This window comes from Pan paniscus, chromosome 23 (genome assembly GCF_029289425.2).
Source record: "Pan paniscus chromosome 23, NHGRI_mPanPan1-v2.0_pri, whole genome shotgun sequence".
NCBI lineage: Eukaryota > Metazoa > Chordata > Mammalia > Primates > Hominidae > Pan > Pan paniscus.
The window spans coordinates 36,412,544-36,530,164 of NC_085927.1; the positions used below are offsets into that span (position 1 = coordinate 36,412,544).

The 117,621-nt window shown below is 46.3% G+C and overlaps 4 protein-coding genes, 1 long non-coding RNA gene and 1 pseudogene across 25 annotated transcripts; 3 read left to right on the top strand and 3 right to left on the bottom strand.

The window, feature by feature from the left end:
- Positions 1 to 14,185: 14,185 nt before the first annotated feature.
- On the bottom strand, positions 14,186 to 16,193 carry LOC103786337 (small ribosomal subunit protein eS1-like; annotated as a pseudogene).
- A 6,364-nt stretch (positions 16,194 to 22,557) lies between these two features.
- ASPHD2 (aspartate beta-hydroxylase domain containing 2) lies at positions 22,558 to 38,071 on the top strand. Its single transcript, XM_034948395.3, has 4 exons — positions 22,558 to 22,693; positions 26,615 to 27,724; positions 35,503 to 35,616; positions 36,138 to 38,071. The coding sequence occupies exons 2-4, from the start codon at positions 26,839 to 26,841 to the stop codon at positions 36,245 to 36,247; spliced, it is 1,110 nt and encodes a 369-aa protein (XP_034804286.1). The 5' UTR covers positions 22,558 to 22,693; positions 26,615 to 26,838; the 3' UTR covers positions 36,248 to 38,071.
- A 6,457-nt stretch (positions 38,072 to 44,528) lies between these two features.
- HPS4 (HPS4 biogenesis of lysosomal organelles complex 3 subunit 2) lies at positions 44,529 to 76,927 on the bottom strand. 16 transcript variants are annotated; one of them, XR_010111742.1, is made up of 16 exons: positions 76,810 to 76,905; positions 74,767 to 75,285; positions 72,299 to 72,389; positions 70,035 to 70,178; positions 65,882 to 65,989; positions 65,354 to 65,470; positions 63,771 to 63,865; positions 61,585 to 61,657; positions 59,265 to 59,301; positions 59,092 to 59,145; positions 58,496 to 58,592; positions 56,977 to 57,886; positions 51,501 to 51,633; positions 50,921 to 51,029; positions 45,788 to 46,446; positions 44,529 to 44,872 (listed from the first exon to the last, which is right to left on the bottom strand). XR_010111742.1 is itself a non-coding variant. In XM_014343271.4 (15 exons), exons 2-15 carry the CDS (start codon positions 74,805 to 74,807, stop codon positions 46,275 to 46,277), a joined length of 2,181 nt encoding a protein of 726 aa, XP_014198757.1. In that variant the 5' UTR covers positions 74,808 to 75,285; positions 76,790 to 76,915; the 3' UTR covers positions 45,137 to 46,274. The 16 variants fall into 16 exon arrangements, 10 of the variants coding, with proteins under 10 accessions (XP_014198757.1, XP_008971831.1, XP_014198755.1 ...); XR_008622526.2 differs by having other exon boundaries at positions 75,791 to 76,867; XR_008622527.2 differs by lacking the exon at positions 59,092 to 59,145 and having other exon boundaries at positions 76,790 to 76,915.
- Positions 76,903 to 91,804, top strand: SRRD (SRR1 domain containing). 2 transcript variants are annotated; one of them, XM_034948637.3, is made up of 7 exons: positions 76,903 to 77,102; positions 79,017 to 79,057; positions 81,013 to 81,272; positions 81,374 to 81,472; positions 83,035 to 83,189; positions 84,007 to 84,052; positions 84,441 to 87,608. In XM_034948637.3, the coding sequence occupies exons 1-7, from the start codon at positions 76,936 to 76,938 to the stop codon at positions 84,648 to 84,650; spliced, it is 978 nt and encodes a 325-aa protein (XP_034804528.3). In that variant the 5' UTR covers positions 76,903 to 76,935; the 3' UTR covers positions 84,651 to 87,608. The 2 variants fall into 2 exon arrangements, with proteins under 2 accessions (XP_034804528.3, XP_034804529.2); XM_034948638.3 differs by lacking the exon at positions 84,441 to 87,608 and adding an exon at positions 90,348 to 91,804 and having other exon boundaries at positions 76,905 to 77,102.
- Positions 84,905 to 105,451, bottom strand: TFIP11 (tuftelin interacting protein 11). Of its 5 annotated transcripts, XM_055105611.2 has the most exons (16): positions 105,365 to 105,441; positions 105,049 to 105,125; positions 104,092 to 104,126; positions 103,590 to 103,675; positions 103,037 to 103,254; positions 99,752 to 99,905; positions 99,279 to 99,435; positions 96,629 to 96,756; positions 94,863 to 95,015; positions 92,059 to 92,586; positions 91,824 to 91,930; positions 89,693 to 89,861; positions 89,045 to 89,288; positions 87,781 to 87,923; positions 87,123 to 87,288; positions 84,905 to 85,346 (listed from the first exon to the last, which is right to left on the bottom strand). In XM_055105611.2, the coding sequence occupies exons 5-16, from the start codon at positions 103,243 to 103,245 to the stop codon at positions 84,991 to 84,993; spliced, it is 2,514 nt and encodes an 837-aa protein (XP_054961586.2). In that variant the 5' UTR covers positions 103,246 to 103,254; positions 103,590 to 103,675; positions 104,092 to 104,126; positions 105,049 to 105,125; positions 105,365 to 105,441; the 3' UTR covers positions 84,905 to 84,990. The 5 variants fall into 5 exon arrangements, with proteins under 5 accessions (XP_054961586.2, XP_014198762.4, XP_063459195.1 ...); XM_014343276.5 differs by lacking the exon at positions 104,092 to 104,126 and having other exon boundaries at positions 105,365 to 105,444; XM_063603125.1 differs by having other exon boundaries at positions 105,049 to 105,430.
- A 6-nt stretch (positions 105,452 to 105,457) lies between these two features.
- Positions 105,458 to 107,517, top strand: LOC106634254 (uncharacterized). Its single transcript, XR_001337625.4, has 2 exons — positions 105,458 to 105,984; positions 106,362 to 107,517. It is a non-coding gene; the product is annotated as an uncharacterized LOC106634254 (long non-coding RNA).
- Positions 107,518 to 117,621: the final 10,104 nt, after the last annotated feature.

Genomic DNA, 117,621 nt, shown 5'->3' on the forward strand with positions numbered 1-117,621 from the left:
TGAGCCCAGGAGTCTGAGGCTGCAATGAGCTATGGTCATGTGCACTCCAGCCTAGGTGACAGAGCAAGACCTTGTCTATAAAAATAAAGAAAAAAGATGCTTACCATCACTAATAATTAGAGAAATGCAAACAGAAACAGAGATTGCCACTTCACACCCACTAGTATGCCATAATAAAAACAAAAACAGAAACAAGGTGGCAAGCATTGGCAAAGATGGGGAGAAACTGCAATCCTTGTATAGCTGCTGTGGAAACAGTTGAGCAATTCTTCAAGAAGTTAATGGAATTGCCATGTGATGCTACAATTCCACTTTTAAGTATATGCTCAAAGGAATTTAAAAAACAGGTTCTTAAACAAATACTTGTACGTGGATGTTCAAAGCAGCACTCTTCAGCCAAGAGGTGGAAACAACCCAAATGTCCATTAATGGACAAAAGAATAAGTAAATTGTGGCCTATACAATGAAATATTATTCAGCCATAAAAAAGGATGAAATGAGCCAGGTGCAGTGGCTCACACCTGTAATCCCAGCACTTTGGGAGGCCGAGGCAGGCGGATCACAAGGTCAGGAGATCGAGACCATCCTGGCTAACACGGTGAAACCCCATCTCTACTAAAAATACAAAAAATTAGCCGGGCATGGTGGTGGGCGCCTGCAGTCCCAGCTACTCGGGAGGCTGAGGCAGGAGAATGGCATGAACCCGGGAGGTGGAGCTTGCAGTGAGCCGAGATCGCGCCCCTGCACTCCAGCCTGGGCGACAGAGCGAGACTCCGTCAAAAAAAAAAAAGATGAAATACTGATACATGCAGTAACACAGATGAACCTTGAAAACATTATCCTAAGTGAAAGAAGCCAGACACAAAAGATCACATATTCTATGCTTCCATCAATATGAAATATCCAGAAGAGGCAAATCCATAGAGACAGGAAGCAGATTGGTGGTTGCCAGGGACTAGGGGTAGGAAAGAAGGAGGAGTAACTGCTTGATGTGTTTAGGGTATTCTTCTGAGGTGATGAAAATATTTTGGAATTAGCAGTGGGGTTGCACAACATTGCACCTATACTAAATGCCATTGAACTGTTTACTTTGCAAAGGTTCATTTTATGCTACGCGAATTTCACCTCAATAAAAAAAAGTTGATGGGAAAATGAAATAAAAATAAATACATAAGAAGCCCTCCCAGGAAATATTTATAGGAAAGTAGGGAAATAAGACAGGGAAGAGGCGACGGTTAGTAAAAAAGTACATTGAGCAAGTTAGTCCTGTGGGCGACTGGAGCTCCATCCCTCTGGGGATCCCAGGGGACCAGTGGAGAATACACACTTTGGTCTTCCTATTCCAAATGGTGAAGGAGTAGAGATATTTGTCTTCCAGCTCTCAGCAGTCATTGTATGAGGGCTGCTGTCAGAGGATGTTAATCCCTGATACTTTCAGGCCTGCCCCCTGTGTCAACAAACGGAGGTCTCCAGAGAAGGCCCTCAAGGCAAGGGACACAGGTGCACATAAGTGGTCAAGAACAAGGGCATATGTGGCATCTCCTGCAAGTTCTCAGATGAGAGTGTGTGATGAGACAAACAAGAGTGCCTCTTCTGCGGTCAAATGGCTTTTAAAAGCCAGAGGAAATATATATAACAGTTTCTCCTTTTGCGTTTGTGAGAGCAGTGAAGTGTTTTTGCTGAATCTTATTGAAAATTACATTTCTTTGCTTCTTTTCTTTCTTCCTTCTTTCCTTATTTCCTCCCTCCTCTCTCCCTCCCTTTCTCCCTTTCTCCCTCTTACTTCCCTCCCTCCCTTCCTTCCTTCCCTCCTTCCCTCCTTCCTACCTTCCTTCCTTCCTTCCTCCTTTCTTTCCTTCCTTCCTTCCTCCCTCCCTCCCTTCCTTCCTTTTTCTTTCTTGAGACACAGTCTCACTCTGTTGCCCAGGCTGGAGTGCAGTGGCACAATCACAGTTCACTACAGCTTCGACCTCCTGGACTCAAAGGATCCTCCTGCCTCAGCCTCCCGAGTAGCTGGGACTACAAGCACATACCACTATGCCCAGCTTATTTATTTATTTTTTATTTATTTATTTAATTTTATTTTTTGAGACAGAGTCTCGCTCTGTCGCCAGGCTGGAGTGCGGTGTCACAGTCTTGGCTCATTGCAGCCTCCATCTCCTGGGTTCAAGCGATTCTCCTGCCTCAGCCTCTCGAGTAGCTGGGAATATAGGTGCACACCACCATGCCTGGCTAATTTGTTGTGTTTTTTTAGTAGAGACGGGGTTTCACCGTGTTGCCCAGGCTGATCTCAAACTCTTGAGCTCAGGCAATCCTCCCACCTCGGCCTCCCAAACTGCTAGGATTACAGGCATGAGCCATCGCACCTGGACTTTTTTTTTTTTTTTTTTTTTTTTTTTTTTGTAGAGACAGGGTTTTGCTCTGCTGCCCAGGCTGGTCTCAAACTCCTGTATTCAAGCAATCCACTTGCCTCGGCCTCCCAAAGCACTGGGATTACAGGCATGAGCCCCCACACCCACCCTACATATATTTGTTTCCATAAAAACGTATCATTACCAGCTGATTAGGAAGCTGGAGTGGAAGGTCAGTACTGCTCTCCTGTTGATAGTGCTCCATGCCTGGCTTACAAGTAATTGGATTTTTGCAGGTGGGTCCCGCCTCTACGGATCAATCAGGAATGTGTCCCCAAATCCAGAAGAATCCCAGGGTTTGTGAAAAATGCATGCTCCTCTCTCCCCCACACATGCATATGTGAAAACCATGAATTCTTAAAGCAAATGCCCCAACCTGAAATTTACTAGTAAGAAAAGCTAGGGTTCCTGGGAATGAATCCCACAAGTGAGGAAATACCAGCCAATGGAAAAGTAGCCTCCCCTTGCCAGAGCCATCTCCCTAGCACTGTGATCACAAGATTCACACAGGCGTCAGTCACCGCATCTGCCCCACTGGTGGCTTAAAAGTGGGAGTGCTGAAGATGAATTGGAACAATGACTTGGTGATGTAAAGAGGAACCAGTGTATAGGCTTGAAATGCTGGGGGGAGAAATGACTTCATCTTCATCATTCTGCTTCTCTTCCTTCGGAAGGTCAAATTGGGTGTGCCATAGAAAGCCCCAGAACTGTGGGTATTTTGCCATTGACTTTAACTGATAGACTGACATGCACTCCCCATGGTAGCTCATATGTGCTCCACCTGTCACCGCCTCTTCAAAACATTGTTGGTTTCCATGGAGACAAAAAAGCACTTGCTGTAAGAGCTGCTGGAAATTTCAAGTCAAGATGTCCAGAACTACCCGGCCATATATTTTCTAAGACCTGATGTGAAAGAGAAACAATAGCACAACTTTGCAAAGAGGACAAAGGAAAACAAACCATCATAAGAATGGCTTGACACCGTTTCTAGATCCCAACATCCTGTCTGGATTTTTCTGTCCTTTTAAAAACAAGCTCTGGGCAGCTATCGGGTGAAGCAGACCTGCTGATCTGCAGGCTCCTGACTTCAGACATGATTTTATTATGGGCAAGAAACCAGTTTGCTCTTCTCAGAGTTTAAATCTTGACAGGTCAGTGCAACAACATGACTGTGAATACGCTTACAAAATGAACCCAGCATCTCTTGCATGCCAATCTACCTCCCACTCTCAGGGCTAAAAAAGAGCTCCTCGACTTGTGTGATTATACAGTATATCTATTTTTTAAATCTATTCTGTAAGGCAGTAATGCGAAATGAAAGATAATAGCATCTTCTAACAGCTGTCAGATTAACATACCATAAGACGAAATTTTAAAAGAGAGCTTCTAAAGAGAACCCTCAATTTATTTTTAAAAAATAGATTAAAAAAAAATAGAGAAACTAAAATTTTTGTTTCTCTGTTATGATATAAAAACTTAGCTATTCTGACAAAGGTCCCATTCTTGGCCTTTACTTTTCTGGTAAACTTCATTTGAGCCATTAGAAAACTATGACCTTAACCTTTTGGTTTTTATCCATGATTCCAGTAGTTAATGGAAAACTTCTGACTTCTCCATTTCAGTTGCTGGAATCACTATCCTTCTTCCAGTTACCCAAGGTAGAAAGCTGGGACTCAACCTGGATTCCTTCTTCTCCCTTAACCCCCACATCCATCAATCACCAAATTTTGTTCATCTCCTAAATGTTTCTCAAGTTCTCTTGCTCTTTTTCATTGCCACGATCATTGTCCCAGTTGATATGCTTGCAAAGACTGGTGCAGTAGCATCCTAGCTAATCTCTCTGCTCCTGATCTTGCCCTCCTCAGATCCACCCTCCATGTAGTAGCCCTGTTTTCCAAAAATTGAGGCTATATATTATAGTATGAAAGCTGGATATCATAAAAACGCATAAGTATAGCTGAGGAGTTCCAGGGGTGGACTGTATCAGTCACAATTGATGCTCCCCCTCTTGGAAAGCCCAGACACCATTATCACAGCCAAAGCCTCCACTGCCCCAGTGCTGACCTTCTTGCCTTCTCTGAGATAAGGCTGGGGTCAGACACAATCTTCACTGCATTCACCATGGTGGGAGCCATAGCAGCTGGACACCCAAGTTCCTGACCACACCAGCCTCATGGAGACTTGACTCTGCTCATGATGTCTAGATACAGATGAAGCACCATGCAACAGAGCCTGGGATCTGGCCTTCCCAGCAGCTTCCCAGAAATGCTAGTTTAAGTGTGGAGACTGACTGCTCCGTGAAATAAACTTTAATTAATGAGAGTCAAGAGTCAAGAGGAAACATGGGAAAAATTCATCTCTCTTCCTCTCTTTGATGAACTGTTCTGAGGCACAGTGTTTCTCTACAGTCTGCTCGGAGATGTCCCACATGACTGAGCAACTGGCTGTGCCTCTTCTTGGAGCTGTGGCTTGCTCGGTATCCCATCCCTTTATGTTTGTTCCATCTCCATCTTTGGCTCATGCCTTGCCCTGCAATCTTCACCTAACTTTTGCTCACCCCTTAAGACTTGGCCCAAGTATCAACTTACCTATTCTCTTACCATTTCCATCCCACAAAAAGGTCTAAGTCAGGTGCCCCTTCTCAGTACTCCACAGAAATCTGAATCCTTGGAACTATCAGCTTTATTGAATTACCTGCTCTTCCGTCCCTCTTCCCTATCAGTCTGTGAACTCCTCCGAGAGCAGGGACCACGCTTTATTTATTTGCTTCCCTAGTACCTAGCACTGTGCCTAAAACTCAGTAAAGATCGGCTAAACCAAAGGGCTGATTTATAGGCACTTCATGAGGCTTCAAATGGTGAAAAAAGATTTTTACAGATGCACAACACCAAAGGAAGGCATTCCTGGACATAGACACAGCCTGAGCAAATACCTAAAGGAGGAAAATGTCCGTGTATAGGGGATATGCTTAGCCAGATAGGGGCTTTCTTGTGCAAGGTCTTGACAACCAGGCTGATGAGCTTGTATATCTTTTCCATTGGTTAACTGAGAGCCATTGAAACCAAGTTGTTCATTTAGGAGGCTTAAACCATGAATGATATGTAGGAGGAATGGGGAAGAGGGTACAGATTGGGGAATTGTGCAGATTGGAATTACCATGGTAGCAAAGAGAATGGGAAAGAGATGCTTGTGAGAAAGACAAGGGAGGTAGACTGTACGGGATGTGGCAAGCATTTATAAGTGAAAAGGATCAAAGTTGGCTTCTAATATTCAAAACAAGGGCTCTGGGAGAATGGCAGCGTTGGTAACTGAAAAGGAAAAGATGGAAGGATTTCAGATTTAGGGCTGGAAGTAAGGACTGAAGAATCGTCAGAAGCATTTTAATAAAAGATGAGACTGTTTGCTGCAACATACATGCACAGATACACATTATCACTATCACCACCACCAGCAGCAATAGGTGCCAATCAAGTGAGTTCCAGCCTTCATTCTCCCAACACTGCTTTTATCATCAGTGAGGGGCACAGGAGTAAAATAACATTTCCACAAATTCAGAGGGCAAGAGCCATCTGTCCTGCCAACATATGCCTCTTTATTAATTTTTTTGACAGAGTTTTGCTCTGTCATCCAGGCTGGAATACAGCGGCGTGATTATGGCTCACTGCAGCCTGAAACTCCCAGGCTCAATCGATCCTTGCACCTCAGTCTCTTGAGCAGCTGGGACTACAGGTGCACACCACCATGCCTGGCTAATTTTTCTATTTTTTGTACAGATGGGGTCTCCCTATGTTGCTCAGGCTGATCTAGAACTCCTGGGCTCAAGCAGTCCTCCCATCTCAGCTTCTCAAAGTGCTAGGACTCCAGGCATGAGCCACAATTTATGCTTTAAATGTAAGGTGAGTCAGCAACAGCAAAATTGTTAGCATACCCGTTTTTTCATACTGCAAAGTCCCATCTCTCGTGTTAACCTAGAAATCCATACTGTAAACATATTCTTGAGTCTACATGAATAATTTCCTTTAGAGCCAGATAATTTTGATGGGTTAGAAAAGAAAGCAAAAGAGTAGGGAAGAAAAAGTGAAAGTTACATAGCAATATAAAAATTCCTTTTTTGCCTGGCACAGTGACTCATGCCTGTAATTCCAGTACTTTAGGAGGCTGAAGTGGGAGGATAACTTCAGGCCCGGAGTTTGAAACCAGTCTGAGTGACATAGTGGGACCCCATCTCTACAAAACATACAAAAATTAGCCAGGCATTGTGGCATGTGCCTATAAGCCCAGATACTTGAGAGGCTGAGGCAGGAGGATCACTTGAGCCCAGTTTAAGGCTGCAGGGAGCCATGATCATGCCACTGCACTCCAGCCTGGGTGGAGACTCTGTCTCAAAAAAAAGAGAAAAGGTAAATTCCTCTTTCCTTACATCAAGTCATTGGTGTTATGGAAAGGGAGAAACTTGGAAGCTGTTATTATTAGTATTGCACTTGTCCTCATTTTCACGTTTCAAGCCCCTACTCAGGGCCCTGCTGTGGCTGTTAATTGGTCCAGGAGTTAAGAGCATTAAGCGAGCATCCTCTTGAACAGCTGGCACTAAGAGAAGATAGAAAATAGAAGTTGCAATCTTCATTCTTTGAGGTTACTTTCTAAAATGAGCAATCCAAACACAAAGGATCATTTAGAAATAAGAGACTAGAGACTATTAGATAATGGACACTAACGGGCTAAAAGTAAAAATAAATAAATACGTATCTTTATAATGTGAAAGCAAGTGGGGCATTTAGGAAGGAGTGTTTTGGGAGACCTGGAGCATCATTTTTGAATGGAGCGGTTTGGAGAAATCTGTCTCTTCCTTTTCATAAAGTTATTCTGGGCGGCCTTCACCAAGGCGATCTGTAAAGCTGTGAAGAGCTATTAGATCGAGTGTCTGGATGTTGCAAAGTGATTCGGAGATAAGTAGAGAGGAAAAGTCTACTCCAGAAGGGAGATATATTGTTGGGGGAAATCCATCCATTTCTATGAGGCAAGTATTTCTCAATGTGGTCCTCAAAACATCTGCATTCGAACTACTAGAGCAGCTGATAAATACAGGCCTCCATGTTCCTGATTCAGATTCTGATTGAGTAGGTCAGGAGTTTCAACCCAACCACAGGTGAGTCTCAGGCAACTGAGGTTTGAGAAGCACTGCAAGTCTTTCTCCCAGGCACTCTCATTCCCACCCACCTCTATAATAGCTCTCATGTCTACAATCACTTATTTAAATACACTTACTGAAGGTCGGGCATGGTGGCTCCTGCCTGTATGCTTAGCACTCTGGGAGGTGAAGGCAGGTGGATTGCTTGAGCCCAGAAGTTTACGACCATCCTGGGCAATGTGGTGAAACCCCATCTCTACAAATATTAGCCCTACTAATTTTTTTTATTAGCTGGGCTGCTCAGCTACTCAGGAGGCTGAGGTAAGAGGATCACTTGAGCCCAGGGAGGTAGAGACTACAGTAAGCCATAAGTGCACCACTGCACTCCAGCCTGGGTTACAGAGTGAGACTGTCTCAAAATAAATAAATAAATAAACAAATTTACTGAGTCTCGGTGCCAAGCTTTACTCTAGTCACTGAAGATACAGGAGAGACCCAAAGAGACCGCATCCCTGCCCTCATAGGGCTTATATGCTAGTGGATATGACAAACAGTAAACAAGAGTATAATAAATATGCAATATGGTTGGGCGTGGTGTCTCACACCTGTAATCCCAACAGTTTGGGAGGCCAAGGTGGGTGGATCACCTGAGGTCAGGAGTTTGAGACCAGCCTGGCCAATATGGCAAAACCCCATCTCTACTAAAAATACAAAAATTAGCCAGGCATGGTGGCATGTGCCTGTAGTCCCAGCTACTTGGGAGGCTGAGGCAGGAGAATCACTTGAACCTAGGAGGCAGCAGTTGCAGTGAGCTGAGATCATGCCATTGCACTGCAGCCTGGATGACAGAGTGAGACTCTGTCTCAAGAAAAAATAAATAAATAAATATGCAATATGATAATAAGCACTGTGAGAAAGGACTGATGGAGTGCTGTTGTGCTTGTCAAAGAGGGCTTCTCTGATAAGGGGCATTTAAGCAGGAACTCAATCTTCTAAGTTCCCTGAGACCACCAATGGTTTGCCCGTTCAGCCAATCCTCCAAATGTATTCATTCACCAATATTAATTGAGGGCCTCTTGTGTGCCAGGCAAACCTGTCCAATATCCCCACATGGCCCCATTAGGGAGGCTTAAATTTCATTCCCTAGGATTCTCAGCAGTCCCACAGTTTTTCACAGCCCCTCTCAAGTCCCCTGAGTCCCTGGCACACCCTTACATTCCATGACCCCTGACCACCCACCTTCTGCATTTCTAGTTCATTGCTCTGAATCTACCACTTCCCAAATCAACATCGTGCATCAAACATCACACTCTTCATATGACACAACCTAGCAGAAGGTTTGATGAGGACGCTGTGTTGCCCGGGTCAAGGGAGCTACAAGGGGTAATGAAAGCTGTGAGTAACAATACAGTTGTTCATATTCATGCTAACTCTTCTTGTGGTCAAGCAAGACCCTGGAGTCAGTAGCTTGAATAAAAATGGTTAAAATGTGTGTGCTTTGGTGGATAAGGAGGCTGAGGACAGGAGAAAACTAAAAGTTGTTGGGTACTCCTAAGTCAGACTGTGTGTAAGTGGTTTGCTTATATTATCTCATTTGATTGCTATGACAATACTGTGAGGTTGGTAATAAGCCCATTGTTACAGATGGACAACTGAGGCTCCGAGAGCTTCAGTAACCCATGTCTAAGGCTGCATAGCCAATGATGGGTAAAACGGGGATTCAAACCTACATTTGAGCCTACAGCTCCTTGTTTTCTTCCACCAGGTGAAGTAAGAGTTTGTAAAGGCAAAAATTCTGAACTGTGCCTCTTAGGTTAACAGAAATCATGATGACTTTGCCAGCAAAAGACTGGGAGGAACATTGAGTACACAGCCTCTCAGTTCTAGGTAGGTCATATGTGTCAGCCAGTAGGTTGAGTTTATAACAGTCACGTCGTGACCAGAACACCCTCCCACTCCACTGCTGAATCAACTAGATAGAATCTGGCAGGGATGATATATAACTACCTTAGACAGGTGTAAGGGAGGGGAAAATACAGACAAAAAGACAACAAAAAGGAAGCTTGCAAGAAAAACGAAAAAAACTGAACTAACCCCTAATGCATCTGATTGAGGCTTCTGCAAAACTACCAGATGCATTCAGATCAAACTAACTATTAAGAAATGCAAAGAATTGGATGCTGTCTTAGGCTGAAACAAATCAAAACAAAAAAGAAATGCAAAGAAAACTTAGCTCCTTGGAGCTGTCCTAAATTCATTTACCATGCTTGAGCTTGTAACATTGATCCAGGTGACTCCCAGTTACGGTGTTCACTTTGTTCCCTCTAGGTATGTGCCAGGTGATGAGGAGACATACTGTCTGGGCTCTTCAGACAGGCTTCTTTCTCCCTGAAACTCAGAAAATTCCAACTACCTGCAGTGTGCAAAGGCAGCCGGCCAGGGAAGGATGCTGGCTCCAGGTCCTGGGGCCCCTCCCTGGAGGGAACAAATGCCTCTCGGATTGCAGCTGCAGAAAGAGAGAGGAGAATCGGGGAATGGAATGGTGTGCTGCAGAGGCAGTGGTTTGGACAGCGACTGGGTGACTCATGCCCCAGGCAGCTTTTTACAGGAGTTGCAAATTCCAGTAATAGCAGATCAGGAACATCTCTCGAGGGACACCCTACCAATCGAAGGTGTCTCTTGCACCATCTTGGCAGCGCTGAATGGGCATCTGAATAGCTTATCTATTCAGATCCTTTGCCGGATCCCAAAGGTTCTCCTTGCTTTGGCCCCTGGGCTTCCTGAAACCGGGCGGTTATTCTCCCCGGAAGTTGGAGGAATTGGATAATATTGTCTACAGACACCACACCTGAATCTTATCCCTACTACTACAAATAGGGATGCTATTTTCTTGTCCTGTGTCCTGGATGGTGAATTGAGTATCTTGTGTCCTGCCAAAAGCCACTCTATGGCCACCTCCTCTCTGTCCTAGGTTCCTGGAGGCTAACTTCCATCAATGAGCGTCCTCTCTCTGGCTTTTAGTTGGGTATACTCTACAGGCAGCCCCGGCAGGAAATAAAAAGGTGGGAGGAGAGTGAGGTCATTTCTCCTGGCTTTCTCTTTGTGGAGTTACCACAAGCTGACTGTGTCCCTTATGAGAATAATCCAGCCCTCTCTAAACAATATGGGTCTCTCCAGGTTCTGGTAGCCACTCTCCAGGTTCTGGTAGCCTTCCTTTGTCCATTCAGGCCCAAGGAGATGACATCTCCCCTGTTCCTAGTCTCCCCCTGTTACTAGTCTGTTATTAGTCTGGGGTACCATATCCTTCTCGGAGTTTTCTTCAACGCTGTTCAATCCCTTTATTAAACCCTCTTCAGGCTGGGTGCGGTGGTTCATGCCTATAATCCCAACACTTTGGGAGGACAGGCAGGAGGATCACTTGAGGCTAGGAGTTCCAAGACCAGCCTGGGCAACATAGCAAGACTCCATCTCTACAAAATATTTTAAAAATTAGCCAGGTATGATAGCCCACACCTATAGTCCCAGCTACTCAGGAGGCTGAGGCTGAAGAATCACTTGAGCCCGGGAGTTGAAGGCTGCAGTGGGCCATAATTGCACCACTGCATTCCAGCCTGGGTGGCAGAGCAAGACCTGATCTCTAAAAATAAATAAATAAATAAATAAATAACTAGCAAGCCCTCTTCAAAGGACCCAATGTGGGAGCATATCATTTCCCCACTGCTGGACACCTGAGCGATACTAATAGTTTAGGTAGATGCAAACCTCACCCGCCTCTCCTGTCTCCTGCTATTGCTATTACCGTAGCTACATGAAGTAACAAGATCCAAGCCTTGTTAAGGAGAGGAGAGCAGAAACTATGTCATGCCACTTAGAATGAAACGCAAGTTGCTTACCATGGCTTAAAAGGTCTGAGCTGGTCTCCAAATTCCTCTCCCTCCACACTCCCTCTCGTCTGTCCCAGCCACAGCAGGCCTTTTGCCATGCTTGAAGCCAAGCTTATTCACACATATAAGCCTTTGTACTTGCAGTTTCTTCCTTCCCTCTACTTGCTACTGGGTCCTGGGTGAGGGATTACCTTAGGTTGTCAAGTTTAATCCTTCCTCCTGCAAACTCCCTGAGGCAGACTCTTTTTTTGTTGTTTTGTTGTTTTGGTTTTTGGCATCATTGTGTTCCAGGAGCTGCAAACTCAAGTGTCTTTGGAACATGACAGGTAACAGAAACAAGAGAAGGAGCCAAGACTAATAAAAATCATTCAGCCCTCTTGGTCTGGCTTTTGTTTTTCCCCTTTTGACAGAGACATGGGAGCAGAGAAATATTTCCTTACTATAAACACACACACACACACACACACACACACTCATACACGTACTCATACATAGTGCAAAGAGGATGAGAATGGCAAGTGACAATTGTCACTGGAGCTGGAGAGCAAGAGGGATTGGGTGAGCACTGCAGCAAACCACACACCAGCCAATTTGCTGTTTTGCAGAAATCTGACCCAGGGTGACCAGATATTGCTGTTTTCCAAGAGAAACTGAAAATCTAGATTTTTATATGGTGTCTCCTAATTTTTAAATGTTGGCAATTTTTAAAACCCTGTGCAGGCCACATTAAGCATATCTTTGTGCTGGATTTAACGCAGAGGCTGCTGGTATACAATCACTGCTGTATGTTCAGTGGGCTTAGCATAGTATATGCTCAATAATTATATGTTGAATAAATGAATAGCCTTCCCAGTTGACTTCTCAGCATTTAGAAGTAGCTGACAGGTAGTTTACCTCCCCTGTGTTGGGAACATTTTTTAAAAGTAGATTCAGAACAGGAAGAAGCTTCTCCATTATAGCTGGAAGCTTTAAGGTATAGCTGCTCCTGGACTCAGACGCAACCCATCAGAAATTTCTTGAAGATTAGATTTCTGTATCACTCAGACTGGGGCTGGTGTATGAATCAGTAAGTAATGACATGGCCATGTCTGTTTTTTACAGCCAGCATCCGTTCTGATGGTTGGCACCATGGTGTACAGATTGTTAAGTAATTTTAATATCACCCCCAACTGGGTGCCGACATGGAAACCTATTACTGGTCATAGTCTGTTACCACCAAGAAAGGCTCATGGAGGTGGGAAATGATGCGTATTGTCAAAACAAGATCTAGTTCACTTAGGTGTTGAATTCTATTCCAGGTTTTATAGAGGGCTGATTCTCTCAAATCTCTTATTGGAACCTGGCCACGCTTCTCATTTCTATTTTTCCATCTGGGAGACATACAGGCTCTCACACCTAGTTTCCATGCCCAGCCAAAGCTATTGCAAAGCTCCTAGAGAACATGGAATGACTGGAGACATCCGGATAAAGGTCACAAGGTGGAAGAAGTGCACGGTGACCCAGTGGAAAGCAGTGGTGGAAACAGGTGGATGGCTTTGGGAAGAGGTTCTAACTAATTCACTTTCCCTAGTGTATAAAAGCAAGCTTTCCCCCAGGCTTCACAAACAGCAGGCTCGTGTCTAGCTCTACCTACTTGCACGTAAGCAGGAAGTTCATCGTCTGTTCAAATGCTAAATAGATGTTAGCAGCACTTTATTGGATCAGCTCAAGGTGATTTCGATTTGTTCTGGGAACACATTTATCATCTTATAACACATGTGTGTGGCTCTGCTTTCTGGACAGATAGAATTACTCATGTGTATGTGTCAACCAACCAAATTAAATCATCCAATGTGATAAACCCATTTGGAGGGCTATTCCCTTTCATTTATTCTAGGGAAATAATATGCTAGGCAAACTTATTCCCTAGAATTTGTGACTCAGGTTTAACTTCATATTTCCCAGAGCAAAGCTTCCCAACTTTTATTTGGGGCAGTGGTTTACAAAGTTATTTTAGTCCTGGGGTCTTTTATAATAGCTTCCAAATACAGAGGCCAATATATAAAGCTGAGAAAGGTCAAGCAGATCAGAGGGAAGAACTGGGAAACCTGGGCATTTCCTCTGCCCCTGTCTCTTGTTGCCGACGTGTGGGGACTACCAGGAACCTCTGGAAACACACTTGAAACAGCTGCACTTGCAAATCTCCAAATAGCTCAAGCTGTGTTGGAAACTCACAACTCAAACTTTCAAAAACAAAGGGTTAATTTTACCGTGTCAAATTGCCTTCTTATAATTTATAATCTCATAATATTTCCAACATTCCTAAAGAAAAATAGAACAAATGTTTATGTACCCATCACTCAACTTTATCAAATCTTAACATTTTGTTTTGGTTATTTTTAAAGGAGTAAAATATTACAAATATTGTTGAAGCCCCTTTATGTGCTCCTCCCAAATCTCATTCTCCTTTCCTCCTTCCTTCCTCCTCAGAAATAACCACTACACTGAACTCGTATTGATCATCCCCATGAAAGATTTTTCCTATAAATACATATTAATATATAGTTTCCCCTAGTGAGAATATGTATATATGCAGTGGCTCATGCCTATAATCCCAACACTTTTGGAGGCAGAGACAGGAGGATGTCTTGAGCCTAGGAGCTTAAGGCCAGCCTGAGCAACATAGCAAAATCCCATCTCTACAAAAGATCAAAAAATTAGCCAGGCATGGTAGCATGTGCCTATAGTTTCAGCTACTCAGGAGGCTGAGGTGAGCCCGGAAGGTTGAGGCTGCAATAAGCCAAGATCATGCCACTGCACTCCAGCCTAGGCAACGGAGCAAGACCCTATCACACACTTACAAAAAATAATAATGTTGCAAACATCAATCTGCAATTTGCTCTTCTAGCTCAACATTGTGTTTTGGAGATTTATCCATCTTGATGCATTTAGCTCTGGCCCATGCACTTTAACTACTACATCATATAGTGTTGTATGAATTTTTTTTTTTTTTTTGAGATGGAGTTTCACTCTTGTTGCCCAGGCTTGTGCAATGACATGATCTCGGCTCACCGCAACCTCCGCCTCCAGGTTCAAGCAATTCTCCTGCCTCAGCCTCCTGAGTAGTTGGGATTACAGGCATGTGCCACCATGCCCAGCTAATTTTGTATTTTAGTAGAGATGGGGTTTCTCCATGTTGGTCAGGCTGGTCTCAAACTCCTGACCTCAGATGATCCGCCCACCTCGGCCTCCCAAAGTGCTGGGATTACAGGCGTGAGCCACCGTGCCTGGCCTGTTGTATGAATTTGTGTGTGCATTTTCCTTTTTATCAATGCTGCCTCAAATTTTTCACGAAATGTTGCAACGAACATTCTTGTGCATGTATCTACTCTGAAAACTTCTCTAGGACCCAGTGCAACACACACACACACACACACACACACACAAACACAAAGTAAAACAAAGTTTCACAAAACAATTGTCTTACTACACTTTCAGAAACTTTGTCATAATGTATATCATAGTTCTTTTTATCAGGTTGACATTTCCCTTCCATTCCTAGTTTGCTGAGAGTTGTTAATCATGAATGGGTGTTGAATTTTGTCAAATTCTTCTTTTTTCACAAATAGGACTTTTTATTTCCCACTGATTATAAGTCCGAACTTTAAACAGATTCTTGGACTGGTGGTTCATATCCATCAGCTTGCTCATCTTTAGCACCTATCTTGTCCCCAGTGGCTTTTCCAGAACTACTTCCTTCACCATGAAGCTCCATGAGTAGTTTTTCCAATTCATACTTGGGCTTCTTCAGCATTTTTACTTTTCTTTTTCCTTTTCTTTTTTTTTATTTTTTATTTTTTGAGACAGAGTCTTGCTCTGTCACCAGGCTGCAGTGCAGTGGCATGATCTTGGCTCACTGCAACCTCTGCCTTCCGGGTTCAAGCGATTCTCCTGCCTCAGCCTCCCGAGTAGCTGGGACTATAGGTGTGCACCACCATGCCCAGCTAATTTTTGTATTTTTAGTACAGACAGGGTTTCACCATGTTGGCCAGGATAGTCTCGATCTCTTGACCTCGTGATACACCCACCTCAGCCTCCCAAAGTGCTGAGATTACAGGCATGAGCCATTGTGCCCAGTCAGCATTTTTACTTTTCTAATGAAAACATCTGGAGAGGATAAATGGATTGGCAAGGCTTTTCTATGTCTTTTCCAATGCTGTCTGGAGTCAGTTTATTGACCACTTCTTTCAAGTCATTTGTCTGCACCTCTCAGTTCATGATTTCCATCATCTTCTTCCAGATTTGGTGGACCTGTTGATGCTAAGCATAAGAAGTCTTCCGTATTTGATTGTTGCATTTTTTAGTAAAACCAACACAGAACAGACAAAGCAAGTAACCATTGGTAGTCTTGACATCAACACAAGCTTCGATCACTGTCTGCCATTTTTTGACCATGGAACACATTTTGTCATGGGTAAGATTCATGCCATGGAAGTTAGTCAGGTAGCTTTTGCCCTGAACATCTTCAATAATCAGCTTGAATTTTCTAAATGCAACTTCATCATTCTGCAAATCAGCAAAACTCACTTCAAACACATGACCCATGAGGACATCAGATGCAATTTTGGTTCATTGGGTCCTGGTGACTAGCATCTTTCTGATATTTCTTATATTGAACATAGCAGGTGCTTTCACATTGTACAAGTCTTCCTTAGACAATGGATCAACCACTTTCTTCTTGGCTCCCTTTTTGCCACCTTTCATAAGGTGCTTGTTCTTGCCAACCACCATGGTACTGCTCAGAAAGCCAAAAAGGGATTATAGGGGTTTTTAGAAGAAATTCTGTCAATAAGGTAAACTACAATAATTAATTTTCAAATGTTGAACCAACCTTGCATTCCTGAGATAAGCCCCACTTGGCCATAGGATGTTGCAATGAGTGCCAAGCTGCAAATATGAGGGCAGAGTTCTCCACAAGACTGCCCTCACTTCAGACTTCAGATACCAGCAGCAAATCTAGGGGTCCCTAGGGCCATCCTTATTTCATACTAGCTGGCAACAAGTTTGAGCATCCCAAAAGACTTCCTCAGGTTTGATAATTCAGAAAAATGAGTCACAGAACTCAGGAAAGCAATATACTTACAATTACAGTTTCATTACAGCAAAGCATACAAATTGGAACCAGCCAAAAGAAGACATATATAGAACAAAGTCTGAGAGGGCTTGAAACATAAAGGACACATTGATCTCTGGGCATCAAAGTGTGGCAATACTCTAAAAGTATGGCCAACCAGGAAAGCTTACCCAAGCATCAGTGTCCAGAGTTTGTATTGTGGCTTCATTATGTAGATATGATTGATTGAATCACCACCTATATCATTGAACTCAATCTCCAGTCCCCCTCCCTTCCCTGGAGATGATACCATTTAGCTCAAAGTCTCCACCCTCTAATCACATGATTGGTCTTTCTGGTGTGGCCAACCCCCATCCTGAGTTATCGCATTAGCACAAACTATCGAGTAGGGCCTGAGGGGTCTACCACAAATGCACAGATAACAAAGACACACTTATTATTCAAGAAATTATAAAGGTTTAGGGGTTAAGAATTGGGGACAAAGATGAGCTAAATTCTTCATTATACACACATGTTATGTTTTCTAATGTTGCTTGACTTGATTAGTTATTATTTTGTTAATGATGCATGTGTCTGTGCTCATGAAGAATATTAACCTGTAGCATGGTAGGTTTTGACAGATACCTTTTATCCAATTTTTTAAAGTTTTCTTTTTTCTTTTTCTTTCTTTTTTTTTGAGATGGAGTTTTACTCTTGTTGCCCAGGCTGGAGTGCAATGGCATGATCTGGGCTCACTGCAGCCTCTGCCTCCCAGATTCGAGCAATTCTCCTGCCTCAGCCTCCTGAGTAGCTGGGATTACAGGCACCCACCACCATGCCCGATTAATTTTTTGTTGTTGTTGTATTTTTAGTAGAGATGGGGTTTCACCATGTTGGCCAGGCTGGTCTCAAACTCCTGGACTCAGGTGATCCACCCACCTTGGACTCCCAAAGTGCTATAGTGTGCACCACCACACCTGTAGTGTGAGCTACCGTGCCCGGCCTAAAATTTTCTTATATTCCCAGTTTTCTAGGAGTTTTAATCATAAATGGATGTTTGACTTCTGTCAAATGCTTTTTCTGCATCTGTTGAGATCATGGTGTCATTCTTCTCCTTTACTTTGTTAACAGAATGAATTCTATTAAAATACTTTCTGATGTTGAACAATTCTACATTCTTGAAAAATAATATTTAATGTGAATAAAATTTTTCTTTTATTTAAATTTTTTTGAGACAAGCTCTCATTATGTTGTCCAGGGTGGTCTTGAAATCCTGGTCTCAAATAATCCTCCCACCTCAGCCTCCCAAGTAGCTGAGATTACAGGTGTGAGCCACCATGCCCGGCTTTAAAAACCATTTTAATATCACAAATAACATACTAATACTTATTTGTTAAAAGTGAAACTTACTTTTTAAAAGTTAAAAGTTAAGCTATTTCTAAATATTTGCAAATGCAAAGCGTATTCCTGAAAAGATGAATAAGAAATTTGTTATAATGGCCGTCTTCACTAAAGAAAACCAAGTGGTTGAGGGATAGGAGAGTGACGCGGTCCCAGTAACTTTCTGCATGTTGTTCCGGAGTATTTAAACACCTTTGAAAATATTAAATTAAAACATCGCAAAAAATGCTGGAGTTTCCCTTGCCTACTGCTCCCAATTCCTTGTTCCTTCTTGGTCCCCCCTGAAGTTACAACTCTTAGGAATTTGGTACGCTTCCTCTGAGGGATATTATTTGCATTTACAAACATGTAATTCTTTTGCATTTTATATAGGAGAACATACTAGTGTGTTCTTCTAGTGCTTTCCCTGATTTTATATAAATACATGTGTATACCCACATGTGTACAGGTGTGTGTTATGTAGATAAAATCACACCACAATCATAATTCTGCTTTTTTTTATTTTCACCCTATTATTTTTCTAGGAGCTTTATCCACGTTGCTATATATACATCTAGCTCCTGCTTTTAGTAGCTTCACAGTATTATGTAATATGAAAAAACAACTAGTCTTCCATCTATCCCAGAATCCCTCTAGGTTAGATATAGCATAGCGAAATTGTTGGTTTCAGTGTATACATATTTGTTGTTGTTTTAAGGAATACTACCAAACTGCTCTCCAAAGTGATCATACCAGTTTCTTTAATGCACCAAGCAAGCATCCCTCCCTCCCTCCCTTCTTTTTTTCCTTCCTTCCTTCCTTCCTTCCTTCCTTCCTTCCTTCCTTTCCTCCTTCCCTCTCTCCCTCCCTCCCTCTCTCTTTCTTTCTTTCTTCTTTCAGAGAGTTTTGCTCTGTTACCCAGGCTGGAATGCAGTAGTGCAATCTCAGCTCACTGCAACCTCTGCCTCCTGGGTTCAAGCAATTCTCCTGCCTCAGCCTCCAGAGTAGCTGGGACTACAGGCGTGTACCACCACACTTGTAGTTAATTAATACAAAAATTAATACAAAACTTTTTGTACTTTTAGTAGAGACAGGGTTTCAACATGTTGATCAGGATGGTCTAGGACTTCTGACTTCAGGTGATCCACTGGCCTCGGCCTCCCAAAGTGCTGGGATTACAGATGTGAGCCACCACGGCTGGCCGCAAGCACATTTTCCACTGACTTGCTGCAACCTTGATTGAGCAAGGCATGTTTTCTCTCTGGGCTTCCATCTGTAGGAGGAGGGAGTTGAGTGGACCCCGTGAGTGTATGAGACGGTGTAATGATAGGTTGTGTAGTCTCGGAGTGGGTAGGATGGCTGCGCTAAAGAAGGCAGCGAGAGCAGGAGGATGCAGGTGGCAGCCAAGCTGAAGGCAGGCAATTCAGATGCCCTTGGTCCTCCTCTCCGCCTCTCCATGAGCACAGTAACAATTTATCTGGAGCTCTCACCCAAAATCCCCCTCTGAAAGGCATGGATATCCTTTTCTGCAGAATTCACCTAGTAGGGTCTCCAAGGGGTTGACAGAGGCCCAGGTCATTTCCATTTATTGAGACTCCCAGCTAATTAAAAAGATGAAGAAATGGTAAGCAGGGCTAACAAAATTGCGTGTATAGTAATATTGCCATTGAACAAATAAATACTAACAAATGCAGAGCAGTGGTCTACAGATATCATATAATTGCACTGGTCAAGGACACTTATAGGATTGATAGACAATATTAATTCATAATACAGTACAGATAAGATGGTGCAGGAATGGAACACATATTTACAATATAAAAATATCTTTTGTTTTTCAAACCTGCCAGGATAATGCTGTGATAGAATGTACGAGTGCCTTTGGAGAATTTTAAGTTTGAGCAACTTTCTGAATGTGAGATGAGTCAAATACCCCCCACCCCATTTTCTCCACCACCCAGGCTCAACCACTCTTAGGCTGACAGTGAAGACAGACATCCCATTTAATGTTTCTGAATCTGATGCCTGTGTTGATTATCCACACTTTGAGCAAATCTGTGCATATTATGGTTTCCCAATGTATGTGTTTTGGTTTATTTTAGTAGAATAAAAGAGAAAAAACATTCTTCCTCTTTTGGAGTTGAGAAAAGGAGAGAAATGACAGAGATGAAGTAGGGTCTAAGACATGGAAGAGGTGTATTCTGGGACATGGGAGAGGTGTACTCTGGGACATGGAAGAAGTGGGTTCTGGGACATGACAAACTGGGTTCTGGAACAGGGAGGAGGTGGATTTTAGGCTATCACAGTAGAGGCAGATTCTTAGGTCAGGGACCAGGTGGATTTTGGGACAGAGATGAGAGGTGGGTTCTGGGACATGGTGGAGGTGGGCTCTGGGACAGGGAGGAGGTACATTCTGGAACAGGGTGAAGGTGGCTTCTGGAACAGGGAGGAGGTGGGTACTGGGACAGGGTGGAGGTGGGTCTTGGAACAGGGAGGAGGTGAGTTCTGGAACAGGGTGGAGGTGAGTTCTGGAACAGAGAGGGGGTGGGTCCTGGAACAGGGAGGAGGTGGGTCCTGGGACAGGGTGGAGGTGGGTCCTGGGACAGGGAGGAGGTGAGTTCTGGAACAGGGTGGAGGTGAGTTCTGGAACAGAGAGGGGGTGGGTCCTGGAACAGGGAGGAGGTGGGTCCTGGGACAGGGTGGAGGTGGGTCCTGGGACAGGGTGGAGGTGGGTCCTGGGACAGGGAGGAGGTGAGTTCTGGAACAGGGTGGAGGTGAGTTCTGGAACAGAGAGGGGGTGGGTCCTGGAACAGGGAGGAGGTGGGTTCTGGGACAGGGTGGAGGTGGGTCCTGGGACAGGGTGGAGGTGGGTCCTGGGACAGGGAGGAGGTGAGTTCTGGAACAGGGTGGAGGTGAGTTCTGGAACAGAGAGGGGGTGGGTCCTGGAACAGGGAGGAGGTGGGTTCTGGCACAGGGTGGAGGTGGGTCCTGGGACAGGGTGGAGGTGGGTCCTGGGACAGGGAGGAAGTGCGTTCTGGAAGAGGGAGGAGGTGGGTTCTGGAAGAGGGAGGAGGTGGGTTCTGGAAGAGGGAGGAGGTGGGTTCTAGAAGAGAGAGGAGGTGGGTTCTGTAGCAGGAAGGAGGTAGGTTCTGGCACAGGGTGAAGGTGGGTCCTGGGACAGGGTGTAGGTGGGTTCTGGAACAGGAAGGAGGTATGTTCTGGAACAGGGTGAAGGTGGCTTCTGGAATAGGGAGGAGGTGGGCTCTGGGACAGGGTGGAGGTGGGTCCTGGGACAGGGAGGAGGTGGGTCCTGGGACAGGGTGGAAGTGGGTCCTGGGACAGAAAGAAGGTAGGTTCTGGAAGAGGGAGGAGGTGGGTTCTGGAAGAGGGAGGAGGTGGGTTCTGTAACAGGAAGGAGGTGAGTTCTGGCACAGGGTGGAGGTGGGTCCTGGGACAGGGAGGGAGGTGGGTTCTGGAACAGGAAGGAGGTATGTTCTGGAACAGGGTGAAGGTGGCTTCTGGAATAGGGAGGAGGTGGGCTCTGGGACAGGGAGGAGGTGGGTCCTGGGACAGGGAGGGAGGTGGGTTCTGGAACAGGGTGAAAGTGGCTTCTGGAATAGGGATGAGAAATGGATTCTGGGACAGACATGAGGTGGCTTCTGGGCCATGTTAGAGATAAATTCTGGGACACAAGAGAGGTGGGTCTGGGACAGAGACAGATGGATTGTGGGCGGGCCATCCTACTCTATGCTCCCAGAACCCACCCATGCAGTTTCCCTGGCGCCCCTAACACATCCCGTAGCCACTGTTAGTCTCCCCCAGGTCTTAGCTCAAACGTCACCTCCTCCAAGCAGCCTCCTTGGGGCCTCCATTCGCAGCTCATCAGTCCCCTGGTCAGACAACCGTCCTGCCTGTACTTCCCCTCCTAAACCCTACCCGGGGGTGAGGGTCCCCTCCCGCTAGACGGTGGCTCACTGAGGGCAGGGCGGGCCTGAGCGCTCACCGCGCACGCTCAGCGCAGCTGGCAGGGACGGGGACCCAGGCTGGCCCATCATTACTGTACTGAGCGAATGAGTTTTCCATGAGACTAAGAATCCGGTTTGATTTGCGGTTCCATTCCAAGTGCCTGAGGGCCTCAGAAGTCCGTGTTGAGTCCATCAATAAAGGAAAGAAGGCGTTAGGGCGAGAGGAAGTGAGGTGGGGGGGAAGTGAAAGAGAATGAAAAGGAGGAAATGGAGACGAGGGCGACTCAGAGACGAACAGAGAGACAGAGGGAGGGAGAACTGAGAAAGACACAGAGCGAAAAACGAAAGAGCGAAGGAAGCGACGCGAGCCTTTCTTAATGAATGACTGCACGCCCGTCGCCGCCTGCGCGCACCCTCGGGCTGGGCGGGCGCTGCGTCTCGGGGCGCACTGCCAGGACCCTCCGGAGCGGCGGCGGGCGCGGCCTCGGGTCGCCTCCCGCACTGCGAGCGCAGGTGCCGGGTGCAGGGGGGTCCCCGGCCCCGCCCCGCAGGCCCCGCACCCCCGTACCCCCTCCCCCGGCGGCCCAGCGCGCGCGGCATTGTGGGAGTTGTGGTCTTCGCGGCCCCGCGGAGCGCAGCGCGGCGTCGGCACCGGCAGGGGCACCGGCGCGGCTTAGGCTCGGGCTCGGGCTCCGGCTCGGGCTCCCGCGGCGTGGGCTGGGCAGCAGCTGGGCGGCGGCTCCGCGGCGCCGGGCAGGGGCCGTCCGCGGGTCCGCGCCCTCGGGCGGCGGCGTCTCCTGGGTCCCGGCAGCCGTCCGCGCGCCCGGGCGCAGGTAAGCTTCGTCTCCGGGGGCTGCCGGGGCGGGAGGGCGGCGCGGCCGGGCCGACCCCAGGACAGGGGTTGGAGGCGGGAGCCCGGCAGCTGCAGGCCCACGGCCCTCCCTTACCGGCGCCGCCGCCGCCGCCGCCCCCGCCGAGGATGCTCCGGGACCCGGGCGCCCGCATCCCGGCCCGGCCGAGGCCAGTGCTCGTACGTGCTAAGCGCCGCCGCCTCGGAGCCGGGCATCACCCTCCCTGGACCTCCTCCTACTCCTCTTCCCTGCCCCATCGTGGTCCCTTCCTCCATCTCCCTTCTCCCCTGTGACCCCTCTTTCCTCACCTCCTGTCCCCTCCCCCAGCCCTCAGCATCACCCACTTCCCATATTTCACGTGGTGACCCTCCTCCCCTGTCCCACGAATTATGAGGCGCCATAAACCTCCTTCCACAATCTTGAGCTGATCGTCCACTTTTCCGGGCAACACTCACCTTTCCATCGTCCCATCCCCCTCCTCCCCTGACCTCCTGGTGGTCACCATCTGTGCTAACCCATCTTCAGCCCTCCCCTCTTTCCCACTCTCCAGGGCAGGTGGGTGCTGAGAAGCCGGCCAAGAGAGGGAAGGTCCCCAGGTCTGCACCGGGAAGGGCTGGCCCCACGGCATCTCTCTGGCTCCTGAGTGGAGAGGGTGACAGGCATCACACACCTTGCCCAGTGCTGCTCACTGGGGGGCTTCCAGGGTGACTTGGCCTCATCCTGAGGGTGAGCAGACACTCTTTGGCATTAGGCAGCCTCTGGGAATGGACATCTGAACTAGTCTGACCAGGTCAGGCCTGAGACCGGCTCTCCCAGGTGTTCATGGTGTGAGAAGTTGTCTTGGATTGGACTTGCTCTCCAGCTGGCCATGGATTTGGACTCAATTCCCCAGAGCCAACTGAGCTGGAAGATCTGGGGTTGCTTATTATTAAAGTGCAGAGCTGCAATGAGATGTCCCCATCCCTGATGAGGACAGAAATAACACAGATGACAATGAACAGATGCGCGAAGGAAGCTGGAAGCTACTGTGGTCACTGGGCAAGGAGCTGTCAGGGGAGAGAGTCTCTCCTCTCCCCACTGGGTAGATGGGGAGTTGTCACTAGGTAGCTGTGAGGATCAAATGTTTGAAGCAGTGCTTAATAAACTGCCAGTCACTCTGCAAATGTGTTTCTTTTATTGTCATAGTTCAGCTTTGAGCTTGTAAATCCACCTCCGGGTGCAGGGGCCTGTTGGCATATTTTGGCTAAAAGTGACTGACAGATATGAAAAGTCCTAACTTGAGCTCTCAGTGCTATTTATGATCTCGGGAGGAGGGTCTGAAGCTGGGGTTCAGAATCTTTTACATTCTTTTGCTTACAGCTCAGCCTTAGGGAGGGCTCATGGCTGGCTTAGTACAGAAGGAGGCTTTCCTGAGAAGAGTACAGGGCTGGGGTGTCCAGTGGAGAGGTTTCTCCATCATCCACCCTGTTTTCTGTGTCTGCATTTTGCTTGACTTAAGTGATCAGCAGGGCTGATGGGAACTAACACTTTACAGGTGCTTGTTAAATTATCACCGTCTCACTCTTAGAACATTTAAGAAAAAAACCTTTCCTCCTGACAGACTCAGTTGAAAAGTTCCAGTAGGGGTTAAGCTCAGTGATGGGGGAAATCCTTTTAGTAAAAGTGCTTGGTGTCACATAGATGATTGTTTCACACTGAATTTCAGGAACTCTGAGGTTCTGTTTGGGAGATGGCTTGCAAACAAAACATCTTTCATCTGGATTTTCTTTCCTTTTCCTAAAGAGTAACAGCTGCCAGTTTATGGTCTAACAAGGAGAGAAACAGGGGGCTGAAGGGGTTTCTTAACCTCCAGTGAGTCATAGCCTTTTCCTCTTCTCCTGAATCTGAGAAGAAATTGAGAATGTGTGGGAAAGAAAAAAAAAAAAAACAAAAGAAAACAAAAAACAACTTAGCTTCTAACCTCCCCACTCTTGTATTTTTCCTAGAAACATAAAAAATTTCCATGAATATTCAGCATGTGTGTTTTTGACTTACTAAACATTATAGTCAAGTGATTATTCAACCGAAACTGGGAAAAAGCAAGTAGGCAGTTAATGAGCACCTAAGGTTTCCCTTTCATTTTTAGCTTAGCAAGTCTGGGGACAAAAAAGCCACTCAATACATGAGGCAACAAGAGTGTCCAGGATTTACCTTTAACTGTTGGAATTCCGAGTCTTGCTATACCTTTCTCTTGTGCCCCACCTTTGGAACGCTGGCTACTCATTATGGGATGCCACCCATCCTAGCCGTCGCCTGCATATATTGGGTGCTCATTATGACGTGGTCGTAAGTGCTGTCCATCCGCCATCATTCATCTTCATCCAGTGAGATGAACACGAACCCCATTTCATGGATAAAGAAACTGAGGCAGCCGGGCGCAGTGGCTCACGCCTGTAATCCCAACACTTTGGGAGGCTGAGGTGGACGGATCACCTGAGGTTGGGATTTCAAGACCAGCCCGACCAACATGGAAAAACCCCATCTCTACTAAAAATACAAAATTAGCTGGGTGTGATGGCGCATGCCTGTAATCCCAGCTACTCAGGAGGCTGAGATAGGAGAATCACTTGAACCTGGGAGGTGGAGGTTGTGGTGAGCCAAGATTGCACCATTGCACCCCAGCCTGGGCGATAAGAGTGAAACTCCGTCTCAAAAGAAAAGAAACAGGCTTAGGAAAAGCGATCTGCCCAAGGTTGGGATGAATCCTCAACTGGGCCCATCTCTAATCTGGCTTCTCTCTGCTACGACGCTGCAAGAATTTTCAGGCCAAATTTAGTCCCTGGGTAAAGGGAGGGTACAACTTTTCCATTTTTTAAGCTGTGAGAGGGTAGAGTACAAAAGGGATATTTGAAATTGTGCTCCCTGAGTATCAGACTTGTAGAAGCAGAGACCTGGCTGTTCTCATTGTATTAGAAGAAGCAGGATGAACAAAAGGTTTTGGAGAATGCTGGGAAACACGGCTGGGGTTTGAGAGACTTAGGCAGCATGACATTCAGGCCCTTTTAGGTTATTAGGACAATGAGAGTTCCGGGCCCTGTCCCTAACCCCCAGCTAGGTAAGTGGCAAAGCACTTCTGGCTGTTTTGGAGATGCTGTCAGCTGTGGGAAACTGAGGCAGAGGCCTGGAAGGGCTTTTATTTTCATTCTACCTCCCTCATTTTCCTTTCATGACCCTATGGGTGAGACCATAGGTAGTCTCCAAGTGGGTAGACAGAAAATGCCCTTTGCCGCAGGCATGACCTCAAGAGTGCCTACTTCCTCTTCCAACTTGGTATTAGCCCAACCTCTGTCAGAAGGGCAACAGAATGAAATAAGGATGATGAAATGCTTGCAAAGAGAAAGTGAAATGGAGAATATGCAGTTTTAAAGTCCCTTTGCCATTTTTAAGATGCTTTTGAATCCAGGATTCTTTTGAATTAAAGGTACAGCCATTACAGGAGTATAAGCATTGATTAAATACCTATGATGAAATAGCACAGCAAAATGGGTAGACATGGGCCTTGAAGTCAGATGGGGTTTGAGTCTCTGCCCTGGCTGTATAACTCTCGTGAGTTATGTAACTTCTCTGAGCCTCAGTTTTCTCATCTGTAAAATGGGGATAATAGCACCTCCTATGGAGGGCACAAAGCAGATGGGACCACTGTAATTATAAGCAGTACCTGATGCAGATGAAATACTACTGGCCTTTTGGGAAATGGGAGTGGCAGTAGAAAGGGGAGGGAATACACAAGATTGCAAAGTGTGACCCCCACCAGAACCAGATCCTACGTTCTGTAGGATCCTACAGAACGATCTAACACTTTACATTTCAGTTGAGGACTTTTCCAGGTGTAAAATTTATGCTGATTTTTTTTTTCCATCCCAGGTTTGGTTTTCCTAAACAAATCCTTTCACAGGGACCGACGGCACTTGATAATGTGACAAAAACCAGCCTCTTCCACCCCACTGCAGTGACTTTTGCCGGAAAGTGGAGCAGTGGGCACGGCCAACCTTGTCGTTCATCAATGCCGCCCCTGGCAGGATCTGAGGATCGGTGGCAGCCATGCCTCCCCCTGCCCCAGCCGCTCCTTCCCCCCCACGCTAATCTGCATGGTGTGGGCGCCCTTGGGACCCCCGAGGACTGATTGTCTGACCTTGCTTCACACGCCCAGTAAGGACTCCCCCAAGATGTCGCTCGAGTGGCTGGTGGCCTGGAGCTGGTCGCTGGATGGCCTGAGGGACTGCATCGCCACCGGCATCCAGTCCGTGCGGGACTGCGACACCACCGCTGTCATCACTGTGGCCTGCCTCCTGGTCCTCTTCGTGTGGTACTGTTATCACGTGGGCAGGGAGCAGCCCCGGCCCTACGTCTCCGTCAACTCCCTCATGCAGGCTGCCGATGCCAACGGGCTGCAGAATGGCTACGTGTACTGCCAGTCCCCCGAGTGCGTGCGCTGCACCCACAACGAGGGCCTCAACCAGAAGCTGTACCACAACCTGCAGGAGTACGCCAAGCGCTACTCCTGGTCCGGCATGGGCCGCATCCACAAGGGCATCCGCGAGCAGGGCCGGTACCTCAACAGCCGGCCCTCCATCCAGAAGCCCGAGGTCTTCTTCCTGCCCGACCTGCCCACCACGCCCTATTTCTCCCGGGACGCACAGAAACATGATGTGGAAGTGCTGGAACGGAACTTCCAGACCATCCTGTGCGAGTTTGAGACCCTCTACAAAGCTTTCTCAAACTGCAGCCTCCCGCAAGGATGGAAAATGAACAGCACCCCCAGCGGGGAGTGGTTCACCTTTTACTTGGTCAATCAGGGGGTTTGTGTTCCCAGGAACTGTAGGAAGTGCCCACGGACGTACCGCTTGCTCGGAAGCCTTCGGACCTGTATTGGGAACAATGTTTTTGGGAACGCGTGCATCTCTGTGCTGAGCCCTGGGACTGTGATAACGGAGCACTATGGACCCACCAACATCCGCATCCGATGCCATTTAGGTATGTTGCAGGGACAGGGGTCTCCTGGCATGCACATTTGCGAGCTCAGCCCCTCTCCATCAAAACATCGCGAAAGCTCAAATGGTCAGAATTGTGCCTTTTCGCATTGTTCACTTTTAGCAAAAACTGATGAATTGCATGTAAACAATTTGACAGCAGAGATTGAGTCAAAAAGAAATCTTGTGATCAGTGCAAACCTAATTTCTGACAGCAGCTCTGTGCAAAGAACTTTCTGCAGTGACAGAAATGTTCTCCATCTTCATTGTCCAAAATGGTAGCCACTAGACACATGTGACTAATTGAGTGCTTGAAACTTGGCTCCTGTAACTGAGGAACTAAATTTTAATTTAATTTAAATAGCAGTGACACATACGGCTAGTGGCTACCGTATGGGGACAGTGTCGTTCTAGAGCCAAGGACTTGTTAAAATGATTACCGAGCTTCATAATGATGTCCAGGAGGCTGTGAAAGATACTTAAGCATCTTTGCAGTCATCAAGGATGAAATGATCCTTGGTGATAAGCTTGTTTTACTCCGATTCTGAGAAAATTGGTCGTATGCGTACTGTGTGTGCGGCTGTGGTTTTGCAAACAAAGACTGGAGTTAGACGGCCTTTGTTTGCATCTTGGCCCCACCATGAGCTGTGCTACTGTAGGCAAGTCATTTCACCTCTCTGAGCCTCAATTTCACCATTTGGGAAGTGGAGGTAAAAAGATCTTCTCCTAAAGAGTTATTCTGAGGATCCAATCAGATAATGTGTATTGTATGTATGCACACAGAGCCTAAGATAGAGCAAGTATTCAATAAAAGTAGGCTTAAAACAACTTAATCATGGAGGTATTAGTTCCCCAGAATGCCTTATTCCTGGTGAGTGGCGATAAAAAGCTCGTCTCTGGGATGGTGGCATCACCGGTTAGTATCTCAGATTGGAGTGTGCAGAGACAGCCTTGGCAGCGTCCAGCTTTACAAAGTTCACAATGCTGCCTCAGCTTCAGTAGGGAGGAAGGAAGAGCAGCAGGAGGAACCTGGTGCATGGGTTGGAGTGGGAGTTTCATAACCACGTTCTGCAGAGGAGCCTCAGGGCTGCCTGGGAAGGAGCCGGAGCTGGGGGCCCCCGAGCCCTCTTCACCCTCAGCAGCTCTGCTTCTCCTGCTGTCTGTGTGGGGGTTCTGAGTAAGACGTGGTTTGGATGGAGGATATCACTGCACTAAAAGAAAAGAAAAGAAAAGAAAAGAAAAATATAACGAGATTTGAGCAATTGACATGGTAGGAATTTCAAGAGTAAAGGGCGGACTGGGTGGAGGCTTTGGGGGAGGTGGCCTGAATTCCTGGTCAGCAGTCAGCCGTGAGACTTTGAGCAGGTCACTGAGTCCCTCTCTGCCTCAGTTCTTCATCTGTAAAATGGGGAGATGGTACTTACTTCACAGGATTGTTGAGAGGATTCAATGAGTGGCATCTTACATGGCCCCTTGGCAGGATTCCTGGCACGTGACAGCATTTGATGAATGGAAGCTAGTAGCTATTATCAAGGACTGTGTTGGACCATGTGAAAAATGATCCATAAGACATGGACCCTGCCCCCAGGAAACAGTGGGAAAGGAACAGGCTTCGGAAGCAAACAGATCTGGACTCAGGTCCTGGCCTCGCCCCATTTGCTGAGTGACCTTGGGCAGGGCTCTGAACCTCCTTAAGCCTCCGTTTTATCTTCTCTAAAACAGAGATGACGATTCCCACTTGCGGGCTGTTTTGAGGAGTGGGAAGTAATATGTGTAAAATGCTTGGCAGGTAGAGGGCAGTGGACAGTAAGCTAATCTAAGTGATGGGATGATAATCCAGGTGATGGTCATTAGCAAAACTGCTGTGCGAGGCCCCAAGCCTCACTTGGCTGCAGACGGGGTGCCCTGGGGAGGTGGGTCTGACACTGGAGGATCCCCACACAGAAATCAGGTGCCGCCAGGGTGGAGCGAGGGAGCGGAATCATCCCCTGGGGCTTGGGGAAGCCGGGTCTAGGCTTGCTGGGGAGGCCAGTAGTGTGGGCTGAGGTTGGACAGGTCAGGTGGGAGCAAACCTCAGAGGCCCTTGATGCCAGGCTTGAGAATGGAGGCCGTGGGCAATGGGGAGTGATGCTCTTCTTTTGAAAGGTTTGCCTTTATGTATTGTTTTAAAACTTCAGAATGACATCTGGGGAAGGGCATTTGAGGACTGATGTGGTAGAATTTCAAAGAGGTGTGAGTAGGAAGTGATGGTAGCAAGGAAAATCTGGGGTTTGCTTTCTGTAGATTAACGCTTGTTGTTCATCTGTATGATATGCATGCATGTGTGTGTGTGTGTGTGTGTGTGTAAAACATGCCCACGCCGGCTCACACTGTGGCCTGTGGCCTGTCATTCCCTTCTCAGCCCAGCTAGGTACTTGCCAGAAAAAGTAGGCCCTCCGTGTTCCTGTAGATAGCAGGAAACCTTCTTGGAAGATGTCCCACTGTGGCGTGGCTTGTTCTCCACGGCCAAGGCGAGCTCCCTGGTTGGGTTTTCTCAGCGTTTCCTTCTTTACACTATCATGCCCACATTAATATCCACAAAGGTGTGTCGGATTTATGTGACCTTGTGTGTTGACAGAGAGGGAGTCCAGAGAATGAGGTCAGAAGCAGGATAAGCCTGGTGCGTACCTGGTGGCCACACCTCTGCTGGTTACCTGGCTGAAGGTAGAAGCGCCTGCAGTTCCAGAACCGTGCTCTTGAAATGCCAATGCTTTCTTTTCTTCTGCCTTCTGCCTGAGCTGTGACTGATGGAATTGTCCCTGTGGACCACTGAAGACCCAGCCACTGCTCCTCACTAACACAGCCCATTTGTTCGAGACATATTTGCTGAGCCCTGCTGTGAGCTACTTCTAGAGGTGGCATCACCTAGTCCCGACTTCATATGGGACCTCAGGACAGCTTCAGGCCCACCCCCCACTCAGCATCGTACACAATGCTGGGATATTCCAGATGCACTGCCACAAACTTCCAGAAAACCACCTCTGAAACTCCTCTGAAACTCACCAGGCAGATGTTACCAGGGAGGCAGATACTTCATGAAAATGCATGAATATGTTCAGCAAATTCTAGCTAAAGAAGCACAGTTAGACTCTTGTTTTTCTTTTCTGCATGTCATCAGATTTCTAGGTGGTCTAGCCGGGTGGTAACAGTAGATCAGCTCATGTTCCCCTTGCCCACCCTGAGTGCCCGGTTGCCAGCCGCCTGGAGTGGGGGCCGCTGGTGGACACAGCCCTTTCTCTACCCTCCTTCCTGCCTCTTTCAGGGCTCGGTAGGGACAGAGCAGCAAAGCTTGAGCCATAGAGGAGCATATGGGACTATCTGAGGCCATGTGTGGGACCTGCCACTGTCCTTAAGAGCCACTGGAATGATCTGTTCAGGGAAGAATTGAGCTCTTCTGCCAACTAAGCTGGTTTGTGGGCAACAGGCAGGAATGGGGGCAGGAGCAGAATGAAGGGGAGGCGGAGAACAAGAAGCAGGGGGGTGTCAAGCCAGTAGGCCAGGCCATTTTTCTATCGCACCATGGCACGTGGCGATAAATCATTTAGTGGCCCAGAGAAAGGGGAGCTTCTTTCTGAAACCCCGGGGTGGCTGTCCCTGCAGAGAACTGCCCATTCCTAAAGGCCTTCGCCACCTGAACCAGCCAGTAGGGGCACACGCCAAAGGAAAACGTAGCCTCTGAGTCCCTCCATCTGGGCGTCTTTACAGCCCTGACTCCCCCAGCTGCTGTTAACCATAGCGGGAAATCATGGCTTCTGTCAGGATGAGCGGTCTCAGCTGATTTAATGAAATGTACTATTGAGAGTTGAAACATATTAGGGTCCTCTTAGAGGGACAGAACGAATAGGATATATATATACACATATATATATACACATACATATATATACACACATATATATATACATATATATACACACACAGACACACACATATATACATATATATAGATACACACACACACATACATATATATATAAAGGGGAGTTTATTAAGTATTAACCCACATGATCACAAGGTCCCACAACAGGCTGTCTGCAAACTGAGGAGCAAGGAAAGCCAGTCAGTTTCCAAAGCTGAAGAACCTGGAGTCCGATGTTTGAGGGCAGGAAGCTTCGAGCACTGGAGAAAGGTATAGTCTGGGAGGCTAGGCCAGTCTCACTTTTTTGTGTTTTTCTGCCTGCTTTATATTTGCTGGAAGCTGATTAGATTGTGCCTGCCAGATTAAGGGTGGATCTGCCTTCCCCAGCCCACTGACTCAGATGTTAATCTCTTTTGGCAACACCCACATAGACAAACCCAGGATTAATACTTTGTATCCCTCGATCTAATCAAGTTGAAACTCAGTATTAACTATCAGACATGTTAACTACAAGAAAATCAGCAATCAGGCCAGGCACAGTGGCTCCAGCCTGTAATCCCAGCACTTTGGGAGGCCGAGTCAGGTGGATCTCTTGAGGCTAGAAGTTCGAGACCAGCCTGGCCAACATGGTGAAGCCCCATCTCTACTAAAAATACAAAAATTAGCCGGGCACGGTAGTGCACACTTGTAATCCCAGCTACTCGGGAGGCTGAGGCAGGAGAATCGCTTGAACCCGAGAGGCAGAGGCTGCAGTGAGCTGAGATCATGGCACTGCACTCCAGCCTGGGCGACAGAGCACGATTCTGTCTCAAAAATAATAATAATAAATAAAGAAAAATCAAAAACTCCACAATCACTTTAATTCCTCTGTTAATAGTATAACAACTAGCATTTATATCATCATGTCCAGTTTTATAACAGCCTGTTCTTTGGAGTCAGGCTGACTCAGCAACACTAAATGGTAACTTTTTAGCAGGTCGTTTAACTTCTTAGTTACCCCATCTGGAAAGTGGGTGAAGTGATACCTGTTAAGTGTGTATTTAGCACAAAGCTGAGTAGGAAGACACAGTAGGTCTTCAGTTATTGGTAACAAGGATGAAAGTCCCATAGCAGCCCTGGAAGGTTCAGTATGCTAATGTCCCCTCTTTACAGGTGAGGGTATGGCTCAGAGAGGCTGAGTGACTTGCCCAAAGTCACACAGCACATAAGAGTCACAACCAGTCGTCTGTCCCCAAGTCCTCCGTCCTTCTGTCTCCTCCATGTGGCCTCTTTATTTGAATTATTACTCTGAACGTACTTCCTGGAACCATTATTTCTGGTTCAAAGAATACATTAAAATACTCTGGCTGCTGGAAGGAAAGCTATTTCATTTTTATGCTAAAGGACATTAAATCAGAGGGGAATGCCAACTTGCCCAGGGTCATTGTGGTCACAGTGAGTCACTGAAGACAGACGAGACCACCACCCATCCCAGCTCCTCTTCCAGGACTCTGCTTCCCCCTGGGTGGGCCTTCCTGAGAGCTGTTGGGCTGACCCAACCCCTTCTGAAATCATCAGACAGCCACGGTGGCCCCTTCTTTTCTGGACATCAAGGTAGTGATGGGGGCCAAGTGTTTCTGCAGACACTTGTGTTGGAAAGGGCGACTGAGGGTCACACATGGCAGTGTTCCAACCGGACCCCACTGGCCTTTGAAGCATACGGCTTATTTTTTATTTTTTATTTTTATTTTTGAGACAGAGTCTCACTCTGTTGCCCAGGCTGGAGTGCAGTGGTGCGATTCGCCCAGGCTGGAGTGTGGTGGTGCAATCTCGGCTCACTGCAACCTTCGCCTCCTGGGTTCAAGCAATTCTCATGCCTCAGCCTCCCGAGTAGCTGGGATTACAGGCGTCTGCCACCATGCCTGGCTCATTTTGGATAATTAGTAGAGAGAGGGTTTCACCATGTTTGAGACCAGGCTGGTCTCGAACTCTTGGCCTCACGCGATCTGCCCACCCCTCAGCCTCCCAAAGTGCTGGGATTACAGGTGTGAGCCACCATGCCCAGCTAAGCATACGGCTTCTTACAAAGCTGCCAGTCTATTTCCTCTTGAACCTAAGCCATTACCTTAGAAGTGTCCTCCAGTTTCCCAGAATGAGGGCAGACGAAGAGCACACCATCCTCCAGCCTCAAAACGGATTAAACGGCTAGAACCCAAGGAGGAGAACACTGTGTGAGCCTTTGATTCTTTGATCGCAACTGAGATAGTCCTAGAGGGGAGACTACAGTAAACACAGTTACTGGGTAAGGCAAGGTTCTAAACCCAACCTCCCTGGATTTCTGGGGGTCCCCTGGTTGGGCGTCAGAGTGTAGTACAAATGTCAGTCTGTGACTTTCATCAAAGGAATCCATGACCCAGAATAGATGAAGCCAATGAAGGAATGAATTTTTGCCAGGAGTGCAGTGAAGATCTAGATGGTGGCTTATAAACAACAAAAATGTAGAACTCACAGTTCTGAGGCTGGAAGCCCAAGATCAAGGTGCCAGCAGATTTGGCATCTGGTGAAGGCCTGCTTCTGGTTCATAAATGACACCTTCTCACTGTGACTTCACATGGTGAAAGGAGGTGGCCAGGAGCAGTGGCTCTTGCCTGTAATCCCAACACTTTGGGAGGCCAAGGTGGGAGGATAGCTTGAGGCCAGGAGTTCGAGACCAGCCCGGACAACGTAGCAAGACCCCATCTTTACAAAAAAAAAAGTTTAAATTAGCTGGGCATGATGGTGCACACCTGTAGTCTCAGCTACTCAAGAGGGTGAGGCTGGAGGATCTCTAGAGCCTAGGAGGTGGAGGCTGCAGTGAACTATGGTGGAGCCACTGCATTTCAGCCTGAGCAACAGAACAAGACCTTGTATCTAAAAAAAAAAAAAAAAAGATGTCAGGCCAGGTGCTGTGGCTCATGCCTGTAATCCCAGCACTTTGGGAGGCCGAGGCAAGCAAATCTCTTGAGGTCAGGAGTTCGAGATCAGCTTGGCCAACATGGTGGAACCCCATTTCTATTAAAAATACAAAAATTCGGCCAGGTGCAGTGGCTCACGCCTGTAATCCCAGCACTTTGGGAGGCCGAGGCGGGTGGACACGAGGTCAGGAGTTCAAGACCAGCCTGGCCAAGATGGTGAAACCCCATCTCTACTAAAAATACAAAAATTAGCCTGGCACAGTGGCAGATGCCTGTAATCCCAGCTACTCGGGAGGCTGAGGCAGGAGAATCGCTTGAACCCAGGTGGCAGAGGTTCCAGTGAGCCAGGATCGCGCCACTGCACTCCAGCCTGGGCGAGAGAGTGAGACTCTGTCTCAAACAAAACAAAACAAACAAAAAAATTAGCCAGGTGAGGTGGTGGGTGCCTGTAAGCTACTCCAGTACCTCCCAGCTACTCCGGAGGCTGAGGTAGGAGTATCATTTGAACCCGGGAGGCGGAGGTTGCGGTGAGCCGAGATCACACCACTGCACTCCAGCCTGGGCAACAGAGAGAGACTCCATCTCAAAAAAAAAAAAAAAAAAAAAAAAAAGGGAAAAGAAAAAAAAAGATGTGAAAGGAGGCAAAGAAGCTCCCTTGGGCCTGTTTTATAAGGATGCTGCTCCCATTTATTAGGACCCCACCTTCATGATCTGATCACTTTCCAAAGGCCCCACCTCCTAACACCATCACCTTGGGGTCAGGTTTCCACATGGGAATTTTGCAGGGACACAAGCCCACAAGCCTTCAGACCATAGCACGGGCTCCAGAGGGGTGAGGCAGGTCAGGTGCTTTAGAAGTCAAAAACTCGCAGTAAGGCAAATCACCCCTACCTCCTGGCCTTCCCTGAATCTTGCCTGCCTTCACTCTCCTTTCTCTGGTTTTCCTACAAGGTCTGAAAACTCCAAATGGCTGTGAGCTGGTGGTGGGGGGAGAGCCCCAGTGCTGGGCAGAAGGGCGCTGCCTTCTCTTTGATGACTCTTTCCTGCATGCTGCGTTCCATGAAGGTGAGTGGCTGCCTTTCCCACTTCCTTTTTTTCAATGAATAGACTTTTATTTTTTTAGAGAAGTTTTAGGTTTCCAGAAAAATCAGGCAGAAAGTACCAAGGAGGCCCCTTCATATCACCCCATAACACATACACACACACAGTATTGACGTGTTATTACCTAAAGTTCATGGTTGACATTAAGGTTCCCTCTTGGTGTTGTCCATCCATTCTGTGGGTTTCGCCAAATGGATAATGACACGGACCTACCACGACAGTATCATACAGAATAGTTTCACTGCCGTAAAAATTCCCACTTAAAGATCCCTCCATCTCCCCATTTCCTTTTGTCCACCCTGCTCAGAAGCCCATGAAGCCAGGTTTATGTTCTCAGTGAGAGAGGAGGTGGTCCGATCCGAGCCGAGGGACAGGATGGGGTCCCTGCCCCGAAGCTGAGCACGTAGGGTCCAGCCCTGCCTGGATCCTGGGTCCTGACTCCAGGGTGGCTTGAACCTGTCCTCTCACCCCTCCTTCCCCACCAGGTTCAGCAGAGGATGGCCCACGGGTGGTTTTCATGGTGGATTTGTGGCATCCAAACGTCGCAGCGGCCGAACGGCAGGCCCTTGATTTCATCTTTGCTCCAGGACGATGAGAGTATTTCCCATGCTGGAGTCGGCGAGAAGGGCCGAGGCGGGGCCTGGGCAGACTGTGGTCCGGTCCAGTCCCTACCGGTGTTGTTTCCATGCTCAGAAACCTGCCTCAGCGGAAAGCTCTTATTTGGGATTTTATATCATGTCGGGTCCCTCTTTCCCTTGGTTATTGTAAATGGAAACTTTTCAGCTTGTACTTCCTTAGATTTTTTTTTTTTTTCCTTCCAATCATTTGCTTCAGAGACTCCTTTCTGGCCTAACAGCGCATTCCTTTGATTGGTCCTTGAGTGACCAGAGACTTAGTGCCCTTGTAAGTCTGTCTTCTGTTGCTACTTGTTTTTTTCAGTGCTCTGAAATAGAGTAACTAAATGGTTATTTGTCTGAATATAATAATGTAAAACTTCTTGTGGTCATCTTAAAAAAAAAAAAAACAACTAAACTAAAAACTGCAAACCAGAGAGCTAGAGAACTTGGCCTCTGATGCTGGCACACAGGGGACCCTTCAGCCACCTGACGGCAGGGGGACAGTCTGCAGCTCCCGCACCTGACTGGCTTCAGTAGCCAGGTGGAGAGGCTGCCAGACATGGTCAGGGTGGCACACAGTGTCCAGGCCCAGGGATACTGTCACCATCGCTCACCTCACCCTAAGCCTTGTCAGGTCCCTGATGGCAAAAGCATTGGGCCAGTAGGACTGGAGGCTACTCTTTAAACATGGCTTTCCTGCAAAGCTGAAGCTGGTGTCCCCCAGCACCAAGCTGCGGCTCACACAGATCAGCCACGGAACGTGTGATCCGCTTACCTCACTGCCTACAGAAGCCCTACTGCCAAACTGGGCCTGGAAAATTCCCAGTTTTAGGTGTTTTGAGTCCACAGTGATGAACATTAAGGCCACCAGGTTGGCTGATAGGAGCTGTAGGGGGATAGGACCACGCTCACCCAGCGACATTTGGGGAAAGCCTTTCTCTGGCAAAACTGGAATAACAGATCTGACCAAAGTTTCTGTTTTGCTTTGGAGTTCTGTTGCCTATGTTTTTTTTTTTTTTTTCATTTATTTGTCTGTACATAAATGTTCAAACACTAGACTTGGAGACAGTGGAAGAGTTGGCCCTGTGTCTTTGTCATGGCACAAAGGTGTGCACTGCGTGACAATGACCCAAGCCAGTGTGTACTACTGCGGAGACAGAGAAGACCTACATGCCCGGAGGACCTGTGGCCGTTGTGCTGGTTTTCTGGTCTCCTGTGAAGAACATGTGGATCTTTTCCTGAAGGAAAAGGTCCCAGGAGACCAGTTTGAGGCACTCAGTCTAGAAATAGCCTGTGTTAGCTGATGTGTGAAAGCGTAGCCGGCCAGCCACACTAGAGATGCCTTTTCTGAATAATGTATTATGAGCAGTGTCAGATTTATAAAGCCGAGGAGTGGTTTGGAATATACAGCTGGTCGCAGGTGCAGGTCCAGTGTTTAGATCCGAATGGAAAACAGCAGCTTCTAAGAGGTACAACGGTCGGAAGAAAACACAATTGAAATGCACCAGGCAGGTACTAGCAAGTGTGCAAAGAGCACATGTCTACATTTGAGTAAAATGTCTACACAGATATTTGTCAGTGATGAGAATGCAGGAAAAGGCAGACATTTCAAACATACCTGAAGTCTTTTTACTCATTAAGTATCTTGTTAAAGAATCACTGAGGTGCATGATTTCTACACATCCTGACTACTCTGCTCTGTGTTTACAAAACCAACAGCCCGCGCAGGTACCTAGCTACCTGCATTCATGTGACGTGTCTGGGGAACAGAAGATAAATAAAGGATCTTGCTGAAAACCAGAGTGAAGTGGTGAGGTCATCTGTTGTAAAGAAAGACTTAGGCCAGGCTCGGTGGCTCACGCCTATAATCCTAGCACTTTGGGAAGCTGAGCGGGGAGGATCGCTTGAGCCAAGGAGTTTGAGACCAGCCTGAGTAATATAGTGAGGTGTTGTCTCTACCAAACAAACAAACAAACTAGCTGAGTGTGGTGGTGCACACCTGTAGTCCCAGCTATTTGAGAGGCTGAGGTGGGAGGATCACTTGAACCTAGGAGGCGGGGCTGCAGTGAGCCTAGATCGCGCCAGTGCACTCCAGCCAAGACGACAGAACAAGACCCTGTCCAAAAAAATAGACTTGCTAGGCAGAAGGGGGCAAGTGACTTTGAGGCTCTTGTGTTTTGAGTGATGTCACAGAGACAGGTGGGTCACTAGAACTGATCGTGGATAGTGAATGAAGCAAAATGTCCCAAAGTAATGGGACTAGTGGGGTGGGGACAAGAGCACATCTAGGGTATGTTAAGGAGCAATAGATGTCTAACTGGGCAAAGAACAAGGACTCTGGCTTCAGAAAAGCTGAGGATTTAGGACTCCGTGCCAGGAGTTTGCACCCTCGGGACCTTGGGCAAGTCCCTTAGCCTCTCATAGCCTCAGTTTCTCCTCTGTGGGTATGTGCAGTATCTGGCATATAAAGGGCACTCAACAACCTTGTTTCCCTTTCTGCCACAGCTGAGTAGAGAAACAGGTGAAGAGGAAGGCTGCCAAACGGAAGAGATGGGAAAACACATCGGGACAGCAGCGGGTGTGGCCAGAGAAGCCAGTGGCTACTTTCAATTGCCTGTGTCTAATCACAGAGGAAGAAACATGTCCCTCAGTAGCTGTGTTTTTCATGTTTTTCCCTTTAGAAGAGAGGGAGAAAGGGGGGTCTCCCAGCCAGGAGCCCTAGAAGCAGCCGGGCTGCCACGCGTTTCCACCTGCAAGCGAGGTTCCAGCCAGCAATCCTGGCTGGGCTGCCACAACAAGCGGAAGGGAAGAGCGCCACTCACCTGGGATCGCGATGTTTCTCACCCTCCTCAAGTGTGCATTGCCAACTAGGCATTGCTAAACTAATTTACATGTTGTAGCTCTGGAGGCTCAAGGTGAGAAAGGGGAGCCAGCCGGCTGCAAACGGGAATCCTGCCTTCCACCCAAGACAGCCTGGACTGGCCTCAAGCTCCCTCTGTTCCCATGTACTCAAGGCCAGACCAATTACTATTTGTAGAAGGTCACACCCCAGGTCTTCTGATCCCAAACCCTTTCTCCCAGGCACCTGTTCATCAGCCCCTAGAGTCACCCAGATTGTCTGGGTTCTGTCCTTGGTGACAGCGATTAAACTTGTAACACTGAGTGCTCCGTAGCATACCGTGGGGGAGAGGAGTGATCCTGGTGTGCTGGTCCTTGACTGTGGCTGCATGATGCAGTCACCTGGGAACTTGTTGGAAACCCCAAAGCCCACAACCCACTCCCAAAGCATCTTTTTTCATTGTTCTGAGAGTGGGGTCCAGGCACGGGTCTTTGTTTTAAACTCATTTCCGGTCATGATTCTAATGTGTAGCTCGGGCTGAGGGGGTCGCTGCTGTGAGTAGCAAGAATGATAAGGCCTTTGAAACCATTCAGCCTGGATGTTAAAGTCTGAGCTATGGCCCTGTGTAACACCGGGCAGGCCACCTAAGCTTGGTCTCTAGAGGACAGTCACTGTTTTTTGTTATCTGTTTTTGTTTTTTTGAGACAGAGTCTCCTCTGTTGCCCAGGCTGGAGTGCAGTGGCGCAATCTCGGCTCACTGCAACCTCCACCTTCTGGTGATTCTCCTGCCTCAGCCTTGCGACTAGCTGGACTTACAGGTGCCTGCTTCCACGCCTGGCTAATTTTTGTATTTTTAGTAGAGACAGTTTCATTATGTTGGCCAGGCTGATCTCGAACTCCTAACCTCAAGTGATCAGCCTGCCTCTGCCCCGCAAAGTGCTGGTATTACAGGCATGAGCCACCACGCCTGGCCGGCAGCCACTGCTTTTAAACCTATCCTGCCAACAGTATGAGCCTCTTGCAAGACCATAACATCCCCATGCTCAGTCCTTGGGTCTCCAGGGCTGGGCCCATGATCCAGATCTGACCAGTCTTCCAAACTCTGGGCCACTGAGAGATTGGGTCAGGGCTGGACACGTGATCCAAGTTCTTTTTCTGGGACGACTGTGAAAGAGAGGCCACTTTTTATTAGGTGGGGTGGTGGTGGGAGGTGAAGGGAAAGAAGCTGAGAGAGAAACCCACGGAGGCAAGCGGGGCCTGCGCTGTGGAGATCACGTGAGTCCTGAACGCAGCTCTGCCGAAAATCAGCTCTACCTCTGGACTTTTCTGTTACATGAGCCAATAAATGCGCCTTTTATTCGTAAGCCAAGTTTGAGTTGTGGTTTCTATCCTTGCCACCAAAAGTCCTAATCCACTCTGTGAGTGTCAAGTGAGGTTTTGGTAAGATGCTATTATGTCGTGGTCTGGGTGGATGGGAGAGGTGCTCCATACACATTGTCAAGATGTAAATATGAGTAGCAGAGGCTAAGCACAGAATGAGGTTTTTGAGGACCGTCATGCCTGCTGCCAGCAACCTTCCATAACATTTAACTCCCCAGCCGAATCTTGCTAACCAGATGTAAACACAGGGAACAGGACAGAATAAGGCCACATATTTTAGAACTGCTGACAGATGGCAGGGAAAATACTCAAGCAGATTGCAGCATTAGGAGGCAGGAGGCAGCACACACAGGGATTGGTTTACTTTCCGCCTCTTTCCCAGGCACACACGTTGCTTCTAACTTCTGGGTACCTGCCCTTCCCCATATCTCCCCGCTTCCCATACATTAGCCACCCCCACGTTCAAGGTGAGGGCACCTGCTTCTTTGAGCATGGAGAGCACTGTGCACCCTACGAGGTTCCTTCCCCTACCTCATCCTTGTCAATTGCACATTTAACACATGAGGAAACAGGCTCAGAGCGGGCAGTTGACATGAACAAGGTCACGCGGCCAGCTGCAGGGTGAGCTGGAATTGGAAGCCGAGTATCCAGGCTCGCAGCACAGCGCATCTTCTGAAGTCTGGACACACATCCAGGCCTCACTTCCTCAACATGCAGAAGGACCACACCCCTCCGGCCCCCAGGTCCTTCTCCCTGTGCCGGGAGGCCATTTGCCTTCTCAGAACACTCAACAGGACCCTCCATTTGCTGAGGGCCCATGATAGGCCAAGTTCTTACGTCCATTTCCTTCTCCTGTCCATTTTAAAGAAGAGGACACTGAGGCTCAGAGACAGAAAAGCAACTTGCCCTGATTTCCAGCAATAAGTGGCAGAGCTGCGATTTGAACCCAGCTGTCTGACACCAAAGCCCATGTGCTCCTGCCACAGCCACACGAGCCAGTCCAGCCTGGGTGGGGAGGAAGGATGCACAAGGTGTCTTTGAGCAGCACACTCGGTAGAGGACTTGTCTCCCTCTCCTTCCCATGGGTTTGGCAGCCCGGGCCTCAAGCCCTTTCCTCGGGGTGCTTGGCCCAGCCGATAGCGAGGCAGGGCAGGGGAGAAGGGTTGCAACTTTTCGGCTTGTACCTCGGCATGCACAGGCAATCATAAAACACCTCCCAGCTCTTGACAGGATTCCAAAGCACTCTCTGGGTTTTATTCTCAGGGTAAGTACAGCTAATTTCAGGTTTGGACATTTAAATCCTGGATCAACAGAGAAGGTGTCCTATTTTCACCTTGAAGCCCTTAGAATCTTCACTGTAAGCTTCCCAAACTCAACAAATATGTTGAAGAAACATCTAGAGTATGTTTTATTTCTAAGCTAGGATGCTGAGCGTGGGTCTGACACCTGCCCTCCCCCGTCTCCTCACAGAGAGCCGGGTGGCAGTCAGAATCAAGAAGCAAAGCAGGAGACAAGTGCTTTCCCACACCCACTGCCCTTTTCCCAGGAGCAGCGGTGGGTTCAGGGGTTGGGAGAGGAGTGTGTGTGTCGGGAGCACAGGCTGAGAGTATTAGTGTGGGTTTCCTGCTCACTCCGTCCGCCAGCTCCTTCAGGGCAAGGAATCTATCTCCTTGGCTGCCTTCTCCACTGGGGCTGTCCCTCCCCGCCCCAAACCTAATCAGTGCCCAGGCTCGTCTGCCCATTATCTGGCCTCCTCTCTGCTTCAGCCATTCCACTTCCCACCTGGACAACCATAGCCTCCTGGTGGTTTCCACTGTTGCCCAGCTTATCCCCTACTCAGGAGCTAGTGACCTTCCTCATGAGAACCAGCTCCAGTCACTCCCCTGCATTTTTTTTTTTTTGAGACAGAGTCTCACTCTGTCACCCAGGCTGGAGTGCAATGAATCTCAGCTCGGCTCACTGCAACCTCCGCCTCCTGGGTTTAAGCGATTCTCCTGCTTCAGCCTCCCGAGTAGCTGGGATTACAGGCATGCGCCACCCCACCTGGTTAATTTTCGTATTTTTAGTAGAGACGGGGTTTCATCACGTTGGCCAGGCTGGTCTTGAACTCCTGAGCTCAAGTGATCCACCCGCCTCGGCCTCCCAAAGTGCTGGGATTATACAGGCATCACACCGTGCCCATCCCACTCCCCTGCTTAAAGGCTCCCCTGTGCCCCGCGCCATGGCAACCTCATGTGGGGCCCCAGCTCTTCTCACGCCCTCCCTGTGCTCTGTGGCTCGGCACTACTGAGAGAGAGGGAACTGGGCATCACAAGGAGAAAGCAAGTTGGCAGGAGGATGGATTTGTTTCCTCTGGCTGCTGTAACAAATAAGCACACACCCAGAGGCTTACAACACAAACCCATGCTCTCACGGTTCTGGAGGCTGAAGTCTGAAATCAGTTTCACGGGACCGAATTCAGTATGTTGACAGTCACAGTCCCTCCGCACACTCTAGGGCAGAATCCACTTCTTGCCTTTTCTGGCACCTGGTGGCTGCTGGCATTCCTTGACTGGCAGCCACATCACTCCAGTCTTTGCCATCTTCACGTGGCCTTCTCCACGTGAGTAACCTCCCCCTGCCCCTCTCCTAAAAGCACATTTGTGAGGGCATTTAGGGACCACGGGATAAGCCAGGATCATCTCTTCATCTCAAGACCCTTCACTCAACCACATCTGCAAACATCCGATCCAACAAGGCAACAGTCACAGGTTCTGGGGATTGGGACCTGATCTTTGGGGGCCACCATTCAGCTCACTGCACACACAGGGAAGTGGCCTGTGGCACGGAGGCTCACACCAGAGAAAGGTCTGCTGCTACTCACCCACCCCCAGCAGGGCGGGGTGTTAAGAACGCAGTAACTGGGTGGCATGGGAAGTACATCTTAGCCACATTGGAAAAGACCACCAAATATGCAAGACAGACACCATGGAGGGCGACTTCAACAAAGCCCCTGGGCTCCACTTGCTACCACCCTCTGTCGGTTGAAGTGACAACGGCCCAGAAGTCTAGATGCTTCCCTCCAGGGGAGGAGACAGTTTGATTAGGCTCAAACATCCCCTCTAGGGGTCCTTTCCCAGTAGGAATCTGATTGCCACTTGATATGGTTTGGCTGTGTTCCCACCCAAATCTCATTTTGTAGTTCTCATAGTCCCCACATGTCTTGGGAGGGACCTGGTGGGAGGTAATCGAATTATGGGGGTGGTTACTTCCATGCTGTTCTTGTGATAGTGAGTTCTCGTGAGATCTGATGGTTGTATAAGGGGCTTTTCCCCCCTTTCACTCTGCACTTCTCTTTGCTGCCACCATGTGAAGAAGGATGTGTTTGGTTCCCCTTCTGCCATGATCGTAAGTTTCCCAAGGTCTCTCCAGCCCTGCGGAACTGTGAATCAGTTAAACCTCTTTCCTTTATAAAGTACCCAGTCTCGGGTATGTCTTTATCAGAAGCGTGAGAACGGACTAACACACCACTATTAATCACTCATGCGACCTTTATCCTTACAGTTCACAGGTGGCAGATGGCTGGCACAGACGAAGCCAAAACAGAGGCTTTTCTGCCCTGAAGAGTCACTAAAATCTGTGGTCCTGGATCACTGACAGTGGCACTCGGTGTCAACTAGGAGTCCAGGGTGGGCAGGCTGTCCTGCACACTGCCTTCCATTGGGAAACATGGCCATAAGAGGTTGTGGTGCCCATTCCAGCAAGAACATGCTGCTTGGCTGTCCATCGCTGGGCCTGTACTCTGGGGGGCGCTAATTTTGAGGGGATGGGCCTGGGGCTGTGGGATTAACCGTGTCCTGAGTGACCCCCTGAAACCTCTGAAATATTAAAAAACGGGAAAACAGCAGGTTAAGTGTTTCTTCTCTGCAGCCTCTGGGCCACAGTTACCAAGCTTTAGAGATGACGGCTGCAGCTGCCAGTGCCCTGGGGCTCTGAGCAGAACCTCCACTGCAGAAACTAAGCAGGATCAGAGGAGGAAAGAAAGGGGCACACCTGCAAAGTGAAGTTTCAGGACTTTACTTTTCCTGAGTTAATCCAGGTGCATGAGACTTTTCCATATACACGGATAGGCTTTGTACGGTTCCATTTTGGGTCAGTGGAAGAATTTTCACAACACAAATGACATTATAAAGTTGTCTTCTCTGGCCTGGTACTGGGGACCACTGGTCAAAGGCAACGTGAGACATTGCGGGGGCTTCCTGGAGCTGCAGCAACCACAGCAGAGAACTTAACTTGTAATCAATTTTTTCTGGGAGAACATAGCAGAGGAGTAAGACATTTATCCTAGCTTCGGATAGGATCCTCTTCCATCTAGGCAGATGGGATCCAAGAGACAGCAGAGATCCTGGAGAGAGGTGATAGAAGAGGGAGACACAGGCTTGGTGTATTGGATCAGCTGCAGCTGGTGCTCCCTGGAGCAGCAGGCTGCAGCCTGGCACCCCTACAAACAGACGGTCCTTACCCAGCCACACTGAACCCAGGGAAGGAAAAGAGGGATGCGCCCACGTTACGCGCGTGCGTGCACACACACACACACACACACACACACATACACTGTCTTAACCCTTACCTTTGTCACAAAAAATGCTGCCATTTAATTACTCAGAACTCTAGCATTTTTTGGCTATTTTATTTCTAGCCCTTGGAAGCTTGTTTCAAGAAAAAGACACCATATCATAAACATCAGATATCAGTTCACTGACATGAAATTATTAACAATACAACTCTCAAATGGAATCTCAAGTACTTCCAGTAAACATTCAGTTAAGATTTTGACAAATATTTTCATCCTGCAATCTGTCTCATACTGTCAAAAAAATGTCTGACTATAATGTAATAGAACTGAGGTTTTAAGTACCACACAAGCCCAGGAACACACAACTGAATGTCCTTCCCTTTCATGCAGCCACCACTGAAAAGCACAGTTGCTTTTACCCCCAGACATCTTGTAAACTCCTATTTAGGGACACTCGCTCGAGAGGAACCAGCTGCACGGCCCACTTGTAGTCAAAGGCAGCGCAGGTTGGTCCTGTTGTCACTGAATTCTCAGGGCTCAGCCCCCAGGGCTTTTATAAAGGGATCTCTAAAGCCCAAACTCCCTTCCATATTATTAAGGCTTGCCCCCATTGTGGGTCCAAAGAAGATGCCCCTAGATTTGAGTAGAGTTCCAACAGAATTCAACCAAGTGGTCTCCGTGTGCTGCCGCTTCCCTGCAGGAATGATCCGGACCTCCCAGCAAGAGCGCACTGGAGAAACCTACCTGCGGCGTGGGCGTGGAGTCCGCCTGCTCACAGATCCGGCACCTCGCTGTGCAGTCACACCGCCTACCACCACCTGGTGTGGGGGTTGAACACACACACTCTGGGCTAGTGGACGATCAGGTTCTAGAAAAAATGCCAACTTGGAAGCTTGTGGCACCAATTCAAGCTGGGATGGAACAGCAGCAGGAGATATGAAATACCTCAGGCTCAGTATGGCAGAGAGGGAGCCAAGCCCGTCCCGGCCCCAACACCACCGATTAAATACAGTTCTTTATCAAGTGCCCTGGGTCTGCCGACCTGAAGAACTAACCCCTGCCCCCAAAACACATCCCAATCTGCAAAAGGAATAACAAAAACTCAAATATCATTATGTTCCTAAAAAAGGGAATGTTTTCAAGAAAAATAAAATAGAGGGGCCTTTTCAATTATAAAAGGCAGAGCTTCCTTTGCTGGTTTTCTCCTTCCCAGTCACCTCCTGGGTGCAGTTCAGAGCAAGTTCACCCCGTGCTTCAGCAGCTTCTGCTTCGCTTTGCCGGAGAGGCTGAAGGCGCCATCCTGAGGGTTTGGGAAGCCAGAGCTCCGTGCTGCAGGTGCCAGCTGCTGGAAATATGTCTCCTGGATGGGGTTGCAACAGGCATACACAGCCGTGGAGGCATTTCTGTTGGACCAAGAAAGAAGACAACGGTCCAATGCTGCTGGTGCTAATCTCAGACCACACAGAGACCTCAGTAAGGTTCTTGTCACAGAGGACCCAGGACACCCAATGTGGCATGTGCAGCTGTCATGGCACGGAATTCTATTTATTCAGCTGAGTTTCAGGCTTCAGTGCCAATACCATCTTTCCTTCCTTTCAGCTCACTAGACGCTGGAAGAGTCCATGGCGGGACCATCCACAGTGGCAGCAGCCACAGAGCCTGGAGTTATAAGTACTGCATAAAGGAACTGTGGAGTGCCGGCTTTTTTGATATACTGGCAGCTATACAATGTGCTCTGCATACAGTCTCTGCTTTGCCCCTCACATAAGCTCTGCAGTGGTGGTATGGTCCCATTTCACAGACAAGGACCCTGAGGCTCAGAGTGAGTAGCTGGGGCTGCCCTGCCTCTATGACGAGGCAATGGCAGTGTCCGAGAGAGGAGTCTAGTCTGCTCTCCACACTGGGGGTGGCTGGATAGACTGAGAGGGAGTGAAGGACAGGAGTGGGATGTGACACGAAGTGACAGGAAGCCTGTGGACACAGAGAGGGAGGGATGAGGGCACTACACAGAGGCGGAGCCACCTGGGAGGAGCCAACTCCAGGCCAAGGTAAACCCCCCTGGTTTCTGGATCCTGCCTCTCCAACTATTATGGGCCTCAGTTTCCCCCAAATCTAGTGAGAAAGGGTGGAGTCAGGGACTGCTAAGGCTCCCCTCACTCAATTCTCTCCTTCCCTGTAAGGGAGAAAAATCCCATCCTATTCCAAGCTTCAGTGTCTCCTGCACCCACTGGCCCAGCAAGACAATCTCTTCTCACAGCCCTGTGGGAGGGCTCCGAGGCCAGGTGGTTATGAGCATGGATCTGGAGTCACACACACTCAGGTGCTAATCCCAGCCCTATTACTTCCTAGTGTGTGTCCTGGGCTGCTATTCAACATTTCTGAGTCCCAGCTTTTTCATCTGTACAGTGGATGTTGCAACAGTATGTGCCCTCATTGGTGTTTTTGTTTTGTTTTGTTTTGTTTTAAAGAATGAGATTAAGTGAGTGCTTAACACATTGTGAGTGGTTAAGAAATGGTAGCTGTTCATATGTAGGAAGCTGAAACTGGATCCCTTCCTTACACCTTATACAAAAATTAATTCAAGATGGATTAAAGACTTACATGTTAGACCTAAAACCATAAAAACCCTAGAAGAAAACCTAGGCAATACCATTCAGGACACAGGCATGGCCAAGGACTTCATGTCTAAAACACCAAAAGCAATGGCAACAAAAGCCAAAATTGACAAATGGGATCTAATTAAACTAAAGAGCTTCTGCACAGCAAAAGAAACTACCATCAGAGTGAACAGGCAACCTACAGAATGGGAGAAAATTTTCGCAACCTACTCATCTGACAAAGGACTAATATCCAGAATCTACAATGAACTCAAACAACTTTACAAGAAAAAAACAAACAACCCCATCAAAAAGTGGGCGAAGGATATGAACAGACACTTCTCAAAAGAAGACATTTATGCAGCCAAAAAACACATGAAAAAATGCTCATCATCACTGGACATCAGAGCAATGCAAATCAAAACCACAATGAGATACCATCTCACATCAGTTAGAATGGCGATCATTAAAAAGTCAGGAAACAACAGGTGCTGGAGAGGATGTGGAGAAATAGGAACACTTTTACACTCACTGTTGGTGGGACTGTAAACTAGTTCAACCATTGTGGAAGTCAGCGTGGTGATTCCTCAGGGATCTAGAACTAGAAATACCATTTGACCCAGCCAACCCATTACTGGGTATATACCCCAAAGGATTATAATTCATGCTGCTATAAAGACACATGCACACGTATGTTTATAGCGGCACTATTCACAATAGCAAAGATTTGGAACCAACCTAAATGTCCAACAACGATAGACTGGATTAAGAAAATGTGGCACATATACACCATGGAATAATATGCAGCCATAAAAAATGATGAGTTCATGTCCTTTGTAGGGACATGGATGAAACTGGAAACCATCATTCTCAGCAAACTATCACAAGGACAAAAAACCAAACACCACATGTTCTCACTCATAGGTGGGAATTGAACAATGAGAACACATGGACACAGGAAGGGGAACATCACACACCAGGGCCTGTTGTAGGGTGGGGGGAGGGGGGAGGGAGAGCATTAGGAGATATACCTAATGTAAATTGATGAGTTAATGGGTGCAGCACACCAACATGGCAAATGTATACATATGTAACAAACCTCACGTTGTGCACAGCACATGTACCCCAAAACTTAAAGTATAATAATAACAAAATTAAAAAAAAAAAAAGAAATGGTTAGCTGTTGTTTCTATTACTATTATTGAAATAATCTCTCAACAAATGCCTTGAGCTATGTGTCTCAACACTAAACCCCTCTCAGCTCTAAGGAAGGTGACATACTGCAGGGCCACAAGGTGGTTGGTGGAGCAGATGCTGACATTTTACTTGTTTCCACCTCCCACAAAACAGACACACACACCCCCAACACAGCCAGTTCCCAAACCAGTGACTGTAGATGCAAGTTGCCTCTGGGTTGCCAGCCTGGGGCAGCTGTGAATTAAAGCCAGAGAAGACACATTTCTGACAGAAAGATCTATTGAAATATTGGCTGGAGACGGTGAGAGGCAGCAGAACACCTGGCGCTCAAGTGTGGCGGGTGACAGGGAATCAGAAACATCCTAATCACCCACCCAGGCTCCCTGTCAGTCCACCACCCATGCCCCTTGCACTGGACCACATTGCCCCGACACTGAAATGTGTGTGGAAAGGTCATACATGTGCTTAACAGTTGGAGAAAATGCTTCAAATCCTGGCCCTGCCACTTAAGAAGAATATAACCCTGGGCAAGCTGCTTATCCTATTTGTGCTTCAATTTTCTCATCTGTAAAATGAGGATTTAAAAAATGCCCTTGAAGCCGGGCGTGGTGGCTCACGCCTGTAATCCCAGCACTTTGGAAGGCCAAGGTGGGCGGATCACTAGGTCAAAACATTGAGACTATCCTGGCCAACATGGTGAAACCCTATCTCTACTAAAAATACAAAAATTAGCTGGGCATGGTGGCAGGTGCCTGTAGTCCCAGCTACTCAGGAGGCTGAGGCAGGAGAATTGCTTGAAACCAGGAGACAGAGGTTGCAATGAGCCGAGATTGAGCCCCTGCACTCCAGCCTGGTGAGAGTGAGACTCCATCTCAAAATAAATAAATAAAAAATAATGCCCTTGACCAGATGGTTCCAAGGACTACGTGGACTAATATACACATTGCCAGCACTGCCCTTGACCTGCTAACTTGCTTTATTTTCTGTTACCAGTTGTCAACCAAATTCTCAGGTCCCAGTCTCCTCGGGCTTTTATAAAGTGATCTTTAAAGCCCAAACTCCCTTTCTGGTTTCATAAGAGAAGCATATAGAAAGAAAAAAACAAATTCGGTTGGTTAAATACTATAAATTAAAATAATCATTAATAGATCTATATTTCTTCTGGCATGGAGGTGTTCAAGCTATGCCATAATGTGAAAAAAGACAACTGTAAAATTGTACATTAGTAGAATCCTATTTTCTAGAAGACTTAAAATAATTAAAAATACAATTTATATGTGCAAAAAATAAAAACCAAAAACCAATAAAACCTGGAGCAATATATACCAAACTGTAAAATGTGGTTATTTCTTGGTGTGTGATGGAGATGAGAGAGGAAAATGTTTTACTTGATACATTTCCAAGCATTCTGCATGACTGTATGATCAGCATGTATTACTTTTTTTTTTTTTTTTTTTCTGAGACGCAGTCTCACTCTGTTGCCCAGGCTGGAGTGCAATGGTGTGATCTCAGCTCACTATAACCTCTGCCACCCGGGTTCAAGTGATTCTCCTGCCTCAGCCTCCTGAGTAGCTGGGACTACAGGCACCCACCACCCTGCCCAGCTAATTTTTTGTATTTTTAGTAGAGACAGGGTTTCACCAGGTTGCCCAGGCTGGTCTTGAACCCTGACCTCAAGTGATCCCCCTGCCTCCCAAAGTGCTGAGATTACAGGTGTGAGCCACTGTGCCCAGCCATATTACTTTGTAATTAGAAAGACAACAATATTTCAACACTGCTTCTAGCAAGGAGACGGAGCCGCCGTCCCTAGTAATGGATGTAGCTCCATGATGGTGAGGACCTCAGGTTCCTTCACTGCTGGACCCCAAGCGTCTAAAGTAGGAAGGGAACCAGAAAGTCCATGGCACGTGACTGCACAACAGTGGATGATGGCGGCAATAGGAACAGACAAAGGAAGGCCTTAAGAAGAGTAACTAGAATGTTTTTCATCTACTTAGGAATAAGGCGCTGCCTGGGCCCCACAGGTGGTTCCAATGAGCAGGACCGTGGAGAGTAGGTGGGGGAGCGACTCAGGGAGGCTCACCTGACAGTCATTTCATAAAGCGCGGGCAGCTGGGCAAATTCGCTATGCATCAGGCTGACGGCCTGGAGGAAGCGGCGATCCTGCGGGGTGGCCACCTGCGGCAGGTTTGCTTCCGGAAGAGGACACAGAGTTGTGAAGAGCAGACAGTTACCTTCTGCCCTCCCACCCCCTGAAGCCCAGTACTGAACACGGGGACTGAGCACGGCTCAAGGCCATGAGTTGGCTGCCCGGGGCAGAGACAAAGGCCCGGGGCATTGGGCTTCGGCTGCCGCCGCCGTGCGATGCAGCACCCGGTTTCTGCGTGTGAATCTCAACATTCTGAGACAAACCCTATCACAGATATGTGAACATGAACTTCTCTCAAAACACTGGGAAACGCCAAAAACAGACACGAGCAGAGAAGCGTCTGCCCAGTGAACGCCACACTCAGTGAGAGTGGGCTCCCGGTAAGAGAGCCCTGAACGCAGGTCAAACAACTCTGTGCACAGTCGTGTCATCACGATGCTGGGGCTCAAGTTCTCACCTCCACCATCTAGAATCTGGCATCCCCGTCACCCCAGGCCCCTTGGCTGGTTCTTACCCATCAGCAAGCTCTGAATGCGGTCGTAATGTGTGAAGTTGTAGGTGCTGCTCGTGGAGGCTGCCTCATCCCTGGGCAGCGTCTCTTTCAGGTGGACTTCCAGCCCATTCAGCGAAGCCAGGCTGCTGTGGTACTGCAAAGGGGGAGAGGGTCATGGGCTTGTAGGGCTGACCTCAGCAAGCCTTCTGAGGGCTAGTTAACCATAGACTTAGTTAAAAAAAAAAAATCCTCCAGCCAGGCACGGTGGCTCACACCTGTAATCCCAGTGCTTTCCAAGACCGAGGCAGGAGGATCACTTAAGCCAGGAGTTTAAGGCTGCAGTGAGCCGAGACCGCACCACCGCACTCCAGCCTGGGTGATAGAGTGAGACTCTGTCTCGAAAAAAAAAAAAAATCATTCATGGAGTATCTTACTGCCTACTTGATCCAGCAAAATGGACTCTCACCAACATTTTTCTTTCACCCTTATGTTCTAATGTTTTTAAAAATAAGGATTATATTGTAGGAGATTTAGAAAAGAGATGAGCAAAAAAATAACAAGAAAAACAACCCATCATTTCACCATCCAGTAATAGCCACTGTCACCACTGTGGTGTATCTTATTTTAACCATGGCTTTCCTACCCAGGCTGCATGATTTCACAATACAAACAGCCTGGGACCATTCCGCATTGTTTCTCACTGGCCCTGGGTACAGAAGTCCCTCACTGGATGTAACACGGTAACTTCTCTCTGCTACACCTAGCACGGTCCTGGCTTTCTTGGAAGGACTGAGTGTCGGTCAAACAGCTTTCTGCACTTGATGGTTCAGAAGAGGAATACAGTTGAGGACGACTGTCAAGGAGATGGGTTCAAGTACCTGTATTTTTACAAACCTCCAAGGAGATAAAGTTTAAGTACAATTGAAAAGACTGGACTAAACTGTTTTGTGTAACTCTTTTTCTGTAAAATAAAAATGAGATCAAATCATAAATAATGACTGATAGTTTTTTAACCTAACAACACAGCATGAACTGCTTTTCTCGTCTTTAAATATTCTATCATATAATTCTTTAATGGCTGTGCGGTGTTCTTCAAGCTCCGCTGAGGGCTTGACTCAGTAGGCCAGGCCCGTCATAATAGGCTTGGTCTGAAATGGGGTTTCCTGGGCCTGCTTCAGCCACAAGAAAGAAGGTCACTGTCCCCAAACATTTGCAGTTCCCAGGTAAAAAACATCCCAAGTTCAGCCTCTTTTTAGTCAAATGACCAGGAGCAAGTTACCAAGTTTTCTGTGCCTCATTTTTCTAGTCATCTGCAAAATGGGAACAGTACGGGACTATTGAGTGACTTAAATGAAATGACACATCCAAAAGTCCTTTGTAAACTCTAAAGTGCTATCCTGAGGCAGAGTCTTTTTATAAAGTCAAGGAAATGAAAATAATCATATAAAAGAAACGGTGTCTCTTTAGAGATCACAGATAATTTGTGGACTATTTTTCAACAGCTATGTAAGAAAAATAAGTGCATATAAAAAGTACAGAGATGCAAACAGAATGCTTCTGAAGTAAATGTCATGAAGCTTACATGTTATTTTGGGAGTATATTGGTGTTAAATCAGTTTTCCTGTATGAAAGTCTCAGAAATGATATTTCAAGTCAATAGGTGTGACATACGAAGTTATTTTCTATGCGCTCAGTTTTGTATCCTCAATGCTTAGTAGAGTGTCTGACTCCTAGTAGGTGCTCAATAAATGAATCCACTAAATGAATGAATAAATGAACACATCCAATGCCAAGCACTGCCAATTTATGAGCTATTTGGTTTAAACCAAGGGTGCAGAGCTATGTAAAAAGGTATGTGCTCAGGAAAGACAATCATAATATCTCATGTTCAGATCACTGAGAGAGCCTGACCAACACTGCGTTTAACACTGAGCCTCTTATTTGAACAGATGTGTGTGCATGTGCCGACACGCGCACGGGCACACATAAGCATTCACCTGAAGTCAAACCACAGCCTCACTGAAAGTTTTTGGACCTCAAGAACCTGCTAACAGTCATCCCTTCCATGCTGAGCTGGTGTCCAGAGGAAGAAACACTAAGAACAGAGAGTGAGCCATGCCAAAAACTGTTTCCCCACAAGCACAGAGCTTTGCTTCCAAAATCTTCTGCCTAACTTGCACTCAAGATAGGATCACTTAACCATAAAAACACAGTTAATCACAAGATGCTATGTCAGATGACATGTGGATAATTTTCACTGATAACCAAGTGCTTTCATACATACCAGGGGTCAGCAAACTCTAGCCTATAAACTAAATCCAGCCTGTTGCCTATCTTTGTACAGCCTGAGACCTAAGAATGGTTTTTATATTTTTTTACTTGGTTGGGGAAAAAAGTCAAAAGAATAATATTGTAACATGTGCAAATTATATGAAGTTCCAATTCCATGTCCATAAATAATTACTGGAATACAGTCATACCATTTATATACTGTCTATGGCTGTTTTTGTACTACAACAGCAGAGCTGAAAAGCTGTGCAAAGCTGAAAATATTTGCTTTCTGGTCCTTTACATAAAACGTTTGCCAGCCACCGATATATACTGCTACATAATGTGATCCTCACAACAGCCCTAGGCAACACAGAGCTGAGGCTAATTCCCGGGTTCTCTGACTTCTAGCGCACACGAAAGCAAGTGGCACAAATGTCAGTGTGTGACACAGCGTGCAGCAGGAGCAATGCATGGAACACACATTCACTTAGAGATACCGGTTTCCCAGTTGGGGGAAGGTGTTTTTTCATAAAATGTTTTATGGCAACACTCTCACACTAACTTCAAGCCTCATGTACTGTACACAGAAGCTCCATGTCCTATTGTAGTGATAAATAATTAATCTGATCACTGTTTGAAGGTCAATGAGATTATCTTGGGGTTTGAGTAATGGACTATCAGCGGCTCTATGCTGCCCCCTGGTGTGAGCCTATTCCGCTCCCTCTGAGGGAATTCCAGCCCCAATCCCAACCCTCCTGGCTGCTCCACCCACGGCTCCTTCCACCATCCCAACCCCTGCTGCCCCTCACCCTACCCCCACTCCCTGTGGAAGCTGATCCACCCAAAGACAAGACAGCCAAATGACACAAGGGCAGCTTGGCAGTATGTAACATCATTAAGGAGCCCTTGCAAAAGGGGTGTGCTCACCATAACTGGGGGTATTTGGTTTTTCTAGACAGTAGCAGAGGGGCTGCAGGGAAATCAGATAAAGTATTTTCAAGGCTAGTCTGGGACAAAAAGGCAATCAAACACCTCTTCCCGATTATAAAACAGAAATCCTTTGGGTCTGATTAACAAACCCACTCTCAAACCAGTGGGCTGATCAAAGTTAGTCACTCCGTACTAGAAAAGATTAGCTTTTCAGGGATGGGTGCAATCATGCCTGTAATCCCAGCACTTTGGGAGGCCGAGGCGGGCAGATTACCTGAGGTCAGGAGTTCGAGACCAGCCTGACCAACATGGAGAAACCCCGTCTCTACTAAAAATACAAAATTAGCCGGGCCTGGTGGCACATGCCTGTAATCCCAGCTACTCAGGAGGTTGAGGTAGGAGAACCGCTTGAACCGGGGAGGCGGAGGTTGCAGTGAGCTCAGATCACAGCATTGCACTCCGGCCTGGGCAACAAGAGCGAAACTCCATCTCAAAAAAAAAAAAAAAAAAAAAAAAAGAAAAGAAAAGATTAGCTTTTTCTCTTCCATAAAACTGCAGTCTATTTCCCGGGGCCTAGCCAGCATCAAACCCTGCTTTCCACAGAAGCCCATGGAGGCTGATGTCGTAACAGCATGGATAGACCTTGACAAAGCAGGGGATATGGCCATAGAGCACGAGCCACAGAAGGCAGGACACTGACCCCCTTTCTTCAGCTTCCCAGCTATCACTGCAAGGGCAGGGCAGTGGGGGGACAGAGAGGCTGGGATGGGGAACCAGAAACAAGCAAGAATTCTGGACCTGCCACTTGCAGGAAGTCTTTTCATCTCAATGAGGCTGTTTTCTTACTGGTAAAATGGGAGTTACAATGCCTCCTTCCCAGAACTGTACTAAGGCTTGGCTAAAACAAGAGATGCGAAGTATTTCACATATAGTTGGTGCAGAATACATCTCAAAGAGCAGCCCGGGCTATTTTTTCCTTTTTGTGGGGGAAGGTAAAAAGAGAGGTATTATATCCACTTTATTGCATTCAAACACTGGGCCCTTCAAAATGACATTTCTAAGGCTCGACACTGTGCAGAATAGATCATGAAAACCAAGGCATCGGCAGGGAGATGAGGCGTTTAACACTGCAGCCACAACTCCCTGCACTGTTATAAGAAGGAGATGGATAGTCACTCCTAGCTATGGTGAATGGGGATACAGGAAGCAAATGAGCCGCAACTCAGTGATCCAGCATCTGTGGAAAGGGGACAGAGAAGCCTGACAGCTCCAGAGAGCATTCTCTTGCTAGGAGCTCTGTGCAAGGAAGCTGCTGTGCAGTCTTATCTCTTCTTCTGTATTTCAAGGTGACTAGCTCATTTATGGAGGGTCACAAGCCCTGCATGATAGTAAGATCAGCTTAGAATAATACACATGTAAGAATAAAAACAAGGAAAGCCCCAAGACACCATTTGCCCTGCAGCAATTTCAACCTGCTGTTCTTACTGCTACCACTTTCCCTGCCTACTAAAGCAAGGCTGTTACTATAGCAACGAATCTCCAGCGTGGGCCCCAGGGAAGGTCAGTTTACCACTCTAAGCCTCTAAGCGGGGAAGGGGCTGCAATAGTTTAAGAGCCCTCCAGAGCCAGGCAGGATTTCAGACGTCCCAGCCTTCTAGGAAGGAGCTTCAGATCAGGTACGATGCTGGGGCTATGGAGGGAAACACTGGGTTTCCAGGGAACTCCCAACCCAGGCTGTGACACACTGCAGAGGAGTTTCCAGCTGACATGGAACCTAGAGCTGTCCAGGCTAGGAAATGAGGCCATGAGCAGGGGCAGCACAACAGTGACTGTGCACGTATGCGTGCAGTCTCTGCCTGCATTATCTCACTGCATCTGGAACAGGAAGGTCTACCACCATCCCTACGTGACTGAGGAGTTAGCCGAGGCTCAAGGGGACAAAGGTCTGTGGGCAAGTTCACACAGCTAGAGGACAAGGGCCAGGATTCCATCTCAGGCCTTCCCTTTCTCCAAGGCCTGCGCTCTGCAAAACTAGAAACAGCGGAAGAAGAGAACCAACACTTGTTGGATGCCAATGCACCACCAGTGCTATGCGCTTGACTCACTCTTACCCCCTACAAAAACCCACAGAGGCAGGTAATACCTCCATCGTCTAAACAAGAACGTCTTGCCCAGGGTCACACAACTGAGGGCTGAGCCTTTATCTCTTCCCTGGGTGTTGGCACAGTGCTGTGAGGGAAGCACAGGAGATCGGCAGAGGCCGCAGAGGGGCAGGAGAAGGTCTGAGGACACTCACCACTTCCTCTATGGCTGCGCTGTCTCCCAGTAGCGGCTCCTCAGCCAGCAGGGACAGCACCAGCCCTTTGACGCAGTGAGTGTAGAGATTCATCCTCACGAGCCCCATGCAGGACTCTGCTGGTGTCAGCCTGGAGCTGATTCCATCTGCAGAGGGGCCAGCACCCTGACAGTTTGCTGAGCCTGAACTGCATTCCAGACCAGGGGCTGCGTGGCTTTCACAGACCCCATCAACATCCTCATCCAGGCCTTGTTCCCCCGTGGGAAGCTTGTTTCCTCTCTGCCCTGGATCTAAGCGAGGCAATAACAAGGGCCTGCGGGTCCTTCTGGGGAGAGGGTCTGCTCTGGGAATGGGGGCTTGGCTGCTATGGCCAGGATGGTCTTCGAGCTGCTCTTGGGCTCCATGCTGGGTCAGCATCTCAGGAGCAGAGGGAGGGCGCAGGCTGCTGACGGCTGTGTCCTCAGGAGGCGTGGGTTCCAGGCTGCTGGAGGCGCTGAGAGATGCCTTGCAGTAAGGAGCCCTGCCATCTGGAACAGGCACATGTAGGAAGGCAAAATGACCTGAGGCCGTTTCCACTTCCTGAGCCTCTGGAATGTGGATTTCAGACAAGTCGAGTTCTTCTTGGAGAAAGACTAGTTCCTTCCCCAGGGAGGAGCTGAGGCCAAGAACCTCACCCCTGGCAGAGTTGTGCAGTCCTGCGGGCCTGATGCTCTCCAGATCACGGCCAGACAAGCATCCGTTCTCCTTCCTGCCATCTGGACAAGCTTTGTCAGGGGATGTGGGATCTGGGGTGGTCCAGGCCATGGATTCCACATGGCCAGTGGCGTTTTCTTTCAGGGCAGATGTGCTCCCACCCTTTGGATGGTGCTGGGCTGAACCATCCTGGAGTCCTGCTGGAGATGCTAGAGACCTGGCAAACAAGAGAGATGTGAGGAAGGGGCACGTCGACAGATTGCAGGGCAAGTGCCCTTCCACAGTGAAGACTAAAGCACAGGCATCAAGGACAAGGGGGTGCCTGAGGCCACAGAGCCTAAGAGGCCACCAGAGTTAAATCACAAGAGTAAAAATAGGGCTTTACGTAGTGACACCAGGCTCACCTACTGAAAATGGCAGAGCCCACTGAATAAGACTGACCCACATTTGGAAGGTCTCCTACGCATCAGGCCCTATAGTAGGTGCTGTACATATACTATTTTCAAGTGTCACAATGAACTCATCAAAGGGATACTATTGTGTCTACTTTTCAGATGAAAAAACTGAGGCTCAGGCAGGGAATGGACTTGCCCAAGGTCCCATAGCTGGTATAAGTAAGAGAGCTGGGATGTGAAAGCCAATGTCATCTCTCTATGCCACTCTGTTTCTTAACAAACTCAAGATTCAGATGCTCCTTTACAAGACAGGGCATGGGGAAGATGGAATTAAGGAACGATGGGATGTATCAGAGGTTTGTTTTTTAACCAATCACGCGATGGGGTCCCTCAGGCGTGGTGTAAGGTTAACTCTCTGTGCACTCCATTACCTTGTCATCTGTTCCACCGGGAACTCGTGGAGACTAATGGCTTCCTCTTTGGTCACAAAAACAGGGATAATCTGGACATTCAGGGGCAATGCCGCTCCTGGAATTGCAAAGCAATATGAACAGGGCTTTCCCCCGAGCCAGAGAGGGCAGCGGGGCAATAGCTGCACTGGCGTGATGCATCCAACCCACACGCGGGCTCGGAAAGGGGTGCTGTGAGTGCATTCCTCAGCCAGGACACAGGTTGCCAAACCGCACCTCAAACTCCTGGGCCCAGTAAGGAAAGAGTCCCTGCAGGCAACATGACTCCCAGCTTTGGAGAAGGAAGATGTTCGGGAGAGAAAGGTTGAAAAGCACTTTCACAAGAAGAAGATATAAGCTAAGAAAGGGATCTGCTCCAACTCAGGCTTCAGAATAAATCGAAATAACTCTCCTGAGGACGCCTCCACATCCTGCAAAAGGTCTTTCTGGCAGTCGCTGTTTGCCTTACCCTCTCCCAATCACAATCTCCTGGCACTTGACCGAGCAGTCTCACAATATGAAGTTAAGGAGGGTCTGAAAGCAGGGATTTGACAGCATGTCTAAAATCGTAGCTTTACCATTAGGGTTCTGGTGGGTAACTCGGTTCTTGAAGCTCCATAACATCCATTTTCCTATTATGAGCAGAGGAAATAAACATGCAGATGGCTTGGCCCTTCGCATAACTTGTACAGGGGTAGGTAGCATAAAAGACGGCCGTTCTCAAGAGGCAACCATGTGCCTCACTACTTACCATGTTCCTGCGGGGCATCCCCTCCCGTAGGGAGTCTCTGAAAACAAACACACACAGAAGTTGGCGCTGGGCACCACATTCTCCTCTTGACCTAACCATCAGGAATTTGCTGTGCCATCTGTTCATAAAACTTAGCCAGGCCCAGAAAGCTTGTCCCAACCACATGCTAAGAGCCAAGCAGATGGAACAGAAGCTCCCCCAAGCTGCTGGCTCCCACTATGGCTGGGATGAAGCAAGAATCTGGGCCCACACAGGCTGCAAGGCAGCAGCTCCACCCAAACTCACATCACACTCTACATTCTGATTTTCTCAGTCTCTCTCCCTTCTGGGAATAAAATTGAGGATTCCTGTTCTCTTTTACACCTTTGGGGAACTCATATTCTAGAATACAGTCACATCTGCCACAGCCCTGATGTAGAATTCACATAAATTCCATTATAATAAAAATGTCGAAGTACTGTGACTCTCACGATAAAGGATTTGACTTAAACAAAATGCTATACCCGATCTCTCATTTGTTCTGGTTCATAATCAGGGCCTAAAACCTGATGATTTTCTCAAAAATGAAAACATCTCTCGTCTCAATCTGAGGGTTCCAAAAGAACCCACCAAAACAAAACCAAACCAAACAAGAACTGCTCTTCTAGCCAAAATGACTTTCAATCTTAGAATGATATGGTGTTCTTCCTTTTTTGGTGATTTTTTAAAAAACCATGTTTTAGATTACTAAGCCTAACCTCAATTTACTCTAGACAGAGCGTTGAAAAAAAAATCACATACAATCCCTCATCCCCAAGCTAGTACTATTAATATTGGGTATTTTTTCCTTAAGCCTATGCATTTTTTATACTTTTGAGGCCACACTATATAAAATTTCATATTTCTGCTTAAAACAGTAACATGCAATTCCTGCCACTAAAACATCTTTGGCCATTTTAAACGGCTGATTAAAATTTTATGAAGGTTTAAGTGATATGAGTAAATTAATCATTTACCTACCTTAGACCAGTAATTAGTAAACTTTCTGTGCAAAAGACAAGACAGTAAATATTTTTGGCTTTGCAGGGCATATGGTCTCTGTCCCACCTACTTGGCTCTGCTATTATAGCTCAAAAGCAGCCAAATAAAACTTCATTTGTAGGCAGGTGGCCCACAGGCCATAATTTGCCACCTCCTACCTTAAGCATTCAAGTTTTGTCTGATTTTCCACTTTCATAAAGCTTGTTGTGATCAAGTTTTGAGTATAAATTTTTTTCAGCAGTTACATTATTTCCTTAAGATATATTCCTAGAAGTCAAATTATTAGGAAGAAAATAAAGGGCATCCTTAACGTTCTCATTATCAAAGTGTTTCCCAGAAAGGCTACTCGAATTGACACCCATAGCCACAGTGGCTGAGGAGGCTGAATAGAGCCCAACCAGCATTTTACATGCCTGTTCAACTAATACATGTAAAAAGAGAGCCTCATGATACACTGGAAACCACAGCTTCATACACAAAACAAAAAAAGGACTGGAAGGAGATATGCCAGATGCTGGCAGTGGTTATCCCTGTACAGTTCAAAGATGGGCAATTTTATTCTCAATGAGCATGCATGACTTTTTTTTCAATATAAAAACAATTAAATAAATATAAAATGGAAGTATTTGAGAAGAGTTTGTTTTCCTTATTTTTTTATTTTTATTTTTTGAGACAGAGTCTCACTCTTGCTACCCAGGCTGGAGTGCAGTGGCGCGATCTCAGCTCACCTCAACCTCTGCCTGCCAGGTTCAAGCGATTCTCCTGCCTCAGCCTCCCAAGTAGCTGGGATTTACAGGTGTGCACCACCACACCCAGCTAATTTTTGTATTTTAAATAGAGATGGGTTTCATCATGTTGGCCAGGCTGGTCTTGAACTCCTGACCTCAAGTGATCTGCCCACCTCAGCCACCCAAAGTACTGGGATTACAGGTGTGAACCACCGTGACCAACCCCCTAAATCTTTCTAAAGACACATCCTTTACAGTCTGTCTCTGAAAAGTCTAACATCTCTTTGACATAAAGAGACATCAAATTCTTATGGGAAGTCGAATTCAACCAAGATTTCCTTGGTTTGAAGAAAAAACAACTATTCAGGCCTAGCTCGTGGAAGAAAACATTTTCTTTCAGCCTCGCCAATGGCTTCACTACTGAGGAGAATGACATTGGAGGACTTGGGGTCCTGACAAGACCAAGTGAAACAACTGCTCCACGGCCTCTGCTCCTGATCCCTCCAGCCTCAGGCTCGGTGACCGGTGCTCTGGGGGATGCTGTCCAGCCAGGTGGGTGGACTTTACAATACCTGCTCCTGAGGTGCTGTTCGGTGAAGCAGGACCTTGGCGGTGAGGGATGGCGGGAGTTGGGTGCTGACAATCCTAGGAGGTCACACACAGAACAAGAATACCATGAGACGAAATCACCAAAACACTCCAAATTTTAAAGGTGCCTAACAGCCTGTGTTGACGAGGATCTTGGGAACTTGGCTGGTGGGAGTTTCAACTGGTAAAACCCTTACAGAGGGCACTCTGGCAGTTCCTACCAACATTTAAAATATCCAAACCCTTTGACTCAGCTTGTACCAAGATGTATGCATAAGAATATTCATTACAGGGAGAATGGTAAAAACAATTAAAAAATGAGTAAACCACCAAAATGTTCATCAACAAGACAGTAAAGCACAACACAGCCAGAATCCCAAAAAGTATGCAGTCCTCATAAGAATGAGGTAGACCCATATGAACCGGTAAAGAAATCTTCACTATATGCATTGAGAAACCATGCGATCCTATTTAAGGAGATAGCAAAAATAAACAAAAGCAATATATGCATACATGTACCGGTGGGGACAAACACACAGAAAGAGCAAGATGCCCACCAAACTGCCAATGGTGAGGACAGGTTAAGAGTGAGGGAGAGGCTGGGCACAGTGGCTTACTCCTGCAATCACAGCACTTTGGGAGGCTGAGGTGGGAGAATAACTTGAGCTTAGGAGTTTGAGACCTCCATGAGCAACATAGTGAGACCCCATCTCTACAAAAAAAAAAAAAAAAAAAAAATCAAAAACTTGGCTAGGTGTGGTAGCAAGTGCTTGTTGTCCCAGCTACATGGGAGGCCGAGGTGGGAGGATCACTTGAGTCCAAGAGGTCGAGGCTGTAGTAAGCTGTGTTTATGCCACTGCACTACAGCCTGGGCAAAAAAGCAAGACTGTGTCTCAAAAACAAACAAACAAACAAAAACGGTGAAGAAAGAAGGGGGGCTTTTAAATTGTGCTCTGTGTGTTCCTCTATTGATTGATTTGTTTACAGTGAAAACGTATTCACGTATTAGCCGTATAATGTAAATACAGGCTGGGTGCACTGGCTTATGTCTATAATCCAAGCAGTTTGGGAAGCTGAGGATCGCTTGAAGCCAGGTGTTTGAGACCAGCCTGGGCAACATAGCAAGACCTCGTCCCTACAAAAAAAAAAAAAAAAGAAAAAAAAATATATATATACATTTAAGAAATGCAAAATGAGAAAAGGGGAAAAAAAATACTGTCTTTGGTGGGTATGTCACTGACGAACTTGGAAATCCCACAGCTGATTCAGAACCATCATGATAAGAACTGGGGCAAGGAAGAAGAGTGCAAAGCCCACCAGGGTCCATGCTCGGTTCTTCCGCATCTGTCATCTCATTTCATTCTTCACAAGGGATGTCTATTTCCCAGAAGAGAAAATTGAGGCTAAGCAACTTGCCCAAGGCCGCATGGCTGGCGAAAGAAGGCAGGATCTGGGGCCGAGCCTGTCTGGCCCAAGGGCCCCTGCGAGAGCCTCAGTGCTTCTCCAGTTGCACAGTAGTCGCCTGCTCCTCAGGAAGCTCCGGGCACAGCGCAATGGCCCTGCCTGCCCTGGGCTGTGACAGCAAACCCTCCATGAGGAGAGAGGCCTTAGATGACCTAGAGTGGCTCTTGGGCACTCAGATTCACCAAGAAGCCCTCCAACTACATGAAGAAGTGAAGTGAATTCTCAGAGGCCAACCAAGACACTGGCCCAGCCAAGAGGCTTGAAGGCAGCTGGATAAGGGCCTGTAAGGCTGCTTTGCAGAGCTGAGCTGAGGCAAGCACACCAGGGTCTCTGGGCAGCAGGAGGAGGGTCACAGCAGGCCCCTTCCATGCCTCTTGACTACAGTGCTGGCTGCTGGCAATGCTCGGGACTCTGCATTAGCATTTTGCAGACTGACAACTATTCCAGCATGCCCCATACTGAGAATTATAGGGACATTCTTAACTCTTTTCTGAACACAACTATTTCCAATTTCTCAGCTTTGCTCAAAGACAGGCACACACCTGTCTTTCTAAACTAAGTCAAATCTAAACTACCTGATATTTGCCGAACCAGCCCACTTGGAACTGGCCAGAGACTGGGCTCCCCACTGTGATCTGGAGGTGGCTGATGGTCAGTTGTGCAGCAAGGGAATGGGGCTGGAAGAAAGGGGTCTGGAGTTACTCACAGTCCTTTATAGAGGATGCAGCCAGCGAGAATGTGAGGCGAGCGCTGGCAGGTCTGCAGAATGCGGGCTGCCTTCAGCAACAACAGGGGCTCCACCTGTGCAGGGCAAGAGGCATCATGCCCACCCATCAGCATGCTCACAATCAGGAAGGGAGAAAAGGGGAAAGGGTTGTACAGAACAGTTGGACAGGGTGTAGCTCAAAGCCTGGAAAAGGAGAATGTGTCACACAGTGAAAGCTGTGCCATGGCTTGGGACTATTCTACCTCTCTATACTCAGAACTGCTGACACCACTAAATGCCAAATTCTTAGAACAAGGAGGCCTGTCCAGAAGCTAGAAGGTGCAGCAAATATGGCATATGGCTATTCAAAGGGGTCAAAGTAGATGGCCTGGGAGACTGACTATCTACCCTGACAATGCTAAGACCTCACGGCAGCAGAAGAGGAGGGTGTATCCTATAAATACATGTCATGGTACCAGGTGAAACCCACCTACCCTATCCTCCACTTTCCTTCTGAAGCACAATCCCCATGGTGATAAAGGTAGCTTGATGTCTGACCAGGTTCCATGACTCTATTCCATCACATAAAATGAAAACATCATGCTCTTTCACTCGGGGAAATATGCCTCAGTTCCACATTCCTTGTATGGAGTCAGGGGCCTAGAAGTCCCTAAAAATACAAGAAAAGCATCTGGACCTGGTCAGGAAGAGCCAGCAATAACCAGCAGCCTCCTCAGACTTCCACCTGCCAGCTAGAACCAGCAAGTATCCACCAGCTGTTACAACTAGTGTTAATGGAGCCTCCAGAGCTGCTGACACATTAAGAAGTTTATTCTTCATAGCCTCAAGACTGTGCCATCCCAGCCAGCCATTCTATAAAGCTCTGGGGCCAGCTACAGGAAGTTTTCCAGACTGGAGCAGGGAAAACCCTTCCCCATGTCTGGTGGAGTCATGCTCTGTGAAGGCTGAGTCACAGTGCTACACCCCTGCTACAGGGACATTATTTACTATCGCAGTGAGACACAGGAGAGGGCTGTGAGTCAGGGCTCAGGTAGCTGGCTCTTAATGGGGCAGCACAGGTGGTCAGGCCAGCCACACAAGCAGCCTAGGTTTCACTGAGTGCCAACCGCAAACGGAGCGGCTCAGAGATACAAAAACAGTTCCCAACCATTCTCTCTCAAAGACAGCAACCTTGCTTTTGAAATGTTCATGCTGGGCATTTTTGATGCTGAGAATAACTAGATCATATGATATGAATATCAAGAGAGGCGGCCTTCAGATTACTGAGTTCAACACTTCTGAGGCATGGACAAAATACTAATTCCCTTTACTGAGCATTTACTTGGTGTCATTTGAGGTACTGCTTCACTTGATCATCAAAACAGTTCTAGAAGGCAGGTATGCTGACACCATTCTTTGGATAAGGGAAATGAGGCTGAGAGGTGACCTGCCGTGTCATGGCCCTGCCTGAGAAGTGACATTCTACTCACTTTTCCAGATATAGTTCACTTCAGGAATATTAAAAAAGTATCCAGAAGCCCTAGTCTTACATATAAAATGAATAAGGAGGATGAAAATGTTACTTTAGTTTGGTCCAAGTTCCAGAGGGAATTGAAAATCTTATGCAGATCACTGGTGTTTTTCAGAATTTGCTCGATGAAGGTGTCCCACTCCGTGCTCAGTTCTTCCTGAGAACAGTTCTAAAACAGAAAGAGCCTCAGGTCAATATCTGAGATTTTGAGGGACAGATTCTTTGGCCAGAGTCCCAACTACCTCAAAAATTGTTCCTCACACAGGAAACTGACCGGAAGGGAGGACCTGTTTTAAACCTATCCCAACACAGATCCACGGCGCCTGCCACGTGGGGGTGGCAAGCAGGGCCTGCGCTTTTTAAACATCCCAGGGAGGAGATGGGGATAAACATTTGGAATAAATGTGACCTATGCCACTAGGCCCAAAGGCATGAGGGGGCTCCAAGAGCTCCTGACCTTGTCCCCAGACACAATGTGTTTATATGAAGTATACAAGACCCCAGAGTAAGTGCTGCATTCTGGCAATACCGGTTTTTACAAAGAGGCCCAATGTAAGACTCCTCAACCCCATACTTGTACCTCATAAGCTAGGGAAACAGGTCCATTGTAAAAATTAAAGAATCCAATTAGCTGATCCAGAAACCGCTTGCAGCTGACATCAGGGAGCTCCACAGCACAGCCCAGCACCTGTAAAGAGAGAAACCAGGAAGACAAGCATCTTCCTTCTCTTTGAGTCCAAGCCCAGAATCCTGGCATCCAGGGCTCTCAATTACCTGACTTCACCGGCCCATCGAAATTGATCTTCTATTGTCCCTGAGTCCACACCCTTCATTCTGGCCAAGTTAATCTCCACGGACAAGTAAGTTCTGTACCTCAATTCATGTTTTCCAATCTCAAATGTCCTCTTCCTTATTGTTCATTTCCCCAGAACTTACTCATAACCTTCAGTGCCCACCACCGATTTCAGTATCTCCATGAGGTCTGTTCTATTACCTCGAGCCAATAATGCTGACCTTTTTTCTGACCCTTGCACTGTTAGGACTGTTATTTGGACAGTAGATGTTTAATCTGGATTCCGTTACAAACAATGGACTGGACTCAAACTCCTTCATGAATGGCCATCATGTTTCTCCAGCTGGACAGAGTGCTTTAAGAGCAAGAACTGACCGCAATCTTCCCAGTCCTAGATCTCCAAAATGCTGAGCGTAGTGGTTAGTTCCACAGAAGATAAATACTTGGCCGGGCACGGTGGCTCATGCCTGTAATCCCAGCACTTTGAATGGATCATGAGGTCAAGAGATCGAGACCATCCTGACCAACATGGTGAAACCCCGTCTCTACTAAAAATACTGGGCGTGGTGGTGTGCGCCTGTAGTCCCGGCTACTCAGGAGGCTGAGGCAGGAGAATCGCTTGAACCTGGGAGGCAGAGGTTGCAGCGAGCCGAGATTGCGCTACTGCACTCCAGCCTGGCAACAGAGCGAGACAACGTCTCAAAAAAAAAAAGTACTTGCTGAGTTAGAAAGTTATCTGGTCATATGTTTAAAGAGCCTGAAAAAGTTCCTATTACTTGATGTAGTAATTCTACCTCTAGGAATCTGTCCTAAGGGAATCATCAGATATTTAAACTAATAAACCCTGACAGAAAACAAATAAACAAAAATTCCCTCTGAATGTAAGCTACAGTAGCACAAGGATCTTTGCTTTGTTCCCAGATGTAATCCAAGAGCTTACAACAGTCTGGCATGTAAGAAGTGTTCAATTCTTCCAATTGATGAACAGACTGAATGCAATTCCAATCATAATCCCACCAGCTTTTCTTCAGAAACCAACAAACTGATTGTACAATGAAAACACAAAGAACCTGAAATATCCAAAGCTATCTTGAGAAAGAATAAGGTTGGAGGACTTATACTATCTGGTTTCAAGACTTACTATAAAGCTATAGAAATCAAGACAGTGTGGTACTCACACAGAATCTTCAAACAGATCTGTGGAAAAGCCGAAAAGAGTCCAGAAATAGACCCATGCTTAAATGGTCATCTGATCTTTGGCAAAGGAACCAAAGGGAAACCCAATAGGGAAAGGAAAATGTTTTCAACAATGATGCTGGAAGAACTGGTTATCCAGGTGGAAAAAAAAAAAAAGATCCTTGACCTCTATTCACACCATTCACAAATATTAACCCAAAGTGGATTACAGATCTAAATTTAAAAGCTAAAACTATCAAATTCTTACAAAAAATAAAAAAGGGAGACTATCTCCTCCAATGGAGTAGGCAGTGGTTTTTTAATCAGGCAAGACACAGAAAGCAATAACCATAAAAAGATAAAATTGATAAGTTAGACTTCATTAAAATGAAAAACTTCTGCTCATCGAAAGACAACAAGAAAATTAATAGGCATGCCACAAACTGGGAGAAATTATTTCAAAAAGATGTATCTGACAAAGAACTGGTATCTAGGATATAAAAAGAACTACAATTCAATTAAAAAAATAAAACCCAATTTAAAAAATGGGCAGGGCTTTGAATGGACACTTCACAAAGGAAGATATTCAAGTGGTTATTAAGCACATGAAAAGGCCTCACTATCATTAGTCATCAGGGAAGTGAAGACTAAAACCACAATAACACACCACTGCACATCCAGCAGAATGGCTAAGATGAACAGACTGTCAATCTCAATGCTGATGAGCATGTGGAGTAACTGGAATTCTCATACATTCTTGGTAGGAATGTAAAATGGTACAACCACTGAAGGAAAAGGTCTAACCGTTTCCTATAAAATCCAACATACACCTACTCTATGACCCAGTAATTCCAGGACTGGATATTTACCCAGGAGAGATGAAAACATGTGTTCACCAAAATACTTGTATAGGAATGTTCCCAGAAGCCTTATCCTTAATATCCCCAACTGGACACAGTTCAGATGTCCATCAAAAGAAGAACAGATTGTGATATATTCAGACAACGGAATACTGTTTGATAATAAAATGGAACGAACGCTGATAGATGCAACAACATGAATGAATTTCACAAGTGTTAAGTGGCAAGACAGACGCCTGTAAAGCATGTAACCACAAACAAGCATTAAATTTCTTTTTTTTTTTTTTTTTTGAGATGGAGTTTCGCTTTTGTTGCCCAGGCTGGAGTGCAATGGCGTGATCTCAGCTCACTGTAACCTCTGCCTCCCAGGTTCAAGAGAGTCTCCTGCCTCAGCCTCCCGAGTAGCTGGATTACAGGCATGTGCCACCACACCTGGCTAATTTTGTATTTTTAGTACAGACAGGGTTTCTCCATGTTGGTCAGGCTGGTCTTGAACTGACCTCAGGTGATCCGACTGTCTTGACCTCCCAAAGTGCTGGGATTACAGGCCTGAGCCACAGCGCTCAGCCCCAAACATTAAATTTTAGTTGATGATATGCATGATAGAGTATCTGTGTGGAGAGTACACTAATGTGTGCAACTTACTTTGAAAACTGTAACAAAATAATTTGGGGCTGGGTTACAGTGTCTCGTGCCTGTAATCCCAGCACTTTGGGAGGCCAAGGCGGGAGGATTCCTTGAGCTAAGGAGTTCAAGACCAGCCTGAGCAACATGGTGAAACCCTGCCTCTAGAAAAAGTTTAAAAAATTAGCCGGGCATGGTGGTGCATGCCTGTGGTCCTAGCAACTCAGGAGGCTGAGATGGGAGGATCGTTTGAGCCTGGGAGGCAGAGGTTGCAGTAAACCAAGGTCACACCTCAGCACTCCAGCCTGAGCAACAGATTGAGACCCTGTCTCAATAAAATAAAATAAAAATAATTTGAATTAATGGGAGGATAAAGGAATGAATAGATAGGTAATAAAACAACTATAATAAAATGCTAATTGTAGAATTGAGGAGGTATATGAGTATTCACTGTAAAATTCAACTGTTCAGTACTTTTTAAAATTTTCATAATAAAATGTTGGAAATAATACCTACAAAGTTGAATACAGCATCCCACACTTAAGCATCCCTTTACCTCAGGAAGCCTTAAAATAAATGTAGCCATGGGAAACAGCACTTTAGATTATATGCTACTATTAGAATGTAAAGGAATTATTTTTATTCTTTTTTTTTTTTTTAAGACAGGGTGTCACTCTGTTGCCTAGGCTAGCGTGCAGTGGCAATCATGGCTCACTGCAGCCTGAAACTCCTAAGCTCAAGCAATCCTCCCCTCAGCCTCCCCAGTAGCTAAGACCACAGACATGAGCCACCACACCCGGTTAATTTTTAAATTTTTTGTAGAGACGGGGGTCTTACTATGTTGCCCAGGCTGATATTGAACTCCTGGACTCAAGCAATATTCTTTTTTTTTTTTAATGGGTTCTCTAAAACCTAACATATATCTATCAGTTTTTTCTGGGTCACTTACCCAGTAAGTGTAGAGAGCATGGAGAAGAAATGATGATGATAAAAACTCAATTTACAACACAGAGCAAACAGAATTTCCACAAGTTGGCCTGTCTTTGAAAGGAAAGGAGAAACCAGCTGTGTGCAATGCAGAATATGTTAGAAATGTTTTGGAAAGCACTTGATGATGAAAACCTGCAGAGAGTACGACAGGAAGCGAGGGTGATTACTAAACACAGTACATGGATGAGGTTGGTGGGGGCAGATAATTCTAAATTCAAGACTCAGAAACAACATAACTTCCTAAACTTATCATTGCAACACTTCAGCACTGATTCTGCCATTCAACTTACCCAAAGGTAATCTCCATCAACTTTTATAGCAAACTTCAGTTTTCTCAGACGAACAAGAGTAGGAGGAGAGTCAGAAATGTCAGAAACACAGCGGACAACTCCAGCAATCTGTCCACAAAGCAACTCCTGTTGGTCTAGCAGGGTCTGTGGGAAAGGAGCACATTCCAGATAGGAAGCTGAAATTCTTGAACTCTTAAGTCATTTCTTACAGCATACTAAAGCCTGCAAGCCAAATCCAGTCTGTTACCCGTTTTCCTATGGCCTGTAAGCTAAGAATGGTTCTTATACTTTTTAAAGGTTACAACAAAGAACATGTGATTGAAACCTTATGTGCCTTGCAAAGCCTAAAATATTTACTTTCTGGCCCTTTACAAAGTTTGCCAACCCCTACCTGAGATGACTGAACCCTAAGAGAACACCCAGCAGGAACACATGAGATGACTGCACAGAACCGCATTTCTGTTGCTAGGATTATAGGCATATGCTTAGCAGAAGCATGAGCCTTTCACTCCTACTCAAATCCCCCATACAGAGTGGCCAGAGGGATGCAGATTAAACCCAACTATCCATGTCAGAGCACAGTCACAGGAGGGAATGTACAGAATCTCCTAATCAACCTTAGCCTTAACTAACGCACAGGACAGCCAGACAGTATGGGATACACAGGAAATGCACACACCACCCATGAAGAATTCTTACCTAGAAAACTGAGCTTGAACCTAACCAAGACTCTAGATCTTACTACTAATGTAAAGGAAATACAGTGGATAGGAGACATTAAATGACACCACCATGAGGAACAAATCAGCCAAATCTAGAGTGTGGGACATTCTAACACTCTACTACACATATGACCTGGTTTCTTCAATAATTCAATGGCATAGAGGAGGGGGAAAAAGATGAGTGGCTGGGTGAGGACTGTTATTAAAAGGACTTAAAATACAAAATAACCGAATAGAATATGTGGATGCTGTTTGGATCCTTATTAGGAAAAAGAAAAAGAAATGGAAGGATGGAAGTATGGGTGCATGGAAGGAAGGAAGAGCAGAATAAGTAATATCCAAGACAATAAGGCAAAATTTGAATACAGTCTGGGTATCAGGTAATATTAAGGAATTACTGTTACTAATTACTGTAACTTTCGTTAGGTGTGGTAATGTTCAAAATAATGCCCTTTTCAGTTAGAGATGTTGCTTGATACTGGTGAGATGACGCAACATCTAGAATTTGCTCCAGGAAAAAAAAAAGAGAGAGAAGAAGAGGTTCAGATAGGTCACATAAAATTGGCAAAGTATTGCCGGGCGTGGTGGCTCACGCCTGTAATCCCTGCACTTTGGGAGGCTGCGGCTGGTGGATCATGAGGTCAGGAGATCGAGACCATCCTGGCTAACATGGTAAAACCCCGTCCCTACTAAAAATACAAAAATTAGCCGGGCGTGGTAGCGGGCGACTGTAGTCCCAACTACTCGGGAGGTTGAGGCAGGAGAATGGCATGAACCCGGGAGGTGGAGCATGCAGTGAGCAGAGATCACACCACTGCACTCCACCCTGGGTGACAGAGTGAGCCTCCATCACAAAAAAAAAAAAAAAAAATCGGCAAAGTATTGATAATTGTTGAAGCTACTGATGGCATATGAGGGTTCATGATACTTGCCTCTCTGTTTTTGTATATGTTTGAATACAAACTTATTATTTTTTTTGAGATGGAGTTTCGCTCTTATTGCCCAGGCTGGTGTGCAATGGCGCAGTCTCTGCTCACTGCAACCTCTGCCTCCTGGATTCAAGCGATTCTCGTGCCTCAGCCTCCCAAGTAGCTGGGATTACAGGAGCGTGCCATCACGCCCAGCTAATTTTGGGATTTTTAGTAGAGACAGGGTTTCATCATGCTGGCCAGGCTGGTCTCAAACTCCTGACCTCAGGTGATCCATCCACCTCAGCCTGCCAAAGAGCTGGGACTGCAGGCATAAACTACTGTGCCCAGCAGAATAATAACTTTTAAAAACCAAGCTGATCAAAAAATTGGGGGTAGAGGGAGGCGGACAAAAATCATGATGGAAATAGAAAGCTAAAGACGATGAAAGTGCCGAGCTGCCTGGAAATTTTAAGACCAGAACAACAAGAAATAGTACAACTACGAATAAGACAGTAGAAATGTCATTGTCTGGATTAGCCAAACTGTCCTAATGTAAACCCTATACTTTTGAAAAGTCACCATTTGGAGGCACTGGGATCCTCACTGAACAATAAAATGCTGTGTGGCTTACCTGGGAAGGATAAAAGTAACAAATGCCAGCTCTTGTTGGATCGCCTTCTTCCTTTACCTTGGAACCATCATAAAGAAAAAAATAATTCCACCTGGCAAGAGAACAGAGTGGAGCCATGTTTCCTTTAATCCAGTGATCACGGCATTTAAAACACAGCTTCCTGTTTCCCAGCCCAAGGAGGGCTCATTACTGTGTTTGAAAGCCTTCAGGTGGCCCCAGAGAATAAAGAACCCCAGTAGCTACAAATTAGATAAAACCATTCTGTAAGCGCAGGAAATTCAAACTAAAAATATGCCTCTATCCAGCCGTTAGACCATCTGCCGGAGAAGACACGAGTAGCTAGAAAAAAAAACGAGGCGCCCACAATGACTGCTCTTATTTGAAACACTGAACCTTAACTATACAACCACATGGTCTGATACGCTGTCTTTTAAGGCTCTGATAACAAAATAAGTTAGGGATGTATTAGATGCACTCCTCATAAGTGCTGAGCACAAAGATTTCCAGAAACAGCCCTTCTACCAGGAATTCATGCATTCACTTAAACATTTACTGAGGGCCCACAGTGTGCTCCGCGGTTGCTGAGCAAACACGCAGTTTCAATGCAGGATAGTGAGTCCATAAGTTCGTAACAGGGAAAAAACAGGGGCCTATGAGAATTTACAGAGAAACTCTGAACTCCTCTCTACCATGCCAAACCTCACCAAGTATCATTCAAGCACACTTCCTCATTAACCGTCTCCTGATTCCCTCGGCCCAGAGATATCTCTTTGTTCTGAATTTCCATGACCCTCTGTTCTTCCTCAAAGACTCTTACAGACTACACTGCAGTATAACTATATTACATAATGTTATTATCTGATTACCTCTTTAAGACCATAAAACAAACACCTCAAAGGCCAGGCCTCAATTTTGTTTTGTTTTTACAGGGTCTCACTTTGTAGCCCTGTAGGCTGGAGTGCAGTGGTGCGATTGCGGTTCAGTGCAAACTCAATCTCCCAGGCTCAAGCCATCCTCCCGCCTCAGCCTCCCAAGTAGATGGGACTACAGGAGTGTGCCATCATGCTCGGCTATTTTTTTTTTAATTTTTTATAGAAACGAGTCTCACTATATTGCCCAGGCTGGTCTCAAATTCCTGGACTCAAATAATCCTGCCCTGGCCTCCCAAAGTGCTGGAATTACAGGTGTGAGCTACTGAGCGTGGCTGGACCTGTTTTACTTCTAAGTCTCTGAGAACACATTTATGAGGCTATAGCATAAAGAAGCAATGGGACCAATGTGTCATCTGCTCTCTTCCCTGGATCTATGCCCTCTCTGAAGCCTCCCTCCATGGCTCCCACCCTGCCTTCCTGATGAAAAAGCACCAACTTGGCTGGGCACAGTGGCTCACACCTATAATCCCAGCACTTTGAGAGGCCTAGGTAGGAGGACTGCTTGAGCTTAGGAGTTTGAGATTAGCCTGGGCAACACGGTGAAACCCCATCTCCACAAAAAACAGACAAAATTAGCCAGGCATGGTGGGGTGTGCCTCTGGTCCCAGTTACTTGGGATGCTGAGGTAGGAGGATCACTTGAGCCTGGGGGATTGAGGCTACAGTGACCTGAGATCATGCCACTGCACTCTGGCCTGGAGGATAGAGCAAGACCCTGTCTCAAAAACAAACAAACAAATAAATAAATAAATAAATAAAGCACCAACTTGGTCTCTGGCACTGTCCACTTTCCCAATACCTAAGGCTGGATGTACAACTGGCTGCAGGGTAAGCTCAGATCAAAAAGCCTCAAAAAAGTTTCAAAGCCAACTCAGAAACTCCATGTGCACCCCATCCTCCCCTGTCCCCACGTTCTCTTGATGAAAGCATCCCTGCTTGTGTGGGCACACAAAAGAAAACTTGGGTGTCATTTTGAACTGCTCCATCTTTTTGACTTCCACATAAATAATCAGTCACTAAATCCTGCTAATTCTAGCTAAACCTGCTTTTCACCTTCATCTCCTCTATGACTGATGTTTGCTAAACCTAATTATGGGAAAGGATTAACGCATTTAGGGTTGAGAAGGGAACTGGGTTTCAGACAGACATTGAGTAATACCCTTTGATACCCAGTCTGGCCAAACCTCTCCTCATGGTGTAATTCTCAAATGCAACCATACCTCATCTCTGCAAATTGAAGACTACAATATTCACATTATCATCAAAGCTGGCTGCATGATCAGGCTGTGGCTATCTTTTCTACAATCTCCCAGCAATGCCAGACTCATTCAAACATTGGGAGAGGCTTGCAAGGTTCAAACACGTTAGCTTTGGAGAGCGATGGCTCACGTGCTTGATTCAGCTGCTCTGAGGAAAATGGCATTTTTATTGTCATGTTAATAAAATTAACACAATCTGGCTGGGGATTTTCAATTAACCCCAAAACTCTAACCAATAGCCCAGCAAAAGCTATGCCATGGCAGGCCTTGCTACTCACCACGAGGCTGACTTTGTCTCTGTGGAGGTAGAGGTGGCCATCTACTGTGCAGTCATCCTCATTCTCTTCATTTAGCTTTTCTTTTCCGGTATCACTGCTTTCTCCCTAGCTGTGACCGTTCCTCTATCCCCCAATCCAGTGAATCTGGACGTGGTGGGTTTCAGTGTTTTCAGTCACAACCGCCACTTGGTTAGTTTTCACTCAGCATGGAAAGTTCCACTTCCCTTCCTTGCAGGTTCTTCAGTTTCATGTATATTTCCATGCCTCTTACAACTCAGGGAGAAACTATAACAGAGAATCCTAGTAGAAAAGTCAAATCCATTCCTCTGGTTTCCTGAGTATCACTGTGGCTGTCTGCAGAACCACCTCTTCAAGCTCCTCTCCAGGAAAGCCAAAAGTGGGAGATGCATGCTAGAGCTGGTGTTCTAAAGAAATTTCTAGCTTGTCTAGTTCAAACCCATCCTGAAGACTCTTATTAAAAGTTTTGAAGTTTCCAGTTCAAACATCAGTGCCTTGGCTCTGAAATAAACACAAGGAATAGATATTTCAGAAACTCGTGAGAGAGCATGTGACCCAGCAGGATTAAACGAATGGTATATTTCAAAAGAGCTTTCTGTGAGGGTGACAATCATGCTTCAAAATCAAAGAGGGAGGCTTACAGAGACTTCAGAGTAAGGGCTTTAGTTTCTCGAACAGTTAAGGGAAACACACCACAAGCTTCACGGAAGATAAAATGAAATGATAGGGTGAAAATGCTCTAGGTGTGGACAGCTATACAAATAAACCAGTTGCTGTGGTAATAATGGAACCCAAATTAAGGAACTGTCATCTTGACAGTCCAAAAGTAACCTGAACATGCAGAATTCCAGAGCGGGGCAAGTTTCTAAAAAATGAAGAGAACTTTATCAAATGGCTTTCAAACTTCCACAAGAGAAAGACAGCTCAGTGTATCACGGAATTTCAGAGTCGGAAGGAACCCTGGCATCGTTTACTCTACTCTCCTGCACTCTTTTCCAAAAATTACCTTGGCTGTCTCTGCTTTACACCCTCCAGAGATACGTGGTTCACTAGGTTACATTTCTCCTTCCAACAAACTAAAATCTGCGTTCCAGATTTTACATCTGCCTCCCACTCGCTAGTCTGGATAACGCTCTGCAGGAAAACACAAAACAAGGTCTAATTCTTCCATGTGACAACCTCTTGGTCACTTCAAAACTATTGTCTAATTCTTACTGTCACTTTCTCCAAGCTTAATGCTTTAGCAACATGGTCTCAAATGCTTGCTCACCATTCTGCAATCTGTGGGTACACAATACAGTTTGTTAAAAGTCTCTAGAGACGACCCCCATTGAATATTTGACGGCCTGTAAAATCTCTATCTCTTCTCAGCTCTAGATATTTTGGATTGGGCCTCCACAGGACCACACTCATTGTATTCTATGGAGCATATTTGGGTGCCTGTGGAGGGGGTATCTCTGTTACTGGAACCAAGGACAGCAGCCTAAAACTCCCCATCCCTTGTTCCCAGAGGACTGGGCCCTACACTACCGAGGTCCTCTCTTATCTCTGAAAGGTCCAGAAGAGACCAATAATGGCCCTGGCTTAGGGACAGACGTCGGAACGTGAGCAGAAAAGGATCTGGTAGCCTGGGAAGTAATAGTAACAACCCGGGGCAGGGGCTGGTGATAGTGCTGTGGGAAGGGGCCTCAGTGGGGCAGCAGGGCTGGAAAACGGACGCTAATGGCTGGAAAAGGGCCAGGAAGCTGCTGGGCACAGCCCCCGGGGCGCAGGCAGCGACTGATAACAGCACTAGGGCTGTGCGGTGTCTGGCCCCAGCTCTAGGGGACTGGGAAATGGTGGGCGAAGGCCTAAGGATCAGGCGGGATCGGGTCACGCTCTAAGCTGGAGGCCCGCCCCTCGGTATCCCCGCGCTCCGAGCGCCGCCCACCCACCGGAGTAGCCAGGCATCCCAGTGCTCGGGGTTCGGGACTCTGGACCAAAAAGGTGGGCAGCAGCTGGGTACCTGCGACTTCGGCCCCGTACCTGCGCGCGCGGCAGAGAGGCCTTAGGTCACGCGCCGCCCCGCCTACCTCCCGCTCCAGCTCCTGGCAAGCCGGCGCGCGGCGATGACGTGCCGAGTGCGCCGCACGCCGCTGACGTCAGAGACCAATGGCTGCGGCCGCAGCTGCGGCGCTGGAATCCTGGCAGGCGGCCGCTCCGCGGAAGAGGCGCTCCGCGGCTCGACGGCCGCGGCGGAGGGAGGCGGCGCCCCGGGGCCCCGAGGCGGAGTTCGAGTCTGACAGCGGAGTCGTGCTTCGTCGCATCTGGGAGGCTGAGTGAGTGCAGGGTCGGCCCTGATGGAATCTTTGCGCCCATGGGCAATTCTGAGCCACAGTCTCCCCATCTGTAGAGTGGCGATATAATTAATGCACACCCTTTATTGTGAAGATTTAACGTAGGTAACGAGCTCATTAAAGATGTGGATTATAGTAAGCGCTCAGTTAAAGGTTGTCTTTCCTTTTATTACGGTTACAGCTCCGTGACCTTGGACAATTTATAATCTCTGTGCCTCAGTTTTCTCATCTGTGAGATTGGGATGAAAATAGTATACGTAGGTTTGTTTTGAGGATTCAATGAATTAGTAAACGGAAACCATTTTCTGGCACGTGGTAAGCACTGTGCCAATGTTTGCTATTAATATTATGCTGATGTTGATATTATTGGTGGTGGTGACACGAGGGAAGCAACATGAACACGTGACTGCTATCATCAGGCAGCTGCTATGTGCCTGACATTAGCTTAATCATTCTACACACTTTATGTTAAATATTGCAGGCATACTAGGACCCTGGTAGCTCACTGATTCTCAAAGAGACAAAGAAAATGTGTGGAACCAGATTTCAAACCCAGGTCTTTGTGACAAAAACCAGTGCTTCCAGCTTTCCATTATGCTTGTTGCTTATCCCAGCCCAGATTCTCACATACCTTGCTCCGTACCTTAGAAAGTACATAGAGAGTACCTAATACAGAGGAAACACTCAATAAATGTTACTTATTGTTATTTAGTATTATTATCTTTATTCGCAGTTTTGTTTAGGCTCAATAAATAACAGCTTTAGTTAGCACTTAAGATCAGCATCCGAAGGGCCGTCACAAGGGGAGAAATTAGCTTAATTTTGTGTGCTCCTCTCCCCTAGAATTAGGGTCAAGAGGCAGTAATGTCCCAGAGTTTACCTCTGAAGAGAAAGTTGCTGACCATTTGGCTCAGCCTGCATAAAAAGCACCTGCGATTATTTTTAAGCTCTCAGAGGATGCCAGTGAGAGTGAATGTGCCTGGGGGTTTGGAAAACTCAAGGCATTTTTCATATCCCTTGACACTGTCACGATCTCCTCAACTGCTTCAGTATTCCCCAGGAGCTCCTTGCTTCTCCCAACACCCAAGTGTGGTGCAATCACCATCGCTCTGAGTAGAGATTGAGCCAACATTTTACATGCATATCTGTGTACACATTTACCAGTTCATAAAGCATTCCTGTGTACATCAGAACCCTCTACCCTCTGTCAGAAACGTGCAGCAGCCTCTGGGCCGACTTTCAATTCTCTGTACTGCTTTCTGAACCCCATAATCACTATCTCTGGCTGTGGCTTGTCAGTTTAAGTCCAGTTCATTTTAATTCACTGTTGACTTTGTTTTGCTCTGGGTCTGTAAAACCAGTTGACTTGAATAAAGAAAGCCCAGACACTTGGTTTTGTCTCTTTACTTTCCCCTTAAAACTATTTATAATAACAAATACCATTTGTTGAGTACCTGCTATGTGCCAGACACTGTGCTAAGAATGTTAACCCATTTTATGCCTCTAAACTCCTCCGTGTTGGGAATGATTTTTATCCCCATTTTAGAGATGAGGAAACTAAAGCTCAGAAAGGCTAATTCTGAGCACTTAACAACCATTTATTGAGCTGCAATTCTATGCTAGGCTCTGTTGTAGACTGAGAATAGACCCAGATCTCTCTCTGGGAATCAAGGACCTCCTCCAGCATACTCTCTCCTGCAGTCTCTGAGCCCCAGCAGTATGTGCTCTGGCTCTGGACATATTCAACATATATCCCCCTCCTATCACTTGGTAAGGGTGGGCCCTGCATTGCAGGGCACCTCATTCTGTAAGCATTCAGGTCATGATCAGGAAAGTTACTGTTGGGGCAGCCCTGAGATGGGTGGGACATGACTGTGCCATTTTTTTTCTCAACAGGAAGGACCTGTTTATCTCTGATTTCTGGAGTTCAGCACTAGGTGGGTACCACTTGGCCAATGGTAGGGATTGTGGGGCAGAAAAGAGAATCAGTCCTCATTTGAGGACATTTTGCTTCACAGAGGGATAACTTGCTGGGTTCTAACGCCGCCCGCCCCTTACAGCTGTGTGTCTTTTGGCACTTAATTCTGATCCTCAGTTTCTTTATCTGTGAAATGGAGATAATGTGTATATCCTATAGTTTTGAGAATTGAAGCTGTTTAGTTAAATGCTTGCCTGCTGTATACAAGGCAATAAATGTTGTCATTATTATTGCTGAAATTTATATTTATCCTGTTCCTTTTCCATGATATTATAATGTAGCCTTTTCCTCATGCAGTGATAATCTCTTCCTAAACATAGTGTGTGGGTGGCGACATAATATTTATGCATGGAGTGGACATACCACAGGTATCATTTTTATTGTGGGACATTTAGTTTTCTTCTGTTGTTTTTCAGTTATTATTTTAGGACAGTGTCTTACTCTTCACCTAGGCTGGAGTACAATGATGCAATCATAGTTCACTGCAACCTGTACCTCCTGAGCTCAAGTGATCCTCCCACCTACAGCTTCCCAAAGCGCTGGGATTATAGGCATGAGCCACCACAACCAGCCTTTTTAAGTTATTATACATAATTTTGCAATGAGTAACTTTATGCATAAAGCTTTTACCAAACTTAGGATGATCTTCTTAGGATATATTCCCAGAAGTAGAATTAAATGAAAGGCGGTGACCAACTTGATATCTATTGTCAAGTTATCCAGAAAATTTTCACCAATTCTTTTATCAAAATTGACCTGAAGAGCCAGTTTTTCCTGGCCTGGGGTCTTGTTTAAAGATGTCTTTGCTGCTTTTTTTTTTTTTTTTTCTTTTGAGACGGAGTCTCACTGTGTCACCCAGGCTGGAGTGTAGGGGTGTGATCTCTGCTCACTGCAATTTCCACCTCCTGGGTTCAAACAATCCTCCTGCCTCAGTCTCCTGAGTAGCTGGGACTACAGGTGTGTGCCACTACCCCTGGCTAATTTTTGTATTTTTGTAGAGATGGGGTTTCACCATGTTGGCCAGACTGGTCTCGAACTCCTGACCTCAAGTGATCTGCCCGCCTCGGTCTCCCAAGGTACTGGGATTACAGGTGTGAGCCACCAAGCCTGGCCCTTTGCTGGTATCTTAAGTGAAAAATTGATATCTTATTGGAATGCACGGCTTTTTTTGTTTTGCTAAATTCAGTACCAGTACAATAAAAGGAGAGACAAGAGAACCTACCTCTACATGAGAAGACTTAAACAGAGTATAACTTTATTTTTTTGAGATGGAGTCTTGCTCTGTTGCCCAGGCTGGAATGCAGCGGTGTGATCTCGGCTAACTGCAACCTCCACCTCCCTGGTTCAAGTGATTCTTCTGCTTCAGCCTCCCAAGTAGCTGGGACTACAGCTGTGCGCCAGTACGCCCGACTAATTTTTTGTATTTTTAGTAGAGACGGGGTTTTGCCATGTTGGCCAGGCTGGTCTTGAATTCCTGACCTCAGGCGATCCACCCACCTAGGCCTCCCAAAGTGCTAGGATTACAGGCGTGAGCACCTGGTTTGTTACAACTTTAAAAGTACGCATTTCAGAGCATAGTCTACATTTACTAGGAGGGTCTTGTTAAATTAGAATGAGTTCACATTAGAGTTTTAGATGGAAACTGCCCTTGAGTGAAACCCAATTTCTGCTTGCAACATGCTCTTGGGTTTTGGGAGTCCAGGGGCCGGGACAGTTTGTCAATTGGTGGTGAATGTGACTGTATGTCCAGGCATGTTTGGGAATGAGGCTGGCAGCTTCTCTCTCTCTGAAGAATTGAAACCTTTTACTGCCCTGATCTCTTTCTCCCCAAATATGTGAACTTCTTTTGTGGATGATTTGGTTCACAGGGTCAGAACATGCCCTCTAACTGCATTTGGGGGCCTGCTCTTTCAGAAACCATCAATAGATGTCTCACAAAACATCTGGAACAACTGAAGGCCCCTGTGGGGTCTCTTTCGGAAATCTTTGGAAAACTGCATCTTGACTCATTGCCAGAGGAGTCAGATGTGGCCACTGATTCTATCCCAAGAGAGACCGTGGTCACAGGAACCTGCCATTTGAAGTGTGTGTGTTACGGCATTGGGAACTTTGCCACCTGTATCATAGCTAGAAACCAGCTAACGTTTTTGCTGCTTTTGTTGGAAAAGTGCCAGGTACATTTTTGGATTCATTTTCATCTCCTCCTCCTCTGGTCCTATATATGGGTGCACACAGATGTTTGGGTTGAAGTAAACAACTCATTCTTCCCTTCTAGATTCCCAGAAGTCACTGTTGGGTATATGACCCTCTGTTTAGCCAACTTGAAATTGAAGTCCTTAACACCCTTGGTGTGACTGTTCTCAGTGAGAATGAGGTAAGTGGTTTAAAGGGGAGCAGACAGAACTGTAAAAATCCTGACCAGACTCACCCCAGGCCCTGCCTGTGGACACCAGCATTCTTTGCAGTGGCAGCCATTCCTCTGTTACCGCCTGCTCACTTTTGTAGTGCCTGAACGATGTAACCAGCCAATCAGTTACCTACATTTTGGCTTGTGTTGTGCCCATCAGAAAAAAATTACACAGATAGCATGAACCAGAACATGTTAGGTCTGCACCACTTTTTTGAGAATTATTTGTCTGGAAATTATGCTAACTTGGTATTTGCTGTTGCTACTGAAATATAAAAGTCTAGGTGCCTCAAGTGAGGTCTTTGTGGTTGGATTTTACCCTGTCCCAGGGAGGTAATAAAAGGGGATGCAGCATTCCTCTTTGATGCTATAACCCAGTCAAACCAATAGCACCTGGCTGTGAGTTGTGGATTAATTCTCTGCCCACCAAAATAGTTTGCACCCCCCAAAATAGCTGGGATTTGACATTTCTGAGACCTGTGGAATAAAGAAATGCATCCCTCAAGCACAGGGCCAAAGCCAGTATGAGCAAATCCCTCCGATTTTGGTTTTGTATTGTCTTGGGGATTAGAATCATTTGACTCCTGTGTGTGTGCTGAAACTGCCATCTTATTGCTTATTATGTATGAAAATTTGGCTCAGTTGAGAGAAGAGTCATTCCCTGATATTGGCAAGGTCCTAAAACACTGTCACTCAGTTCAGATCATCTTTCTGGGTGCCTGCTCTGTGCTAGGCAGGGAGCTTTGGGGAGACCAAGAAAAATGGGAGCCAGTCCCTGTGTTCAGGGAGCCCATGGTCAACAAGTGAATGAGGAATGAAATAGTGAGGCAGAACCTTGTACTACGAGAGGTGTTTGGAGGGATGGAGGAAGGATTCCTGGGTCTGAGCTGGGCTTTGAAGGTCTACCAGGAGTTTGCTAGTGGGACAGAACCAGGATTGCAGGTAGCTGTGCAGTGCTGGCTGTTCAGGAAACCACTGCCAGTTTGTTATTAACACAAGGGAAGCTGCGAGAACAGGAGAGGCAGGCCAGAGGTGGGCAAGGGTCAGACAAAGGGCCTTATGTTCCCTGCTGGAGTTTGGCCGGAGAGCAGTGGTTCTCAGGAGGGGTGATTGTGCCTCAGGGACATTGGAAGAGGACTTAGTTATGCAGATCTGCAGGAAGTGACACAGGAAGTGTGGATTACTGAACATAGGGGAAATACATGCGGTAAGTAACGTCACTATCCCTCCTGTTCTTGCCGTCATAGACCCAGGAAGCCCCTCCGTCAGTGCAGGGCTTTGTGTTCATGAGAACACAATGTGTACATTTGTTAAGTAAATATGAGTTCTTTCGGGACATCATGATTTCCTGACTCTTTAGTCCTGTAACTATAGATTTCATATACGAGTGTAACTGTTCCACAAAATGAGCTTTTTTCCTTTTGATCCTTTAGTTTGTCTCATGATTATCCCCATCCTTACCTCTCCCTCACCTTGCTGTAAAGAATAGGTTGTGGGCATGTTTACACCTGTGAATATCGTATCCCCAGGAAGGGAAACGGAGTATTCGCGGGGAGCCTACCATCTTTTACATGCTCCATTGTGGGACGGCCTTGTACAACAATCTTTTATGGAGTAACTGGTCAGTAGATGCCCTTTCTAAGATGGTCATCATTGGGAACAGTTTCAAAGGACTTGAGGAGAGGTAAGTCTGAGAATGCTGAGATTCCGTCAGGCCCTGAGGTGAAGCCCATACCTCAGATTGACCCACATGCAGAAAACGTTTCCTTGACGATTCCATATTGGGGAAATGCTTTTCCATAGGGAACTGGATGAAGGCTTAAAGACAGGAGATGTCAAACCCTGATTCGAACTATGAAGCAAGTTAAGGAGTCTTTTTGCCACGAATTCCTCCCTTCCATTATGATACACAGAAATGGTTTTGAAAACAGGGAAAAGCTATTTGATTCCTCTGCCTACAGCTCCACGTCCTCATTCTGTTTCATGTGCTTAGGAGTCTGCTCAGTCATTTCTCTTGATGAAATGGGCACAATTACTGGAAAATTTGCTTTTTTTTTTTTTTTTTTTTTGAGATGGAGTCTCACTCTGTCCCCCCAGCTGGAGTGCAGTGGTATGATCTCAGCTCACTGCAACCTCTGTCTCCCGGGTTCAAGCGATACTCCTACCTCAGCCTAATGAGTAGCTGGGATTACAGATGCACACCAGGACGCCTAGCTGATTTTTGTATTTTTAGTAGTGATGGGGTTTTACCATGTTGGCCAGGCTGGTCTTGAACTCCTGACCTCAAATGATCCGCCCGCCTCAGTCTCCCGACGTGCTGGGATTACCCGCGCCTGGCCCACATTTTCAACTATTTAACTGGTTTGCTCCACAACTTGAGTTTTTTCCTGAATTCTTACTATGCTTCAATCATCTTGCCCTTCTATGTGTCTTAAGTTGAATGAAACTATCCTCATACCTCCTAATCATGTTTATTTGTTTTTTTTTTTTTTAATTTCTAGGTTGTTGGCAAGGATTCTGCAGAAAAATTATCCCTACATTGCAAAGGTATCTATCTGAATAAAGGGGCTGGGATGGAAAAGGGTGTGAAACTGTGAAGAATTCTGTCTTTACAGGCGTAGGAGGAAACTCACGGGCTAAGTGGCGCTAGTGTACTGTCAGCTCTCTCCATGGGTCTGTGTTCCAGAAAGCTATGACTCTTTAATGCATCTCTTAGTTTTTTCCTTATTTCCTTTATTCTCAGTATCACAGTCCATGATATCCACTGTCCTTGGGGCGCCCAATTCATTGTGTAAAAGCATTTAAATGAAAATACCCTATTTGTTATTTTTTTAAAAAGGAAAGTGGGGATGACAAGTAAAATGGAAATTTATCCCAGAAGAGTGGGGATTACTGTGACTATCTAAAGTTTTTATACTTGAATTTTTCTGCTCAGATTTTAAAAGGACTGGAGGAGCTTGAGTTTCCCCAGACTTCACAATACATGGACATATTTAATGATACCTCTGTCCACTGGTTCCCTGTGCAAAAGCTAGAACAGCTCTCCATAGATATTTGGGAGTTTCGGGAAGAACCAGATTATCAGGACTGTGAGGACCTTGAAATCATCAGGAACAAGAGAGAAGATCCTTCTGCTACTGACTGAACTCGCTGTGAGGTACTCAGTGTTGGCTGAGGTAGAAGCTGCCACCAGAGACTAAAGGGAAGGCTGCCATGGAGGAACTACAGAGAACTCCTTTGCCAGGAAAGAACATCAACTTGGCTGTCCTGTTTTGAGGACGATACCCCACATGAGGACTTGGTATAAAGATTCCTGCACTACGTGGCATTGTCCCGTTTTACATCCTTCCCTCATGACCTGGCCTGATGTGGAGTAGCTCCTGAGCAAAGAAGTTACCCTTTTGAAGGTGATCTAAAAATACTGTTTATTTACAGTACATCCCTCTCAGGGGCAAGTCTCTGACTGGTTCTGGACCTGCCACAGTTCACTTGGCCATGTCGATCAGGCTCTGCAGTGAGGTGGGCACCCACGTCTTCTCGCCCTGGACAAAGACCACTCCCCGGTCGATGTAGATCACAATGCGGCCAAAGGTGTAGAGCTGCTTCCCTTCGTGTCGCTTCCCAATGACGGGCATGAAGACAATGTTGTGCTCCTCAGCCTTGGTCTCAATGAGGTCCTTAAAGTTCATGGGCACAGAGCTAGCGGCCACGCCAATGCCCCTCTGAGCCATGTTCTCAGCCTCCCGCCTCTCCTGCATGGCTTCGTACTGGAAGTCCTTCCTCCGCTCCGTGTGGGTGAGATAGGCAATGTTCTCCCGTGCTCCTGGCTGCATGTAGGCACCTAAGATACAGGAGGACAGGGCGGTGAGGAGAGGTGTTTCCAGGTGTATGGAAGTTGACACTGTGGCTTGGCCCAGGTCTTGGGTGTGCCAGAGTGCTTGTGACTCACTGAAGGGCAGCTCTGCCTCAAAGATACAACTTTGGAGGAAGTTTAGACAACAGGCCAGTATCACATAAAAACTGTTCAGAAGGTTCCTGGCTAGTATCTAGTAACCAGATTATTAATATTCAACATTTTAAAATGAAGTATCTGCAAGGGATTTCTTCCTTCAGAGCTGGAAACATTAACAGAAAGTCCTCAGCCACTGTTCTATTCCCACCTTGCTCTGTAGAGTTTCCACTTCACACCACCAAAGAGGCAGCTTTTAGTACCTTGAAAACATAGGGCCCACACTGGCTTTATTTTTAACCTACCCACACAGGCCCCCCATCCTGAAAGAAGTTCACATATATTTAGGGAGCTGAAATGAGTGTTTAAAGGATAATACCAAGACCATAAATGCTAAGTGCTAATTGAGGGGTATATTCAGGGAACAGTTTTGGAAACATGAGGCCAAGGGTAGCTAAGGAAGAGTTTTTAGAAAAAACTTGATAATTACAGAAGCAGAGAAGTATATTTGCCTTATTACTTAATCTCTGTTTTCACAGAATAGGCTATTTTTTCTTTTCTTTTTCTTTTTTTGAGACCGCGTCTCGCTCTTGTCACCTAGGCTGGAGTGCAGTGCTTGCAATCTTGGCTCACTACAACCTCTGCCTCCCAGGTTTAAGCGATTCTTCTGCCTCAGCCTCCTAAGTAGCTGGCATTACAGGCATGTGCCACCGCGCCCGGCTAATTTTTGCATTTTTAGTAGAGACGGGGTTTCACCATGTTGGTCAGGCTGGTCTCGAACTCCTGACCTCGTGATCTACCCGCCTCAGCCTCCCAAAGTGCTAGGATTACAGGCGTGAGCCACCGCGCCTGGCCTAGGCTATTAAATAACAAGAATTAAAGACTCAGGAAATAGAAATTCCAGTTCTAACTGCCACCCTTTAACTATGTGACCTTGAACAGGCTCTTAGCCTCGCTGGGCTTATCTGTAAAACACGGACTAGATGATCCCATTTCAATGCTGTGAATCGGCTAATGAGCAACACTGGAGCACAGGACTGGTTGAAATAGGCTCCCAAATGTAGAAACATAAACATACTCTCACTTACTTATGATCTAGGCAGAATGACTCACCTAGAACTTGGGAATAGATATAGTACACGAACAGTGAACTGCCTGTTTTTGACAACACAGACACCACCTATTGAAGGCTATACACAAGCATGAACTCACTCTCCCTTTTAGCCTATGAAGTAGATCTTACTGTTTAACAGGTAAAATGGGGCTGATTAAGGCTGAGCAATCACCAAGTGTCAGACCGTGTGCCGAACTCCACACTGTAAGATGCGTCACCTAAGCAGCATGCTCAGGCCTGAATGAGCCTTAAAAGGCCACACAGCACAGTGGTTAAGAGGGCGGGGCCTGGGGTTAGACTGACATCATCTGAATCCAGCTTAAGCCAGTCTCCACTCAGGCAAGATGCCCCTCTCAGTCATGGTAGACTTGGGCAGTGGGTGCCAGCTGACCATGTACCCCAATCAGCAGGGTGAGAGTCTGTTGCTATGTGCAAAAGTGTGACCTAAGGTTTAGGCTGCCTACAGGAACCAGAAAACTCTGATTCTGTGTCATTTACATGTGTAAAATCTGAAACTCGGGGCCAGGACATCCAAAATGGGAATCCTCACTTACCAACGTTGGAGGACACCGCCCGGTTCATGATATCAAGTGCCTCATTAAATTTGTCCTTGACAGATGGATGTGCCAGCACTTGGTCTGAGAACATCGACTTCCAACCCAGGTACCACTTGGTGATCTCCTCATAATTTGGGCTGTTACTGAGCCAAGAGCACAGCACCTGCCAAAAAGAAAAATTACTTGCATCCATCGTGGCAACAAATGAAGGGAAGATTTCTGAAGGGGCCATTTGTTTTGTTTTGATCCTGGTCCTGCAGGCTAGTGACACTACTTTACAGGGATTTATAGTAGCTAAACAGTCTAGCACTTATGAATATGGATTTTGGAGTCAGCCTGGTAGCTAAAGTGCCCTTGGATGTAAACTCTCTGAGCCTCAGCTTCCATGTCTACACAACAGGGATACCATATCCCCTACCCCATAGGGTTGCTGAGAGGAGCTGAGATAAAGCAAATAAAGTGCTTGGAACAGCTTCTGATACATGGCAAATGTCCAATAAATGGTGCCCACTATGAAGATGACCTAACTCATTCCTACCCTACCATGTAATTTATTTTCATTATGGAATTTTACCTACAGTCAGGCCTTGGCAGAAAATTAACTTAATCCCCACCCAGTTCCCTCCCCCAGAAATCCAAGCAAAACAAAGTGTACCTGAAGCCACTTGGGGAAGAAGTGCTTTTCAAGAAGTCCCACCAGGCTAGAGACAGAGATCATCCCTTCCCAGTCAATCACCCAATAGAATGCATCCATGTGCTGCTGGTGGGGGTTAATGACTAGCTCACCAAGACACATCCCTGGAAGAGAAACCCGGTCTGTAAGGCACAGCTTTAGTACTGGCAAAGCCAAAGAAGCACAAAGAGCAAAGACAATGTCCGTTTTCATCTCAGCTCACAGCAACCTCTGCCTCCCGGGTTCAAGTGACTCTTGTGCCTCAGCCTCCCGAGTAGCTGGGATTACAGGTGTGCACCACCGTGGCCAACTAATTTTTGTTTTTTTATTAGAGATGGGGTTTTGGCATGTTGCCCAGGCTGGTCTCAAACTCCTGGTCTCAGGTGATCTGCCCACCTCAGCCTCCCAAAGTGCTGGGATTACAGGCGTAAGTCACAACTCCTGGCTTTTTTTTTTTTTTTTTTTTTGAGACAGGGTCTCACTGTTGCCCAGGCTGGAGTGCAATGGCAGATCTTGGCTCACTGCAACCTCTGCCTCCGAGGTTCAAGCCATCCTTCCGCCTCAGCCTCCCTAGTAGCTGGGACCACAGGCGCCCACCACCACACCTGGCTGGTTTGTATTTTTGGTAGAGATGGGGTTTCACCATGTTGCTCAGGCTGTAATCTGCTTTTAAAGGTCAAATTTAAGCTCCCGACATAGCGATTCTTAAAATATATATGTGTATATATATACATATATATGTGTGTGTATATATATATACACATATATGTGTGTGTGTATATATACACATATATGTGTGTGTATATATAAATGTGTGTATATATATACACATATGTGTGTGTGTGTGTGTATATATATATATATATATATATATTTTTTTTTTTTTTTTTTTTTGCTAACCTGGAAATAACTCCCTAATAATTTAGAGTAAAATACCACAAAAATTTCAGAACTCCAACGGCTGTCCTATTACCAGAAGCCAAAACCAATCGGGAAAACCACAAGGCACAGAGTCCGATATTGTCACTGTCGACTATTAGTGACTGTTGTAAATAAACAGCGGAAAGGACCCAAGTTACATTTATGTTCAGCCTCTGAACAAAATAGTACCTTTTTCACAGCAAGGAATATTGTGTACTAAGCACTTTCATGAACATAAAGGCGATGCTTTAAATCATCACTGCTAACCACAGAAACCAGGGCACCAAAGCTGCTGGGCTTGGAATGCATTTCCCCTTATCCTTACCCAGCTTGGGCACTATGTTTTTGACCATGAATGCTTCCCAGGAGCCAGGAGTGAAGACATCCTTCCAGGGCTGGAGGATGAGCTTGGCAGAGGAGTCGCTGGGGTGCCACTTCTGCAGGGCGCTGGACAGCTTACTACGGATGGGGGAATACAGTGGCTCCAGCCGTGCCTGCATAAGGGGCAGCCATGGGTGGATCCAAGAGTGGATGGGAACAGTGTCTGTGAGCGGGTTCCAGTTTTCCACCTGCGAAGTGGGGAGGAGAAACAGTTCATGTCGCCTGTGGGGCAGTCACATAACACCCCTGTGTGGCTAAAGGCAAGAGCTGCCCCTGGAGGAGGCCCTGTGCTCTCTGAGGCCCACAGTCCTTTGTACATTGCCAAACAAATATGCCCATTCATTTAATTACATCTCAGAAACAGCACAATTCTAATTTTAGTGACGAAATCAAGAAAATGAATTCCCTCCTGAGGGTGGCTTGGGGGAAAAAGTGCTGAGAAAAAGGCTGGAATTAACACTATAGGTCAATAGTTGTGTTGACAAATTCTGTTAATTCCAGGCGTTTTAACAGCACTGAGATAATGAAGACACGGACTGAACAAGTCCCTGTGATTAGTGATGACGATTGTTTCCCATGACTCTCATCCCACCTCCTTTTGCAGCTTGGGGAAGATGAGTTGGTCCAGTATGTTATCTAAGATCCACACAGGAATAATGTGCACCCAACTATCCAAAAAGTCCACCATCGGGTCACAGTTCCTTGGCTGCCACTGGGTGACAATATTTCGAACAAAAGGCATCCAGACTTCCCATATCAACCTATGGGAGAAAGGCAGAGGACAGGCTGGTTAATTACACTGATTGGTTTCAAAGTACACCACCACCACCCGCCTCTCTAGAATCAGGAATAAAAATGCAACAGCATGGAAATCCAATCAGAGGAAACCATCAGGCCAGTCACCATACTGGCCAGAGTGAGCCTGCCTCTTCCTTGTTCTCTTGACTCTCCTCTCAATCTGAGGCCTCGGTCTCCTAGGTAGTGCCCATCCACCTGCAGAGCTGCTTTAGGGTCACAAGGGCCTCTTCCCAGGTATCAAGTGCTTTCCCACCTATAGGCTTCTATTCATGAGCTGATGCCTCTCACCCTCTTATCACAATTTCAACGTCACCTCCCCTAAGACCTCTGTGCCGACCCCCATTCCAAGTAGGTCGCTCCTGCAGTTCTCTATCGCTGTACCTGGTGTGCATCCTGCCTTTATTTGTTCACTACCTTATTTCCCATCTGCTTTTTTTGCTGTATTGTAGACAGAGGCTGTCTGCTGTACGCCTACGGTAAGCCCAGCACCTAGTACAAGCATGATATGCAACAGACATTTGACAAGTGTCAGCTGAATTCATGGCCAAATGTAATTGTACAACCACTATGGAAAACAGTGTGGAGATTCCTTAGAGAACTAAAAGTACAACTACCATTTGATCCAGCAATCCCACTACTGGGTATCTACCCAGAGGAAAAGAAGTCATGGCTGGGCACGGAGGCTCACGCCTGTAATTCCAGCACTTTGGGAGGCCAAGGCAGGCGGATCACGAGGTCAAGAGATCGAGACCATCCTGGCCAACATGGTGAAACCCTGTCTCTACTAAAAATGCAAAAATTAGCTGGGCATGGTGGCGAGCGCCTGTAGTCCCAGCTACTCGAGAGGCTGAGGCAGGAGAATCGCTTGAACCCGGGAGGCAGAGGTTGCAGTGAGCTGAGATCGTGCCACTGCACTCCAGCCTGGCGACAAAGCAAGACTTCATCTCAAAAAAAAAAAAAAAAGTCATATACGAAAAAGATACTTGCTCACACAAATTTACAGCAGCACGATTCGCAGTTGCAAAAATGTGGAACCAACCCAAATGCCCACCAATCAACGAGTGGATAAAGAAACTGGTATAAATATAATGGAATATGACTCAGCCATAAAAAGGAATGAAATAATGGCATTCGCAGCAAGTTGGTTGGAATTGGAGACTATTATTCTAAGTGAAGTAACTCAAGAATGGAAAACCAAACATCTTATGTTCTCACTTATAAGTGGAAGCTAAGCTATGAGGATGCAAAGGCATAAGAATGACACAATGGACTTTGGGGACTCAGGGAAAGGGGGGGAAGGGGGTGAGGGATAAAAGACTACAAATTGAACCAGGCACGGTGGCTCACGCCTGGAATCCCAGCACTTTTTTGGAGGCCGAGGCGGGTGGATCACGAGGTCAGGAGATCGAGATCATCCTGGCCAATATGGTGAAACCCTGTCTCTACTAAAAATACAAAAATTAGCTGGGCGTGGTGGCGCGTGCCTGTGATCCGAGCTACTTGGGAGGCTGAGGCAGGAGAATCGCTTGAACCAGGCAGTTGGAGGTTGCAGTGAGCTGCGATCACGCCACTGCACTCCAGCCTGGTGACAGAGTGAGACTCCGTCTCAAAAAAAAAAAAAAGGACTACAAATTGGGTTCAATGTATACTTCTCAGGAGATGGGTACACCAAAATCTCACAAATCACCACTAAAGAACTTACTCATGTAACCAAATACTACCTGTTCCCCAAAACCCTATGGAAATAAAACATTTGAAAAAAAAAAAAGAATTCATAGCCAAATGAATTTAAATTCCTAAAGCACTGTCAGCATGAGCAGAGAATTAATCAAGGCCAGCACTGCTGCCTTCCCCCACCTTCAGCAATCCTTCCCAACCCCCCAGGAGAAAGGAGCTGGGGTACAGAGCCCTGCTCTGTGGTGTACCTGTGAAAGGCATCTGCCGAGAGGTCCTGTCCGCCATGGGACAAGAGCTGGTCATTCTCTAGGAGGCTTTTCCACTTGGAGATGATCTCGGTGCCATAAGTGCAGTCCTGAGGAGAAAGGCGAGCAGCTGAGGGGCAGCGGGCTCTCCAGCCCTCCCTGCCCATTGAACCAACTCATCAAGCAAGGGTAAGCCCAACCGAGAGGCAGGGATAGGTTGATTTTCCCAACAACTCACTTTGAGGGGATCCCACTCCTTGAAGTACTCCTTCATGAGTGGATAGACGATGGCCACAGCGAGGTCCACACGGTCGGACATCCTGTACTCCTCATAGTACTTGTCCTGCAGGGTTTCAAAGATGCGGGCACACTCGTCCAGGGTGAGGGGGTTGCTGCAGTCGGGCTGCATCCGCCGCTCGCACTCCTCCACCATCTCCAGGACCTTGCTGAGGTTGGAGATGACCCGCTCCTCGTGGTCCAGGACCTCGGTCATCTTCTCCAGCTCGTGGAAGAGGTTGACCACCATGTCCCGCTCATACTGTAGCTGCCGGTCATTCTGGATGATCTCCTGCTCTGTGAGGTCGATGAGCAGCTGCAGGTTGTGCTCCAGCTCGGGCAGCGCGAAGCCGGGGGCCTTGGCCTCTTTGCCAGACTGTGGCAGCTGTTGGGACTGCAGCGGCAGCCCATCATCGGGAACGTTGTGCTTGTGGCTGATCTGACTGTAGCTGTAGTAGACCTTCTGCTCCCGGCCTGTCATGTCTATGACCTTGGAAAACGTAGAGGGATGAAGGTTAACACCGCTGCAGCCCTGTTAAACACACAGCTAAGCCCAGGGGAAGGCCCCATGACAGGGGAAGTGTGTAGAAACCACATTATTCAACAGAGCTGGAGAAGGGCAGTGTTGTAAAGTGGGAACCATACTGTCCTAGCCTAAAGGAGAGTCCAGGGACAAAATCAGATGCAGCAAGCAGTTCTAGGTTGGATCACTGTGAACAAGCCAGATGGAGAAGACTTTTTAGGGAAACATAAAATTTAAATAGGGACTGAGTATTAGTAGATGTGAAAATTTATTTTAATGGAAAGGTAGAAGCTGTACTGATCAAAGAAGGTAACATACAACCAGAATATCACATTTTGATTTAAAAAATGCACATAAGCATAGAAAAAGATCTAGGATGTATACCAAGATGTTAACATTTGGTAATCCTGGAAGGATGCAAAATATTTTCTACATTTTTGCCTATTTCCTAATTTTCTAAAATGTACTACACACTGCTATTGTAATAACAAAGTTTTTTAAATTTAATTTAATTAATTAATTTATTTTTTTGAGACGGAGTCTCGCTCTGTTGCCCAGGCTGGAATACAGTGGCACAATCTCAGCTCACTGCAAGCTCCGCCTCCTGGGTTTACGCCATTCTCCTGCCTCAGCCTCCTGAGTAGCTGGGACTACAGGCGCCCGTCACTACACCTGGCTAATTTTTTGTATTTTTAGTAGGGATGGGGTTTCACTGTGTTAGCCAGGAAGGTCTCAATCTCCTGACCTTGTGATCCGCCCGCCTCGGCCTCCCAAAATGCTGGGATTAAAGGCGTGAGCCACTGCGCCCGGCCTTTTAATTTTAAAACAAAATAAAATATACAAAAGGCTAACTGAACAAAGGCAACCTAGACAATGAGCTAATTCCAATATTTTAGGAAAACAGGAAATGTGAATATGGACTGCACTTCTGAAACAGAATGATTCATCACCACTTTTTAAGTAAGAGTGTGATCCATGAACCACCAGCTTTAGACTCACTGGAGGAAAAAAAAAAGGAGTCCTGAGGTTCAGTCTAGACTCAATTCCTGGGAGGCACCTAGACACCCGTATTTCTTATCAGGTCGTCCAGATAACAGCACATTTGAGAACCCCACTAAAGGCTTTCTTTGAGGTCTACGACACACTACATATCCTACAGCAAATGACAACAGGCAACTGTCACCACTGTTCTTTGACTACTTGGAAAAGTAATGGAAAACTTTTTTTTTTTTTTTTTTTTTTTTGAGACGGAGTCTCGCTCTGTCCCCCAGGCTGGAGTGCAGTGGCACGATTTCCGCTCACTGCAAGCTCCGCCTCCTGAGTAAATGCCATTCTCCTGCCTCAGCCTCCCGAGTAGCTGGGACTACAGGCGCCCACCACCACATCTGGCTAATTTTTTGTATTTTTAGTAGAGACGGGGTTTCACCATGTTACAGGACGGTCTAGATCTCCTGACCTCGTGATCTGCCCGCCTAGGCCTCCCAAAGTGCTGGGATTACAGGCGTGAGCCACCATGCCCAGCCAAGTAATGGAAAACTTAATACACTACATGCACGTAACAGTGGCTGAAAATTTAATCTACCTTAAAAAAAGAAAATACTCAATGCTGGCTAAGGAGCCCTGGGGACTCTCTCCTGCCCTCCTGGTCAGAGAGAGTTAATACAACCTTCTGAGTATTTAAATGCCTTAAGTACTTTTGTATTCAACATGGTGATTGCACATGTACATGTCTATCCTTAAAAAATGTCTGAAACAAAGACAAAGTTTTATATACAAACTAACCAGCCAAAAACCCAAACTAAACCAGATAAAAGCTAAATGTCTAACAACGGAGGTAGGATCAAATAATACAGCACAGCCACTCTCTGGAATTACGTGCTCATTATAAACACTTTGCACTGAGTTTTTAACAACAAGAATGTTATTAAATTCACTGATGTAAGCTCCAGAAACACAGGAACATCATTTGGTTTACCAGTGTAGTGCCGTGAAGAGTGCCTAGCAGAGAAGGAACTTGGTAACTATTACTAAATATGGGAGTGTAATGAATAGGAACATGATATTAATACTATGTGAGCATGTTCCTATTCATTACACTCCTATAAATAAGTGAGAAAAGCAAGGTACCAAAAAAAAAAAAGAAAAGAAAAAGCCTAGCTAAAAGATCCAAAAAACCCTCGAACATGTTCAGTGATTATTTCTGGGGTGTGGATCCTGTACCAGGTGTCCAAGGGCCCCTGTACCTTGACTTGAGAAAGTTCCTTCTGGGGAGCAGTGAGCTTCTTGCTAATCCTGCCCTTGGCCTTCAACTCTTCCACGGTCTTGTAAGAGTATTTGGGCTTCTTCTTGCTTCCACTTGGGTCTTTCCTCCACTGGCTCAGCTCCTTCTGAAACTCCTGAACCAGAAGAATACAGTCAGATGCAGCAAGGAACAACCACTTTTTACCACAGGTGAGGTAGCTGAGACCATTAGCAGATGTCACCATTCACTGTCTTAGATTTATTTACAAGCTCTATATGAAGGAAGGAAAGGATGCACCTACAAGACACCAAAACTATCTAATGATACTCCTTGACCCCATTCGCCCTCTTACAAATAATGAGGTTCAGAAGGCAGGTGCACCAGATGGGAGGGAGAAACAAAAATAAAGATAAAGGAAACAACATTTATTGAGCATCTACTATGGGCAGGCACTATACTACTTTTAAATGTACCTCATGTAAAACTTAGAAATGCAATGTGAAGGATTTTTTAAGTACATAAAACCTTGTTTCTAACTTTAAAATGAAGATAAATAAGCAGGCCCTAACTCTCAAAGCAAAGGTATCTCTTATAATCAGGGTCTGCAAAACCTTTCTACAGGAGGAGCTAAGGCAAGCTTGTCCAACCCGCAGCCCAGGACGGCTCTGAATGCGGCCTGTTTACGAACACAAATTCGTAAACTTTCTTAGTGTGACGGTAGTAGAGTCCAGCCCACAGAAGTTGGTTTTGGGGTTGTCACTATGTTTTTCTCATACTGGTTAAGACTTGTCATTTTTTCTCTAAAAGTATCTAGACATCTGGCTACTTTGGGAAAATCAGAGGATCAGGCAATACTGAGCCCACATCCTCATAAGCAACAATCACCTAGAGCTGAATAAAGATTTACCTTCTAGACAGACTACAGCCTCACCTCTGTGCCACAGTCCCCACCACTCTTTATTGTCTAGCACCTGGCTCATCTTACTTGCTTCTGTGGTGTGCCTGGCACCTGTAGGCTTCTGAGAACCCCTGACTCACAGTGGTCAATCCCACATTTATCAAATAACTCTTTCATCAAAAGGTCAGTGACATGAAGAGTAACATGTTTCTTTGCAGCATCCTGCTTTCCCCCATAAATTCAAACGGGAAAAGAGTAATACTTCAATCAAGAGAGCTGGCCCTTTCTATCACTGGGGAAAAGGGACACACAGCTGCCAGCAGATGGCTCCCTGCTGCACTTGGGATGAAACCTGAGCACCTAAAAATGGCTGTCATGGCTGTCTTGTGGACCACCCACCCCTCTGAATGCACTTCCTTCCCCTCTGCTTTGTGTACCGCCCTCCCACCGCAAGGGCTTCCTTTATGGTTTCTTAACCACCAAGCTCAGAGCCTCTCAGTGTCCTCTGGCTTGTCAGCTCACCCTTCTGCCAAGTCTCAACTGAAATGTTTCCTTTCCCAAAAGGTTTCCCTGACCAGCCTATTTATAAAAGTAGGTCAACACCACCTCCCAACCCCCAACCTTATTTTCTGTCTAGGCAGCTCCTAGCACCTTCTGCCATTTCAACTGCCACTTCCACACCACAGCTGCTTGTTTACTCTCTGTCCACCCTAGCCCTCTCATCATGGTGCACCCAGCCTTCAGCCCAGTACCTGGCATATGGTACATGTACAATAAACATCTGAGGACTAACAGAATGAAGGGATAAATGAACAGCCACTCGAAATGGACAGGACACCATCCACCCATGTCTCCTGACTTCCAGTTACCTCTTCAGCTTCTTCCTCTGAGTCAACCACAGGGAAGTCTTGAATGGACTGAGTGGTGCGCTCGGATCCATAAGCCCCCACAGCACCTTTTCCCTTTCTCTGCTTGGCTTCAATTGGGTTAATGATACCTGAGGAATTTCAGCAAAAACAAGAGAGTCTTACGATCACAGCAATTCATGTATGTGAATCAGCCACTCAGTGAAATGACAGTTTCTTGCTCCTTCCACAAAGTAACATGCTACTCAGGAAGGAGAGCTATTCTCTGCCCTCAGAACACTACTCTTGTCCCTTGTGATTTGAAACTTATGAGCATTTATGCTACCACAGAACAGTCTGCTGACTAGTTTATTTACATCCCAAATAGATTTCCATTTCCACTTGGATTGTTTAGTGGACAGGAAGAAAACAGAACACTACATTTATAACTGAGAACTCCAGCACACTAAATTCTACGCTTCACTTCTTTGGGAGCCTCTATTAGGGAAAACGCAATAATTCCGATACTATACTGATTCTGACTGAAGTGAAGCTGCAATTTAATATAAGACTCCTCACATATTTTACTTAGGAGTTCCTATCTCCTATGTTTAACTTTTTTCTGACAAGTTTAAGCCCTGGAAATAAATGTTGTTTTTCTCATAAAAGAGTTTACGAATAGGACCACAACATTTCAATGAAGACGTTCCCCTGACTCCAAATTTTCCTTCCCTGCCCCTCTTCCATTTAGTTCCACTGAAGTCTTAAATAAGAGCTATCCCTGGGCCAGATGTAGTGGCTATGCTTGTAATCCTAGCACTTTGGGAGGCCAAGGTCTTGAACCAGCCTGGGCAACATAGTAAGACCCCATCTACAAAAAAAGAAAAAATTAGCCAGGCACAGCAGAGTGTGCCTGTGGTCCCAGCTACTTGGCAGGCTTGAGCCCAGGAGGTTGAGGCTGCAGTGAGCTATGATCATGCCATGCCACTGCACTCTACCCTAGGTAACAGAGTGAGACTTTGTATCAAAAAAAGGCAAAAAAACTGTCCCCTCATTCTCATTCAGTGTATCTTTACTCAAGTTCATGTATTTTTCATGTACCTAATGTTTTCAACACATAACCTGGATTTCACTTTAATGATTATTTAGAGGCCAGGCGCAGTGGCTCACACCTATAATCCCAGCACTTTGGGAGGCCGAGGAGGATGGATCACTTGAGGTCAGGAGTTCGAGACCAGCCTGGCCAACACAGTAAAACCCCGTCTCTACCAAAAATACAAAAATTAGCTGGGCGTGGTGGCGGGTGCCTGTAATCCCTGCTACTCGGGAGGCTGAGGCAGGAGAATCACTTGAACCCAGGAGGTGGAAGTTGCAGATGAGTTGAGATCGTGCCACTGCACTCCAGTCTGGGTGACAAGAGTGAAATTCTGTCTCAAAAAATAATAATGTTATTATTATTATTTAGAGACTGGAATTTGAATATGTAGGATACATTTGATTATATCTACTTGGCAATCATGCATAGGAAATAGCTCAAGAAGAGGGGGAAATGTTCCTGTAGGAAGAATCCAACTGTTTGGTTTGAGAGGCTTTGGTCTCAAGAAGGTAAGAGTGTGACAGGGGCTGTGTCTCAATGGGGCTGGCCATGAGAAGACAGGAGGAGACTGGGCTACTAGAGGAAGATGGAAGTAACCAATGCAGGATTTGCTCAGCCAGTTTTATAGCCATATGGCTCTAGCTATTACAAAAACTATGCACAATGTTTTACTGATATTCCTGAAGGACAAATAGGGGTTATTTCCACAAAATTAAAACCCTTGTGAGTAGGGATGGCAAACTCAAATGACTCTGGGACCAAGAAAAGTTCCTGTGGGTTGGGGTGGAAGACAACAGGGGGTAATGGAGACTGCCTCCAAGAGAAGGCCATGTCCATCGTCCCAGGAGCAGTTCTCACTTGCCTCAACTAACTACTGCCAGGCAAAATCTAGAATTTTAGGTGAAATTGTCTGTTTTTTAAATATTAGCAACTAATTCATTTTTGTTTTTATTTATTCTATTTATTTATTTATTTATTTATTTATTTATTTATTTATTTATTCAGGGATGGAGTCTCGCTCTGTTGCCCAGGCTGGAGTGCAGTGGCGTGATCTCGGCTCACTGCAACCCCCACTTCCTGGGTTCAAGCGATTCTCCTGCCTCAGCCTCCTGAGTAGCTGGGATTACAGGCACATGCCTCCACACCCAACTGATTTTTGTATTTTTAGTAGAGACGGGGTTTCACCATGTTCGTCAGGCTGGTCTTGAACTCCTGACCTCAAGCGATCCACCACCCGCCTTGGCCTCCCAAAGTGCTGGGATTACAGGCGTGAGCCACCACACCCAGCCTCATTTTTGTTTTTAGAAGCACTGGTCAGGACCAGAAAAAAAGCCTGTTTTCAACCTGTTTGCAGCCTGTTTTAGACCCTAACCCTTTCCTTGCTGTTGAAACAATTACTTATTTAACTTGAGCTTTGATAAAGCAAGGTAGCTTAGGAGCGCAAATGTCTTGTGCTGGCAAACCAGGCTGGAGAGATAAAGTGCTTTTAAAAGGGAAAAGCAAACCTCCTCTCCCAACACCCCTCTCCTTCCCTCTGCCTGCCCTCCTCCATCACGCAAGACGACAAAGGTGCAATACCTTGTGCATTCTTCCCGAGGCCCCGTCCAGGGACGTAGCCCATCTTCTGAAGAAGCTTCTGTCCAATTCCTTTTGTGTGTCTTTCCCAGCTGCCGAAGTCCATGAAAGATTTGGTTCCTCCTGCAAAACCTTTCTGGCTGGGCTTAAAATTGCCACCCTGCAAAGAAGAAAAATCAAAGCTTAGTTAATGGAAAAACAAAAAGAAGAAAAATCTAAGAAAGCTTGGCCAACAGGAAAATGGCCTAAGTTATACAGCACTATGAAAAGTGTCATATGAACCAAAAATGTGTGTGATACGTGTCAGGAAGGAAGAGACTGCACTACACACTTCACAACTCACAGAAACCTGCCACCAAAAGGAGACACTCACGAAATTCACTCCAGATGAGTTTCTCCCTGGCTAGAAAATGCTTGGGCCACAATGACCTTTGAAGGATATTCCTAGGGTCACAATCCTGCAATAAAGACTCTACCGTTTTTAGCTTCCTTGGTCCAAAATCCTTAGGAAAGTCGTCCTGCTTAACAGGTTTCTCTTCGTCATCAGAATCTTCCAACTCTGCCTCCTCCGCTGCCCCTTTCTTGAGCCCTGCGCTGATGAAGTTGACTGGCGCAGAGTAGTCACGGGCCCTGTAGGCACAGAAACAAGGCCCCACCAGGTCGGTAAAGAACTCTTTTCTCTGCAGCGATCCTTCTGCAGAAACTACGTGCCTGAAGACTCCTTAGAGTGAATCTCATGGGAGGTTTTTTAAAAAAGTAACACATTTTTTAATGTGTCAAAAAATCCAAAGGACCCCAGATTTGGCTTCCTGTAGTCACATTTAACATTTTACCTGACATATCCCTCTACGGCTGAAGAGTTATCACATCAATGTAGGGTTGATTACAAATTCAAAATATGATGTGATAATATAATTTTCCTACATTTTAAAAAATTAATTTATCATAAAAAGCAATTGTTTTGAAAACTATTTCAAGTACAAAAATCCAACAGGAGCAAAAATTTTGATGGAAAATCATAAATAAAACCCATTGAAAGATTATATGAATGTAAAGCATGTAACAATTATATTAATCAAACTTAGAAAAAGCTCCTAGCCATTAAATTTATTTGAATGTGAAAATTTCCAGCCAGGGCAACATGGTGAGACTTCGTCTCTATAAAAAAAATAAATAAAAATTAGCCAGGCATGGTTGTGCAAGCCTGTGGTCCTAACTACATGGGAAGCTGAGATGGGAGAATTGCTTGAGCCCAGGAAGTTGAAGCTGCGGTGAACTATAATCATGTCACTGTGCCCCAGCCTGGGCAAAAGAGTGAGACCTTGTCTCCAAAAAAAAAAAAAGAAAAGAAAATTACACTAAAGTCCCCTAAGAAATAAGAAATTAACTCTATAAAATGAAATATATTGATTTAAACTCTGACTGCTTCAAGTACTTACATTAAGCCATTAACCTCAGGTCTTTTTTGTATAAAATAAAATTGATATATTTGTACTGTGTGGTTTAAAAAAGAAAAAATTACAATAAAAAACCCTGGAGCCAGGTACAGCGGCTCATGCCCATAATCTCAGCACTTTGGGAGGCTTGAGGCCAGGAGTTCAAGACCAGCTGGGCCAACATAGCAAAATCCCATCTCTAATAAAAATACAAAAAATTAGCTGAGTGTGGTGGCACACGCCTGTAATCCCACGCCACTCAGGAGGCTGACGCATGAGAAACACTTGAACCCAGGAGACAGAGGGTGCAGTGAGCTGAGGTCACGCCACTGCACACTCCAGCTTGGGTAACAGAGACTGTGTTTCAAAGAAAAAAAGAAAACCTGGGAATACAGCAAATAAAGTGATGCCTTGTAAAATGACCAACCTAGTAATTCAACACCCTCAGGGCAACAACAGAATTTAGGGAGTTTTTTCCTAAAATTGTAATATAACTTAGTGATTTAGATCCCAAACTCTAGAGTCAGATAGGTCCAGGTTCCAATTCTAGCTTAGCCTCTGCCTAGTTTTTTTGACCATTAGCCTCAGTCTCTTAATCTGTAAAATGGGGACAATAATGGTACCTTTCTCATAAGGAAAATTAATCCAGGTTTATGAAATAGCCAGGACAAGTAAGCAGCCAAGAGATGTTAGCTATTATTATTATCTTATGATTATGCAATTCTTGTTCCCTGATCTATTTGTCATCCACTTTCAGACTTCCTTGTGGATGAGAAGTTTGGACTAATCTCTATACTCTTTCTCCCCCAGCCTCCTTTAAAAAAGGCACATTCTCAGCTGGGTGTGGTGGCTCACGCCTGTAATCCCAGCACTTTTGGAGGCCGAGGCAGGCGGATGACAAGGTCAAGAGATCCTGGCCAACATGGTGAAACCCCGTCTCTACTAAAAATACAAAAATTAGCTGGGTGTGATGGCACGTGCCTGTAGTCCCAGCTACTCGGGAGGCTGAGGCAGGAGAATCGCTTGAATCCAGGAGGCAGAGGTTGCAGTGAGCCAAGATTGCACCACTGTACTCCAGCTGGGCGACAGAGCAAGACTTCATCTCAAAAAAAAAAAAAAAAGAAAAAGAAAAAGGCACACTCTCAATAGGATAGAGCCTAGAGGCCACAGGTGAGGCCACGGAGGAAAAAACCCCCAACCTGGCACACCCTGGTTGAGTGAGGTTCAGCCAGGGCACACATAACCTTGTGCTGGGGAGAAGACGTGCAGCCTGAATCCTCATCGCCCACCACTATCCTAGACCAGTCCTCCACTCCCTGTGCAGGGACCACTGGCTTGGCCTCCTCACAGTCTTCCACTGTGGCTCCATGCCTATTGAGCACACCAGCAAAAGGGTCTTCTCAAAACATAACCCAGCCCCACATCACACCCTCTCTATCACACACACTATGCTACCCTTCCCCCTCTCTGCTCCAGCCCCCAAGCCTTTCATATCCTTGTGGATACCGTGATGCTTCCCATCAAGGGCCTTTGCATATCGGGACTTCTTCTACCACCGTAGTTACCTTCTGTCAGTCATATCAGCTTAAGGGTCACTTTTCTCCACAGAAATCTTCCTTGACCTCTCAGAATAGGTGAAATGCCCTAAAATGTGTTCTCCCTCATGTCCTCATGTCCCTCATGTCCTACATCACAGTCACAAGTTTGATCATCTGAGTTGTTAATGCCTATTTCCATCTTCTAATGTCTGGGCTCTAGGAAGGCAAGAATGGGTCTATAGCACAGGCCTAATACATAGCAATCGCTTAATAAACACTGATAATTAAATCAGTGAGGCCAGGCGTGGTGGCTCACGCCTGTAATCCCAGCACTTTGGGAGGCTGAGGTGGGTGGATCACTTGAGGTCAGGAGTTCAAGACCAGCCTGGCCAACATGGCAAAACCCCGTCTCTACTAATAATACAAACATTAGCTGGAGGTGGTGGCGTTTGCTTGTAATCCCAGCTACTCGGGAGGCTGAGGCATGGGAATCACTTAAACCTGGAAGGTGGAGGTTGCAGCTAGCCAAGATCACGTCACCGCACTCCAACCTGGGCAACAAAGTGAAACCGTGTCTCAAAAAATAATAATAATAAATAGAATAAATCAGTGAAAGAGCAGCACTCTAGCCTAAAGAGGAAACCAGACCTCTCGAGATGATGTCACAGCTAACAGTCTCAACAAGGCCAGGTGAGAAGTATACTTATCAGGGTATCTCCTCCACTCCCTGTCCATCTTCCCCGTCTTCCCTAAAGCAAGGTGAAGCAGCCCCCACGCCAGGCAATACCTTTTGCCTCCAAAGCTGGGCCTCTCATCATCCGAGTCTCGCTCTGCCCACACCCCGTAGGTGGCTTCTTCCTTGGTCTGCCAGTGGCGCTGTCGGTTGGGGTTGAACTCATTCTGGAGATCCCAGTCAGTGATCTCAAAGTTCTCCCGCTCGTCATCATCATCATCAATGCGGCCTTCCCCATCCCGGTATAAGTGGGACAATGACATGGCCAGTCACTAAAGGAAGAGACAAAAAGAGCACAGGCCGTAAGTCCTGGGGGCAGCAGTCGAAGGATTCCTTGTGAGTCTCTATTCCTTGCTGCTTTCAGAACTTTTTCCAAATTCAAAGTCCATTAAAGTTGGCATTACTATTCAATAAAGAAGATATTAAAAACCTACTTTTAGATAACAATCAGTACTAAAACAGGTGAACAAAATACTATTCCTAACAGTCTATGATTCTTTAAAAGTACATACCTCCTTGTCCTAGTCAATATCATAAATATCACACATATTCACACATACACAAACCACACAAAAATAACTAAGTAGGTTATTTTGTACATTATTACCTTAGAAAATGAGTAGGTATCTTCTTAGATCCCAGATTCTTTTTTCTATTACTGAGGAAAGAATTATATCTGGATCCTTGGTGGTCCTAGGAGAGTGATTTTTTTTAGAATATGCTTTTTGAAATACATTACTTGATGAAACAAAATTTTCAGTTTTCCTCACAAAACATGAATTTCTTCTGATGAGCTGAAAGACTGTAGTAATTATGAACACTATTTTAATAGTCAGATGTCCAGGGATTGATATAGAGAATCTACCTCACAGTAGCTGGGTGACCAGATTCAGTTGTCTTTCTTAAATTGGGATTAACTACTATACCAACCTTAGAGAAGGCTTACAAAGCAAATTCAATGAGTTCAAAATAAGTGCTCAAGAAACGATAGCTTCTACTTTAGTCCCATGATTAGATTAATCATTGTATTAGTCAGGGTTCTCTAGAGCGACATAACTAATGGAATAGACATACATATATAAAGGGGAGCTTATTAACTACTAACTCACACGATCAAAAGGTCCCACAATAGGCTGTCTGCAGGCTGAGGAGCAAGGAGAGCCAGTCAAATTCCAAAGCTGAAGAACTTGAAGTCCAATGTTCGAGGGCAGGAAGCATCCAGCACGGGAGAAAGATGTAGGCTTTCTCTTTTCACATTTTTCTGCCTGCTTATATTCTTGCCGTGCTGGCAGCTGATTAGATTATGCCCACACAGATTGAGGGTGGGTCTGCCTTTCCCCACCCACAGACTCAAATGTTAATCTCCTTTGGCAACACCCACATAGTCACACCCAGGATCAATACTTCGTATCCTTCAATCCAATCAAGTTGACACTCAGTATTTACCATCACAATCATCATTATTATTATGGGACTAGGGAGTAAACTTAGCAAAGTGACTGTAAAATCAGGCAGGCTAAAATCGAAGCCTGAGTTCAAATTCAACTCTATCAGATACCCAGTGTATGAGAATTAAATGCACGTGAAGCGCCAAGCATGGTGCACTATACAATAATACACTCCATAGGTGACAGCAATTGTGATTCTTGTCTTGCTGAAAGCGGCCTTAAGGCACACGGAGTTCACTACTTCCACAGGCAGTGTCAAACTCTGGTCACCTCTGGCAAAACGTTATCTCTGCCTTCTTCTACTCACTGGTGCACCGGTTGGGTGCAACGGGTCCCAACCTCTTCCAGGAGTGTTTAGGACAGAAGGATATTCAGAAAAGACGGGGAATCTCAAATACATAAAGTTAAATAATACCACTGCCTGCGTGGGCATAGTAAATGGTAATAAGCCCTGAGTAGTCACAAGTTATGAAGCCTTTATCAGTAGATGCTAGGTACATGCTGGTCGCTTGAGACCGATTATCAACTGTCTGCATCAAGACACTTCTGCAAGGTAGGTACCGTTAGTTTTCATGCTTCAGATAAGAAAAAGGAGGTTCAGAGAAGTTAGTAACTTACCCTAGGTTCCACTGCTCATAGGGCTCAAACTCAGGAGTGCTAGAAGTCAGGCCTCGGGCTTGTCTCTCTCTTGCTGTCTAGGTTTGGTGAAGGAGGCTCAGGTTCTTAACTGAACCCAAGCCCTAAATCCCAGTTGACCCCAAGCAGCACCGCCCCTCTCCGTGCCTCGGCAGAGCTGTCTACGAAATGGATTCCCCTCCCCACACCCCAACGGCTTGGACCGAAGCTCGCCTTCCCTGAGCCTTCGTCCCTACTCCCACTGGCGCTGAGTCCCCTTGTGGCCAGCCGTGCTCAACTGTCCGAGGGTCCAGCGTACCAAATTCAGCTTCACAATCCGCGCGAGAAGACGCCGCTCCTACCCCAGAACCCGGAAGCACCGTGGCCGGCGCGCCGGAAATGACGTTAGTCGACAGCGGATGTCCTGCTAGCTGCCAGGGCAGCGTGGGACGCTACGGCGGATATGGCTGCAGAGCGGCCGGCTGGGATCTTAGATAGGAGGGGTGGATTTGCAAGGCCTAGAATAGCTGGGGAGTGGTTTCCCCGCGGAATCGGCCTCCCTGCCGCTCCTGCTTTGTACTGTGACGCTCAGCCTGTGATGACTGGTGTGGAATCCGCTGAGCCACCTTGGCCTAAGGAGACTTTACCACTCTGAGATTGTAAATCTGTAAAATAGAGATGTAGGATTAGCCCATACGGTAGTTGTGGTAAATACTGTGAGACAATAAGGGGCCTGGGACACAGCATTCAAATGGGAATAATGAAGGTCAAGACTGTGATTCCTGTATCTTTGACGCTCTCGGTATAAGCACCGTCGTGGGCACAGGGCAGTGGCCTCTATGCAGGAGTTTAAGAGGGAATGAAGGAATGAATGGGCAAACTCTAGAGTTCCCAAGTATTCTCTCCAGGAGCTGTTTCCATTCTTTTCTTTTCCAGCAGGTTGGTAAATTCATTAATTTATTCATTGATCTAATTAAAATATACTGAGTGTCCCTCACCTGTGCTAGGCCAATGTGATACAATGAGCAGAACAGTCATGGGCCCTCCCTGGGAAGCCCTCACTAGCCCAAGGACTCCTTGTAGACATTTAAGTGTCCACAGGCTCTGGAGTTCCAACCTTGAGTGCAATTTAGCAGCTGTGGACCTTGGGCAAGTCATTACATCTAAGCCTGTTTTCTCTTCTGCAAAATGGTTAAGGATTCAATAAGATAAAACTGTAGGCAATGAAAACCGTACCTGGTAACAGTAGGTGCTGAAGAAGTGTTAGCTATTAATTTTTGCTTAATTTTTCTCTCTCTGCTCTATGTGATGAAAAGATTCAAGAGGCAATTGTTGGAATGTAAAAAGAGCACGGGACTTGGAGTCAAATACTTAAGTCTACCATCAAGTAGTTGTTAAGAATTAAACAACAATTTTTGTGTACCCAGTTAAATGTGGGCTGCTTAGGAATGATGACTGTGTCTTAATGATCTCTGTATTCCGAGTGACATGTAGAATCATTGTGCCTGACACATAGTATGTACTCAGGAAAGAAATGGAAAATGTGGTTTTAGCATTGAAGGCCGGGAGAGAGGGTCTAACAGACTACAAGCCCTGCCAGGAGCAGAGTAAGGGAAACAAAGGAGAAAAGTGTTTTTAGTCTGTGCCTGAATGTATTTACATCTGTCTGTAGCCCAAAAGCCAAAAGCGTACATAAGCTTGGCTTTTCTGTAGCTATGTTTATGGCTTTACAGCAGATTTTATGGAGCTGCAATTACTTTGATCATGAGGGACTGATGCTAGTGGATTTACTTCACCAAATGGAACTCACTTTGTGGCTTCTGAAGAAGGGACCTTTGTGGACTGTCATGGAGTAGTTAAGAGTGCAGGCTCTGATTTAGTGATCAGAGTCTGCATTGTCAGGAATGGGACAAAGTGAAGTTATGTGGCACTTGATAGGATGCCCTGAGAAGATTGCAACATCACCCCTGTGATATTCCTGCTGAAGATCCATAACCTGGATGTAATCATGAGGATATATCAGACAAACCCACGTAAAGAGACATGCTGTATACAAAACTGTAATCTTAGAAAGTGCCAAGGTCATGAAAATCAAAGATAGACCCTGGAACTGTTCCAAACTGGAGGGGACCAAAGAGGCATGACAACTAAACACAACACATGATTCTGAACTGGATCTTTTTGCTTGAAAGGAAGTTACAGGGACAGTTGGAAAAGTTTAAATGGGGCCTATGATGCCATGGTAATGATGTGTCCGTGTTAATTTCCTGATTTTCATGGTTGCCTGTAAGTTACATCAGAGGATGTTCTTGTTTGTTGGAAAGTAAATCAATGTATTTGGCAGGGGATAAGGCATCAAATGGTCACCTTAATTTCAAATTATTACAGGGAAAATGTTTCTCTCTGTACTTAATAACTTTTTTGCAATTTCTTAAAATGAAAGCTCTGGAGTAAAAACTTCAAGGATCCAAATCTCCACTTTGCTACTTCTTAGGTATGGGCCCGAGGGCAGGTTGCTTCACCTCTCTACACCTCAATTTTTCCATCTGTAGATTGGGGATAATGACAGTACTGATCTAAGAGAGTTGTTTTCAGAAAAACAAAAACAGAAAGTGATAATTAGTGCATGTAAAGCTCCTGGCATGGTAAGAGCTTTCTAAATGATTGTGGCTATATTCTTATTTATTTATTGAGACAGAGTCTCACTCTGTCGCCCAGGCTAGAGTGCAGCAGCACAATCTTCGCTCATTTGCAACCTCTACCTCCCAGATTCAAGTGATTCTCATGCCTCAGCCTCCCGAGTAGCTGTCATTACAGGCGCAGCTGTAGTGATTCTCATGCCTCAGCCTCTTGAGTAGCTGGCGTTACGCCGCCACACCCAGCTAATTTTTGTTTTTTTATTTGTTTTAATTTTTTTTCCCCCCAGACAGAGTCTCACTGTGTCACCCAGGCTGGAGTGCAGTGGCACGATCTCAGCTCACTGCAACATATGCTTCCTGGGTTCAAGCAATTCTCCTGTCTCAGCCTCCTGAGTAGCTGGGATTACAGGTGTGCACCACCACGCCTGGCTACTTTTTGTATTTTTATTAGAGATGGGGTTTCAACATGTTGGCCAAGCTGGTTTCGAACTCCTGACCTCGTGATCCACCTGCCTTGGCCTCCCAAAGTGCTGGGATTACAGGCGTGAGCCACTGCGCCAGCCTTCATTTTTAAAAACCCAATGTCATACCCCTTTCAGTCTCAAAAATCCATGGTTTTTCAGGATTTCTGGGATCAAATGCCCAGCCTTTGAAAAACAAGGAAAAGTTTTACAAGGCAACCAGAGCTTTAGATTCAAGGTCTCATATCTATCGTGATCTCCTGTCATTTCCCAGAGGGGAAAAAAAAACCAAAAACATTGCTTTGAGATTTGGGAACATCCACACTCATTTCTACATTCCCAATGAGGTGCTCAGACATGTGGCCTTCGCAGAAGGGGTTGCCAAAGCAACAAGGCTCCTTGGGCAGAAGGAGTCTGGCAGGGCCCTCCAGCACTCATGGGTCTATACCTCTCTTTTCGCAGCTGAGGCGGTGGGGGAGCCCCTGGCAGAGTGGAGGTGCCAGCACCACACAGTGAGTTTAAGGACAGGGCCAGGCCTGAAACCCAGGAGCTCAAACTCCCAGACAGGTGCTTTCTTTGCAAAACCATGCATGGGTCCCACATCATGATTCCTGTGTGTTCAGGGCCACAGAGCCAAACTCTGCAGACATCATCTCTTTGATTCTTCAACCTTCTAAGGTAGTTTGTTATAACCCCAGAGTCCACATTCCTAACCTCTTATTTCTACAGCCTATGCCATACAGCACACTTTCCATATTGCCTACAAAAGATTTGGGGAAAAAAATATCCTCACTTAGTTACAACTTTAAATAGGTTGGTACCATAGAAACAATCCATAAGTGGCATTTCAAAGCTGATATATTTAAAGACTAGCACATGTACTTTTTCTAGGACAGTGACATTATACAGTTGCACATGGCTTATTCTTATTTTGCATTTTGTCCCAAAAATATATATGGTGTCCTGAACTTGGCAGAATTGAGAACCCAGATCAGCTGAGATTAGCAATTTGATTTCCCTCTAAATGTTTCTTACAGATGGTTTCTACCCTACTTATCTTTCAAGAATTCGTGAAGACTCTATCCTTATATGGAAAGCTGGAACATGAGGTTCCTTAGGCTCGGGGTATTATCTGTAAATTAAATATCCGCAAAACACAGTAAGGGGAGAAACCACAGCCTTCATCATTCATTTATTCATTTGTCATTAACAAATATTTAATGAGTACCTACGTGTTATCTATTGCAGTATAACAATTACCTCCAAACCTAGCAGCTTGCAACACCAGTAAACATTATCTCACATAATTTCTTTTGGTAGGAATTTGAGAGTGGCTTAGCTGGGTGGTTCTGACTCAGGGTCTTTCATGGGGTTGCAGCCATCTGAAGGCTTGACCAGGGCTGGATGACCAACTTCCAAGGTGCTTCTCTCACATAGCTGGCAAACTGGTGCTGGTTGTTGGCAGGTTTCAGTTTCTTGCCATGTGAGCCTCTAAACATGGTTACCAAGTGTCGTTATGACATAGTGGCTAGCTTCCCTCAAAATGAGCAAAGCAAGAGAGAGCAAGGCAGAAGCCACAAGGTCTTTTATGGCCTAGTCTTGGAGTCACACTGTCATTTCTGCAATATCTTTTTTTTTTTTTTTTTGAGACTGAGTTTTGCTCTGTCACCTAGGCTGTAGTACAGTGGCGTGATCTCGGCTCACTGCAACTTCTGCCTCCCAGGTTCAGGCAATTCTCCTGTCTCAGCCTCCTGAGTAGGTGGGACTACAGGCGCATGCCACCACACCCAGCTAATTTTTGTATTTTTATTAGAGACGGGGTTTCACCATATTGGTCAGGCTGGTCTTGAACTCCCGACCTCAGGCAATCCACCTGCCTCAGCCTCCCAAAGTGCTGGGATTACAGGCATGGGGCACCACGCCTGGCCCATTTCTTTTTTTATTTTATTTTTTATTTTTATTTATTTATTTATTTATTTTTTGAGATGGAGTCTCGCTCTGTCACCGGGCTGGAGTGCAGAGGCACAATCTCAGCTCACTGCAACCTCCACCTCCCAGGTTCAAGCAATTCTTCTGCCTCAGCCTCCCGAGTAGCTGGGACTACAGGTGTGCGTCACCATACCCAGCTAATTTTTATATTTTTAGTAGAGATGGGGGTTTCACCATGTTGGCCAGGATGGTCTTGATCTCTTGACCTCGTGATCGACCCGCCTCGGCCTCCCAAAGTGCTGGGATTACAGGTGTGAGCCACCGTGCCCGGCTGCGCCTGGCCCATTTTTGCAATATCTTATTGGTTACACATTCAGCCCTATATAGGGTTGCCAGATGTAGTAAATAAAAATACAGGATGCCCAATTAAACTTGAAGTTTAGATAAAACAATGAATAATAGTATATGTATGTCTCGTAAAATATTGCGAAATACTAAAAAATTATCTGAAATTCAAATTTAACCACCATCCTGTATGGAACCCTAACCCTATTCAGTGCACAAAGGAAAAACATGCCAAAGTGGGTGTGAATACCAGGAGGCCAGGTTCACTGGGGGCCATCTTGGAAGCTGGCTTCTACAACCCTAACATGCTGGGCATGGTAGACTATGGGGATAAATGGTAAACAATGAAAAATAATGATTCCTGTTCTCATGCAGTTTGTAGCCTGTTGAATAAAATCAACTTGAATCAACCCAGCAGGAAAATAAATACAAAACCTTAACTATTATAAAAGTGCTTCAGAGAGAAATAGCTGATGCTTGGGACAATGATGGGGTCCTCATCAAAATAGCCACTTTTTTTTTTTTTTTTTTTTTTTTTTTTTGAGACAGGGTCTTGCTCTGTCTCCCAGGCTGGAGTGCAGTGGCATAATCATAGCTCACTGCAGCCTCAACCTCCTGGGCTCAAGTAATCCTCCTGCCTCAGCCTTTCGAGTAGCTTGGACTACAGGCTGCAGTAGCCAAACTCAGCTAATTTTTTAAGATCTTTTTGTAGCGATGAGGGCTCACTATGTTGCCCAGGCTGGTCTTGAACTCCTGGCTTCAAGTGATCCACCTTGGCCTCCCAAAGTGTTGGGATTATAGGTGTGAGACACCTCACCTAGCCCACTTTTGCTTTATAGATTTGAGTTTTTACATGTGATTTGATTTGTCTCTATGGGCGTATAAGGGGTATATGGAGGGTTCTCTTGCTAAAAGAAGGAAATAAAACCCTGAAATGCAAGGTTTTGAATCTTAGCAAAATCCGTAAGCACACACAAATGAATGCACATAAACATGGCGAAAACTGAATAAGGTCTGTAGTCTAGTTAACAGTTTTTACTAATGCTAATTTCCTGGTTTTGCTATTGCACTACAGTTGCATCAGATATCAGCATTGGGGGAAGCCAGGTGAAGGACACATGGAACCCTTTGCACCACTTTTTCCACTTCACATGAGTCTACAATTATTTCCAAATAAAAAGTTAATAAACAACCCATTAAAAAAAAAGCAGCTGTTGTTTGGAAATGGAAACAAGGTTAGATCAAAATAATCCAGACTTGGCGGGGTGCGGTGGCTCATGCCTGTAATCCCGGCACTTTGGGAGGCCGAGGTGGGTGGATCACCTGCGGTCAGGAGTTCAAGACCAGCCTGACCAATATGGCAAAACCCCATCTCTACCAAAAATACAAAAATTAACTGGGCGTCGTGGCATGTGCCTGTAGTCCCAGCTCCTTGGGGGGCTGAGACTGGTAAGTTGCTTGAATCCAGGAGGCGGAGGTTGCAGTGACCCCAGATATCGCCACCGCACTCCAGCCATGATAGAGCAAGACTCAGTATCAAAAAAAAAAAAAAAAAAAAAAAAAATCCAAATTCATGAAAGGACTGGAGGAGGGCCTGATGTGGTGGAACCAGGGATTCTGTCTGAAGAAAAAGAATTCTTTTTTTTTTTGAGATGGAGTTTCGCTCTCGTTGCCCAGGCTGGAGTGCAATGGTACAATCTCGGCTCACTGCAACCTCCACTTCCCGGGTTCAAGCCATTCTCCTGCCTCAGCCTCCCAAGTAGCTGGGATTACAGGCATGGGCCACCACGGCCAGCTAATTTTGTGTTTTTAGTAGAGATGGGGTTTCTCCATGTTGGTCAGGCTGTTCTTGAACTCCCTACCTCAGGTGATCCGCCCACCTAGGTCTCCCAAAGTGCTGGCATTACAGGTGTGAGCCACCATGCCCAGCAGGAATGGAATGCTTATTGTTAATTATCCTGAGCAGTGTGGGTTTAGAACACAGAATGAGGCCAACTTTGAGGACAGGGGTAAGAGGTGTCCTTCTGGTTCTGGGCCCAGATGTGGGGTCCGGAGAGGCCTGGAACACTTCCATTGGTAGGACCAGTTGTCCCTGGTCCCAAGGAACAGGCTGGGGAAACCCTCAAAGAAGCCTGGGTTTTTTGGTGACCTAGCCTCTTAATTTAAATAGTAGACGAAAGAAATGTTTTCATTTTCTACCCCAAAATGAAGAAAGGGAACATTCTGGTGACATTGGTGTATCCCAGAGATCTGAAAGCCATTTGCTGACCCACAATTGAGGCTGATCAATTGTTTTTTAAGGATAACTGTGGCCAATTGTTGATGGATTTTCTGTTGTTGTTGTGGTTTGTTGTTTTTTGAGACAGGGTCTCGCTCTGTCAACCCAGGCTGGAGTGCAGGCAGTGGCACAGTCAAGGCTCACTGCAGCCTTGTCCTGCTGGGCTTAAGTGGTCCTCCCACCTCAGCCACCTAAGTAGCTGGGACTACAGGTGCTTGCCACCATGCCCAGCTAATATATTTTTTTGAGACGGAGTCTCACTCTGTCGCCCAGGCCGGAGCGCAGTGGCACCATCTCGGCTCACTGCAACCTTTGCCTCCCAGGCTCAAGTGATTCTCCTGCCTCAGCCTCCTGAATAGCTGGGATACAGGCGTGAGCCACCACGCCCAGCTAATTTTTTTGTTTTGTTTTCTTTTGAGACAGGGTCTCACTCTGTCACCCAGATTGGAGTGCAATGCCTCAATCTTGGCTCACCACCACAACCTCTGCCTCCCAGGCTCAAGCGATTCTCCTGTCTCAGCCTCCTGAGTAGCTGGGATTACAGGCGTGCGCCACTACCACCCAGCTACTTTTTTTGTATTTTTAGTAGAGAGGAGATTTCACCATGTTGGCCAGGCTGGTCCTGAACTCCTGACCTCAAGATGATCCACCCGCCTTGGTCTCCCAAAGTGCTGCGATTACAGGTGTGAGCCACCACACCCAGCGCCCCGCTAATTTTTTTTTTTTTTGTATTTTTAGTAGAGACGGGTTTTTACCATGTTGGCCAGGCTGATCTCAAACTCCTGACCTCAGGTGATCCGCCCGCCTCAGCCTCCCAAAGTGCTGGGATTATAGGCATGAGCCACCACACCCAGCTCGAGCTAATTTTTTAAACTTTTTGTAGAGACAAGGTCTCATTATTTTGCCCAGGCTGGTCTCGAACTCCTGGACTCTTGTGACATTTGTTCAGGGGGAAGCCAACACCATGTATGAAGTTTAACCACCCTGAGATGGCCATGTCCTGAAGAAGCCCAGTCTAGCCATGCGGAGAGACTACATGCATAAGAGGTACCCCACTAAGCCTCTAGATGCTCCAACCATCCCAGCCGAGGTACCAGACAAATGAATGAAGAAATCTTCAGCTGCCATCTGACTAGAGAACCACCAGCTCACTCTAGTTAATTCCCAAAACTGAGCATTTTTTTTTTTTTCTTTCAGACAAGGTTTCACTCTGTCCCCCGGGCTGGAGTGCAGTGGCGTAATCACAGCTCACTGCAGCCTCCACTTCCCAGGCTCAAGTGATTCTACCTCAGCCTCCCCAGTAGCTGGGACTACAGGCACATGCCACCGGGCCATTTTTTTTTTTTTTTTCTAGAGACCAGGGTTTCACCATGTTGCGCAGGCTGGTCTTGAATTTCTGGGCTCAAGTGATCCTCCTGCCTTGGCCTCCCAACTTACTGGGATTACAGGCCACTGGGATTACAGTTCTAGCCACTGCACCCGGCTAGAACTGAGAGATTTAACAAGTTGTGGCCAGGCGCGGTGGCTCACGCATGTAATGCCAGCACTTTGGGAGGCCAAGGCAGGTGAATCACCTGAGGTCAGGAGTTCGAGACCAGCCTGGCCAACATGATGAAACCCCATCTTTACTAAAAATACAAAAATTAGCCAGGTGTGGTGGCGGGTGCCTGTAATCCCAGCTACTCTGGAGGCTGAGGCAGGAGAATTGCTTGAACCCAGGAGGCGGAGGTTGCAGTGAGCCAAGATCACAGCATTGCACTCCAGCCTGGGTGACAAAAGTGAAACTCTCTCAAAAAAACATACAAACAAACAAACAAAAAAACAAGTTGTTTTAAGTCACTCAGTTTGGGGCTGCTTGGTTGGGCCACAAGAGATGAGTGGAACAATGAATGAGACTGGATGTCCTCTGCTACCCAATGACTGGCAACCATGAGCTTCCTGGGTCTGTAATTCCATCAGCTGTCCATCCCTTACCCTGGAAGGGTAGAGGATTTATTCTTTGGGTAGACATAGGTTAAGAGTTTTTTTGTTTTTGTTTTTGTTTTTTGTTTTCAATGAAAAATTGCCAAGCCCTTTGGAGGCCCTGATGGCTCAACCAGGTTGGTGGCTGCTAACGAGAGTGAAGATCTATATTCAGTCCATCTGGCACATGTGCAGAAGACCCTTCTCCAACCCCAGATCATGACTACAAATGGCTATCAGTTGGATAAACATACATCCTGATGAGAAGATATGGTTGGTTCATCACAACCTTTTATTTCACAATATTAATAGTAATCATTATAGCTACCATTTATTAAGCCTTCACCATGGGGCTGTTAAGTCTTCATTGCTTAGCTTTACTAAACTAGATAATGTGTTTGCTTATCTCATGGATTTCTCTTAACCATCCCCTGAGATCCCCCTATAGTTCTTATCCCTTTACCCCCATTTTACAGAAGAGGAAAAATGAGGCTCAGAGAAGGGGAGTCACTTGGCCATAGTCGCACAGTTGGAAAGTGGTAGAGCCAGGATGAGACGCTAATTCTGACTCCAAAGCTAGTTATATATAATAATAGCACCCAAGTAATGTATAGATTACCATGTTTTCACATATGGCAAATTAAGGAATCAGAATGAATGATGCATGCTGCCCAAGCTGGACAGAGGATGGGCCAGGGCACCAGTGACGGCTGACCCACTGCTCCATGGAACCCCCAAGAAAGGCTCTAGAACAAAGCTCTGATTTCACAGTGAGATTAAAATTCTGCCCAAATCAGGGTACATGGGTGGAATTCATCAGAAAAGTTAATAAGTATGCCTTTCACCCCAGCAATTCTAATTCTCATTTTGCAGAGACTCACTCATACAGTGGCATCAAGAGGTTATATGTGCAGGAGAACGTCCACTGCAGCTTTGCCAGTAGCGATGAAAACTGCTAACAGCCTAAGGGCCTGGCCAAAGTGGAACGCTCAAAAAAGATGGTTTGCTCTAGAACAGGCAGCTGGTAAAAGGAGTGGTGTTAGATCAGCACATGTTCACATCAGAAATGCTCCAGGAGCCAGGTGCGGTGGCTCATGCCTGTAAACCCAACTCTTTGAGAGGCTGAGGCAGGATTGCTTGAGCCTAGGAGTTTGAGACCAGCCTGGGCAACATAGTGATGCCCCTCTTTACAAAAAATAAAAAGTTAGGTAGGTGTCATGGTCCAGCTACTCAGGAGGCTGAGGTGAAAGGACTGCTTGAGCCCAGGAGTTAGAGGTTGCAGTGAGCTGTGTTTGCAGGAGTTAGAGGTTGCAGTGAGCTGTGTTTGCAGGAGTTAGAGGTTGCAGTGAGCTGTGTTTGTGCCACTGCACTGCAGCCTGAGCAGCCAAGCGGGACTCTGTCTCCAAAACAAACAAACAAACAATCCTCCAGAGCAATCTGTTAAATTACATTTTGGAATAACCTATTCAAAATGGTTTTTTCCATACGTCTTTAAGATGATAATATTTATATGTTCAAAAATTTAAAGTCTGGAAGACTATGTACAAACAGAAAATGGTAGCATTACCTTTAGGAGCTATTGAGAGGAAGTACAAATAGAGCCACTTGCCTTCTTACTATCAATTCTGATTGTCCCATGTTTTATAATATATTCATGTAGTACTCTAAAGAAAATCTTTTCAGATCAAATCAGGGGAGATGAAATGAGAGTGGATTCTGAGCCTAGTTTTTTTCAGGGAACAAGACCCAGTGCTACCACTTAGGGGCTAGAAACGGAAATTGTATTTATTTTATTTTGTTTTATTTATTTTATTTTTGAGATGGAGTCTCACTCTGTTGCCCAGGCTGGAGTGTACTAGCACGATCTTGGTTCACTGCAACCTCTGCCTCCTGGGTTCAAGCAATTCTCCTGCCTCAGCCTCCCAAGTAGCTGCAACTACAGGCATGCGCCACGACGCCCAGCTAATTTTTGTATTTTTAGTAGATGGGGTTTCGCCACGTTGGCCAGGCTGGTCTGGAACTCCTGACCTCAGCTTATCTGCCCACCTCAGCCTCCCGAAGTGCTGGGATTACAAGCATGAGCCACCAGGCCCGGCCTCTTTATTTTCTTTCAGTGTTTTCCCAGGAAGTTCTCTGAACATCCAGGGTCTTCACAGATGGACTTCTCATAAAAGGTAACTCCTGGAACCAGACATAAATTTTTTTTTTGGTGTGTGTGGTGATGGGATACATAGCTGTTGCCAGATTCTCAAAGGGACAGTGTCACACTTAACAGAGCAAGGAGAGTAATCGGTGATTGGTGAATGATCATGTATCAGAGACTGTGTGTCAAACATTTAAAAAATAAAAAGTAATTGCTGAAGAAATGAACAAAAAGGGTCACACCTTCAAAAAAGCCTAATTTCCATTCCAGAGCAATCTCAAGACAAGGAAAAATAAGAGCTGCTTCACACTGAGAGCTTATCTGGTATCAAGGGCCACCGCCAATGTCATCCATTAGCCATCCCCAATAAACCCATGAAGTTCAGCCTGAACAGCATAGAAAGACCTCATCTCTACAAAAAAAAAAAAAAAAATTAAAAGGTAGCCAGGTGTGGTGGCACATGCCCAGCTACTCAGGAGGCTAAGATGGGAGGATCACCTGACCCTAGGAGACCGAGGCTGCAGTGAGCTATGATCACGCCACTGTACTCTAGCCTGAGTGACAGAGCGAGATTCTGTCTAAACACACACATACACACATACACACCACGAAGTTTTAACTTCCCCATTTTACAGATGAAGAGACAAAGTCTCAAGCCATACAGCCAGTAGGTCAGCCTGACTCCAAAAACCCATGCCCCAAGCCACAATAAGTCACTGCCTTCCAAAAGCCTCATATTATCATGAGATATAAGGCAAGGAGGTATGGGTAAAACACCTTAACCCTTAAAGATACAAACTTATTGTAGGCCCAGTTGGT

Coding starts and splice junctions, on each gene's coding strand:
- ASPHD2 (XM_034948395.3), top strand. CDS start 26,839: ATGGTGTGGGCGCCCTTGGGACCCCCGAGGACTGATTGTCTGACCTTG. Junction 27,725..35,502: donor CCGCATCCGATGCCATTTAG/GTATGTTGCAGG, acceptor TTTTCCTACAAG/GTCTGAAAACTCCAAATGGC. Junction 35,617..36,137: donor GCATGCTGCGTTCCATGAAG/GTGAGTGGCTGC, acceptor CTTCCCCACCAG/GTTCAGCAGAGGATGGCCCA.
- HPS4 (XM_014343271.4), bottom strand. CDS start 74,807: ATGGCCACCTCTACCTCCACAGAGACAAAGTCAGCCTCGTG. Junction 70,179..72,298: donor GTTACTTTTATCCTTCCCAG/GTAAGCCACACA, acceptor CCTTTCCCACAG/ACCCTGCTAGACCAACAGGA. Junction 51,030..51,500: donor CATTCAGAGCTTGCTGATGG/GTAAGAACCAGC, acceptor CTCTTCCGGAAG/CAAACCTGCCGCAGGTGGCC.
- SRRD (XM_034948637.3), top strand. CDS start 76,936: ATGGCTGCGGCCGCAGCTGCGGCGCTGGAATCCTGGCAGGCGGCCGCT. Junction 77,103..79,016: donor CGTCGCATCTGGGAGGCTGA/GTGAGTGCAGGG, acceptor TTTTCTCAACAG/GAAGGACCTGTTTATCTCTG. Junction 84,053..84,440: donor ATTATCCCTACATTGCAAAG/GTATCTATCTGA, acceptor TTTTCTGCTCAG/ATTTTAAAAGGACTGGAGGA.
- TFIP11 (XM_055105610.2), bottom strand. CDS start 103,245: ATGTCATTGTCCCACTTATACCGGGATGGGGAAGGCCGCATTGATGAT. Junction 95,016..96,628: donor CAGAGGAAGAAGCTGAAGAG/GTAACTGGAAGT, acceptor CTTCTGGTTCAG/GAGTTTCAGAAGGAGCTGAG. Junction 85,347..87,122: donor GGCGGTGTCCTCCAACGTTG/GTAAGTGAGGAT, acceptor CCTGTATCTTAG/GTGCCTACATGCAGCCAGGA.